Genomic DNA, 137,299 nt, shown 5'->3' on the forward strand with positions numbered 1-137,299 from the left:
AGCCTCATAGGCAATTGGTCTGGTCTAGGGCACAGCCCACGTTCAGCTCCTTGCAAGTATAGCCTGTGATAGTAAAATGGCCGACTCTCTGTTCCCATTAAACTACACAGCATGCACACTCAAGGTGACCAACAAGATTATATTAACTAACAAACAATGGCCGGGTTTCCCAGATTCGTTAAGAAGCTCTTAACGCTAAGAGCTTCTTAAGAGCGTTCTAAGAACGCTCTAGAACGCTCTTAGAACGCTCCTAAGAAGCTCTTAGCGTTAAGAGCTTCTTAACGAATCTGGGAAACCCGGCCAATAACATTACAAACATCTAACTGAACGAACACAACAACTGAAATCCCTTGCGTAGCTGTTGTTTTTTTAACATGCCGCACTGCATGCTGGGTACCCAAGAGCGCTGACGCTGATTATCTAGCTGTGCTCCGACTGCGTGATATGACGAGATGCTAGTGGTGCGCTGAGGTCTCAGAGTCTCCTGCCCGAGTTCAAGTTCTGCCCGATTAGCAAGCTATTTTTACTAATGTTTTGTTAGCAATTGAATGGTAATGCAAGCTAGCTAAAAACAATGTTAGTTAGCTTGGCTAAACTGGTTTTCATAGCAACAGAAATCAACAAATCAGATCAGTCGAACTTTATTCAGAAATGGGGGGATGGCGGGAACATTAAAGGTGTAGGTACAGTAAAAGTGAAATGGAACGCGTCTTTCTGCCTTGAAGCTGCGTGCGCATCAACAAGACCCCATCTATATGTAAAGATAACATCCAAGCTAACAATTTTGCCAAATCTGACTGCAGCTTTGTATACCATATGTACCGTGTTATGGTTGTTTGAGTTAAACAACTTGCTAAATGAATTAAATGTCAAATCCAACTATAAATGTATAAAAGAGAGTTCCAATCAAATCTGAATTTGTTTTAAACCTAGAGGTTTAAAAGGTTACCTTTGCCTAAACTGACATGCACCAACTCAGAGAACTGAGTTTCAACAGCCATTTACACATTTAGTCTCTATTTGTTACTCTATTCTTAAGGCATGTTTAACTTAATGTCTGCACCTCTCTGTCACCAACTGTCTCTGCAGTGGGGGGTGGGGGCTTCACAGGGTGTCTACAGGTATAAACAAGTTAAATGTAAGACCTTTTAATACCACTTCCAAATGAAATTAAAGACCAAACTTACGATGGAAATACAAATCAAAAGTGGAAATATAGTCATCTTTCCAAGTAAACACTGATGTCTGTTCAATATGAACAGTATGGTAAAATGACAATAATCGGTTGAGTTTAAGAACATTGACTAAATGTGTGTAATGCGGAAGGATAACACAAAAATGTAATTGCTGTCCTAAATTATACTTATTATTACACTAGGGTGGAAATGGTGGAGCAGAAACGAACAATTCCATGAATCCCATGGAAACAAAGGCAAATGTGTGAGATGTACTGATGTGGAGCACAAATGCTCCAAGAAGCAGTACTTCTCTTGAGTGTTTTTTATTCAGATGAATAATCATTGGATTCAGGTCAAAAGTCTATCACTTGAACTAGTTTCATCACTTAAGACACAAAGTCAGCAGCTTGGCATACTGGCACATGGAAAGGATTAAACATTTAGACTTTCATCAAAGTAATGCTGGCTTGTCCTTTTTCATCAATGTCCTCAAAAAAGCAGGCTGCAGAGCTACTGTGTCTGTGGGGTGACTGTCTCTGGAGGGCTGGCAGGCAGGGGCAAGCAGGGCCTGCAGGCAGGCAGGCAGGCCAGCTGGATCAAGCTGTTCTGGGGTCAGGGCTGAAGAGAAGCTGTCCAGCTAGAGAGGGGTAGTCCAGCAAGGGGTCTGTGTGGATCTCACCATCCTTGAGTCTGTTGCATCCTCTGTTGAGCAGGCCTCTGCATGACCCTCCAGACCTGTCAAAGTGAAGAAAGGGTCCATGTCAGTTGTGAAAAATGAAGCTTTTCCCATCTACACTTGATACAGACTTCAGTTTTGACTGTGAAATGCAGTGTCATTACTTGAACTTGAATCCAAATGTGTTGACCTCATGGAGACCCATGCAGTCACTCGAAACACGGGTTCGATTCCAGGCTCTGGCAAGAGTTTTTACCTCTAAACTGGTCAATATATACACATCTGACAAAAGACCAGCTCGACCTTTGCCTGTAAACAGTGATTCTGACTGTCAGAGACCTTTAAATAGCCTGACTTACCGAAATTGGCAAAACTAGCCTGGCTAACGTAGGTCGCTTTCTCAGGGCATATGACGAATGAAATAGGCTCGCCTTGAAAAATCAGATGTACTGGCTATCTTTAGCAGGCCCTCGTCTACAAAAAGATGTCCTCCCTGAGGTTTTCGGAGTAGAATTGAGTGAAATACAAAATTGTTTACACACTGCCAGTGGGCGAGCCGATCCAAACAATGTACCCCCGGGACGCAGTATCACTCCAATTTCAAGTCCACAAATCACAAAAATAATCGGAGCATCTGGCTAAAAGCACAATTCCCACATCTCCTAACGGCTTCCCTCCTCGACCTTTTACGTGTACACGTAACTGTAAAAAGGTTGAACTTATGAACATGACGCTCCCAAGGAATGGCTGCCGCCTATGCGGTCTCCCTGCCGCATAGGCTTATTACAAAGACTTTCACGCCCCAAATCAAAATTATGAGCCGACAGGTCTGTGGGGAATTACTTTTTCTCCTAAAGGCTGCTCTCCTCGACCTTTTTGATGAACAATTTGCCGAGATTCAAAATGACTCACTAATTAAAAACACAGAGGAAAAAAGCTAGAGCTACAGTAGCTACTTATCGAGTTCGGTTTTCCGTCACTTCAGAATCACGATCTAAAAGGTCTAAAAGTGCTAAACCTTCACCATAATTCAAGAGTAGTGTACTTTCACAAACCCAATCATTAATTCTAGCTTAAAATTTGTAAAACCAGGACTTACCGAAAGTGACTGCCTCCAACACGGCTTTCACGGGACACGACTTTCACGGGACACGGGAAACAACAATGGCCGCCGAAAAAGAATTTATATTCGTAACAGCGAGCTGCGATTGGAAGCGAAATGAAACAGGGGCTAAAAAACGAGGGTGGGGGCTTGGTCAGCACACATTTTCAAGAAAGCATGCATGTGTCAAGGGGCTCTGGCCCCTTGTGTGTGTGAGAATGTGGAGCACGCGCGCACAGGAGCAAAGGGAGAGAGGATTTGGGGAAACAGCCCTAGAAATTAGCCAAGCATGCATGTTTCAAATATTCACTAAAAATCGAGTTTTCATGTTACAGTCAACTTTTTCTCAGATTTGTGTACTCAACATTCTCAAGAGTCTTCATATGAACTAGTGATTGAATCAGAGTATCAGTTTTTTGCCGGCGGATGTGTAAAGCATTATTTTAGCATTAGCAATAAATTCAATTTGCTTTATATCAATCATTTTTAGAGGTATGAAGTTGCCTTTGCACATGGTAACATGTTGTAGTGTCTTCCACGTGACATACCTAGTTTGGTGTTGATATCTCAAAGATTTACTGAGATTTGACCAAACGTCCTGTTTGGTTGCTTTGTTGCAGATTTTGATTGGCTCTACCGGACAAACGGTTTTGAAAATCAGAAATCCCTACGATAACTTTTGTGAGGCTCAGTCTGGATATCATCTATGGCAATTTTGAAGAAAATTCGACCAAAAATGTAGGAGGAGTAGGGAAAAAACGCGTTTCCTTAATCTTTATTGTACAGAAAAATCCAATATGGCGGCCGTTATAGCTTCTTGAGGCTTTTTTATTCCTCATGAGAAATAAGGCATATGTAATGAATTTCAGAATTTTGGGACTTATGGCCTGCAAATGGCATCAATTTGAAAATTGACATATTGGGGCGTGGCCTGTAGCGCCACCTATTGTCTCACATGGCCCATGTTTGGTATGGTAGTTACTAATTGTCTGCAGTTTCAACATGCTAAATTTCACAACTTTTTACGGTACTGGTCTAGGGGCTGCCATTGACTCCCATGTGTAAAAAATAATAATACCACCAATAACAATAGGGTTCTCCTACCGGAGGAACCCTAAATATAGCTGCAGGCAGCAATGGCGGGTTCCTCCTCAGCATTGCAAACCATTACAAAATTGACATGACACAGACATGTATTTCATACATGTACACAACATTTCAAGACAATTGGATGAATGGCTGATTTGAAGTCATTTTTTGAAATTCTTCACAAATTGTCACTGTAGAGAAATATCCATGCTGCCGACATTATGGGTTCTTGAGACTTATTTGTTCCCCATTGGCAATAAGGCATGCGTACCAACTTTTAGACATGTTGGACTGACAGGGTTAAAATGCCACCCTTTTGAAAGTGACAACTTTGAAGCGTGTTGTGTCAGGCCACCTGTGCTCTGGTCAGGCCCATCATGCAGAGATCCATTCTTTAAAAGCTTTGATTACAACAATAACTTTATGAAAGTGAGGATACACTTCACTAAAGGAAGTGTGTAGGTTATGTACTACTACTGCTTGCTCTGCCCACACACTTTCCCCATCCATGCGGTTTCCCTCTATCCCAGCGCAGGTCATGCCAAGGCATAAATGCGGCAGCCGTATGAGTATTAGAAGTAGCCCAAAAAACATACCATACACAGTCACACTGTTTTCAAAACTGAAACTGGTTAGAAGACCATGGCTATTAGAACTCTACCTGAATTGAGCTCTCTCTAGAGTCTCAGTCAAACAACTGTCAAGAGTCATGTAGGGAACTGGACCAAGGTATAGCTAATGTCCAGCTGTTAGCAAGTGTACCTTGTGATGGTACAGCAGCTTAACAATACTTTGTCATGGTCAGACTCTCTGATCCCATTAAACTACACAACATGCACAATCAGGGTGACCAACAGTATTATCTTAAGTAAAAAACAATAACATTACACACATTTAAGTGAACGAACACAACAACTGAAATCCCTTGCACAGCTGTTGTAACCAAACTATTTTCCACAGCTATTTGCGTTTTTGGTGTGCACTGCATGCTGGGTACCCAAGGGCGCTGACGCTACAATATTTATTATCTAGCTGTCTTCCGGCTGTGTAATATGACGAGATGCTAGCGATGCAAACATGAAAGCTTGTCTCGGGGGGTCATGCATGTGATCTCACTACAAGCTTTTGATTACACGTGAGGACTGTTAGCAAAGTATTTCTATTCGTGTTTTGTTAGTGATTGAATGGTAATGTCAGCTAGCTAAAAACAATGTTAGTTAGCTTGGCTAAAATGGTTTTCATAGCAACAGATATCAACAAATCAGATCAATCTAACTTTATTCAGAAGGGGGGGGGGGGTGGGAACATATAAACTAGAGGTGAAATGGTAGGCATTGTTCTGCCTTGAAGCTGCGTGCGCATCCTCATTGTTTGTAACCACCAACCCATCTATATGTAAAGATAACATCCAAGCTAGCAATTTCGCCAAATTTGACTGCAGATTTTTTACACCATATGTACTTCGTTATGGTTTTTGAGTCAAACAACTTGCTAAATGATTAAATGTCTGTTAAATGTCAAATCCAACTTTAAATGTATAAAAGAGAGAATTAAACCTAGAGGTTGAAAAGGCTACGTTTGTCTAAACTGACATGCACAAACTCAGAGCACTGAGTTTCAACATCCATGTACACATTTTGTCTCTATTTTTTACTCTACTCTTTAACGCATGACTATGTTTAACTTAATGTCAGCACCTCTCTGTCATCAATTGTCTCTGGAGTGGGGGATGGGGGCTTCTTATCCAACAAATTACATCCCTGAACTTTTAAAACATATCAATGGCCTACTACAATTGTAAACATCCTTTGGCCTTCCCATGCTGGGAAGAAAACTACTGTTTTTCTTTGATTAAACGTTGACCTTGAATAAACGCTGCACCAAAAATGAACATTGTGTAATAAATGGCACCTTCGATTAAATGCCTCCCCCAAAAAATCAGAAAACGGTTATTTAATTGGTTAAATTAAAACACAGTATTTATTACACAAGTAATTTACAAGTGTAGCATACTATTATCCCATGAAACACTGGCAGGCGCAAGTGTCTTTCTTGCTACAGATTTATTTGAAGCTTTTTCTCCAAATCCACCGTTAAAACTAAACTCACGCTGTAATGAGAAAATAAAGACCACATTAGCTTAATATGAACATGCAATGACATGCGCAGCATGTAAATAACATTCACCAAAGTCAAATACAGACACAAAACAACATACTTTGTTGGCTGCATGCTGTAGCCTACACAAGGGAATAGAGGTTTCCTTAGATTGCTAACAACCTCTATAACAACCTTAAACTTATCACTTAGAGTGAATGTGCATAAAGCTCCAGGACCTGACAACATCCCTGGCTGTGTTCTCAAGGCCTGTGCTCCTGAACTGGCAGGTGTTCACTGACATCTTTAACCTCTCCCTGTCGCAGTCTGTCGTCCCCAATAGGTTCAAGGGGGCCACCATCATCCCAGTCTCTAAGAAACCATCAGTGAACTGTCTCAATGATTACCGCCCTGTTGCCCTGTTGTGATGAAATGCTTTGAGACGTTAGTCAAAGACCACATTACATCCTGCCTGTCACCTGCATTAGACCCACTCCAGTTTGCAAATAGGCCGAACAGGTCTACAGATGATGTTGTAGCTTTGGCCTTGAACACTGCTCTCTTTCACTTGGATCAGAACAACATATACGTGCGGATGCTCTTTATCGACTTCAGCTCCGTTTTCAACACCATAGTACCATCAAGGCTCATCATAAAACTACAGGACCGGAACATCAGTCCTTCCATGTGCAGCTGGACAGGACACAGGCAGTACGGCTAGGTAACATCACCCCACCAGTCTAACACTCAGCACTTGTGCCCCACAGAGTTGTGTGTTAAGCCCACTGTTGTACTGTCTGTTCACCTATGGTGTGCAGCCACAAACAGCTCCAACACTATCATTATGTTTGCTGATGACACCACCATTATCGGCTGCATCAAGAATGGTGATGAGTCTGCCTACAGAGCAGAGGTGGCAACAATGACATCCTGGTGTCAGCATAACAGCCTGTTGCTTAATGTAGCAAAAACCAAGGAGTTGATAGTGGACTACAGGCGGCTGCAGGGAGAACATGCACCCATTCACATTGAGGGCACAGCTGTGGAGAGTCAAAAGTTTCAGATTTTTTGGTATCAACATCAGTGAGGATCTGAGCTGGACCACCATATTGGTGTGGTTACAAGGACAGCGAAACAGAGGCTCTTTTTTCAGCGGCGACTGTGGAAATTTGGCATGGACTGCACTATACTGACCAATTTTTACCGGTGCACCATTGAGAGCATACTGACTGGTGGCATTACAACATGGTTTGGCAACAGCACTGCCCAGGACAGGAAGACACTACAAAGAGTGGTCAAATCTGCACAGCGTATTACAAGGACTGCATTACCATCCATTCAGGACCTTTACAGCCAGCGGTGCAGGAGAAAGGCCAAGTGGATCATTTCTGACCCTAGTCATCCCTGCCACAGTCTTTTCTCCCTCCTGCCTTCTGGAAGGCGATACAAGAGTATAAGGTCCTGTACCAGCAGATACAGGGATAGTTTTCTCACACATGCCATCAGGATGCTGAACTGTCCTTGAAATATCTTTTTGCACTACAATTTTTCTTATTTTTTCTACCCTTTTTCCCCATTCTTTAGTATTGATTTTTTTTATTCTGCAAGTTGAACGGACATTGAGCACAAAGAATTTCATTACTTATAAATGCTGTTTATGAGTATATGATAATAAACTTGAACTTGAAACTTATCAGAGCTTTAAATTGTCTGTGCTTCGCTTGCTGTTAGGTTGTCGACTCTCTCACTCATGAGCGTCCCAAAAGGCCTTCAAAATAAAGTCACGTAATAATTCTGAATACAATTATATAATTCTAAATTAAGACATTGCTTGAAAAAAAATTATACATTATTATAATGCAATTGCGACAATTGAATTCAGGCCTATAGATAGTTACACATATTGTATACAATATGGCGAGGTAGCTGACTTAACCATTCCTGAATGTGCTTTTCATCAACACCAAGTTTGCGTGCTATAGATCTGTTGCTGGTGGTGAGTGCTTTCTGCACAGGTTTCTGTTTGAAAGCTAAAGTGTAAGAATGTTACGGCATGCTGCGTCAGATTTGTACACAAAGTAGAGACACGCGCGGCATACATTTTACACTGGGCTTTTGTTTGACTTCCTTGTCTATTCTGTGTTTGTCTATGGCTGCACTGCAGCTACAATTCACTGAATCTCTCTTACCAATTAAACGTTGCCCTTGAATGAACGCCACCCTCGAATAAACGCTGCACCACTAACTGCTCTATTAAAAGGGTTCACTATGAAGCAAACCATTCTAACAAAATAATAACAACATTTACAATGATTTCAACAAGAAGTCTCTCTGACTTGACAACTCTCTAAACAAGCAACTTTCCAAAGCAATCTCTGAAACAGCTGACCAGTGTGGTAATTTTATGTTGACAACTAAACCGCTGATTGGAAGTGCGCGGCTGATTGCCAATCACGAGATAGGGAGACTGATAGCCAACCGCCAACAAACGCTGACTAGACCATACCTGCATGCAGCGAATAGAAAGAAAGAGGGGAGAAAAGAAAAAACACACAACCACAACTATACAGACTGAATTAGGACATTTTAAACATGGGTCCGTAACAAAGACGTTGTTAAAAATGCTCATTCACATTCATTTTTCTCAATTAATCTTATCACTTAAACACACTGGTTTAGCATTTTTTCCCACAAGGAAGTCTAACCTCAACAGTGGATCCTTGGTCCCTGGATCTCTTGCTGGAACATGGCATCTAAAAAACACATAGAAAAACCATCAAAAACTATGAAATGTAACATACCACACTACTGCTTAACAATTTCATAGTCTTACATTATCATAACTTCATACTCAACAGTTCTAGTATACAGACCTTTAAGAAAATATTGAAAGGGTTAGGATTCTCAAAACACCAATCTCTGTACTTAAAAAAAATATTTAGACATCCATTATTTACCTTTATTCAATTTACACTGTCTACATTCAAATTTAAGTCTGTAAAATGTAAACATAGAGAAACGGACTCGACTATAAATACAAATTAAGACCAATTGAGAACAATTTATCTTGCAAATGGTTTTTACTTTAAATTCATGTTTCACCAAAAGAATCATCACAGTTTAACACAAATAACCAAACCTTACTGTTAAAATACTGCCAAGCCACTGACTCACATTAGAAAATTAAAACAAATAAACATAGCCTAGAAGATGTACCTGTAGGTCAATTACATAATCAAGAGCATGGAGTAGGAATGGATGGATGACAAAATACCCCGCCGAGCCCAATCCATTAAATATTTCCTACCCATAAGTTAATTTCCTGAAATGCAATAATTCACCAACATTTTGACAATTTCATGCTCCAAACTTTGTGGGAACAGTTTGGAGATGGCCCCTTCCTGTTCTAACATGACTGTGCAACAGTGCACAAAGCAAGGCCCATAAACACATGGATGAGCGAGATTGGTGTGGACGAACTTGAGTGGCCTGCACACAGTCCTGACCTCAACCCAATACAACACCTTTGGGATGAATTAGAGCAGGGACTGCGAGCCAAACCTTCTTGTTCCACATCAATGTTGGACCTCACAAATGCACTTCTGGAAGAATGGTAAAACATTTCCATAAACCTCTTAAACCTTGTGGAAAGCCTTCCTAGACGAGTTGAAACTATTATAGCTACAAAGGGTGGTCCGACATCATATCCTATGGTTTAAGAATGAGATGTCACTCACGTTCATGAGCGTGTAAAGGCAACCGAGCGAATACTTTGGCAATTTAGTGTATAAAATTGATACAAATATAAAATGTTATCAAGAGATGGGAAATCGTGCAGCATAGTACAACATGCCGATTACAAACGTATTGTAGCTCTATAGGCTTTCAATGGAACTCCTAAACGATCAAACCATGAACCCAAACAAAGCTAGCAAGCAAAACAACCATGGTACCATTGCTACTTGCTTATGCTAGGTAGCTCTAACTGTGCAGCAAACTAGGCTACCTAGCTACAGTTTGGAAAAGAATAACTTACGATGTGAAGACCGTAGAAATAGAACAACCCAACCGCATAGTTACGCACAGTATACAAATTTCAAACGCGTCTCACAGAAGCAAGTATAATGTTAAAGATTGTACGGCTTGCTAGCCTGTAATACTGCCTGTACAAAGAGAAATCCTTAGCTCAGCTAGCCTAGATAGATTAGCTGCTATCCTGTTTACAACAGTATAAAAGTCTTCAAGTTATCATACGAATACAAACGCTAAAATACATGTTTTGTACTGCCGTTGTAGGCTCTTATTACTCACTGTCAAATGTAACAATGAAAATCTCTGAGGGCTGCAGGAGTCTCGTCAGTCGTTGTCTTCAAGTCTTCTCCAACTATAAAATGGCCTTCTTCTTGTGCGTCGTACCAAGCTCGCGCGTGTGTCAAGGGGCTCTGGCCCCTTTTGTGTGTGAGAATGTGGAGCACGCGCGCACAGGAGCAAAGGGAGAGAGGATTTGGGGAAACAGCCCTAGAAATTAGCCAAGCATGCATGTTTCAAATATTCACTAAAAATCGAGTTTTCATGTTACAGTCAACTTTTTCTCAGATTTGTGTACTCAACATTCTCAAGAGTCTTCATATGAACTAGTGATTGAATCAGAGTATCAGTTTTTGGCCGGCGGATGTGTAAAGCATTATTTTAGCATTAGCAATAAATTCAATTTGCTTTATATCAATCATTTTTTGAGGTATGAAGTTGCCTTTGCACATGGTAACATGTTGTAGTGTCTTCCACGTGACATACCAAGTTTTGTGTTGATATCTCAAAGATTTGCTGAGATTTGACCAAACGTCCTGTTTGGTTGCTTTGTTGCAGATTTTGATTGGCTCTACCGGACAAACGGTTTTGAAAATCAGAAATCCCTACGATAACTTTTGTGAGGCTCAGTCTGGATATCATCTATGGCAATTTTGAAGAAAATTCGACCAAAAATGTAGGAGGAGTAGGGAAAAAACGCGTTTCCTTAATCTTTATTGTACAGAAAAATCCAATATGGCGGCCGTTATAGCTTCTTGAGGCTTTTTTATTCCTCATGAGAAATAAGGCATATGTAATGAATTTCAGAATTTTGGGACTTATGGCCTGCAAATGGCATCAATTTGAAAATTGACATATTGGGGCGTGGCCTGTAGCGCCACCTATTGTCTCACACGGCCCATGTTTGGTATGGTAGTTACTAATGGTCTGCAGTTTCAACATGCCAAATTTCACAACTTTTTACGGTACTGGTCTAGGGGCTGACATTGACTCCCATGGGTAAAAAATAATAATACCACCAATAACAATAGGGTTCTCCTACCGGAGGAACCCTAATAATAATACCACCAATAACAATAGGGTTCTCCTACCGGAGGAACCCTAAATATAGCTGCAGGCAGCAATGGCGGGTTCCTCCTCAGCATTGCAAACCATTACAAAATTGACATGACACAGACATGTATTTCATACATGTACACAACATTTCAAGACAATTGGATGAATGGCTGATTTGAAGTCATTTTTTGAAATTCTTCACAAATTGTCACTGTAGAGAAATATCCATGCTGCCGACATTATGGGTTCTTGAGACTTCTTTGTTCCCCATTGGCAATAAGGCATGCGTACCAACTTTTAGACATTTTGGACTGACAGGGTTAAAATGCCACCCTTTTGAAAGTGACAACTTTGAAGCGTGTTCTGTCAGGCCACCTGTGCTCTGGTCAGGCCCATCATGCAGAGATCCATTCTTTAAAAGCTTTGATTACAACAATAACTTTATGAAAGTCAGAATACACTTTAGTAAAGGACGTGTGTAGTTTATGTACTACTACTGCTTGCTCTGCCCACACACTTTCCCCGTCCATGCTGTTTCCCTCTTTGCCAGTGCGGGTGGTGCGGTGGCCGCATGAGGTTTAGGTGTAGTCCAAAAGTTGCCTCCCACAATCAAAACATATTAACCGCAACATTGTTTTCAAACTTTCTCAAAGATGGCTTGAAAACCACAGATATTGACTCTCTTCTTGAGTAGATCTCTTTCCAGAATCTCAGTCAATCCAGAATCAAGATTAGCCTCATAGGCAATTGGTCTGGTCTAGGGCACAGCCCACGTTCAGCTCCTTGCAAGTATAGCCTGTGATAGTAAAATGGCCGACTCTCTGTTCCCATTAAACTACACAGCATGCACACTCAAGGTGACCAACAAGATTATATTAACTAACAAACAATGGCCGGGTTTCCCAGATTCGTTAAGAAGCTCTTAACGCTAAGAGCTTCTTAAGAGCGTTCTAAGAACGCTCTAGAACGCTCTTAGAACGCTCCTAAGAAGCTCTTAGCGTTAAGAGCTTCTTAACGAATCTGGGAAACCCGGCCAATAACATCACAAACATCTAACTGAACGAACACAACAACTGAAATCCCTTGCGTAGCTGTTGTTTTTTTAACATGCCGCACTGCATGCTGGGTACCCAAGAGCGCTGACGCTGATTATCTAGCTGTGCTCCGACTGCGTGATATGACGAGATGCTAGTGGTGCGCTGAGGTCTCAGAGTCTCCTGCCCGAGTTCAAGTTCTGCCCGATTAGCAAGCTATTTTTACTAATGTTTTGTTAGCAATTGAATGGTAATGCAAGCTAGCTAAAAACAATGTTAGTTAGCTTGGCTAAACTGGTTTTCATAGCAACAGAAATCAACAAATCATTAAAGGTGTAGGTACAGTAAAAGTGAAATGGAACGCGTCTTTCTGCCTTGAAGCTGCGTGCGCATCAACAAGACCCCATCTATATGTAAAGATAACATCCAAGCTAACAATTTCGCCAAATCTGACTGCAGCTTTGTATACCATATGTACCGTGTTATGGTTGTTTGAGTTAAACAACTTGCTAAATGAATTAAATGTCAAATCCAACTATAAATGTATAAAAGAGAGTTCCAATCAAATCTGAATTTGTTTTAAACCTAGAGGTTTAAAAGGTTACCTTTGCCTAAACTGACATGCACCAACTCAGAGAACTGAGTTTCAACAGCCATTTACACATTTAGTCTCTATTTGTTACTCTATTCTTAAGGCATGTTTAACTTAATGTCTGCACCTCTCTGTCACCAACTGTCTCTGCAGTGGGGGCTTCACAGGGTGTCTACAGGTATAAACAAGTTAAATGTAAGACCTTTTAATACCACTTCCAAATGAAATTAAAGACCAAACTTACGATGGAAATACAAATCAAAAGTGGAAATATACAGTCATCTTTCCAAGTAAACACTGATGTCTGTTCAATATGAACAGTATGGTAAAATGACAATAATCGGTTGAGTTTAAGAACATTGACTAAATGTGTGTAATGCTGAAGGATAACACAAAAATGTAATTGCTGTCCTAAATTATACTTATTATTACACTAGGGTGGAAATGGTGGAGCAGAAACTAACAATTCCATGAATCCCATGGAAACAAAGGCAAATGTGTGAGATGTACTGATGTGGAGCACAAATGCTCCAAGAAGCAGTACTTCTCTTGAGTGGTTTTTATTCAGATGAATAATCATTGGATTCAGGTCAAAAGTCTATCACTTGAACTAGTTTCATCACTTAACCCTTGTGTTCTCTTCGGGTCATTCTGACCCATCAGTCATTGTTACCCACCGTCGTATTGTGACAACTTTACCGCATACAAAAACAAAGTGAAGCATTTTCTTTTAACCGTCGGGCTGTCTCAGACCCTCCACATTGCGAAGGTTAAAAGAAAATGATTTTTATTTGTTTTTGTATTGGGTAAAATTGGGTAAACACAACGATGGTTCGTTATGAACCTTTGGGTCATGTGACCCGAAGGCAGCACAAGGGTTAAGACACAAAGTCAGCAGCTTGGCATACTGGCACATGGAAAGGATTAAACATTTAGACTTTCATCAAAGTAATGCTGGCTTGTCCTTTTTCATCAATGTCCTCAAAAAAGCAGGCTGCAGAGCTACTGTGTCTGTGGGGTGACTGTCCCTGTAGGCAGGCAGGCCAGCTGGATCAAGCTGTTCTGGGGTCAGGGCTGAAGAGAAGCTGTCCAGCTAGAGAGGGGTAGTCCAGCAAGGGGTCTGTGTGGATCTCACCATCCTTGAGTCTGTTGCATCCTCTGTTGAACTCTGTTGAGCAGGCCTCTGCATGACCCTCCAGACCTGTCAAAGTGAAGAAAGGGTCCATGTCAGTTGTGAAAAATGAAGCTTTTCCCATCTACACTTGATACAGACTTCAGTTTTGACTGTGAAATGCAGTGTCATTACTTGAACTTGAATCCAAATGTGTTGATACAGACTTCAGTTTTGACTGTGAAATGCAGTGTCATTACTTGAACTTGAATCCAAATGTGTTGACCTCATGGAGACCCATGCAGTCACTCGAAACACGGGTTCGATTCCAGGCTCTGGCAAGAGTATTTACCTCTAAACTGGTCAATATATACACATCTGACAAAAGACCAGCTCGACCTTTGCTTGTAAACAGTGATTCTGACTGTAAGAGACCTTTAAATAGCCTGACTTACCGAAATTGGCAAAACTAGCCTGGCTAACGTAGGTCGCTTTCTCAGGGCATATGACGAATGAAACAGGCTCGCCTTGAAAAAGTCTCCCTGCCGCATAGGCTTATTACAAAGACTTTCACGCCAAAAATCACCATTATGAGCCGACAGGTCTGTGGGGAATTGCTTTTTCTCCTAAAGGCTGCTCTCCTCGACCTTTTTGATGAACAATTCGCCGAGATGCAAAATGACTCACTAATTAAAAACACAGAGGAAAAAAGCTAGAGCTACAGTAGCTACTTTTCGAGTTCGGTTTTCCGTCACTTCAGAATCACGATCTAAAAGGTCTAAAAGTGGTAAACCTTCACCATAATTCAAGAGTAGTGTACTTTCACAAGCCCAATCATTAATTCTAGCTTAAAATGTGTAAAACCAGGACTTACCGAAAGTGGCTGCCTTCAACACGGCTTTCACGGGACACGACTTTCACGGGACACAGGAAACAACAATGGCCGCCGAAAAATAATTTATATTCGTAACAGCGAGCTGCGATTGGAAGCGAAATGAAACAGGGGCTAAAAAACGAGGGTGGGGGCTTGGTCAGCACACATTTTCAAGAAAGCATGCGTGTGTGTGAGAATGTGGAGCACGCGCGCACAGGAGCAAAGGGAGAGAGGATTTGGGGAAACAGCCCTAGAAATTAGCCAAGCATGCATGTTTCAAATATTCACTAAAAATCGAGTTTTCATGTTACAGTCAACTTTTTCTCAGATTTGTGTACTCAACATTCTCAAGAGTCTTCATATGAACTAGTGATTGAATCAGAGTATCAGTTTTTGGCCGGCGGATGTGTAAAGCATTATTTTAGCATTAGCAATAAATTCAATTTGCTTTATATCAATCATTTTTTGAGGTATGAAGTTGCCTTTGCACATGGTAACATGTTGTAGTGTCTTCCACGTGACATACCAAGTTTGGTGTTGATATCTCAAAGATTTGCTGAGATTTGACCAAACGTCCTGTTTGGTTGCTTTGTTGCAGATTTTGATTGGCTCTACCGGACAAACGGTTTTGAAAATCAGAAATCCCAACGATAACTTTTGTGAGGCTCAGTCTGGATATCATCTATGGCAATTTTGAAGAAAATTCAACCAAAAATGTAGGAGGAGTAGGGAAAAAACGCGTTTCCTTAATCTTTATTGTACAGAAAAATCCAATATGGCGGCCGTTATAGCTTCTTGAGGCTTTTTTATTCCTCATGAGAAATAAGGCATATGTAATGAATTTCAGAATTTTGGGACTTATGGCCTGCAAATGGCATCAATTTGAAAATTGACATATTGGGGCGTGGCCTGTAGCGCCACCTATTGTCTCACATGGCCCATGTTTGGTATGGTAGTTACTAATGGTCTGCAGTTTCAACATGCCAAATTTCACAACTTTTTACGGTACTGGTCTAGGGGCTGCCATTGACTCCCATGGGTAAAACATAATAATAATACCACCAATAACAATAGGGTTCTCCTACCGGAGGAACCCTAAATATAGCTGCAAGCAGCAATGGCGGATTCCTCCAAAACATTGCGAACCATTGAAAAATGTATATTCTTCACAAATTGTCACTGTATAGAAAAATCCATGCTGCAGACTTACCAATGGGATACCAAATCTGACCAAATCCAAATATAGCTGCAAGCAGCAATGAGGTGGCCAAGCAGTCAAATGACCCAGAAAACATTTTAGACATCCTCAGAAGAGAGCAACGAGTACACACAGCAAGTTTGGTGTGAATCCATCAAAGATTTGCTGAGATACGACCCAACTTCCTGTTTGCTGGCTTAACGGCACATTTTGATTGTCTGTACCGGGCAAAGGGTTTTGAAAATTAAAAAACCATGTAATGGGCTTCGATAACTGACAAGAGTCGGGCAACTGGACCACGGTAGAGCTAATGTCTATCTATATGTAAAGATAACATCAACTCTGGAGTTGGAGGTGGGGCTTCTTATCCAACAAATTACACCCCTGAACATATTAATGGCCTACTACAATTGTAAATATCCTTTGGACCTCTTTTGCAATTGGGCCTTGATACTATCTAATGTAAAATCTAATATTTTCTGGCCATTCTGCAGTTTGTAGGGACTTTCCACACCAGCACACTGTTCCTTTCCTGTATTCTGCATTATTACACTTTTTCTTTGAAACTTTCATATAGGCCCATACTATAGCAGTTACGGATATACATAGAGGAAACTCAGGAGAGTGAATTTGAGATAATGGTAGTGGGAGGATGTTGTACCTTTGTGCTTCTCTTTTTTGCCAGTCCTATGAAACATATCTGGGCACCACTGCTTTTGCCTGCTAGTGTTTGCAATGCTGGGAAGAAAACTACAGTTTTTATTTGATTATACGTTGCCCTGGAATAAACGCTGCACCAAAAATGAACATTATGTAATAAATGGCACCCTCGATTAAACGCCTACCCCCAAAAATCAGAAAACGGTTATTTAATTGGTTTAAATTAAAACACAGTATTTATTACACAAGTAATTCACAAGTGTAGTGTACTATAATTCCCATGAAGCACTGGCAGGCACAAGTGTCTTACTTGCTACAGGTTTATTTGAAGCTTCTTCTCCAAATCCAACGTTAAAACTAAACTCACGCTGTAATGAGAAAATAAAGACCACATTAGCTTAATATGAACATACAATGACATGTGCAGCATGTAAATAACGTTCACCAAAGTAAAATACAGACACAAAACAACATACTTTGTTTGCTGGATGCTGTAGTGTACACAAGGGAATATAGGTTTCCTTAGATTTCTAACAACCTCTATAACAACCTTAAACTTATCACTTAGAGTGAATGTGCATAAAGCTCCAGGACCTGACAACATCCCTGGCTGTGTTCTCAAGGCCTGTGCTCCTGATCTGGCAGGGGTGTTCACTGACATCTTTAACCTCTCCCTGTCGCAGTATGTCGTCCCCAATAGCTTCAAGGGGGCCACCATCATCCCAGTCCCTAAGAAACCATCAGTGAGCTGTCTCAATGATTACCGCCCTGTTGTACTCACTTCTGTTGTCAATGCTTTGAGAGGTTAGTCAAAGACCACATTACATCCTGCCTGTCACCTGCATTAGACCTACTCCAGTTTGCATATAGGCCGAACAGGTCTACAGATGATGCTGTAGCTTTGGCCTTGAACACTGCTCTCTTTCACCTGGATCAGAACAACATATACGTGCGGATGCTCTTCATTAACTTCAGCTCCGCCTTCAACACCATAGTACCATCCAGGCTTATCGTGAAACTACAGGACCTGAACATCAGTCCTTCCATGTGCAGCTGGATATTGAACTTCCTGACAGACAGGCCACAGGCAGTACGGCTAGGTAACATCACCTCAACCAGTCTAACACTCAGCACTGGTGCCCCACAGGGTTGTGTGTTAAGCCCACTGTTGTACTCTCTGTTCACCTATGATTGTGCAGCCACTAACAGCTCCAACACCATCATTAAGTTTGCTGATGACACCACCATTATCGGCTGCATCAAGAATGGTGATGAGTCTGCCTACAGAGCAGAGGTGGCAACAATGACATCCTGGTGTCAGCATAACAGCCTGTTGCTCAATGTAGCAAAAACCAAGGAGTTGATAGTGGACTACAGGCGGCTGCAGGGAGAACATGCACCCATTCACATCGAGGGCACAGCTGTGGAGAGAGTCAAAAGTTTCTGATTTTTTGGTATCAACTTCAGCGAGGACCTGAGTTGGACCACCATATTGGTGTGGTTACAAGGACAGCGAAACAGAGGCTCTTTTTTCTGCGGTGACAGCGGAAACTTGGCACGGATTGCACTATACTGACCAATTTTTACCACTGGACCATTGAGAGCATACTGACTGGTGGCATTACAACATGGTTTGGCAACAGCACTGCCTAGGACAGGAAGACACTACAAGAGTGGTCAAATCTGCACAGCGTATTACAAGGACTGCATTCAGGACCTTTACAGCCAGCACTGCAGGAGAAAGGCCAAGTGAATCATTTTTTGACCCTAGTCATCCCTGCCACAGTCTTTTCTCCCTCCTGCCTTCTGGATGGCGATAGAAGAGCATAAGGACTTGTACCAGCAGATACAGGGATCGTTTTTACCCACATGCCATCTGGATGCTGAACTGTCCTTGAAATATCTTTTTGCACTACAATTTTTCTTATTTTTTTATTATCAAACGCTGCACCACAAATGATAATTGTGTAATAAACGCTGCAGCGTTTAATCAAAGGAACATGGTATATGACAGCAATAATGTTTAATGTAACTGGCCTTTCTAACATTACAAGTGGCCCCAGCATTGCCCCTTATGGTCTAGGTGCATTGCAAATGAAGACAAGAGCCTTTTCTTGAGGTTGTCAAATCTCCCATGCAAAGTCACTCAAAACACAGGTTCGATTCCAGGCTCTGGCAAGAGTTTTTACCTCTAAACTGGTCAATATATACACATCTGACAAAAGACCAGCTCGACCTTTGCCTGTAAACAGTGATTCTGACTGTCAGAGACCTTTAAATAGCCTGACTTACTGAAATTGGCAAAACTAGCCTGGCTAACGTAGGTCGCTTTCTCAGGGCATATGACGAATGAAACAGGCTCGCCTTGAAAAATCAGATGTACTGGCTATCTTTAGCAGGCCCTCGTCTACAAAAAGATGTCCTCCCTGAGGTTTTTGGAGTAGAATTGAGTGAAATACAAAATTGTTTACACACTGCCAGTGGGCGAGCCGATCCTGACTCTGAGGCTAACGTCAAAACCCAGTACCCCCGGTCCACAAATCACAAAAATAATCGGAGCATCTGGCTAAAAGCACAATTCCCACATCTCCTAACGGCTTCCCTCCTCGACCTTTAACGTGTACACGTAACTGTAAAAAGGTTGAACTTATGAACATGATGCGCCCAAGGAATGGCTGCCGCCTATGCGGTCTCCCTGCCGCATAGGCTTATTACAAAGACTTTCACGCCCCAAATCAAAATTATGAGCCGACAGGTCTGTGGGGAATTACTTTTTCTCCTAAAGGCTGCTCTCCTCGACCTTTTTGATGAACAATTCGCCGAGATTCAAAATGACTCACTAATTAAAAACACAGAGGAAAAAAGCTAGAGCTACAGTAGCTACTTTTCTAGTTCGGTTTTCTGTCACTTCAGAATCACGATCTAAAAGGTCTAAAAGTACTAAACCTTCACCATAATTCAAGAATAGTGTACTTTCACAAACCCAATCATTAATTCTAGCTTAAAATGTGTAAAAACAGGACTTACCGAAAGTGGCTGCCTCCAACAGGGCTTTCACGGGACCCAGTTGAAAACAACAATGGCCGCCGAAAAAGAATTTATATTCGTAACGGCGAGCTGCGATTGGAAGCGAAATGAAACAGGGGCTAAAAAACGAGGGTGGGGGCTTGGTCAGCACACAATTTCAATAAAGCATGCCAAGGGGCTCTGGCCCCTTGTGTGTGTGAGAATGTGGAGCACGCGCGCACAGGAGCAAAGGGAGAGAGGATTTGGGGAAACAGCCCTAGAAATTAGCCAAGCATGCATGTTTCAAATATTCACAAAAAATCGAGTTTTCATGTTACAGTCAACTTTTTCTCAGATTTGTGTACTCAACATTCTCAAGAGTCTTCATATGAACTAGTGATTGAATCAGAGTATCAGTTTTTGGCCGGCGGATGTGTAAAGCATTATTTTAGCATTAGCAATAAATTCAATTTGATTTATATCAATCATTTTTTGAGGTATGAAGTTGCCTTTGCACATGGTAACATGTTGTAGTGTCTTCCACGTGACATACCAAGTTTGGTGTTGATATCTCAAAGATTTGCTGAGATTTGACCAAACGTCCTGTTTGGTTGCTTTGTTGCAGATTTTGATTGGCTCTACCGGACAAACGGTTTTGAAAATCAAAAATCCCTACGATAACTTTTGTGAGGCTCAGTCTGGATATCATCTATGGAAATTTTGAAGAAAATTAGACCATAAATGTAGGAGGAGTAGGGAAAAAACGTGTTTCCTTAATCTTTATTGTACAGAAAAATCCAATATGGCGGCCGTTATAGCTTCTTGAGGCTTTTTTATTCCTCATGAGAAATAAGGCATATGTAATGAATTTCAGAATTTTGGGACTTATGGCCTGCAAATGGCATCAATTTGAAAATTGACATATTGGGGCGTGGCCTGTAGCGCCACCTATTGTCTCACATGGCCCATGTTTGGTATGGTAGTTACTAATGGTCTGCAGTTTCAACATGCCAAATTTCACAACTTTTTACGGTACTGGTCTAGGGGCTGCCATTGACTCCCATGGGTAAAAAATAATAATACCACCAATAACAATAGGGTTCTCCTACCGGAGGAACCCTAATAATACCACCAATAACAATAGGGTTCTCCTACCGGAGGAACCCTAATAAGAAAAGGTAGAAACACTTAAGTGGCTTCGCCGCTTCGCGGCTTGGCCACCAATAATAAGAAAAGGTAGAAACACTTAAGTGGCTTCGCCGCTTCGCGGCTTGGCCACCAATAAGAAAAGGTAGAAACACTTAAGTGGCTTCGCCGCTTCGCGGCTTGGCCACCAATAACTAGAGAGGGTACAATTTCTGGGGAAATTGTAGGGTGTGCTTGCTTGCGTCGGTTGCACAGGGGTCCGTTTTATATTTCTGTATATTTTATATAAAAATGCATAGGGCCTACTTATTATTTATAAAGATTACATATATTTAAAAGCATCTTTTTTTTGCTGCTCATTTACAACTCAAAATACGAGTGAAGTGTAGAATGAAATATGATGTCTTCTCATTTCCCCTGCAAGAGGCAGCCTCATAGCTGAATCAAAACGAAGAAATTTGGCAGACCGGTGTAAAAATTTACCTAATCTCTATGACTTAAACGTCCTTTGAAGTTTTCCCTTCTCGTGATATTTTCAGGCATTTAGCCTACTCATATTGCATTCATTCATTAATAAAGAACCCCCTTTGAAGATTATTCTACGACGTTACCGGCAGTAGAAGATGGAATCGCGATTCAAACAGTACCATCTGCTAACTATGCCCCCAAAAACGTAAATAAGCTTGTCATTTATTTAGTGGAAAATCGCTCATTCATTAAAAGCTCACTGGTAGCGATCATTGTCAGTAACAACGCAAAATGCGATATAGCCCTCTGTGGAGAAGCTGCCCCAGTAAATTGTACTACTACAGTACAGTATGCCTACTAGACTGCTGTGTTCGTCTTGGTAGCGATTGCGTTGGTTGAATTCGATTTAACGTTCCGTTGTACGGTTTAGGCTGAAATTAATTATGATCATGAACAGATTGACAAAGTTTAGGCTGTGGCTATGAAGTTCAGGTTAGTAGTCAGATAGTTTCACCTATTGAAAGACTTTTGATTTAAGTAAGGGGAGTGCCGAACATGTTCTGTCGCCGTTTGACTTCCTAAACAGCTGTGTAGATGTTTTTGTAGTGTCTCGCGTAGGCTACAGCGTTGCAGTGAGCAACACTGGTTTGAAACCACAGGTAATGATAATTTCACCAACAAATTGTTTACTTGTAATGTAATGTCATAATAAATCCTACAACGAAAATGTATTTGTGAGGAATGTTTATTTTAACGATTGAAAACAGATGCATCATAGACCACTGTAGTATGTGTTGCCCGGGCAACAGAGGCTAATGTCATGCTAATGCTTCAGTGAAATAGTAGACTACCGTTTCCGAAAGTAGATGTGGGCCTACTTCCTTAATAATATCAGCTAATATTGTACATTACATTTCACAATTGTGTTTCACATCACAAAGTAAAATGAGTAAATAGTTATCACCCTGGCCTCTTTGCTTGTGGCGTTTCTGCAGCTGCCTTGCAGTAAAGCTATAGTTAGCCTAGCTATCCCCCAAGTTAACAGATGCGAAACGAATGTTCTGCTACAGGTAGTCACGCGTGTTTTAGTGACGTTAGTGACGTAGTGACGTTAGTAACGTCAGTGACTGTGGCTAGCAAATTAGCCACCGTTAGCTTCACTTTTCGCCACAAAAACTTAACTTGAGCCTAAACCATGCAACGGAACGTAAATCCCAATAGAAGCAACTCAATCGCTACCAAGACGAAACTTTTGACACCTAGGTTGTCTATGTAGGCCAAATATTGACTGAGTTTTAGGGGGGCAAAAAGAATAATAATAATAATAATATATATGTGAGAGAACAAAGGTTGTGCCCTTGCCGAAGGCAAAGCACACCCAATAATAATAAAACTAACAAATACAATAGGTTCCCTCCTAGAGGAGGAACCCTAATTAGGTTAAACTGAAACAAGGAACGTGGTGTATAATTGTATGAAATGTATGATGAAAATTGGTTAGCAATTTCGCCAAGCAAATACCAAGAAATAGGTTGCTGCAGTTTTTCTTTCAACCACAGTTGCAAAATCCGTGATGGGACTGAGCTTGAATAGCTTCGGTGACTTTTTGTAGTACAAAATTACTGTCAATCAAAAGGAGATGCAGTCTTTCGACAGACCCTCCAATCATCACGCGGAAGCCCAGCGTCCAGGCCAGCCCACTCCTCCATTCACCCCCAGAGACGCTGAGCGTCCGAGGCGGGACATAATCCAGTAGCGGTTAGAACCGAAACTGTACTGTACTGTAGCGAGTGGTACGTGACAGTGGAGCGAGTGGTACGTGACAGTAGCTAGTGGTACATGCCAGTGCCTCCACTGGTACATGACAGTAGCTAGTGGTACATGACAGCGCCTCCACTGGTACATGACAGTTACTGTTCTGTTGTAGTGGTATGCAAGTGTCTCGTGGCAGTTGCATTGGGTGTCTTGCAGCTTTTGTTTACTGTCGTGTAACTGCCCCGCGGCCATTTTAGAATCGGAGAACAGGCTATAAACTTTTATTTAAAAAAATAAGTTAAACTGTTCGTGCTAACAGACTCCAAACCATACTTTTGATGTCTCACTACAAGCTCACCATACAAAGTAGTCGATTTAGACATTATATTGCATATAGTGTAATGGTGTGACTGTAATGTAAAGCAGACTTGTACACACGTAATGAATTAGTAACAAATTATTTTACTCAGAGTAACTGAATTTAAGCGTGCACATGAGCCACCGTTGTAGACTCTCGTCTCTAATGCTGAAAGGAGGGCAGAGACTGCCCTCCTTTCAGTCACCACTGCCCTCCAGTCTGCCAGAGCGGCTTCCAGGTCATCCGTCATCATTCTGCTGGACCTTTCTGCAGCGTTTGATACGGTTAACCACCAGATCCTGCTCGCCAGACTTTCTGAGATGGGCATCACTGGCACTGCACTCCAGTGGATCTCATCCTACCTGTCGGGAAGATCCTACCAGGTTTCCTGGGGAGGCAAACTGTCAGGCCCTCGCCAGCTCACCACTGGTGTCCCACAGGGCTCCGTCCTTGGACCCCTCCTCTTCTCTCTGTACACCACCTCACTTGGACCAATCATCACCTCCCATGGCTTCTCCTACCACTGCTACGCTGACGACACGCAGCTGTACCTGTCGTTCCCCCCGACCGATCCGGGGATCTCAGCTAGGATTGAGGCCCTCTTCAGAGGATTCAGAACGCAGCGGCCCGCCTGGTCTACAATCTACCCAGACGCTCCCATGTTACCCCGCTCCTCATCTCTCTCCACTGGCTACCTATCATGGCCCGTATCAGATTCAAGACCCTGGTATTGACCTTCCGAGCAGTGAACGGGACTGTACCCGTCTACATCAAGTCTCTCCTGCAGCCTTACACCCCCACCCGTCACCTACGGTCTTCTTCAGACAACCGCCTGGTGGTCCCACCGCTCAAGACCGCCCGGTCCCAACACAAGCTCTTCTCCTGTCTGGCCCCTCAGTGGTGGAATCAACTCCCCACCTCCATCAGAGACACTGACTGTCTCTCCACCTTCAAGAAAAGGCTCAAGACGCACTTGTTCCGGGTGTACAACGGTACTTAGGAATGGTTCGCTTGACCCGATGTTAGTTTCCTCAAGGATCACAATGACTCTTGCTCAGAGACTTGTTGCTCTTGTGGTTAGTGGTAACTGATTTAAAATTGTTTGTACTCGCTGTGATATATTGTTGTTTTTTTTTAATTATTGTTGCTTGTCTTTTTTTCCACAGGTACACTTGCACTTATAGCAGTTCATGTTGTTTAATTGTAACTTGTTTAACTACATGCTCTTATGGTTCTTCCCTTTGGGCACTTACTTTGGTTGTTCACAATGTGTGCTTCATGTTTTGGCTACTCGCAATGTTTTGTGGCTATCTCGTTGTTATGATCAGTGACCTATGCACTTTGTAAAGCTCTCTCTTGGAAGTCGCTTTGGATAAAAGCGTCTGCTAAATGAATAAATGTAAATGTAAATGTAATGCACATCGTTGTGTTGTTATCAGCGCCTCCTAGTGGCGTATATCATTAATTGTAATAACTGAAGTCAATATAGGTAGCCTACATTTGCATTTCGATACTCTGAGTAAATATAGTTGTTAATAATAGTTCATTATTTTCATATGAAGAACCTTGTCAATAAATGACACCCTATGATTGCAAATGTACTTTCTGGGTATTATACATATTGGAAACTACAAACTCTCCTGGATACAAATCTGTTTAAATCACTCAGATATATTTATCACAACTGAAGTTACATCATTTTAAAGTCGACCTGTGTCAAAAAGTGATATGGGAGAAAAATCCTCTTGTTTGTAATGACGTTGTGAATGTAAACGTCAGTTTAAGTATAGGCTACATTAATAACTTCTCAGCAAGTTATTTCATTGATCAGTTGTTATGGGCTGCTGCAGCACTCAAAAGAGCAGGCAAACTAAGCATTTGATTTGACATGGCTTGAAAATATTGCTAGCTGACATGTCCAAAAACCGTTGAAATTAATAGTTTTTCATAAGTAATCATATACTTTTTGTACATTACAATGAAGTTTGGTGTGTTAACTATACAAAACATCCAAAATCTCAATTTTGACAGAAAATGATTTTCGATCTTTTATGGCTTATAGCCAACAATGAGCGGCCGCGACATCCATGGGTTTCCGCAGGCCGCCACACATACTTAAAGATCCTGTAAAGTGGACCTGGAAACGAGTTTTAAGTTCGCCACACCACAGAATAATGTGTTATTAACTACCCATCCAAATTCGAATGAAAAAATAACACCGACAAGTATGTTAAATTAGGCTTTGAAATCGTGAAAAAATCAGCAGTCTTCTCTGCTTGAGACTGGGGGGGCGTGTCGCCTGAAGGAGCTGAAGCTCCGCCCCTCGCTGCCTAGTGCCTACCTCTGACCCAGATAATGGACGTTATGTCAAGCCGAACAAAACCGTATAGAATTAGAAGGTATTTGTTCAATGAGTGAAACATACAGATGCATATAAATGAAATGTTCCCCTGAGCTGTAACAGTAAAAATGGACACCAGAAACAGCAGACAGTGAGCTCTCCAACTAGGCTACTTCTAACACATTAACTACCATTTCACCAATATACCATCATTCTACACCGAGTAGCCTAATATCAATTTAGCGGTTTGCACTAACTCATAGCAGAGATAGCTCTGGAAAAGTTATCTAGTATAATTATAACAAGCACACAGAACTGAGTGATGAACTGCTGGCGGCGGTGGATGGTCCAGGTGCGACCGGAGGATGAACGGCCGGAGGGGCGATTCTCGGTACGGCTCCGCGCTGCAAGAGAAGCCGTGTGTTGGTGAACCCCGTCTGTCTCTGGTCCATGTTAAAACTGTCCGCCGTGAAATGGTCAGTGCAGAGGCGGCTGTTGGAGTTTATCCGAAGCTTTCCATGAGCGTGGCTCTTCACAAAATCTATCCACCTATTTTTCCTTTCATTATCAATAGGGAACTTAAATGGCGTTGCAGCGCAGCTGGAGTTCTTGCATCCAGGGAAGATGCAGTTGCGGGTGGTGGGAGACATCCTGAAGCTAGCTAGCTAGCTGATGTAGGCTACAATAACAGTACAGCAGGAGGAGCCATTCAGTGATCTGACGTAGATAGGGCGAAATGACGTAGATAGGGCATTTTTTGGCTCCGCCCATTAAAACCTGATCTGAAAACGGAAGAGAAACTGTTCTTCGGTTTAACTCCACATTTCAGTGTGACAAAGTTTTAGCGCTTTGCACATGCTTTCAGGAACTCATTTCGCATGTATATAATGTACTTAGAAGCAAAACATGGAATTTACTTTACAGGATCTTAAAAAAATTATATTCTAAAATGGCCGTGGGGCAGTTAGGCTACATGACAGTAAACAAAAGCTGCAAGACACCCAATGCAACTGCCACGAGACACTTGCGTACCACTATCAACAGAACAGTAACTGTCATGTACCAGTGGAGGCGCTGTCACATACCACTAGCTACTGTCATGTACCAGCGGAGGCACTGGCATGTACCACTAGCTACTGTCACGTACCACTAGCTCCACTGGCACGTACCACTAGGTGCCAGTAGAGGCGCTTTCACGTACCACTAGCTACTGTCATGTACCAGCGAAGGCACTGGCATGTACCACTAGCTACTGTCACGTACCACTAGCTCCACTGGCACGTACCACTAGGTGCCAGTAGAGGCACTGGCACGTACTACTCGCTCCACTGGCATGTACCACTAGCCACTGTCACGTACCACTCGCTCCACTGGCACGTACCACTAGCTACAGTACAGTACAGTTTCGGTTCTAACTGCCTCTCATATAATCTCAGCATTCATCCAATGACCGTATAGTTTCCAAGCACTGAAAAAAACTGTGAAAAGCAGCCCCATTGAAGTCCATGGAAGCTGAGCTTCAACAGGGAAATGCACTGTGACGCTACGGAAATGTATGAGAAAGAAATCAGTCAGTCGACCTGCTAATATATGTAGCTGATTCTGAAAGAACTCGTCTTCGATATGAACGTGTTCTAACGCATTTAAAATGTTAACACAATAGTAAATATTTGACCATTAATTTTTTGAAATTTTAGGGGACGCTGAGCTTCCCTTGCAGTCTTAAAGAAATCGCCACTGATTGTAATACATTGTAACACGCACCCCTAGCCAGCCACAATGTCAAATAAATTGGAACATGCAGTCTAGCGTTCACACACAGCCCAGCGAACACATAGATACAAACAACTCGATTGAAAAATTTAATTATCAGGCTGTGGCCGCCTACTGAAAAGAACATAGGCTAGATAATCAGTGTGGGACTAGTTTAAGTCCACTCGTCTACTTTTTGAAGGCAAAGTCACGAATCAAATTGTTGAAGTCAATTTGGCGAAGCAGGTCAAACTCGTTTGACATCACCTTCATGCGAAGCCATTGTTGTCTTGCATGCTTTGATACCTGCAACGACACGTGACGCTAAGAGAACGTGGACTTCACTACGGGTGGGTAAATGCATCAAAAATATGTATTTTTATTTTATATATTTTTTGATCTCCCGTGCCGGGGCCCCCTAGTGGCCAGGGCCCGGGGCAGCAGCCCCTCCAGCCCATTGCACAAACGCGGCCCTGCTCATTAGGCTACTGTTTGGTATGTACAGTATGGTACATGGTACAGTATCGGTAGCTAGCATAGCCATTTCTAGCTCTGCTTCACAATATTGCGTTATGTATAAGTTAATGTAATACATAAATGGGGTCGTATGCAAAAAAAGCTAGAAAAATATAGTGTATTTTACACTATCTATGGGTATCAAACAGCGTAGAAAAAGTTGATATTCCAGGGGGAGAACTAACATTTAGAGTTCGATATATGCCACTATATCAGGGGCCTGTACTACGAATCAAGATCAACATGCTCTGGATCACTTTCAGTTACCCGGCTACGTGAAGCGTAACAATCGCAATCACGATAAGTGGTATCACGACGGCGGTTATCAATCCTCTAACTCAACCCAGATCTTTCCAATCTAGAGACGTGCGCGTTCACATAAAGGGGCGGTGTTTGCACCGTATGTCCAATCGCAAACATGGACAAAACAAGAGCCGCACATTTCACCCAGGAGGAGCCGACAATAATCTTCCAAACTTTGTCTACTCCTCCTTCGTGAAATATTGTAATACAAACATCAGGAATACAGATATATAATACAGACAAAAATTTACAAAGTCGCTGCTGCCAAGCTGGCAGAAAATAGCAGACGCTGTAAATGCGTAAGCTACATGACTTATTGATATCTTGTGCCCCAGGCACAAGATGTGACCATAATTACACGTGTGCATTCCATAACGTTAAACTTTTGTTGCTGTATTATTTTAGTTGCAACCCTGGCAGTGGCAAACGATCGTGGGAGCAAATACAAAATAAATATAAAACCATAATTCAAAACGGTAAGTAGCAGTAGGCAATACCTACTTGCACATATTTTAAGGCTAACAAGTACAAGGCTGAATTGCCTGAGTCAGTCCCTTTTGTAGGATATTGGTATAGCTACAAAGGGCCTATAGAACAATGAAATTGCTTGCAGCCAACAGGAAGAAAAATAAGGCATGAAAACTGGGGGGGCCCTCCTCCACAGGACTTCACTCCTGCTGAGGAGCTGGCCCTCTCCAGCTATCAGGGTCGCCCCATGATGGAAGGAGTGGAAGGGGGCATTTCTTCAGACCCTGGTGGCAGCAGCTCGGAATCCCAAGCATATGTATGTTTCAAGTATGTGACTATCTATGTGGTCTATGTGACCATGTTCATTCAACAATTATTTATGAATATTGTAGGAGTGAAATGTGTTACTGTTCTCTGCAGTGACAGGAAATACAGTGGTGTTGCTGCCACCACCCATTGTTGTCCCACTGTGCCATACAGAGGTAACAGTGAAACTAATAGTCATGCGCCAGTATGTATGCCATATGTGGTTGCTGAATATTGATCAAATATGCCATTTACTTTCTCAAGTGGAGGTCCTAGATGATCAGGAAACTGTGTCTGCCTGCTCAGAGAGCATTTTGGGGGTACACTTTTGAGTTTTATTTACCACTTGCAACACAGATGGTGAGAGTGTGTGAACGTGTGGCTGTGATTGAAGTGTCTGTAATGACTTACTAACGGTGGTGGTCTGAACATGAGACACAAGTCCTTACAGTGCTCATTTCAAATATGACTAAATTGATTAAATTGCGGTGTTAAAGGAACGTCTTCCTCCCCCTGAGCCTATAGGCCTCCACTTCAAGGCCAAGACAAAGACACAAATTATAAGCAATGAACCTTGAAACACAGTAGTCAAATGGACACCGTCAACTTTCTCCAAGTGTGCCTTGCAAAGGGACAATGTTCTTTGTTTCAGGTTGGAGCAGACAATGTGAGGGCCCTGTATAAAAGAACCCTGGAGCTCGATATAGAGTATAAGAGGCTTTTAATAATAAAAAAACAAGGCTGGCGTTTCTGTGTTCCTAGGGAAGGGAGAACACATAAGGATGTATTTGTTAAACTTTGTTCTACGTTTTGGTCTTTTTATACCTTTTTGTGGCTTTTTTTGTTGTGCATTTTGAGTCTTTTGTGGGGGTTTTCACCATTTCTTTCTTTCAATGTCCTATTTTTTATTTTTTTTATGCTATAAAAGTGAATGAAACATCCAAATTCAATGAAAGTAGTGAAATTATCATTTATTTAACTTGTGAAGAGCATGGTATGGTACCATACACATTGTTCTTTTTGGTTTGAAATGTTTTGGTTGAAAGAAACACACATTTCTGATATGGAAATGATTAGAAAAAGGCTCAAAGCAACCCAAGGACAACAGAATGGGTTAAGGGGAGACACCCCAGGGATAACATATGAACATGAAACCTCCCCAGTTGATAACTAATATTAGGTCAAATATTGTTTTCATTACTAGTTTCCTGTAAATGTACGTTTAAATGAGCAAATGATGCATTAAGTTGTAAAATATACATTGCATGAAGACAGAATGAAAATCCTTGTTTCATTTTGTCAAGATATTAGAGTCCAAAGTTTTTACAAAGGGCACTTTGGATATCTCTTTTTCATCACTCCATTAATCAGAATATGGTGGCAACAGCCATTGAAGAAAATCCTTTGCAAATTGCGCGGCAGACCGTGTTCTTGCTCAGGTTCTCCGCATCACCCACACTATAAAAGTAGGTAGCGAAATAACGAAACGCTATAGCTATATAGTGGGACTGTGAGTGCACGGCTTCGATGTGTCGCATTGGCAACATACGGCTCAAGAAGCTGGCAAAGATACGTAATTCCCTCTGCTGAGAATCTATATCTTTCATAAATATACTCATGAGGGAATGCGAAAGGGTTTTGTCGGCCTCTAAATGTTCTTGCTCTTCTGAGCGCACCACTCACTATCCGCGCACCAAGCTCCACAGGATCTTCTATGAACGGTGACGGCATTATCCTCAAGAATGAGTTAGTGGGCGGGACTTTTATACCAGTTGATCTCTGATCTCCAACTTAACCTGCTCCCGACCAGGTTAGCCGTTCAGCATGTGTTACCATGGCGACCTACCCCGGTAACAAGTGATCCACCGTCGTAGTACAGAAATCCCTGGGTTGAACCTGAAGTTACCTCGCTAACGGCAAATCTTGATTCGTAGTACAGGCCCCTGGTAGATTGATGGACTATGTATGTGCGTGTATGCGGCATGAGAATGTGTGCACACTGATTCTCAGTTTTGTTAAGAGAAAACGGCCTAATTACCGTATAATAATTAACAGACAAGCCTAAACTGAAAACATACCTCCAAAAATGATTGATATAAAGCAAATCGAATATATCGCTAACGCTAAAATAATGCTTTACACATCCGCCGGCCATAAACTGATACTCTGATTCAATCACAAGTTCATATGAAGACTCTTGAGAATGTTGAGTACACAAATCTGAGAAAAAGTTGACTGTAACATGAAAAGTCGATGTTTTGTGAATATTTGAAACATGCATGCTTGGCTAATTGCTAACGAAATTTCCAATGAAATGTCTCCCCTGCTCTTCAGCGCGCGCGTGCTCCACATTCACACACACTCAGCCTTTCCCTTGACACACGCGCGGACTTGGCGAGACGCATACACAACATTTCAGGCAATTGTGGGCTGACCAAGCCCCCACTCATTCCTTGGCTTGAAGTGAAGGCCCTTGTGGATCTTGATGGTAATGCATTTTAGAAAAAGTTCTCAAAATCCTGAAACATTGATAGTATAGGCCAGGAGTAACTAACACACCACAAATGACGCACCATTATGCATAGGTGGCGCTACGGCCACGCCCCAATTGTCCATTTACAAAGTGATGCCATTTGCATCCCATTTGTCCCAAAATTCTGAAATTCATTAGATATGCCTTATGAGGAACAAAAAAGCCTCAAAAACCTATAACAGCCGCCATATTGGATTTCTTTGTACAATAAAGATTTAGGAAACACGTTGTTTCGCTACTTCTCCTACAATTTTTGTCCAATCTTCCCCAGAATTGGCAGGTATCATCTTCAGAGCAACCTTCACTGAATTCTTCAACAGATTTTTGAATTTCAAAACCGTTTGTCTGGTACAGCCAATCAAAATCGTCAACAAAGCAACCAAACAGGAAGTTGGATCAAATCTCAGCAAATCTTTGAAATATCAACACCAAACTTGGTGTGTCACGTGAAAGACACTACATCATGTTCCCATGTGAGAAGGCAAATTAATATCTTAAAAAATGATTGAAATAAAGGAAATCTAATTTATTTCTAACACTAAAATAATGCTTTACACATCCGCCAGTCAAAAAAATTCTGATTCAATCACAAGTTCATGAACACTCTTGAGAATGTTTAGTACACAAATCTCAGAAAAAATTGACTGTAAAATGAAAAGTTGAATTTTGGTGAATATTTGAAAAATGCATGCTTGGCTAATTGTTAAGGCCCCTGCTCCTCAGTGCGCGCTCCACATTCTCACACACTCAGCCTTTCCCTTGACACACGCGGAAGCTTGGCGAGACGCATACACAACATTTCAGGCAATTGTGGGCTGACTAAGCCCCCACTCATTCCTTGGCTTGAAGTGAAGGCCCTTGTGGATCTTGATGGTAATGCATTTTAGAAAAAGTTCTCAAAATCCTGAAACATTGATAGTATAGGCCAGGAGTAACTAACACACCACAAATGACGCACCATTATCCATAGGTGGCGCTACGGCCAAGCCCCAATTGTCCATTTACAAAGTGATGCCATTCGCATCCCATTTGTCCCAAAATTCTGAAATTCATTAGATATGCCTTATTTCTCATGAGGAACAAAAAAGCCTCAATAACCTATAACGGCCGCCATATTGGATTTTTTTGTACAATAAAGATTTAGGAAACACGTTTTTTCGCTACTTCTCCTACAATTGTTGTCCAATCTTCCCCAGAATTGGCAGGTATCATCGTCAGAGCAACCCTCACTGAATTCTTCAACAGATTTTTGAATTTCAAAACCGTTTGTCCGGTACAGCCAATCAAAATCGTCAACAAAGCAACCAAACAGGAAGTTGGATCAAATCTCAGCAAATCTTTGAAATATCAACACCAAACTTGGTGTGTCACGTGAAAGACACTACATCATGTTCCCATGTGAGAAGGCAACTTGATATCTTCAATAATGATTGAAATAAAGGAAATCTAATTGATTTCTAACGCTAAAATAATGCTTTACACATCCGCCAGTCAAAAACTGATACTCTGATTCAATCACAAGTTCATATGAAAACTCTTGAGAATGTTTAGTACACAAATCTGAGGAAAAAGTTGACTGTGAGATGAAAAGTCGATTTGTGGTGAATATTTGAAACATGCATGATTGGCTAATTGCTAATGAAATTTCCAATGTAATGTCTCCCTCTGCTCCTCAGCGCGCGCGCTCCACACTCTCACACACTCAGCCTTTCCCCTGACACATACACACTCTTGATGGTATTGCATTTCCGATTTTGTGTCCAAGGTTTAAAAGTTCTCAAAATCCTGAAACATTGATAGTATAGGCCAAGAGTAACTACCACACCATAAATGGCCCAATATCACCCATAAGTGACGCTACAGGCCATGCCCTGATACACAAAGATACAAGGCTTTCTGGAATGGGTAGGCTCACCAAGCCCCCTCCTTTCACTCCTTGGCTTGAAATAAAAGCCCTTGTGGATCTTGATGGTATTGCATTTCAGATTTGGTATCCCATTGGTAAGTCTACAGCATGTATTTTTCTATACAGTGACGATTTGTGAAGAATATACATTTTTCAATGGTTCACAATGTTAGGAGGAATCCGCCATTGCTGCTTGCAGCTATATTTGGTGGCCAAGCCGCGAAGCGGCGAAGCCACTTAAGTGTTTCTACCTTTTCTTTTTATTGGGTGTGCTCAAGCCTTCGGCGAGAGCACAACCTTTGTTCTCTCACATATATATTTATTTATTATTATTATTTATTTTCGCCCCCCTAAGGATCAGTCAATATTTGGACTACATACACAACGGCGGTGTCAAAAGGTTCGTCTTGGTAGCGATTGCGTTGGTTGTATTTTTATTTTTGTTCCGTTGCATGGTTTAAGTAGAAATTGCGTTTTTGTGGTGAAAAGTGAAGCTAACGGTGGCTAATTTGCTAGCCACAGTCACTGACGTTACTAACGTCACTACGTCACTAACGTCACGAAAACACGCGTGACTACCTTTGGCAGAACATTCGTTTCGCATCTGTTAACTTGGGGGATAGCTAGGCTAACTATAGCTTTACTGCAAGACAGCTGCAGAAACGCCACAAGCAAAGAGGCCAGGGTGATAATTATTTTCTCATTTTACTTTGTGATGTGAAACACAATTATGAAATGTAATGTACAATATTAGCTGATATTATTAAGGAAGTATGCCCACATCTACTTTCGGAAACGGTAGTCTACTATTTCACTGAAGCATTAGCATGACATTAGCCTCTGTTGCCCGGGCAACACATACCACAGTGGTCTATGATGCATCTGTTTTCAATCGTTAAAATAAACATTCCTCACAAATACATTTTCTTTGTAGGATTTATTATGACATTACATTACAAGTAAACGATTTGTTGGTGAAATTATCATTACCTGTGGTTTCAAACCAGTGTTGCTCACTGAAACGCTGTAGCCTACGCGAGACACTACAAAAACATCTACACAGCTGTATAATAGGAAGTCAAACGGCGACAGAACATGTTCGGCACTCCCCTTACTTAAATCTATCTAACTACTAACCTTCAGCCTAAACCGTACAACGGAAAGTTCAATCGAATTCAACCAACACAATCACTACCAAGACGAACACAGCAGTAGTCTAGTACTGTACCGTAGTAGTAGAATTTACCGGGGCAGCTTCTCCACACAGGGCTATATCGCATTTTGCGTTGTTACTGACAATGATCGCTACCAGTGAGCTTTTTATGAATGAGCGATTTTCCACTAAATAAATGTCAAGCTTATTTACGTTTTTGGGGGCATTTTTTCAGTTAGCAGATGGTAATGTTTGAATCGCGATTCCATCTTCTACTGCCGGTAACGTCGTAGAATAATCTTCAAAGGGGGTTCTTTATTAATGAATGAATGCAATATGAGTAGGCTAAATGCCTGACAATATCACGAGAAGGGAAAACTTAAAAGGACGTTTAAGTCATAGAGATTAGGTAAATTTTTACACCGGTCTGCCAAATTTATTCGTTTTGATTCAGCTAGGCTGCCTCTTGCAGGGGAAATGAGAAGACATCATATTTCATTGCATTTTTATATAAAATATACAGAAATATCAGTTGTAAAAATGGCATTAAAAAACGGACCCCTGTGCAACCGACACAAGCAAGCACACCCTACAATTTCCCCAGAAATTGTACCCTCTCTAGTTACACTTCTTCTGCCATTGGAGTCTATGTCAGCCCCTAGAACCGTATGGTAAAAAGTTGTGAAATTTGGCACACTCATTAAGCACAGTCCCCTCTTAATATTCACCAAGTTTCATGTCTCCCATTGGAGCACTCTAGCGCCACCAACGGGTCAAAGTTGGACTTGTGTTTACACACGTAACTTTTGAACCGTATGACCGATTTTCAAAAATGAGGTACCATTGGATTCCCTGGGTAAAGACGAGTTCAACACACCCTATGACGAAGATTTTCCGCCATTTCCGGTTTTATCGAAAACCTTTGAAAGCCTACTCCTCCTACAATTCTTATTTAATCTTCCCCAGAATTGGCACACATCATCGTCAGAGCAACCCTCACAGAAGTTATCCAAAGATTTTTGATTTTCAAAACCGTTTGTCCGGTACAGCCAATCAAAATCGGCAGCAAAGACACCAAACAGGAAGTTGGGTCATATCTCAGCCAATCCTTGAGAAATCAACACCAAACTTGGTATGATGACTCGGAACCCTCATCTGAGGATGTCCAAACAATTTGGTGTCATGTGATCACTGGGCGTGGCCGCAGGATGCAAAAATGTGTTTTGGCCAATAACTGTTGATTCGTTTGCCTTTATTAAGTGATTCCTTTGTCTCATGATATCTTGGGACATCCCGTGTGTGACACATGATAACTTGTGATAACAGCCGAATTGATGCGGCCGCCATTTTGAATTACTGAAAAAACGTTTTTTCTGTACTCCTCCTACAAATGTTTTCCAATCTTCACCAAATTTGGCAGAGATCATCTTCAGACCAAGCCTCACAAAAGCCATCATATGTTTTTTGGATTTTCAAAACCGTTTGCCCGGTACGGCCAATCAAAATGTGCCGTTAAGCCAGCAAACAGGAAGTTGGGTCGTATCTCAGCAAATCTTTGATGGATTCGCACCAAACTTGTTGCGTGTACTCGTAACCCTCTTCTGAGGATGTACAACATGTTTTATGGGTCATTCGATTGCTTGGTCACCTCATTGCTGCTTGCAGCTATATTTATTATTACACTTCTTCTGCCATTGGAGTCTATGGCAGCCCCTAGAACCGTATGGTAAAAAGTTGTGAAATTTGGCACGCTCATTAAGCACAGTCCCCTCTTTATATTCACCAAGTTTCATGTCTCCCATTGGAGCACTCTAGCGCCACCAACGGGTCAAAGTTGGACTTGTGTTTACACACGTAACTTTTGAACCGTATGACCGATTTTCAAAAATGAGGTACCATTGGATTCCCTGGGCCAAGACGAGTTCAACACACCCTATGACGTTAATTTCCGGTTATATAGATTTTCCGCCATTTCCGGTTTTATCGAAAACCTTTGAAAGCCTACTCCTCCTACAATTCTTCTTTAATCTTCCCCAGAATTGGCACACATCATCGTCAGAGCAACCCTCACAGAAGTTATCCAAAGATTTTTGATTTTCAAAACCGTTTGTCCGGTACAGCCAATCAAAATCGGCAGCAAAGACACCAAACAGGAAGTTGGGTCATATCTCAGCCAATCCTTGAGAAATCAACACCAAACTTGGTATGATGACTCGGAACCCTCATCTGAGGATGTCCAAACAATTTGGTGTCATGTGATCACTGGGCGTGGCCGCAGGATGCAAAAATGTGTTTTGGCCAATAACTGTTGATTCGTTTGCCTTTATTAAGTGATTCCTTTGTCTCATGATATCTTGGGACATCCCGTGTGTGACACATGATAACTTGTGATAACAGCCGAATTGATGCGGCCGCCATTTTGAATTACTGAAAAAACGTTTTTTCTGTACTCCTCCTACAAATGTTTTCCAATCTTCACCAAATTTGGCAGAGATCATCTTCAGACCAAGCCTCACAAAAGCCATCATATGTTTTTTGGATTTTCAAAACCGTTTGCCCGGTACGGCCAATCAAAATGTGCCGTTAAGCCAGCAAACAGGAAGTTGGGTCGTATCTCAGCAAATCTTTGATGGATTCGCACCAAACTTGTTGCGTGTACTCGTAACCCTCTTCTGAGGATGTACAACATGTTTTATGGGTCATTCGATTGCTTGGCCACCTCATTGCTGCTTGCAGCTATATTTATTATTACACTTCTTCTGCCATTGGAGTCTATGGCAGCCCCTAGAACCGTATGGTAAAAAGTTGTGAAATTTGGCACGCTCATTAAGCACAGTCCCCTCTTTATATTCACCAAGTTTCATGTCTCCCATGTGAGCACTCTAGCGCCACCAACGGGTCAAAGTTGGACTTGTGTTTACACACGTAACTTTTGAACCGTATGACCGATTTTCAAAAATGAGGTACCATTGGATTCCCTGGGCCAAGACGAGTTCAACACACCCTATGACGTTAATTTCCGGTTATATAGATTTTCCGCCATTTCCGGTTTTATCGAAAACCTTTGAAAGCCTACTCCTCCTACAATTCTTCTTTAATCTTCCCCAGAATTGGCACACATCATCGTCAGAGCAACCCTCACAGAAGTTATCCAAAGATTTTTGATTTTCAAAACCGTTTGTCCGGTACAGCCAATCAAAATCGGCAGCAAAGACACCAAACAGGAAGTTGGGTCATATCTCAGCCAATCCTTGAGAAATCAACACCAAACTTGGTATGATGACTCGGAACCCTCATCTGAGGATGTCCAAACAATTTGGTGTCATGTGATCACTGGGCGTGGCCGCAGGATGCAAAAATGTGTTTTGGCCAATAACTGTTGATTCGTTTGCCTTTATTAAGTGATTCCTTTGTCTCATGATATCTTGGGACATCCCGTGTGTGACACATGATAACTTGTGATAACAGCCGAATTGATGCGGCCGCCATTTTGAATTACTGAAAAAACGTTTTTTCTGTACTCCTCCTACAAATGTTTTCCAATCTTCACCAAATTTGGCAGAGATCATCTTCAGACCAAGCCTCACAAAAGCCATCATATGTTTTTTGGATTTTCAAAACCGTTTGCCCGGTACGGCCAATCAAAATGTGCCGTTAAGCCAGCAAACAGGAAGTTGGGTCGTATCTCAGCAAATCTTTGATGGATTCGCACCAAACTTGTTGCGTGTACTCGTAACCCTCTTCTGAGGATGTACAACATGTTTTATGGGTCATTCGATTGCTTGGCCACCTCATTGCTGCTTGCAGCTATATTTATTATTACACTTCTTCTGCCATTGGAGTCTATGGCAGCCCCTAGAACCGTATGGTAAAAAGTTGTGAAATTTGGCACGCTCATTAAGCACAGTCCCCTCTTTATATTCACCAAGTTTCATGTCTCCCATGTGAGCACTCTAGCGCCACCAACGGGTCAAAGTTGGACTTGTGTTTACACACGTAACTTTTGAACCGTATGACTGATTTTCAAAAATGAGGTACCATTGGATTCCCTGGGCCAAGACGAGTTCAACACACCCTATGACGTTAATTTCCGGTTATATAGATTTTCCGCCATTTCCGGTTTTATCGAAAACCTTTGAAAGCCTACTCCTCCTACAATTCTTCTTTAATCTTCCCCAGAATTGGCACACATCATCGTCAGAGCAACCCTCACAGAAGTTATCCAAAGATTTTTGATTTTCAAAACCGTTTGTCCGGTACAGCCAATCAAAATCGGCAGCAAAGACACCAAACAGGAAGTTGGGTCATATCTCAGCCAATCCTTGAGAAATCAACACCAAACTTGGTATGATGACTCGGAACCCTCATCTGAGGATGTCCAAACAATTTGGTGTCATGTGATCACTGGGCGTGGCCGCAGGATGCAAAAATGTGTTTTGGCCAATAACTGTTGATTCGTTTGCCTTTATTAAGTGATTCCTTTGTCTCATGATATCTTGGGACATCCCGTGTGTGACACATGATAACTTGTGATAACAGCCGAATTGATGCGGCCGCCATTTTGAATTACTGAAAAAACGTTTTTTCTGTACTCCTCCTACAAATGTTTTCCAATCTTCACCAAATTTGGCAGAGATCATCTTCAGACCAAGCCTCACAAAAGCCATCATATGTTTTTTGGATTTTCAAAACCGTTTGCCCGGTACGGCCAATCAAAATGTGCCGTTAAGCCAGCAAACAGGAAGTTGGGTCGTATCTCAGCAAATCTTTGATGGATTCGCACCAAACTTGTTGCGTGTACTCGTAACCCTCTTCTGAGGATGTACAACATGTTTTATGGGTCATTCGATTGCTTGGCCACCTCATTGCTGCTTGCAGCTATATTTATTATTACACTTCTTCTGCCATTGGAGTCTATGGCAGCCCCTAGAACCGTATGGTAAAAAGTTGTGAAATTTGGCACGCTCATTAAGCACAGTCCCCTCTTTATATTCACAAAGTTTCATGTCTCCCATTGGAGCACTCTAGCGCCACCAACGGGTCAAAGTTGGACTTGTGTTTACACACGTAACTTTTGAACCGTATGACCGATTTTCAAAAATGAGGTACCATTGGATTCCCTGGGCCAAGACGAGTTCAACACACCCTATGACGTCAATTTCCGGTTATATAGATTTTCCGCCATTTCCGGTTTTATCGAAAACCTTTGAAAGCCTACTCCTCCTACAATTCTTCTTTAATCTTCCCCAGAATTGGCACACATCATCGTCAGAGCAACCCTTACAGAAGGTATCCAAAGATTTTTGATTTTCAAAACCGTTTGTCCGGTACAGCCAATCAAAATCGGCAGCAAAGACACCAAACAGGAAGTTGGGTCATATCTCAGCCAATCCTTGAGAAATCAACACCAAACTTGGTATGATGACTCGGAACCCTCATCTGAGGATGTCCAAACAATTTGGTGTCATGTGATCACTGGGCGTGGCCGCAGGATGCAAAAATGTGTTTTGGCCAATAACTGTTGATTCGTTTGCCTTTATTAAGTGATTCCTTTGTCTCATGATATCTTGGGACATCCCGTGTGTGACACATGATAACTTGTGATAACAGCCGAATTGATGCGGCCACCATTTTGAATTACTGAAAGAACGTTTTTTCTGTACTCCTCCTACAAATGTTTTCCAATCTTCACCAAATTTGGCAGAGATCATCTTCAGACCAAGCCTCACAAAAGCCATCATATGTTTTTTGGATTTTCAAAACCGTTTGCCCGGTACGGCCGATCAAAATGTGCCGTTTAGCCAGCAAACAGGAAGTTGGGTCGTATCTCAGCAAATCTTTGATGGATTCGCACCAAACTTGTTGCGTGTACTCGTAACCCTCTTCTGAGGATGTATAAGATGTTTTATGGGTCATTCGATTGCTTGGCCACCTCATTGCTGCTTGCAGCTATATTTAGGGGCCAAGCAGCGAAGCTGCGAGGCACCTATTGTTATTGTTAGTATTATTATTATTATTATTATTATACTTCTTAAGACTGGGTGTCTATGGCAGGCCCTAGAAGCGCTCGGTCGAAAGTTGTGAAATTTGGCACACTCATTGGGGACAGTCCCCTGGTCCAATTCACAAAGTTTCATGTCCCATACTCGGGCACTTTAGCGCCACCAATGGGTCAAAGTTGGAGTTGTGTTTACACACGCAACTTTTAAACCGTATGACCCATTTTCAAAAATGAGGTACCATTGGATTCCCTGGATCAAGCCGAATTCAATGCACACCATGGCGTCAATTTCCGGTTTACAGATTTTTCGCTATTTCCGGTTTTATCAAAAACCTTTGAAAGCCTACTCCTCCTACAATCTTTGTCAAATCTTCTTCAAAATTACCAGATATGCTCTTCAGACCAAGCCGCACAAAAGTTATGGTAGTGCATTTTGATACCCACAACCGTTTGTCCGTGACAGCCAATCAAAATAAGCAGAAAAGCTGCCAAACAGGAAGTGAAGTCATATCTCAGCAGTTGTTTGAGGCAGTGAAACTAAATTTGGTACGCCGCCTCGGAACCTTATTCTGAGGATGTCCTCCAAAAATTGTGTCATGTGACTAAAAGGGGGCGTGGCCGGAAGCATAAACGCGTTTTGGCTAATAACGGTTGAAGTGTTTACCTTAATAAAGTAATTTCTTTGTCTGTTGATGTCTTGTGAGATATCAAGCCTGACTATTAATAACTTTTCATAAAATTCGAATGGACGTGGCCGCCATTTTGGATTTCATGGAAAAGTGTAAAAACCTTTTGCACGCCCCAATTTTTGTCCAATGTTTACCAAATTTGGCAAAGATCATCTTTAGACCCAGCTTCACAAAAGCAATCAGATGAATTTTCAATTTTCAAAAACGTTTGTTCGGTAGAGACGATCAAAAGCGGTGGCGAAGCCGCCAAACGAGGCGCAAGAGCATATCTCAGCAACCATTTGCGCGATTGTCACCAAACTTGGGTTCCATCGTTCCCATGAGGAGCAGAGGAGGCCTGCAGTGTTATACCAGAAAAATAACTTTGAACTCTCAGTACTCTTGAACGCAAACATATATTTCAACCAAACTTGGTGTGTTGCATGAGTGCAACAGGTTGTTGTGACTTAATTGTTGCACAAGTGCTATGGAGGCCATGTCCTGCTCTGGACTGCTTGGCCCCTCCATTGCTGCTTGCAGCTATATTTATTATTACACTTCTTCTGCCATTGGAGTCTATGGCAGCCCCTAGAACCATATGGTAAAAAGTTGTGAATTTTGGCACACTCATTAAGCACAGTCCCCTCTTTATATTCACCAAGTTTCATGTCTCTCATTGGAGCACTCTAGCGCCACCAACTGGTCAAAGTTGAACTTGTGTTTACACACGTAACTTTTGAACCGTATGACCGATTTTCAAAAATGAGGTACCGTTGGATTCCCTGGATCGAGACGAGTTCAACACACCCTATGACGTCAATTTCCGGTCATATAGATTTTCCGCCATTTCCGGTTTTATCGAAAACCTTTGAAAGCCTACTCCTCCTACAATTTTTCTTTAATCTTCCCCAGAATTGGCACACATCATCGTCAGAGCAACCCTCACAGAAGTTATCCAAAGATTTTTGATTTTCAAAACCGTTTGTCCGGTACAGCCAATCAAAATCGGCAGCAAAGACACCAAACAGGAAGTTGGGTCATATCTCAGCCAATCCTTGAGAAATCAACACCAAACTTGGTATGATGACTCGGAACCCTCATCTGAGGATGTCCAAACAATTTGGTGTCATGTGATAACTGGGTGTGGCCGCAGGATGCAAAAATGTGTTTTGGCCAATAACTGTTGATTCGTTTGCCTTTATTAAGTGATTCCTTTGTCTCATGATATCTTGGGACATCCCGTGTGTGACACATGATAACTTGTGATAACAGCCGAATTGATGCGGCCGCCATTTTGAATTACTGAAAAAACGTTTTTTCTGTACTCCTCCTACAAATGTTTTCCAATCTTCACCAAATTTGGCAGAGATCATCTTCAGACCAAGCCTCACAAAAGCCATCATATGTTTTTTGGATTTTCAAAACCGTTTGCCCGGTACGGCCAATCAAAATGTGCCGTTAAGCCAGCAAACAGGAAGTTGGGTTGTATCTCAGCAAATCTTTGATGGATTCACACCAAACTTGTTGTGTGTACTCGTAACCCTCTTCTGAGGATGTACAACATGTTTTATGGGTCATTCGACTGCTTGGCCACCTCATTGCTGCTTGCAGCTATATTTATTATTATTATTAATCTTCTTCTCCTTGCGCCACAATAACTCAACATGTTATTGGTAACAAATTTTCTAATTTGGCACATTGATACTACACCCAAGTGGGTACCCCCACACCAAATATTGGTCACTTTCGACTGTAGGGGGCGCCACAGGCCACGCCCTAAAGTCCGATTTTCAAAGTGATGGCATTTCCACCCCATTGCTCCAATTCTTCTGAAACTTGGTGTGCATGGCTCATTTTACATGAGGAACAAAAAAGCCTCAAGGACCCATAAGGTCCGCCGTGATGGATTTTCCTGTACAGTGATAATTTGGGAAAACCTTCAAAATTCTTCTTCTCTTGAACCAAAGCTCTAATTGACTTGAAATTTTGAACAGATATGTATCATGGATGTATGTAAAAACTGTACTTAAGACAGTTGAATCAAATACAAAATGGCTGAAAGGGATGTACTTATGTAAATGTACACATTGCCTCAATACGTTTGTGTCACTAAATCAAATGTCATTTTGAATGATTGTTTTTCAAACCTAATAGGGTTCAAGATGACATCACTCTGAAGTACCATGCGCAATTTCACCTTGATATGTCAAAAGATCATTGAACTAGAGCTGTTTCAACCTTGGCTGAATCTAACAACGCTTACCACAGGAGAAACAGCTTACTTTTTCATACAGTAACTGAACATGACAATATTCAACACTGAGAATAGCTCAATGGGCTGGGACGGTGACCTGCTAAGTATAAGGTCGTAGATTCGAATCCCGCCACAGTGGTTGAGCCTGTCTTAAATTTGAATATCTGTTTAGTTAAACAGGATGACATCGTTCTGAAGTACCATGCGCAATTTCACCTTGACATGTCAAAAGATCATTGAATTACAGCTGTTGAAACTTTGGCCGAATCGAACAATCCGTGCTACAGGAGAAACGGCTTCTTTTTTTTGTACAGTAACTGACCACGTATTCTCATCCTTGAGGGTAGCTCAATGGGTTGAAACGGTGTCCTACAAAGTGCAAGTCACAGGTTTGAACCCAGGCACAGTCTTTTGGCCTGTCATAATTTTGATTACTTGTTTAGTTAAACAGGCAGACATCATTCTGAAATACCATGCGCAATTTCATGCAATTTCACCTTGAAATGTCAACCGTTTCTTAACCTTTGTCCCAAAGCTGACCAAAAACTAATACTCATATCACGCAGTCGCACAGCTAGATAATCAGCGTCAGCACCCTTGGGTACCCAGCATGCAGTGCGGCATGTCAAAAAGACTTGTGGAAGACAGCCGTGCGAGGGATTTCAGTTGTTGTGTTCGTTCAGTTAGATGTTTGTAATGGTATTGTTTGTTAGTTAATATAATCTTGTTGGTCACCCTGATTGTGCATGTTGTGTAGTTTAATGGGACCAGAGAGTTGGCTGCTGTACTGTCACAGGCTATTTTAGCAAGGAGCTGAATATGAGCGCTGCCCTAGCCCAGTTGCCCACATGACTATTGTTAGTTGTGCATTGACTGAGATTCTGGAAAGAGATCAACTCAAGAAGAGTTTCAGTATCCTATAAAAAGTTAATACTCAGCCCTTACTAATCATAAAATCTCAGCAGTTGGTGTGTAGCAGAGAGGCTAGAGAGACTGTCTAGTAACCTTATGCTCATGAGTTCAAATCCCCGTTCAGCCTATTGTTGTTGGCCAAACATGAAGTAGTTTTGCTCTCTTGTTGTCCAAGTCTCGATCTTCTACAGTGTACATGTTTATAATATTTTGCCATTTTGCGGAGGAACCTGCATCGCTGCTTGCAGCTATATTTTCAACATTTCCTCCTTGATTAATATTGTTTTGTTAGATCGTTTGTTCATTTATTCAGTAGGCTAGGCTAGTGTCGTAGGGGTGAACTAGCCAGTGAACTAGCCATTTTTAGGATGTAGGCCGAAAATGAGCTTCCCCTCTTTGAAAGACCAGCAGCCGCCACTGATTACAATGTATCACATACTGATATTTTTGTCTTTCATAATTTAATTACCAATCCCTCTCTCTCTCTCTAATATATATTGATAAAAATCATAGTAATAATAATATATATATATTTAAAAATATTTAATTAAGTTATTTTAAAGAATAAAACAACATTTGTATTTTTGTTATGGACTATACTTTCATTTCTATTGAATGAGTATGAATTGTGGAATTGTGATGGCAAATTAAGAACACGGAGGATGCGGAGCAAATGCGCTCTCTGAGCCTCTATAAATTTAACGCATTTCTTTGGCCAAATATGTGTGTGTAAAGAATGCTGATATGGGATATGAAAATAACCATTTGTCAATGTGCAAGCAGCCAGTTGAATGGTGAATTGATGCTGCTCTGTTGAATTCATATATTTGTAAATCTGACTTTGAAAGAGTCAGTGCCTCCCCAGCCACGAACCTCACCGCACGTCACTGGTCTGAAACTATGTGATACAGTACAGTTTACACAGCACAGTAGCCAGTGGCGGCTGGGACTTTGCAGAGGCCCCCCCGCAAAATCGGAGCTTGAGGCCCCTCCCTTAAATCCACTCAAAATGCATCTCCATCTATTATCTTATACAACTGTCAATAGACTGATTGCTGTCTACCTTTAGAATATATTCAGCAATGTGAGAGAGAAATTAAAAAAGTATAAAAATAACAAAAGCACAATTGCGTCAGCACAACAGCAGCCTATTTGTCATTGTTCAAAACCAAAGACAGCGCTATAGCCTTTTGATAGCTGAAATAACACAATCAATGGAGGGTGAAGGATTCAAATTCTATGTGTCTATTCCAATATGTAATGATAGTATTCAATGACACAAATCTGTGTTCTAGAAAGATTGGTCTGGAGTCGCAGAGGTCCGATAATATCAGCTTTAATGCAGCAGTTGGAAATCAACAAGTACAGAGCTCTGGGGTTGTCTAAGTTTCTGCAACAGAGTTTGGACTGGTTCACAAAGTCCAACTGGCTATCTGTCCCTCCCCAGCATATATTTATACAGTGCAATTGAAACACAAGTATCAAAAAAGGGTTCAGCTTGTTCTCTCGTGCGTCAGGGAGTTGTTCTTGCCTACGTGCGTCCCACCTGCTCGGGTGCCATCTCCACCCAGTTTCAAGGTTGTTTCTGAAAATGAAGAGATAGACACAAAGAACAGCTTGCTTCCCACACTCAGTGTGAGACCCAATGTTTAAGCCTGAGCACACTTCTAAGTTCATAACTTTAATAAGCACAATGCATAACTTTAATAAGCACAATATATTCTTTAAGGGAAAGGAAAACATTCATTCTTGACAATAAGTAAGCAAGTATATTGGTTGCTGGTGAAGACGTGGTGCTGCTAGCTACCTGCTGTTGCGGTAGTGTTTCGTCTGTGGAGATAGCTGATAGCTGATAGCTTCCTCTCTGGCTGGTTTAAAGTGTGTAATCTTTGGATATTTTGCTCGAGCTTGTTCAGACAACAGTTTATTGCTGCGCTTTTGAGCACCGCTTGCATATTTTCTTTTACTTAGGCTATGTCTCTACCATCATCTAGAAAAACGTAAAGGTTAGCATTTTTGAAATGTGCACGTTCAAGAGGCGTACTGGTGTAGTAGTGCACGTAAGATACGCAAAAGCCATTGTTGCCAGATTTAGGCAACAATGGCTAAACCCCCCATGGGCCCCCCCGCGAGGGCTTCCCAGCCGCCACTGACAGTAGCCTATATGTTCTGTAGCTACTATTGCACTAAATGGTAACACTTGAATACGTTATGCAAATATGCAACTTGTTCAACTTGTTGAAATGTTAATAAATGGGAGCTTCCTCAAGCAGCCATCTCTTTCCCGACAATCCCCTCTGTGATATGTCGTTCGTGAACGATTCTTTCATTTTGAACGAATCCTTACAAGGACTAGGGAGTAACGAGTCCTCTCAAAGAGTGATTCGTTAATTTTCTCGTGGCCGCGCATCGGGACTGTTGCATAGGCTCGTCCAAGTAAACAGAAATGATTCGTTCATTTCCCGACTCAGTCTTCGGGTACGAGTCTTTGGATCATTTTTCACGTGACCTGCATAGGCTCTGTAGTGGTAGCTAGAGGAAACGCTAGAGGGAACGATTCGTTCATTTCCCGACTCGGTCTTTCTACGAGTCTTTGGATCATTTTTCACGTGACCTGCATAGGCTCTGTAGTGGTAGCTAGAGGAAACGAACGATTCGTTCATTTCCCGACTCGGTCTTTCTACGAGTCTTTGGATCATTTTTCACGTGACCTGCATAGGCTCTGTACTGGAGGAAACAAACGATTTGTTCATTTCCCGACTCGGTCTTTCTACGAGTCTTTGGATCCTTTTTTCACGTGACCCGCATTGTATTTTTTTGTAGAGGAAACAGTTTCCTCATTCCCTTTCGCGTGGCCGTTGTTTTAGTAAGATGTGAATGATATTCGCTCAAGTCATCATACTGACTGGTTTTGTTATTTTCACTTTACATTTACACTTACAGTTTAGTGCAGTGTAATTGTTAGCCGTGATAATTAAATGCTAGTGTGATAATAAATGACCAAATCATACAAACTGTCATGATACATTATTTTAATGTAACATTAAAACACCTGTGGCTTATAGTCCAGTGCGGCTTATATATGTACACATCATTCAATTTAGCTGCTGCGGCTTATATTCAGGTGCACCTTATAGTCCGAATATTACAGTACAATCTATAAACCATTTCCTGTTCCAGAGTTTCGAGGAGTAACATGTCTAAAAAGACCTTGAGTACCTATAAGGGGGATATTGTTCTCGGTGGCAGCCAACATGATGAAACGCTTACAAGCTCTTGGCAATTTGAAAACAGCTCAGAGAAGCTCTTCACACCATATTCCTTCACACGTTATAGTATTTTCACAAAAATAGTCAAATCATACACTGTGATACAGGGAAGTCATTATCCATTTATTGATTTTGCAATCGGGTATCTAAATATATGTTTAGATATTTTTAAGTATTGCACACAAAAAAGCAGAAATAATTGCAGCTCCACATAGAATAACATGTAATAACACTACCATTTTCAGAAGAACTAACTGTATACAACTTATTTGATCTGATATCCAATTAGCTCAAGAAGGTCAAGGTTTGTGTAAAACATAAAAGAAAAAAAAATCTACAGTTGGAATTGGCAGTCAATCAGGTAAACTTATTGTAAAATAATTGTTTGTTGGTGAATTTTTCCATTACTAAAGCCATAGCCTCCTCTTCAGTGTCAGGAACATCACATAAGTGCGTAAGAAATGAGTGTCCATGGATGCAAGTCTGTGTTGTCTCTCCAAGTTGCTGTTTCTTCCGTAAGAGCATGTCCTCTACATCCTCTTTAGTCAAAGTTACAGGCAACTGACAGGCCAAGCGAACAGCTTCTCCCTAACACACATCACACAATCATGTTTTAAAGTCAATATGATCAGTCTCACGTCACATCATAATAGCAATATGTTTCGAGTAGGGATGCACCAATTAATCGGTCATCAACCAATATTATCTTGATTGGATTGTGGTGTCTGAAAAGGTATCATGCTTAGCTTTTAAAAAAAAAAATTATGTGTCAACACGTGTCAATGACATACACAAAGCAGCCATATGATCTAAGATGAGAGCTTTCACAGTAAACATTTCGAAACCTTTTACAACATATGTCAAATTGGTGGTGTCATGGCCATGGCCATGCCCCTGTTTAAGTTATCCTGGTCTTCCCTGCCACTAGTGTTTTCTGTCTCTCAGGGGTGTGTTCAGGTCCTAGTTTTGTCTGTTTCTCCTTGCTCCCCGCACTCTCAACAACTTTTAGCAATCACTCAGCTGTTGTCCACTGTGATCATCTTGCACTGTATATATGTCTGCTGACTCCTGACTACCTGCTTCCCCCTGGTCTTGGATCCCCCTCCTACTAACACAAGTGACAGGTGGCCTTTTATCCTGAATCTGAATGGGACATACATTTTTCCCCGAATTAAATATCTGGAAAAACATTATAAAAATTAGCTGAAATTAGAAGCCTCATCAGAAGCAAACATTTTCTTTTTGGTATAAAGTTACAAAAATGTCAAAACATCGGTATCGGCCAATTATAACATAAACAATTGCAATCTGTATCAGCAAGTCATTTTCTTATAGGTTCATCCCTAGTTTTGGATAATATAAAGACTATTACCAAGTCTGCATGACTTGATCATCTTAAAGTCTGGTTGACAATGAGGGAACGCTGTACTATTATTAGAGGACATATAAACATAATATCATATATGTTAGCAAGCTTACAGGTTTCATACATAACTTCCTTACTTGAAAGTAGTTGGTGACTTTGAGTGGCCGGCACTCTCCCACTGTCTTGGCATTACTATGCAGGACAGTCGCCAGGATCTCCCTAAGGTCCTCCATACCGTAGAAAGGTATGCAGTTCGCCATTGCTGTCACTTCCAGGTGTCGCTCTGCAGATGGGGATTCTGGCCAAAGCAAACAAAGAATGAGAATTAATGAACTCAAGAGACAAACAGCTATCTTCAGGAAAGAGTAATAAATAAATACTTAGATTTATGCATGGATTGCGAACCAAGTCAAACAAAGAAAGGGGCCAAATAGAGTGCTAAATGACTATTACAATATCAGACAGGAAAGAAGAACAAATGTGAAGAGGTTAGAGATGGAATCTAGAATTTGAGACTTCAGACTTGACTTGGACTCTAGAGAGAGTTGTGACCAACGCAAGTCACATACTGGGTGTAATTATTTGAGTAAACATTCTGAATCGGATGCATTGGATGGATATATTGGATGGATCGTCGTATCATTTTGCGTTATGACTGGTTAATATGCATGTGCTGAGTCAATTGGGGGAGTTCAGTTTATCTTAATATGCAAGATCCCATCGCGTAGCACCTTTTCAGAAAAAGTGGTGCCTGGTCTTTACAACGACATCAAAGCAAATTTATACTTATTTCTGTTTACAATTTAATGTAGGCCTAACAACATTTCTGTTTACATATTCTGTTATGTTTTGCACATTCAGGAAGTGCCATGTGCTCAGTGCTGTAGTTTTATGTATCCAATTTATTTAGTATTAGAGCACTGCAGAATCTTTTGTTTTTGAAGCTTGAAAAGCTATGAAGTGTGTGCGTGTGCGGTCTGCTGTGTTCAGACTTTGTGAAATAAAAAAGATTGTTTATATCTTACTACTTGTATTTTTGGATGAAAACATAACCATATGAAGTAATATAGAAAACTGTATTATATTGAACTATACAGTATCTTAATGCATTTTGTCAAGTCAAATATTCTATGTGGCTTTAATAGAAAAATGTATTTGACACATCCTGATGCCTCGAGATAACGAATCAAATCACTGACATGATAATCGTAATTGAATCGAATCGGGAGATCAGAGAAGATTCACACCTCAAGTAATATGACACGACTGAATTAGACTGAAAGTATAAAAAAACACACCAGAGACACCGACAACATCGGCAACCCTGCACCATTTATTATTTTTAAATTCAGTCTCGCCACATTACGTAACTTTGATCTGAACAGGACTGGGTGTGCAGCCACACACGTTTAGTTTCTCCTCCATCTTGAAACTGTGAAACCTAGAAATGTTTACCATGACCAACGGTTACGTTATAAGAAACAAGAAACCAATCCGATTGGCCAACGCTAGCGTTTATCGCTCCTCATTTACATAAAGTTGAGAATATTTCAGCTCGCAACACTACGCACACTATGCACTACGCAAGCGTTAATGCCCGGCTTCATTGAAAATGAATTGGAAACCAGCGCCGCCCACTCCGCTATAGTGGACACGCACCGTAAGGCTTTTGTCGGAGGAGCAAGAGAGGGACCTGGTAAATCTGGTAATTGCCAACAATGGAATCCGCCTGCAAGAGATTCAAAGTAGAGTGATTGAAGACAATCACCAATTTCGAGGGATAAATGCCATCAGTCTCTCCACAATTGATCTCATCCTCCGAAAGCACAGGTTCTGGGTGAAACAGGCCTACGTGTCCCTGAGTGAGTGAAAGACCAACGTATGGAATATGTTAAAGTATGAGTTTTTTTATATTGTATAAAGTATTGTGTACTGTCACAGTATAGCAGTACAGCAGTTTATACTGTATCACAAAGTACTTATGGTGGTCTGCCATTTGTGCCCTCTTGAACTGTGTTTTAGGTTAGTATTTTACTCTGTGTTTCATGTGTTTTGCAGAGAATCTTTGAGATTGAAGGCCGGCCTGTTCCCCATGAGATTATCTTTGTTGATGAGGCTGGATTTAACTTGACCAAAAGAAGGAGAAGGGGGAGAAACATAATTGGCCATCGGGCTATTGTGAATGTCCCTGGCCAGCGAGGAGGGAACGTCACTATGTGCACGGCCATCAGCCAACGAGGGGTACTCCACTGCCATGCCATTCTTGGACCCTATAACACTGTGCTCCTCCTTGGTTTCCTTGATGGTCTAAGAGAGTGTGTTCCAGCTTGACCAGAGGGAGCTAGCTCAACCAGAGCATCCTTGGTACGTTGTTGTTTGGGATAACTTCAGCTTCCATTGCGCTGCTCTGGTTCATGACTGGTTTAACAATAACCCAAGGTTTTACAACATCTTTCTGCCTGCATACTCTCCCTTTCTAAACCCGATAGAGGAGTTTTTTTCAGCATGGCGGTGGAAAGTGTATGACCGAGAACCTCACATCCGTGTTCACCTCCCCCAGGCCATGGAAGAAGCCTGCCTAGACATTTCAGTTGATGCGTGCCAGGGGTGGATCAGGCATGCAAGAAGATTTTTCCCCCGCTGCCTGACTATGGCCAATAATGCCTGTGATGTTGATGAGATTCTCTGGCCTGACCCAGACCAAAGACAGGATGCTTGGGCAGAAACAAAATCTTGTTGTTTGGTGTATTGTACTGTACAGTACGGAATACATTTTTTGCAAATGTATACATTTGTTGTGTCTTTTGTTTTGTTCATCATGTGAAAGGGTTTTTGAGGGGTATGACCCCCAGCAACATAACTTATTACCGTTTTTGTAGTGTTGTTTTGGATTGATCTCACTGGTGTGTAAGACTATGTTGTAGTGTGTGTGTAGAGCTTAAATTTGACCTGAAAATAGGAAGTTTGGGGAATTGGGTGAGAAGTTATGGATTAGTGTTTAGCGTTTTGAGAAAAGGAGGCATAATTTCAAGAAATGTGTTTAAGCAATCGAGAAAAACTGTAATATGGGGTATTTGTCAAGGGCGAGATTCAAAAAGGTCGGAAAAAGAATTAAAGGTCCCATGGCATGAAAATGTCACTTTATGAGGTTTTTCAACATGAATGAGTTCCCCTAGCCTGCCCATGGTCCCCCAGTGGCTAGAAATGGCGATAGGTGTAAACCAAGCCCTGGGTATCCTGCTCCGCCTTTGAGAAAATGAAAGCTCAGATGGGCTGATCTGGAATCTTCCCCTTATGTCGTTATAAGGGGAAAAGGTTACCTCCCCTTTCTCTGCTTTGCCCGCCCAGAGAATTTGGCCCGCCTATGAGAAAATGAGCTACGTTCGTGCAAGCGCAATATTGGTTTTTCCTCGAGAGACATCATGGCTTGCAAACGACCGAAGCATGGCAGTTTGCCCCGCCTCTCTCCTCCTCAGCATTTAAAGCTACAGACACAGAAATGGAACATTGAGCTTTGGAAAGCTCTGCTCGTAGTGGCTGTAATTCTGCACCAAGACTGAATTTCGGGAAAGAGACTTCAGATACAGTATAGACCAATTATTTGTTTGTAAACATTCGGAATGCGCGCGCAACATGGTGGCAGAAAACCGGGAAAGGTAGCCTTTATAACGGCTAGAGGATAGCCTTTAAGAGAGAAAGCGATACCCCATTGATCTGTCACATTAGAATTTAGATTTGGGTCACGAAAGTCTTGAAATCTGAGTGAGAATGTCGCCCGGTAGACCGAATTGTCTTACGCCTGGGACACACTGCCTGCGATCGGCTGCGATCTGCTGCGACGCGCCTGGAAGCACTGCCTTTTTTCTTTCGGTGCCCATGTTATCAAATGGAACAACCACACTAGGGCTGTCAAAATTGCTAAAAAATGACGTTCGAATATTCCCTTTAAAAAAACACATTCGAATATATTCGAATTTCTGGTTGCCCATTAGGCACGTCAATAACAGGACAAATTAATACAACGAGATACAACTACTTGTATACTGTAGGTAGGCCTAATTTATTTAAGTTTAAACATATTTGACTTCCGGTGACGCCATGTTCTGAGAAGGTCGCAAGGAGTGTTAGCTCCCTCAAAATTCGGTGTGGTTTGGCTGTTTGCGAGATTATAAGAATATTCTGATGATAAAGGGGATACGTTTAGTCATAAGGGAAGACATGAGCACGTTCAGAGATACAAGAAACGCAGGGAAGCAGCAAAAACCCCAAGAAGAGGCAAAAGGAAAAAAAGGGCCGCTGTTTAACGTTGCCTCGGGCGAAGCTAACGTTAGTGGGGAAGAAGGAGCAATGAACATGGCGGAGATACTTTGAGAACTGAAAGAATTAAGGAAAGAAAATCAAGAGTCGTTTACCGACACCAAGGCCTCGCTGTCTCGATTGGAAACGTCGGTAACGGATCTAAAACAACGGATGGAGAAACTCGAACAAAGGGTTGAAGAGACGGAGACAACACAACAACACCACTTGTAACGCGTGTAAAAAGTCTATTTTGTCGAAGGGAAGAAATACTACAAATATGAAGAAGCATTTGAACACACAGCATGGAATGAAGTTACTGGAACGTCATGTGTTCGATGCATGCAGCAGCGCAGCTAACGTTCGCGCTTCATCTCTAACTATCTAAGGTAGAGCTAAACTGCTCAAAAGTGATCACAACCACTTGTTACTGTGTGAAGCAATTTGCCTTTATTGTGTGTAGTCGATCTAGTTATCTTCTGTCCCGTCGTTTGAAGCATACATTTTAGCTCCGGCATTCGTCTCCCATTAGTATTGATCTTATCGATCATTTCACGTCATCGGGGCGGTGTGTGTTATCAGTAAACGTTCGCGTGTCCCATTATTAAACTGAGCATATCGATTTTTAATCCATTATTAAACTTAGCATTTTAATTGTTTAACCTTTTAATAGTCCTGTTAAATGTGCCTGAAAACGCCTAAACAACATACCCAAAGTACATTGAAAGCTGTTGTTGAACCATTTGGAGTACATGCATGTAAATGGTCTCTTTTGAAAGGTGACACTGAAGTTATTTCCCCTGTTGTTAGGACCCATGTAAGTCCTACTGGTGTTGAGTAATAGAAGCTTGAACACAAGGAAACTGAAAGTTTCTATCTCCGACTAGATTTTGTTTTGAAAACAGAGGCCTGAAGAGGCCTAGAGGTGGTAGGTATTATCTCATTTCAGAGCCAGTCAAAGCCAGTTTGAGAAATTCGTTTAGAACGAGTGTGTGTGTGGGGGGGTGCAGGATGCACAGACTTAGTTGGCTGTTGTGATGGCATTTTTTGATATAGTTACTAAGAATGTATTTTTAATAGACTGAGTTTGTGTTTAAACAAATGGATGTTGCAGTTGGTCTTAAGGTATTTATGGTGTTGGTTTATGATGCCTGATTGAGAATCTAGGGGCACGAAGGTTGGGGGATGTTTGAGTTCTGTGGCCTAAAGGGAGATGGATAGATGGATCAGTTGCTCTAGCAGCCCTGACCTTTTGGCCGAGGAGATTGTGTCCTGTGTCCTGTTTGTGTTTCATTAAGGGTATCTTTACTGTCCTCATTTAGAGAAAGAGCCGTGACATCAAAAGACTTTGGTCACTTGACCTGGGGGGTTATATTGTCTTAACTGTCACTGACCAGTGTTAGCCAATCACAGAGACCACTGCATTGATGAATTGAACATTTATTAGGGGATCTGTTTTAAGTGTATAAAAGCACAAGCTTTATGATTGTTCTTTATCACTCTGGCGAACGACCTGTGGCTAGCACCTCCTTCGTTATGACTGATCAGCAAAGCTTTGTTTAATATTACGTAATTGTATAGTCCAAATAAATTGTATTAAAACCACATCTCTTGACTATTCAAATCTACACAGTGCCGCTATAATTTTTCCTTAACACTTGGTGGCCTGTGGGGAGATCCTCGTCTGCTCAGCGTAGCTCCGACAAGTACTCCCTTAGAAAAGGTGATTTGATCAATCCGGCATAGCCGCCTTTACCTCTATCCAAAATTTTCAGAGAAAGTGGGACCGATTCGGGGGGGTGCTTGGCTGGTTGCGCTGTTGCTGACGCGGGATCCTGGAAGAACCGGTAAATATTCTTTTTTGGCTTCTGTGTAATTTGAGTTGTCTAAATGTGTGTTGTTTAGGCTATTGTCAATAATTCGGTTAAGTAAGTAATTGGGCAGAGGTAAAACTGTCCTGTACGTGTAAAGTCGTACGAATTAATAAGGTAAGGTTGTTGAACCTACCTTTTACGTGAAAGTCGTAAAAAATGTCTGCAGAAGTGTGTCGACGGACACACATAGAGGTAGTGTTGTTGACGAACAAACACATAGAGGGAGATGAATTCACATGTTGTATCGTGTTATGTGTCTTTTGAGACCCTAAGGATTAGAATATGTTGGGTTAGTGATAGTTTGAGAAATTGTATTGGCATTGGTGCAGTTCTTATTTATTAACGGCCTAAACGTGATTCTAAGTCCCGAGAGAAAAGTATACTTGTGAGGAAATCAGCTGTGTGAGTGAGAGAGTTTACAAAGGGTTTGAGTCCCTGAAGGTGGAGAACAAAAAAAGAAAAGTTAGGATGTATCCTGAGGGATTTTCAAAACAAAGGTTTGAGTTTTTTACACACGTGTTCATTTTTGTTTTATATGTTTTTTGAGGTTAAAAGAAGTATGAGTAACTAATGGTGTCTACTATTCAAGCTATATACAAATTACAAAAATCTAAATTTTAATTAATTTTCGGTTTGAATATTTGTAATTTATGATTGTGCAGTTATTTTCATTGAAAGTTGTGAAGTCGGAATTTAATTGTTTTTAGAAAAGAAAAGGGGTAATTGTGTCTTTATTTTCCGTCGTTGGTTATCGTTTATGGATTGTAATTCTAAAAAATGAATGGTCTGGAGGCAGAATTGACCTGTCCAAACATTGATTACATGAAACAAAAGTATGGTAACGATAGTTTATTGCAAATGCAAATATGGATTGATAAATGTGGATTTTCGATTGTGGGGTCGTTTTGTTTTAAGGACCTTATTGTATTGCGAAATAGGTTCGTGGGGAGAAATAGATACACGATTTTTTTTGAAGTGGAGAAAATAATAGATTTTAGCCTGATTGGAGAGCTTTTTCTGATTGGATGGAGATAGGTAGAGGGATAAAGAAATATTAGGACAGAATAGTGTGGGGAATTTTTCATCTATTTCCCCACAGATTCACGATTGAGATTTTCTGGCTGTTCCGCAAACTAATTTCGCCTCATCCGCAGCCAGGGGTGTTGCGGCAGGATGCGCAGGCGCATGAGGTTTTGCGGGAATGCGAGAACAGAATATGAACATGAGGTCAGACATTTGCCATTTCTCTATGACTCCGATGTCTTCTGACAGCCGGTTATATCTAGGAAAAGTCAAGAAAGCAGGATCCTGGAATTTGTTTATAGATTTGCTTTGGATTCCCGCAAAGATTGAGGCTTGTGCTTTGACTTGCGATTGCATATACTGTGTTTCAAAGAAGGAGAGGTTAAAGTCCTCTCCGGAACAAAGGGTTTGAGTCCCTGTTGTGTTTGGAATAAGTGGTGTTGTGGGCTATGGTCAAAGCTGATGCAGAGCGTGTTGACATGCTGTTGAAAAACATGTAGGCCAACACGAATTGCTAGGTATGGTCAATCCAAAATGCGTGCTTTAGTTGTGGGAATTTGAGCAAAATGTACGTGAATGTCCGGAGATGTGTCATCTTTGTTGAAAGTTTTCTGGAAATTGTGAGCGAACTCTCAAATCAGAGGGGTTCGTGACCGGAAGTTGAGTTCCGAACTGGTGACGTATAATGTTTATCGGTTATGACACTGTTGGTAGAGGAGAGACGATTGACTTGTTATATTGTTTTACAACTCTGTTAACCGTTATATATTTGATGTTAGACTTTACATCGTTCTGATTACCGCCAGAAGGCATTTGTTTTTGAAGACGGAGACATTCTGTTTTTAAAATGCTAATGTTAATTCTTTGACTGAATTCTCCACTTGAAAAGAGGCGCATGCGCTTGAGCCTAGCGGAAGTTGATTCTTTCAGTGAAGCTCATTCTGCGTGCCCACACGAGTGCAAAAAAAAACAAAAAAAAAACACTCATTTTATAGAGAATTTGACGTTGAATTGAGAAGTATATTGGTTGGAAAACAGATGTGTGTTTCTGTTTCTTTGTCAAACTTAAGAAAATATTGTGAGTTGCCATACTCTTGATTTGGAAATTATGTACAGACCGATTTTCTATATTGTGAGCTTGATTCGTTATTGAATAACGCGCTGGAAATTTAGTTTTTGGGTAGGATAATTGGTAAAAGGCCAGTTTTGGAGAAAAAAAAGCGGTATTCATTTTAAGAATTACAATCCCGGGGTTATTGAAACTTTTATAGAAAGTTATGTGTTCAAACGGAAATGTTATGTTGTTTAAGGAATATTTTTGTTTATGTCTGGAAATGTTCGATGGTTTTATTTTTAATTTTGTGGGAGTTCACAGATGTTACTGTTGTTTAAAGAAATATGTAAAGGGTTATGAAGAAGTGATTAGAAAGATTGAGCCAGTCCGAGGGACTGAATGTATACAAGGGGAACTAGTTCGAGAGACTGAATTGCGATTGTTGTTAAGGGCAAAGGTGCTACATATGTGTGTTTATTGCTGCTGAGATGATTTGTTGAAATGTGTTGGGTTTGGTGGTATTCATTTTTACCTATTTAAATGGACTTGAAGTTGAAGCTTTGTCCAACCAGAATGCTAATACATGGGTAAACTGTCATTCTCTGACGAGTGATATTAGGTGCATATGTAGATTTCGGAGCCTAATTTTTACGTGGAAATTGAAATAGTACTAATGGTTGATAGACTTGTAAAGAAAATCCAGGCTGTGACTGTTGGTTAATGGCTAATGGTGAAAACGTGGAGGAAGTGCATTTTGTTCTGTCCTGAGACAAAGGAGAGTCCAGGAAGTTGAATTTGCAACTATGGCAACGACATTGGCTAACAAACTAACAGACCAACAGGCGGGTACAGGCTAGTAAAGGAATTGCAGCTTGACATTTGAGATCCAGGAGTAACCGCATGACGCATGCGCAGACGGAAGTTGAGAAATTTACAAAGACGCAAATTTAGAGAAATAGATACATTTGGAGCGAATTTTACATATTAATTTGGTTATTTTTGAAATATGTTGGGTGATGAGTATTTTGAGACATTTGCTAACAAGGTTTTGTTTGTTTGAGGACAGTTTAAATGAGTTTCAGAAATTCCGAGGAAAGGTGGGGGCTACAAAAAAAAAAAAAGTCTGTTACGTTGAGTCTTACAAAGGTGATCCCAGAGGGTGTAATTCTGCATAATTATGTGAGTATTAATGGTGAAAGATGTGTCCGTTTAGATGAATTCGAAGTTTGGTGGTTTACGAATGTATGATTTAACATTTGTTCTAAATTCCTAGCCAAACAGGGAGGTAGAAGCCTTTCAGACCAGAACTTGTATTTACGAGCGGAAAATCTGTGGTGTGTGATGGTATCCATAAAAATGCAGAAATTTGACCCTGGTTCATAAATTAGTTCTAATTGGATTGGAAAAGTTATACTTTAGCAAAATTAAGTGAATAGATGGTAAACGCCAACCATCTGTGTTGTTTAAAAGAAATGAAAAAAGGTTGAGAGTTTTTGCTTTGTTCCAGAGGGCGCTGTTTGTTTGATTCGAGTTTTGAAATGCGCGATAGTTTATTTGAGTTGATTCACTAACAAAGAGTAATTGAGATAGCTGGTAAATATAGGAATATTCAAAGGTGTATACATTACATGCTTTGATCAAACTTTTGAGGAGTTAAAGAATAAGGTTTTGTTTTACGGGTTTATGTTAAATTGTGAATTTAAAGGTTTAAAAAGAAAAAGGGAGAGTTTATATTTTCTTTTGTCTTAAGGGCATGGTACAATGTTTTGGGATAAACAGTTAGGCTGTGATGAGGTTGTTTTATTATGCTATTGGTTCATAAAGAGGGTTATTATAACTTTGGTTTTGAAATAATTTGGGAAGACTCATTAAGTCTGATAAATTGTGGTTATGATGGTTTGTGCTAAGTAGCTTGTTCTGGACTGCAGCCAAAGCAAGTTATGAAGTTCTACCTATCTAACCTATATAGAAATATAGATGGGGTATAAGTTTGGTTAATGGTTACATTAAGAACATTTTATGGTCTATGTTTTATTTTTATAGTTGATTTGGTGAATTTAAATACAGATTTTTTTTTTAAAGGGAATCTGAAATGTAAAGGTATTCATTTGAACTGTTCCTAAAGGTTTTTATAAGAAAAGATAATATGAGACTAAAAGATGGGGTAATTTGGTTGTTTTCTAAAATAGTTTTATTTTATACAAATTGGTTCAAAAGTTGGTTGCTTCAGTGTAAGCTTGTTAATTCATAAAAGGGAAAAGAGTTAAAATATTTACTGATAGTTAAATACATCATTGGTGTTACATATGATTTTGGGAAAGGTATGGAAACAGGAAGTTTCTTATTTTCACTTATAGAACAACTAGCTGTACGCAAATGTGGAATTCACTCTAACAATTATGATTATTCCACAGGGAAAATGCTAGTGCTGATACTAGCTGGAGCAGTTTCTAGATTTCCCGAATGGATTGATGAACTAACTAGAATATGTTTTTGATGTTGATATGTTTACAGGAAGTGATGAGATGATGTTGCTATGTCCGGATGAGCCTAACTTGACAAATTTGGGCTTACAGGAGTCTTTTGAGGAAAATTGTTGTGTGACCTTGATACAACATTTGTTATAGATTCTTTAAGGGAAGCGCAGGCTTCTTAGAGAGGAAGAGATGACGTTTAGGAATTTATGACTGACTGATGACTGACTGATCCAAACAGAGAGTGACTATGGGGGTTTTATGGTTTTATGAATTTAGCTTCAGTAGTTTGGATTTGTGATAGGACTGTGAGGGTTTGATATGATATTGCTGAGTTGAAAATATTGGACTGTATTTAACCCAGAGTGAGAATTTTGTTTTTGTTTGAGTATATTTGATAAGAATTACAGAATACAGCGGACAGATGGAGAAAGGAATGGTGGAATGGAGATTCGAACTTGGACAAATCCACAAGAAAATGCGTTTTGGAAAAAGGAAGGATATGAGAATAAAAATGGAGGTTGTATGGTCTGCATAAAACATTTATCTTGAGATTTTGCTAAGTTAACACATGGAAAGATCATGCCTCTACAGTTTGTGTGATATCAAGAAGAATCCATTATTTTAGCATACAAGAGGATTTGTAATGGATGCATAGTCATTTTGTTAATACTTCATATGTGGGATAAGTATTATGAGAAAAGGAATTTAAACACGATAAGCTTCACAGTTAAGGTTAGAGAAACTATTTGGGTATTGATAGATGGATTTTGTAGAGTTCAATTTTTGGAGTAGTGATACTGTTTTGATGGTTGTTGGATGGGAAGAAGTTTTAGACTTCTCAGGGGCTCAGTGATCAAAGTTTTGTTAATTTAGATTATTCTTCGATGGGATTTTTCTTTGAGGTTATGTAATGATAATGGGTCACACTTGTTTAAGGAAGTTATTTTGGTGTTGATAGGATTCAACATTGTGTTAATCACTTCAGTTGAATGAGAGAACAGAACTTTGAAGACTAAGTCAGACGACAAGAAGTCAGTTACTGTCGTGGAAATTTTGGAATACAGTTATAATGTGTGTGTTTCATATATGAGGAATGTGTTTTAACGGAAGTCTAAAGTTGATTAAGAGTCAACTCCATTTGGTAGAGATGCCATTTGCAGTTTATGACACATGGGGGGAAGAAACGGCTGGTCTGGAGACAATGTGGATTCAACTGTATTGTTATTGTGATCTGCTGCTCTGACCCTTCCTGTTGCATTGGGTGGGGTTAATCAAATACTTGTTTGAAGTGCCCACACAAAGGACAGTTGACCATTTGACTGGTGAACCCCTGTGGTTTTACTATCTACTGGTTTGGGGAGAAAGGCCACATTAAAGAACCGTGGGAACTTGATATGAAGTCACTGTCACTGAGCAGTGCTGACCAATCACAGAGTTCAGAAAAACCATTTGATCTAAAGTTTATATAAGGCAGGGTTTTAGGGTTGTTCGATATCACTCTGGCGAAGGACCTGTGGCTAGCACCTCCTTCGTTATGACTGATCACAAAGTACTTTGTTAAATATTGATTTGTACAAGCAAAATAAATTTATTGTAACCGCCATCTCTTGACTATTCAAATCTACACAGTGCCGCTAGAATTTTTCCATATCATTACCTTTAACTGACCTCTGTGAGAATGTGCTTGTTTATCACTGTGCAACCTTTTTTGGAGTCTACTTTGTGTGAGATTCACAGGCAGGTGAAGGAGGCTATTCCTCATCCGGTGGTTGGACCGCTGCATGATTTGATACCAGATGACTGGATCGTGGTGAAGGACCTGAAACGCCTGGTAAAACCCAAGGTGGACGGGGCCATACCAGATTCTCCTGACGACTAATCCGGCGGTTAAGATCGGAGGGGAGAGCAACGTGGATACACGCTAACCATTGCAAGCGTGCACCTTGTCTGGAGACGGAAGCAGAGGATACGCGTTCTGCGTAGTACCAAGGAAATTTCCGAGCTGTACGCGAAGTGCAGTGTCGTTGAAAGTTGCCCTGAGCAATTTGATTGTCGTTTGAAATTGGTTGGACTTGACTACACTGACTGAAAGAAGTTTGTCTACAAGCCAACTGAAGATGGCATCCGTTCCGACAACCTGGACTTTGTGGTATACGGGGTGCAGTGGGTTTTGTCTTGGGAATGGCATTTCTTATTGCATTTTCGCTTTTGTATTTTAATAAAAGTATGCATAATTCTGATGATACTATGACGATAGATGCAATGACTTCAACTGTTTCACCTGCAACGTTCCAGATGTTGAAAAGTGATGAGAGAGAGGTTGTAGATGAAATGGAATCGGAGATGGAGTTTAATTCTTGGTATAAGTTAGCAACATATTCAGTAAAACAAGTTTTAGGCGAAGAACACCCACCATGTGTGTATTGCCAGCCACTTAAGGATGTTCCACTGATTATGCCAGCACCATTTAATTCAACTAGTTGTTATGATTTTAATTACCATCGAATTATTTCAGGTGACATTGATAAAACGAGGTGTGTGGACAGTAGTCATCTGGTTTTGTTCAGGAATTGTCCAGTCTGTCCCACTAACTGCTATCATTACCAGAGTTCTAGTGCTTGGTATTTAAAATCCAATCTAGGATGTGCAGCAGTACGTCCTATGCTTACTGGACCAATTGAGAACGAGGGAACGGAAGATGTTCTGATTGATTTTGTTATAGTTCCAGGGCAGAAGTTTGAGTGTTTCGAGAAAAGTTCCGATATTGTTAAAACAGTATTTGTGGGGAACTTTAGTGAAGGGAAAGTAAAGATTGGAACTTGTAGACATACTTGGGTGGTAAATCCATACTGTGAGGCGATGCAGTTTAGAGATGTTAATGGGACTTTACACCCTTGTTACAAGTATGGAGGCTCTGTTCGTGTGGATAGTGAGGGAAAACATCATACTCCACCACCTTCTGGCCCATTGGTATATCCAGGACGCGATATAGCTGATGTATTTTGGTATTGTGGGGGTAGAATTAGATCACGTTTACCAGAAGGATGGGTGGGAGTGTGTGCTAAGGTGATGTTAGTTAGTAAGACGATGATTAAGCCTTTAGGTAATGTGACGGTTGATTCAGGCAGACAGAGACGAGCTGCTCCTGTTGGATCTTTTGATAGTGGAATTTACATAGATGATATTGGAGTACCAAGAGGGGTGCCTACTGAGTTTAAATCTAGAAATCAGGTAGCTGCAGGACTAGAATCATTCTTTTGCGTACATTGTACGGTTAACAAAAATGTGGATTGGATTAATTATATATATTATAATCAGCAAGGTTTTATTAATTACACTGTTGATGCGATTTCTGGATTATCAGAACAATTGGCTAAGACTTCAGAGATGGCATGGCAAAACAGGATTGCTCTAGACATGTTGTTGGCTGAAAAAGGGGGTGTTTGTGTACTTTTCAATAATACATGTTGTACGTACATTCCCAATAATACAGCGAGTGATGGGTCAGTCACTAAAGCATTATCAAGCATGCGTACTTTGAGATTAGAATTGTCTGAAAATTCTGGATTTGATGATTCAAAAGGAGTTTGGTCATGGATTGACGGTTCTTGGGAAATGTTTGGTAAATGGAAGGCAGTTCTTCTGTCTGTTTTGTGTGGAATAGGTGTCATTTTGTTGATACTATTGTTTTTGGCTTGTTGTCTGTTTCCCTGTGTAAGGAAGATTGTGGAAAAGACAATGGCTAAATCATTTGCTGTTCAAATGTTGAACTATAGTCCCTTAGAGGATTCTGACTGGGTTCCACCATTTAAGGACGAAGAGGCTACTGTGAGTGATATGTAATTCTCTTGTTATTTTTGGGGTTATGTTTTGATTAAAGGGGGTTACTTTATTTTCTTGCCTCCATATCTGTATGGATGTTTTATATTTTTGTATGCTTATGCTTTTGTATGCCTTTGTTGTTTAAAAAAAAAAGTAAGGAAGGTGATGGCATTTTTTGATATAGTTACTAAGAATGTATTTTTAATAGACTGAGGTTGTGTTTAAACAAATGGATGTTGCAGTTGGTCTTAAGGTATTTATGGTGTTGGTTTATGATGCCTGATTGAGAAGCTAGGGGCACGGAGGTTGGGGGATGTTTGAGTTCTGTGGCCTAAAGGGAGATGGATAGATGGATCAGTTGCTCTAGCAGCCCTGACCTTTTGGCCGAGGAGATTGTGTCCTGTGTCCTGTTTGTGTTTCATTAAGGGTATCTTTACTGTCCTCATTTAGAGAAAGAGCCGTGACATCAAAAGACTTTGGTCACTTGACCTGGGGGGTTATATTGTCTTAACTGTCACTGACCAGTGTTAGCCAATCACAGAGACCACTGCATTGATGAATTGAACATTTATTAGGGGATCTGTTTTAAGTGTATAAAAGCACAAGCTTTATGATTGTTCTTTATCACTCTGGCGAACGACCTGTGGCTAGCACCTCCTTCGTTATGACTGATCAGCAAAGCTTTGTTTAATATTACGTAATTGTATAGTCCAAATAAATTGTATTAAAACCACATCTCTTGACTATTCAAATCTACACAGTGCCGCTAGAATTTTTCCTTAACACTGTAAAGGGGAGAATCAATAAGAGAATCGATAAGGAATCGAATCGATAAGGAATCGAATTGATAAGCAGGAATTGATAAGGAGTCGGAATCGTTAAAATCTTATCAATACGCATCCCTAGACATGAGCAGGTGCTCCGGCACCTGGTGAGACATGAGGCGGCCCTCACTGACCTATGTGATGACTTGCAGAACCGAATGCGCCGCAACAATTTGAGAATCTATCAAGTCCCTGAAGGAAGTGAGAAAGGAGATGTGGCTGGATTTGTTAAACAACTTATTAAAGACACGCTGCAGCTACCGCCTGAAATCAACGTACACATTGAGAGGGCGCACAGATCTTTGGGGCTAAAACCAGACAACACCGCACCTCCGCGCTCCATCATTGTGAGATTTCTGGATTACACAGTGAAAGAAGCGGTGCTACGACAAGCCTGGATGCAGAAACAAGTCCAGTTCCAGGGTAAACTCATATACTTTGACCAAGATTACTCTCCGGAGATACAGAGGAAAAGAGCGCGGGTACGTGGAGTTATAAAGCAGCTGAAGGAGAAGGGGATTCGGGCCGGATGTCGATTCCCTGCGCAGCTGAGAGTCACCAGTTGGGCATTGTTGTGCAAGTGAGTGAGAGAGAGAAGATGGACCGCGAGCTTTCGAGGGTGACATGGCAAAGGCAGGAGGAGGGGAGGAGAGGAAGAGGAGCCGCATCTCTGAGGGACACTGATTTACGGTCTTTTCTGCAGGATTGAGAAAATTTGTGCTCAGGTAACGCTAACGGACTTTTGAAAGTCGGTGCTAAGTTTAACGGTCGACAGGAATAAGACATTATATCTATCCCCTCATATGACACTTGAAACAGCTAGTCACATTGAATATAAATGATGAGTATATGTGAGTGATATTGCAGGTAAGAGGGAGTGAAAGGCTTCCATTTTCTTCGTTATGATAATACCCAAGATGGGACGAAAACCTCACCAGGGAATTGGTTATTTTCTTTGGTCTGTGGTTTGGTTGGCACTTTGTGCATATCCCCCAGAGAGAGTTAGAGGTCACAACTCTCTGCCTATAATACAACAGGGGCTGGTGGACATACAGTTAGGTCCATAAGTATTTGGACATTGACACAATTTTCATCATTTTGGCTCTGTATACCACCACAATGGATTTGAAATGAAACAATCAAGATGTGCTTTAAGTGCAGACTTTCAGCTTTAATTTCAGGGTATTTACATCCAAATCAGGTGAACGGTGTAGGAATTACAACCCATTTTATATGTGGCCCCCCCCTTTTTAAGGGACCAAAAATAATTGGACAAACTAACATCATAAATCTAATTGTCACTTTTAATACTTGGTTGCAAATCCTTTGCAGTCAATGACAGCCTGAAGTCTGGAACCCATAGACATCACCAGACGCTGGGTTTCGTCCCTGGTGATGCTCTGCCAGGCCTCTACTGCAACTGTCTTCAGTTCCTGCTTGTTCTTGGGGCATTTTTCCTTCAGTTTTGTCTTTAGCAAGTGAAATGCATGCTCAATTGGATTTAGGTCAGGTGATTGACTTGGCCATTGCAGATTATTCCACTTCTTTGCCTTAAAAAACTCTTTGGTTGCTTTCGCAGTATGCTTCGGGTCATTGTACATCTGCACTGGGAAGCGCCGTCCTATGAGTTCTGAAGCATTTGGCTGAATCTGAGCAGATAATATTGCCCGAAACACTTCAGAATTCATCCTACTGCTTTTGTCAGCAGTCACATTATCGATAAATACAAGGGAACCAGTTCCATTGGCAGCCATACATGCCCACGCCATAACACTACCTCCACCATGCTTCACTGATGAGGTGGTATGCTTTGGATCATGAGCAGTTCCTTCCCTTCTCCATACTCTTCTCATCATTCTGGTACAAGTTGATCTTGGTCTCATCTGTCCATAGGATGTTGTTCCAGAACTGTACAGGCTAATTTAGATGTTTTTTGGCAAACTCTAATCTGGTCTTCCTGTTTTTGAGACTCACCAATGGTTTACATCTTGTGGTGAACCCTCTGTATTTACTCTGGTGAAGTCTTCTCTTAATTGTTGACTTTGACACAGATACGCCTACCTCCTGGAGAGTGTTCTTGATCTGGCCAACTGTTGTGAAGGGGTTTTTCTTCACCAGGGAAAGAATTCTTCTGTCATCCACCACAGTTGTTTTCCGTGGTCTTCCGGGTCTTTTGGTGTTGCTGAGCTCACCAGTGCGTTCTTTCTTTTTAAGAATGTACCAAACAGTTGATTTGGCCACACCTAATGTTTTTGCTATCTCTCTGATAGGTTTGTTTTGATTTTTCAGCCTAACGATGGCTTGCTTCACTGATGGTGACAGCTCTTTGGACTTCATATTGAGAGTTGACAGCAACAGATTCCAAACACAAATATCATACTTGAAATGAACTCTAGACCTTTTATCTGCTCCTTGTCAATGAAATAACGAACTCCCTTTATGAGGGAATAACATACACCTGGCCATGGAACAGCTGAGCAGCCAATTGTCCAATTACTTTTGGTCCCTTAAAAAGGGGGGGGCCACATATAAAATGTATTGTAATTCCTACACCGTTCACCTGATTTGGATGTAAATACCCTGAAATTAAAGCTGAAAGTCTGCACTTAAAGCACATCTTGATTGTTTCATTTCAAATCCATTGTGGTGGTATACAGAGCCAAAATGATGAAAATTGTGTCAATGTCCAAATACTTATGGACCTAACTGTATTTATTCAGCCAGCTGGGTTTTTGGAAGTCAAAGGTGTTTATTTGGTTCATTTAAATGTGTTTGTTCTTAGTTCTTATATCCTTGACATGTCTGTTAAATTCACACAAGTACATTACGTAATTTTTTTAAGTAAAGCTTTTTATTTTAAACGCAGGTGATTTAGGGGAAGGAAAAAAAAACGAGAAAGAAGATTATTTATGTCTGATTTAGGGGTTGTCAGTTACAATGTTAAATGTATCAATCATCCCATAAAGAGGAAAAAGATATTAGCTCAGTTGAAAAAAATCAGTTGTTCAATAGGGTTACTACATGAAACCCTAAATGAGGCTGAACACAAGAAATTGAGAAGAGATTGGGTGGAGCAGGTGTTCTATGCATCTTGTCCAAATAGCAGAAAGAGAGGAGTGGCAATTTTAATTAGTCGATCCAGCAGTCTTGCAGTACATCGGGAAGTAAAGGATATTCAGGGAAGGTATATAGCAATAATAGGAAATATAGGTGGGATAGACCTGACGATCATGAATGATTATGCTCCGAATGAAGATGATCCTTCGTTTTTTAAGGACATCGCATCCATATTGGCAAGGGAAGCTAAAGGTACCATAATTTTAGGAGGAGACTTTAATTGTGTCTTAAATGCAAAAGTAGACAAATTACCAACAGACATTGGACCCCCTAGCAGGAAATCTAAAGCTGCAAAACATATGTTGGAAGAGTTGGGGCTTGTAGATGGCTGGAGAGCCAAGAATCTAACGACAAAAGATTTTACATTTCTGTCTACGGTTCATGGGTCATATTCCAGAATTGATCTGATTTGCATTTCAAAGCAAAGCCTTCATAAAATTAAGGAGTGTGTTATAGAACCTATTACGCTATCTGACCATGGCCCAGTAAATCTGAAATTGAACTTGGGTTTCGAAAGGCATTTTACATACTGGAGATTAAATATCTCTTTGCTAACAGACCCGATAACCCAAGAACAATTAAAACGAACTGTAGAAGAATACTTTGCAATAAATGATAATGGAGCAGTATCCCCCTCCACCCTTTGGGATGGAGCTAAGGTGGTGCTGAGAGGGAAATGTATTGAAATAGCCGTTAAATTAAATAAACAGAGACTTGAAAAGGAGAAACAATTGGAAAGTGATATAAAAAGATTGGGGCATGAGCATAGAGTAATGGGGGACAAAAATATATTGAAACAACTACAGGAGTGTAGGACTGCTCTGGATGAATTACTTACACGCAAAGCTGAGGGAGCGCTCAGATATACAAACCAAAGATATTATGAGATGGGGAATCGAGCGAGCCGGCTACTTGCCTTTCAGTTGAGAAAAGAGCAATCAAACCGTATTGTTCCTAAAATAAGGCATCCAACATCCTTAGCTGAGGTTTCACATCCAGTAGAAGTGGCAGAGGCGTTTCAAACTTTTTACAAGAATCTTTACGATGCACCAGAGGAAGTACCAAGCATGGTAAAAATGGAGGGAATATTTAAAGATCTTAATTTAGTAAAACTATCGGAAGCAGAGGCGGAGGAGCTGACAGCCCCAATATTAGAAAGTGAAATAGAAGGAATCATCAGGTCTCTGAAAAATAACAAATCTCCAGGCACAGATGGTCTGCCTGGTGAATTTTACAAGACCTTTATGAAGGAGCTTGTGCCTAAGCTTTGTGGGGTCTTTAACTACGCATTAACAGAAAATGACCCACCCAAGAGCTGGTCAGAGGCCGTAATAACGGTCATACACAAAGAGGGGAAGGATCCACTGGAGTGTGGCGCCTATAGGCCAATTAGTCTGCTAGGGAGTGATGTAAAGATTCTTACTTCTATACTGGCGAATAGAATGCAGAAATACCTAGGGACTTTGATCAATCCTGATCAGACTGGGTTTATACCGGGCCGTCAAGGTGCAAATAATATTAGAAGAGTTCTAAATTTACAATCAGTAGCAAGAGACTCTGCTCGTCCTTCAATGCTTCTCAGTCTTGATGCTGAGAAGGCGTTTGATAGGGTGGACTGGTCGTATTTAAATTATACTATGGAACGAATGGGATTTAATTTGACTAATATCAAGAGTTAGGGTTAATGGACACTGCTCTCAATTCTTCAAACTTAAGAAGAGGGTTCGGCAAGGAAGTCCAGTGTCTCCTATTTTGTTTGCACTGAGTATCGAACCCCTGGCTGAGTTAATAAGGGGTAATGATCAAATTGGTATAAGGTATAAAAGATGAGGGGGGCATGATGCATAAGATATCGTTGTTTGCGGATGATATTCTTTTGTTTATAAGAAATCCATTGTCATCTATACCAGCAGTTATGCGATGTCTGAGGGACTATGGGGAAGTTTCAGGACATAAGGTTAACGAGGGGAAATCGGAAGCAATGATGATTACAGGAAGCTGGCCTGCACAATTGGACAGACTTGTGAAATTTAGATGGTCAAAGGGGGGCTTTAGGTACTTGGGGGTGATATTGACTCCTATTTCTTCTAAATTATACAGCGCAAACTATGACAAACTTATTTCCCGGATCAAAAATGACTTGGAAAGGTGGGAGATGCTTCCCCTTTCCTTGGCTGTTATTTCTCTTTTGTTCTCTTCCTATTGTTGTCCCGGTATCTACTTTTAAGCTCTTAGATAGGCTGGTTTCCCGGTTCATATGGCAGAACAAGAGGCCTAGAGTGAGACTCAAAGTTATTTGCTTACTTAAAGAGAAGGGTGGCTTATCTTTGCCTCATTTCAGAAGTTATTACTGGGCAGCACAACTTCGAGTACTGGTTTCCTGGGTGAGGTTGGATATGGATACAAAATGGGTACATATAGAGCAAAGTTCAGTAAACACATCACTGTCAGCCCTCCCCTTTCTGACGACAAATGCATCGCGTAAACTCAGGATACAAAATGAATGGGTTAAATAGACATTAAAGGTTTGGAAGAAAATAAGACAGGTATTAAACCTATCGTTATCTGTATCTAGGGAAACAAAGATAACTGCTCTTTGTGACTTTCTGCCTGCTAAATTAGAGAGTGGTTTTAATAGATGGGCGGAGAAGGGTTTGACCACAATAAGTCAATTATTCAGACCCTCCAGGAATTCGCGATGTTGCGATCGCACCAATTCACGTGAATTCAACGATTCCCCGCGAATTCAGCGCGACGTTGCAATTTTAACCAATCACCGCAATTTTCCCGCAACTTTGACCAATCATCGTCGTCTCCCACAACTCTCTCCAGTAGGGGTTAAATCCAGTGTTGCGCCTGAACGCGTTCATTGAACAAAAGTTCATGAACTCGTTGATAATTTTGGTGAACGTGAACTGAACATACTGTATTACTGCCTGATGAACGATACTGTGAACGCGTTCATTCTGGTGTCTGTGAACTCTTTCACTCTTTTTAATTTTGTTCAATAAGGTGCCAGATTTCTTGAGACTTCCAGGCGAAAAACACTGTTAACAGTCCTGTATCCAGGGTTGCCTAACCAGTCAATTGTCAGTGTGCTTTCTTCTACTGTCTATGCCTGGCAAGCGTGAGAGCGCCGAGTTGCGTAGAGGCCGAGAGCGGTATTGCAGACAGATACAGATTTCAATCTTTTTGTTAAAAAAGGGAGATTCCTCCCTTCAATGCATGCGAATGTAAATCCTGGTTGGATAAGTATTAAAAATGGGATATGATGAAAATTGGCATGTTGGTAAGGTTATTTAGGGGACCATTTTTCAATGGTTTTATTCTTTGATGAATGTTTGTTAATTACTTAATTTTCAACCAATAACTCAATTAAAATTACAAAGAGGGAAATTCGCAACTTTTTATCGCAACTTTCACTTGCTCCCGCAATTTCTGTTTCTCAGGCCAGATGAAAGAAGTCCACACACTTAGAAAATGTGTTCCACAAGGGCTTGCGAGGCAGTGGCACGAACAAGATACAATGCCACAGGGGCTAGTTTTGGATAGACAGCCTCTCTTGATCTCCAGAACTGCAATGGTGTCTCATCATACACACCCTGTTTGACATCGTACAAAATACTTATTCATTTCGGTCAATAGACTGTCACCGGCTGATTTTTGGAGGACACACTGACCTCTATGCGGAATGCAAGGAAGCGATATTTTTGAAGGATAGCAGGAGAGGCTCCTGTTGTAGTTTGAGTGGCCCTTGCAGTGGCAACATCATACTGAGAAGCAGCTGGGTTATACCGAGCTGCCAGGTTCTGCACAAATGACTGTGCTGCCCTCCTCAGTGGTACTGCGTCTGGTGATTGAAGAAGAACCAGCGAAACACTTGGATACATTAGGCAGGCTCCTGCTGGTGTAGAATCAAACTGTGTGGAATCAGGGCTAAGAATGCCAGCGAAACGTTCCCGCAAGGACTTGAGCTAATTGCTTACCAACAGTCGTTGTCAGCAGGTGTGCCTCAAGGTTGAGCAGGCATGGCACTACTTGTGAAAGTGACTGGCTGTCACTCTGAAGCTGGTTTGTGTGAATGGCGAAGGTCTCAAGTAGCATGACAAGGTTCTCCAGTTTAGCCCAATCGCTTGTGAGAAGTGTGTCCATTCCTTTATCCTCAAGTAGTTGGTTTAGTTCAGCTATGATTTCCACCAGTCTTCTCAGCATATCAAAAGTTCTGTTCCAGCGTGTGCTACAGTCCCAGACCAGTTTTGCCACACCTTTTGAACAATTCTTAATTTGCGACTAACGATTTCCTCACTGCATGTACCAGCTTTCTTGCTTTGTTATGATTGAATCAGCACTTGGGTGCTTCATGGCATCTTTAAGAGTGAGCTGAAGTGTGTGGGACAGGCAATGTATTCTCTGGAACTTGTTCTCCCCATCTTCTATCAGGTCAAGTTCTTAGCAAAGCGAAAACAAACAATTAGATAATATAATCTCAACTGTAAAATCCACAAAGAATTGTCCTACAGTTATTTGATTTAATATGAACGGATTCATAAATTAAGTAGGCTACTCGCCTGATTCTGGTGCACTGTTCATTTTTATGTAAGCTTAGCCTACTAATATATATTCGTAGCCTAAGCGAGTAGACTAGGCTAGTAGAAAATATTATAATATATGTATTTTTCATTATAGACACACTCACCGAGGACTGCCTGTCTACGGCATCTCTTGGCTGAGCCTGAGAAATATCACTGTCTTCTTCTGAGTGTCTACTTTGCTCTTGTCTTCTATCCTTAAGCAGCCACATAGCCTTGACGATATTGGAGCTGTTATCTGTCACAATAAGCAGCACCTTGTCTTCTGCCATACCCCATGCATCTAATGTCCGATCAATGCAGCAGGCAATGGACTCCCCGGTGTGAGGGTGTTCCATTCGGTGCAGATTAAGAAGAGCATGGTGGACCTTGCCTCCGGGCGGATGGTAAAAACAAGCTGACACACCCATGAAAGATGCTGTCAATCCTCTCTTGCTCCAACCATCCACACATAGGGTCAGCTTCCTTGCCTCCCTTATGATCTCTTTAAATTTCTGCTTTGCCATATCCATTTTAGTCTAAGTAAGGATATTGACTCTTTGAATTTTGGCTTGAGTGAAGTGCAAAAAGTTTTGAAGGCGATCAACCCACATAGTCGTGTAGACATCCCAGTCTCAATAAACATATGAACCAATGCCTCCTCCCCCTTGTGGTGTTCCTGCGTATTTTCTAACCAGCAGCTATTGGGTCATCGGTGGAAGCACTGCATTAGTGTTTTCTGGCTTACAGTTGTCTCGGGGTCCATCATGCTGCCTGGCCTGGGGTTAGCTTCTATTTCGGGAGAGGGGGGCTTGGCGTTCTCCCTTATCTTTTCAAGAGAGCCTATGCTTGTGCCTAGCCTTCTTGTGCGTGGTTTTCAAATGGACTTTGAGATTCGAGAAATATTCCACATATTTGATTACCTTCCACTGCAAGGCACTTGCTTTTATCTGACACAGTCATATTCAAAGTAATCCCAGATGGGACTCCTGCTTTTCGCAGCCATGATGCCATGATGCCAGGCGAGGGGCGTGCCACGAGGATTAAATTCAACTGGCACAGCTAATCAGTTAAAAGACAGATTTAATTTTCACCAAAAATACTAAAGTTATGTATGAAATAAATTTAGAAAGAGAAAAACTAAAGACATTTTCACCATACCTACAGATGCGCTCTCAACGAAGGCAGTCGCATTTTCTTTCCCTCTCCTCCCCCTGACCTTCCCTGCTTGGCTTCTATCGTATTGTCTAGTTATTCACGGAGCAATGCTCTGAAAGTTTCAATCATTTGGATAGTTTTTGAAGATATTACTCAAAATCAAAGACTTCGGACAGGGGCAAAGTGGATCGACTACAACCACTACAACCACAAAAAGGAACAACCTGAGAGGACTGAAGCCCAAGGAGAACAGAAGTATTTTGGGCTGCCCTCCAAGACTGACCACAGGCAAGCAAGCTAAAGCTTGTTCCCTGTAGAACTATGGCTTGTAATGACTGCAAACAACTTACTCAGAGGATAGTCGAACTGGAGCTAAGAGTCAGAACCCTCTTAGATATCAGAGAGACCGAAGACTTTATAGATTCCATGCTACCTAGCCCGGAGGCTAAGCTACCTGCCAATGAGCCACCCTTGGAACCAGCTTTCTCTCCACCGGCAGTTGGACCGGATGAGTCATGGCCTGCTCTCGGCGCTAAACCAAAGAGGCCTAGCGCCGCTTCTACCTTCATCGGAGATGGGACTGTCACCAAGGATAAACAGCAAAAAAAGCGAGGCAGAATCTCTTCCCGCATCACCTCTCCTCCTGTCACACTCAGAAACAGTTTCGAACCACTGGGAACTTTCTCTCCCTTGTGTGTGGAATCCAAGGCGAAGAGGCACAGGAGTGCTAGCCACGCAGCTAACAAACATGAAGGGCCCAGATCGCCGACACACCATGATGGTAGCTACTACACACATGCAAATCCAACACATCATCGTCTGCTGCGACCGGGAGTCACCCATTTCACTCCAGCCCCTCTCGGACCACTCGGGGCGCTGTTTGACCCCCTATCAAGCCTAATCAGACAACAATATCAAAGGATTATCAAGATCCAAGGTATGCTAAGACTACCCACAGCCCATCAACACTTAGAGGAGCTAACACTGCTAGCACTATAGAATCTACTGCTAGCACTAACGCAGTTGCTAACCTTGGTCTAGCACAAGGTCCTATCATTGCTAACCCAAATAAGATAAGAAGTGGCCCCGCAGCTACTGATAAGGCAAACGTTAGAAATGCAAACACAACACCACATATGGCCACTATCTTGATTATAGATGCCATGACAGCACATGTTAAACTGGCAAAGACAGAAAATATTTGTGTTAGCAACACATCTGTCGAGGAACTGTCGTCAAAGGTACAAACAATCCTCAACAATAAACCAAACAACCCTAAGATTATCATCCACACTGGCTCGTTTGATATCCTACACAAGAAAACTGGCACTGAGATACTTAAAAAACATTTCACCCAGCTACTGAACACACTCAACAGATATCAAGATGTATTCATCAGTGGACCGATTGCATGCTTTCGCAGAGGAAAAGAAGCCTTCAGTCGACTACTATCTTTCAACACATGGTTGGCATCTGTCTGTCTGACACACAAACTGAGATTTATCGATAATTTCAATGTGTTCTGGAACTGTGCAGACCGTTTTCAAGCTGACGGACTCCACCCAAACCGTAGAGGATCTCGACTACTAACAGCAAACATCAGTCACGTGCTCCTGACCAGAAATCAAGCTTCTCTCCCTATCCCTGTTGTGTCTAAGCTGACTGACGCACCCCAAACAACCTCCCATGGAACAGAACATTCAAACAGCCTCCTGCAAGGACATGGGCCCTGCACAGATCTGCACCCCCCGGATGAATTCCCTTGTGATGGAACAGCTCAGTGACATAGACTTTCCCAAAGAAAAGCTACGCTAGGACAGTCACCATGCTATTTCATTAGACATACCGGTCATCATCACAAACAGAAAATGGCATGGTAAAATGCATGGTTACAAACCTGAAACTAGTGTTAGAAGTCACAGAACTATCCATATTCTTCCAACAGATTTATCTACCCCTGTTTTATCTGTTAATACCCCACAGATGAAACTGGCCCTTCTAAATGTTAGATCACTAAATAACAAAACATTTGTAGTTAATGATCTGGTCAAAGAAAACAACTTAGACTGCATCTGTCTAACAGAAACCTGGGTAAACAATGACACTGCAACAGCAACTTTGATAGAAGCGTGTCTGCCCGATTACAGCTTTCATCAAGTTTCTAGGAAATCAAAAAAAGGTGGAGGAGTCGCAGCTATTTTCTCCTCTAAACTGTTGTTCAAAATCACTGAGCTAGGTGAATTCACATCATATGAATATCTTGCTATAGAGCTCAAAACCGAATCAATACTTTTTGTTATTATATATCGGCCACCCAAGCACTCGCCAATATTCATACAAGAATTCTCTGAACTATTATCACTATGTGTCACTAGATATGACAAAGTAGTTTTAAACGGAGACTTAAATATCCAAGTAAATAAAAAAGTAGACCCAAGAACTATTGAGCTCTTAAATCTCCTCGACAGTTTCAATCGAACTCAACACATAACAGACCCAACACACCGGCACGGAAACACACTAGATCTAGTGATAACAACTGGACTAAATATCAATAATATTTCAATAACTGATCTACCCCTCTCAGACCATAATTATATACTTTTTAATGTGGAAATGATCCTAACAAAAAAACAAAAAATAATTCTTAGTCCATAGAAGATATTTAGACGATACAGCTGTGATGACATTTTCTGAACAATTTGCTCTATATGAGCCGACTAATCATGATTGCTCTCTGAATGAAATGGTAGAGAACCTCAATGATGCACTATTATCTGTGTTAGACTCTGTTGCACCACTGAAAACCAAAAAGAAGTACACAAGCAGAACCTCCCCATGGCTGAGAAATAAAAATGTTAGTGAAACGAAAAGAAAATGCCGTGCAACAGAGAGAAAATGGAGGAAAACAAAGATCACTATCCACTACAATATCTACAAAGATACACTAACCACCTATAACAAAACCATCCGTCTAGCAAGGAGAGAATATTTCTCCAACATTATTACAGAAAATGCCAGAAATTCCAGAGTTCTTTTCTCCACCATTGACCAGCTGCTAAACACTATCCCTGCCCCACCTCCATCCTCAGCAGTTAAATGTGAAGAGCTTGCTTTGTTCTTCAAGAACAAAATAACTTTGATCAGAGCTAGTATTATTAATAGTGGGGTCGAAACTGACATCAGTAGATTCTGCAACATAACCATGAGCACATTTACCTGTATCACACTTTGTGAACTTTCCAAAATTGTCAACGAATCTATCTCCACAACCTCAGATATTGATCCTATACCCACAACATTCTTTAAGCGAGTGTTTGATAGTTTCTCAGGTCCGGTGCTAGAGATTAAAAACACATCCCTTAGAACTGGTGTCTTCCCAGATGCCTTCAAAACAGCTGTTGTAAAGCCCCTATTAAAGAAACCCAAATTGGATAACAGTCTACTTGCAAATTACAGACCAATATCAAACCTTCCATTTATTAGTAAAGTACTGGACAAGATAGTTTTAGTCCAATTAAATTCTTTTCTTGAAGAAAATAACATCCTGGAAGTCTCGCAGTCAGGTTTCAGGAAATATCACAGTACTGAAACTGCTCTCACCAAAATAATTAGCGACCTCAGACTAAACTCTGATGCAAATAAAGTCTCTATCCTTATCCTGTTAGATCTCAGTGCAGCATTTGATACCATTGATCACGACATCCTAATCAATAGACTGGAAAAGCTTATTGGGTTCACGGATAGTGTATTGAACTGGATGAAATCATATATCACAGGAAGGAAGTTTTATGTTAGTTTAGGTGACCATAGGTCCAAGAAACATGAGAACTGCTACGGGGTATTAGGTCCATTACTTTTTTCTCTTTATATGTTACCACTCGGCGACATAATCAGAGAACATAACATAGATTTCCATAGCTATGCGGATGACACACAACTATATATATATCCACTGAACCCAACGATGCAACGGCCATCAATTCCATTACCAACTGCCTGTTGGCAATAAACAAATGGATGAATGATAACTTTCTTAAATTAAATGAAGACAAAACCGAAGTCCTACTATGTGGCCCCAAATCCAAAAGAGAGATGCTTATTAAGAATCTTGGAGGCTTAACCCCCTGTCTTAAACCAGATGTGACGAGTCTCGTTGTAATCCTGGACTCAGATTTGAATTTCAACTCTCACATTAATAAACCATAATATAAAATATTCAATAAAGTATACTGAACCTCTAATACACATACTAAGATTTACATTTATTCATTTAGCAGACGCTTTTATCCAAAGCGACTTCCAAGAGAGAGCTTTACAAAGTGCATAGGTCACTGATAATAACAACAAGATAGCCACAAAAACATTGCGAGTAGCCAAAACATGAAGCACACATTGTGAACAACCAAAGTAAGTGCCAAAGGGAAGAACCATAAGAGCATGTAGTTAAACAAGTTACAATTAAACAACATGAACCGCTATAAGTGCAAGTGTACCTGTAGAAAAAACAAGCAACAATAATAAAAACAATATATCACAGCGAGTACAACATTTTTAAATCAGTTACCACTAACCACAAGAGCAACAAGTTTCTAAGCAAGAGTCATTGTGAACCTTGAGGAAACTAACATCGGGTCAAGCGAACCATTCCTAAGTACCATTGTACTCCCGGAACAAGTGCATCTTGAGCCTTTTCTTGAAGGTGGAGAGACAGTCAGTGTCTCTGATGGAGGTGGGGAGTTGATTCCACCACTGGGGGGCCAGACAGGAGAAGAGCTTGTGTTGGGACCGGGCGGTCTTGAGCGGTGGGACCACCAGGCGGTTGTCTGAAGAAGACCGTAGCTGACGGGTGGGGGTGTAAGGCTGCAGGAGAGACTTGATGTCGACGGGTGCAGTCCCGTTCACTGCTCGGAAGGTCAGTACCAGGGTCTTGAATCTGATACGGGCCATGATAGGTAGCCAGTGGAGAGAGATGAGGAGCGGGGTAAAATGGGAGCGTCTGGGTAGATTGTAGACCAGGCGGGCCGCTGCATTCTGAATCCTCTGAAGAGGGCGGGTTGCACATGCTGGGAGACCAGCGAGTAGCGAGTTGCAGTAGTCCAACTTGGAGAGGACAAGTGCTTGGACTAGCAGCTGGGTGGAGTGCTCAGACAGGTATCTCCTGATCTTCCGGATGTTGTAGAGGGTGAATCTACACGACCGGGAGACTGCAGCAATGTGGGCCGTGAGGGAGAGCTCGTCGTCCATGGTTAACCCCAAGGTTCCTGGCAGAGGATGAAGGGGTCACCGTCGCAGATCCCAGGGTGATTGAGAGATCGTGGGAGATGGAGGGTTTAGCCGGGATGATGAGAAGTTCTGTTTTGGCGAGGTTCAGCTGGAGGTGGTGCTCGGTCATCCAGGCGGAGATGTCTGTGAGGCAGGCCTCAATCCTAGCTGAGATCCCCGGATCGGTCGGGGGGAACGACAGGTACAGCTGCGTGTCGTCAGCGTAGCAGTGGTAGGAGAAGCCATGGGAGGTGATGATTGGTCCAAGTGAGGTGGTGTACAGAGAGAAGAGGAGGGGTCCAAGGACGGAGCCCTGTGGGACACCAGTGGAGAGCTGGTGAGGGCCTGACAGTTTGCCTCCCCAGGAGACCTGGTAGGATCTTCCCGACAGGTAGGATGAGATCAACTGGAGTGCAGTGCCAGTGATGCCCATCTCACAGTGATACTGGTCTGTAGTTCTGGAGGACGGCAGGGTTAAGGGAGGGTTTTTTGAGTAGAGGGGTAACTCTAGCCTGTTTGAAGGCAGAGGGGAAGGTGCCGGAGGTAAGAGAGGAGTTTAGGACATGGAGAAGAAAAGTTATGATGGAGGGGGAGATGGTTTGAAAGAGAGGGGAGGGGATAGGATCAAGGGGACAGGAGGTGGGGCGATGAGAGAGAATGAGGTCAGAGATCTCTGCCTCAGACAGGGGAGAAAAAGAGTTTAGACATTTAGTTGGGTCAGTCATGGAGGGTGAGAGGGTAGGAAAGGTGGGTTTAGGGAACCGACTGCTAATGTCGGCGACTTTTTTCTCAAAGAAGGAGAAGTCGTCTGCTGTCAGGGTGGAGGGAGGGGGTGAGGGAGGTGGGTTAAGAAGGGTGGAGAAGGTAGAAAAAAGTTTGTGGGGGTTTGAAGCGGAATTAATTTTGTTCAGAAAGTAGAGGGTTTTAGCACCAGTTGTGTGAGAAGAGAAGGATTTGAGGAGGGAGTGATACTTATCTAGGTCCAGACCGCCTTTGGACTTGCGCCATCTCCTCTCAGCTGCCCGAAGGGTGGACCGTTCTTCACGAATAACATCCGTAAGCCACGGGCTAACCTATACTAACCTTATAAACCTATACTAACCTAAGACAAATGAAGTACAATAGTGCAATATTGTTGATAGTGCAACCAGTGGCTGAAAGTGACAGTGTGTAAAGTGACTAGTGAGAAGTGTATCAATGTCCACATCAATGTCCATTCAGAAGCCTGATGGCCCTTGGAAAGAAACTGTTGTCTAGTCTGCGTGTGCGAGACCGAATGCTACGGTAGTGCCTACCAGAAGGCAACGGAGTAAAGAGACTGAAGGATGGGTGGTAACATGGCCCTGTAAAGCCTGGTTTATGCCTCTGCGGGTCTGCGTTATTTATGTAATGTGTCCAGAGACGTGCTCAGCATTTATAGTTGTGCAGCCTTGTAAATAGCCATTGAATTTTTTTGCACTAGGCGTTGCAATCGTGCAAAATGGTGGTTTGTTTGCTTGTAGCGCAGGAAAACCTCACAGAAGAAGTTACTGTGGTTTGGTAAACGAAACAATATTTGTTGCATCTCCCCCAATATAGCTAAGTAGCTATCTATCTATTATCTATAGATAGCTACCTAGCTATGAGGAAAGACACAAAATACGTAGTTACATATGCGTAGTTACGCGCCTTGAGAATTTTTTGCTGGTGTGCGTAGCCTGTGCGGCCTTGCTGTGCGGCCCTGTGCGGCTCTCTGCGGCGTCCGAGGACCCTATGCAGACACGTTTGACTTTGATGCATAAACCTGGCTTAAGACTTCACTTACTCATGACCAAAGACTTGAGAACTGACTTGGACTCTACCTCAAACACTTGTGAAAATCTCTGAAAGAGGCCAAATTACATGTCATATTTCCAGGACAAATACAAGAACTTGACTGATGCAGAGTGGGCGCGGGCCGCTGATGGTTTGCAAGTTAAGCTGCAGACCCTGATGATCACCTGTCAGCTGTCCTTCGCATATCTACATCAGACATTCAACCAGACTTCAATGCACTTGTTGAAGCCCAAGACAGACTGGATTTGTTTCACTGACAGTAGCGGTTCTAGGCACGGGCGAACCGGGCAGCCGCCCGGGGCGGGATGAAGAGAGGGACGGCATTTTTGTGTCTGGCACCCTCTGCTGGCATAAAAAAAGTAGTGTGTTAGTGTGTGTGTGGGGGGGGGGCACCGCCACTGCACACTGAGTAAGAAAAACTGAACTGAAAAACATCTAAAGCACTTATTGCTTTTGTATAAAGTTAATCAATTGCTGATCTTTAACATACATCTTATGTATTCTTGTGAAGGTTTAAAGTTTTTTAAGACACTTTTGACATATTTTCATAGCCTTGTAAATATGTCAATATGTCGAATCATTCCCAGTAGCAGCTCAAAACCATATAATTTACAAGCTTGTACACCTGTTGTGTGTTCTTCCACACCTTAGCATTGCACCTATTCAAACTGAATGACTAAGTTTGGCAGTGAACACTGTAAATTCTTTCCAAAGGGCATTCTTTCCACCTGCAGACTGTGGTACAAACCACACGACACTTTGTCTGTCAGAATGCCATGTCAACTGAGGTGACCTGTAAAAACCCTCAAAACAGTGACGACTTGGAGTCATTTTTTCTTTTTAATACGAGGAAAAATAAGGCCACAAACTGTGGATGAAGGAAAAACTATTTCAAAAGTATTTGGGTTAAGGATCTTTTGGTTAGGGGATGCTGCATAACACAGAATACATTTCTACTAGTGTTAAGTATCAAGACATAAGGAAACCATCAAGCACCTCAGTCAATTTTACCAACCAAAATGTAGTTTTAAAGCCCCTGTTATAGTCTCCAACCATCATGGTGGCGCACTGGTCTTCCCCATGCTGCTGAGAGTGTAAGGACCGAATTTGCTGGTGCTCTAGCATGTTGGATATAGATGATATAATAATTTTGAGTTATACACAATTATTGTATGTTGCAGTGTGCTGTGTATTAGGAATGACACAACAGAACGATGAAATCAATACAATTTGATTTTAGAAATAATTAGCAACGAATTTCATTCTCAGGTCTATCTTGTTGCGCGGAATGTCACAGAAAAGAAAACTGTTCCATCAAACCCATCTACAGTATAGGAGCACTTCATATGAAATGAGAGTAGTAGGAGTATTAGCTACAAACTATGTCAAACTTATCTTGCATGGCAGGAAGCACCATGTTGATGAGAGAACACCTTCAAGTTGGAGCCATAAATGAAGGGGACTTAACAGCAGGGTAAATAACAACTACAAAATAGTTGTTAGTTGCAACCCTAATGCAAATCCCCATGCCAAATGTTATTGAAGCATTTTTGTCACCAAACATGATAAAGTAATTGACTGTAATCCTGTTCCTTAGGGCTTTAGGATTGACATTTCTAAATTATTTGTGAACTATGACATTAATGGTGTCCAACTTGTAGTTGGACACCATTAAGAAGTAGTAATAGCTTTTCTTTTTAACCAGTGGCAAACGGTGTGTTTAGTGTAGTATGTCATGTCCAGCAAGACAGTGCATCAGGGTCAGTGCTTTCAATGTCAATACACAACCAACAAAATGGTAAAAGAGCAGAGCGGTTTTCCCCTTTGTTAGTGGACTTGGCCTCCCTAAAAAGTATCTAATGTCTGAATCAAATGTCATGTTTTCTATGAAATACTATTAATCTGTGTCAATTTGTTCACTCTTTAAAATGTGTCATACCAAATAATAATTAATAACTTATTCGGAAGCAGTGCACTGTCAACGCTGTATATGGTGGGGATGGTGCGCTGCTGACCTCGATGGGGGACGTCCTGGATCGGTGGAAGGAATACTTTGAAGACCTCCTTAATCCCACCAACACGCGTTCCGACGTGGAGGCAGAGTCTGGGGACATTGGGGAGGGCCCTTCTATCTCTGGGGCTGAGGTCGCCGAGGTGGTTGAAAAGCTCCACGGTGGCAAGGCCCCTGGGGTGGATGAGGTCCGCCCGGAGTTCCTTAAGGCTCTGGATGTTGTAGGGCTGTCGTGGTTGACACGACTCTGCAACATCGCGTGGACATCGGGGACAGTGGGGGACAGTGGGGGTCCCCCAGGAAGAGCTGGTGGAAGTGGCCGGGGAGAGGAAAGTCTGGGCCTCCCTGCTTAGGTTGCTGCCCCCGCGACCCGACCCCCGGACAAGCGGAAGATGATGGATGGATGGATGGATGGAACTTATTCGGAAACTTAGAACTGTCGTATTTTGTCTGTATTATCTGTCTTGTGCGGTCTCCCGGTCGTGTAGATTCACCCTCTACAACATCCGGAAGATCAGGAGCTACCTGTCTGAGCATTTCACCCAGCTGCTAGTCCAAGCAATTGTCCTCTCAAATGTGGACTACTGCTGCTCGTCGGTCTCCCAGCATGCGCAACCCGCCCTCTCCAGAGGATTCAGAACGCGGCAGTCAGCCTGGTCTTCAATCTACCCAGACGCTCCCATGTTACCCCGCTCCTCATCTCCCTCCACTGGCTTCCCATCACGGCCCGTATCAGATTCAACACTCTGGTACTGACCTTCCGAGCGGTGAACGGGACTGCACCTGACTACATGAAGTCTCTCCTTCAGCCTTACACCCCCACCCGCCACCTACGGTCTTCTTCTGACAACCGTCTGGTGGTCCCACCGCTCAAGAGCATCCGGTCCCAACACAAGCTCTTCTCCTGTCTGGCCCCCCAATGGTGGAATCAACTCCCCACCTCCATCAGGGACACTGACTGTTTCCCCACCTTCAAGAAAAGGCTCAAGACGCACTTGTTCCGGGAGTACAACGGCACTTAGGAATGATTGGCTGGACCTGATGTTAGTTTCCTCCAGGATCACAATGTCTCTTATTGAGAGACTTGTTGCTTTTGTTGGTTTGTTGTAACTGTCTTAAAATTATTGTACTCGCCGTGAAATATATTATTGTTGCTTGCTTTTTTCCACAGGTACACTATTGCACTTTTGTGGTTCTTGCTGTTTAATTGTAACTTGTCTAACTACATGCTCTTATTGTTCTTCCCTTTGGGACTTATTTGGTTTTCACAATGTATGCTTCATGTTTGGCTACCTGCAATGTTTGGGGACGCTTTGGATAAAAGCGTCTGCTAAATGCATAAATGTAAATGTAATGTAAATATTGTGGTACCAGGTCACTATAGTTTATGAGCAATAAATGTACCATGTTAAAGCAACATCCTAGTATCCTTGTAATCAACCTAAATCTAGTAATCTAATAAAAATGCTAGCTAACATCAAGTAACCTCTTGCAGTAGAACATAATTCATAGTAGTTATCTTCATAGATTTCCTTACCTGGATTGAGTTTGATTTCAAAGCCATTTGCCACAAGCCTGGGGTCAGCAAAGAGGGTCATGCTATTAAGCTCTGGACTCCCCATCGCCATTGCATAGAGAGCTTGGGCATACTCAGCACCCCCAAGTTCACTGCAAAAAAACATCAAAATGTCATCATATGAAGGTATAGTGAAAGGCATTTTTTTCTTTTTTTTTTACTTAATTGGTGCACTGAATGCACACCAAAGGCAAAACCTGTGCAAAATCTAAACCAATCACAGAAGTCAAGCTCAATTGCAAGACAGACTGGATTTGTCTCACTGAGTAAGAAAAACTGAACTTCAAAACATCAAAAGCACTTATTGCTTTTGTATAAAGTTAATCAATTGCTGGTCTTTAACATACATCTTATGAACGTTTAAAGGTATGTTAAAAAAATTAAATGACACTTATTGTAACATGTATTCCCAGTAGCAGCTCAAAACCATATAATTTACTGTTTTTTTTGCTATTATTACTGTATATGTTTAAAAAAACGATTAGGCTTCAAGGACAAAAAGTAAATTGAATGCCTAAATGTCTGTCTGCATGCTTTAAATAGTAAGCAAGGGTCACCCAATTCACCGTCTCTAAGAGCAGTTAATTTTCTAAAATGGGTTGGTGTATCTAATAAAATGGACACCTGACTGTAAATATACATTTAATGTCAAGCCATAAATGGGGTGAAAAGTTACTTAAGACACCTTTATAAACATATGTTACCTGTTTGTCAACTGTATAGGGTTCTGTAGATTCACAGTTGGAAGTATGCTATTCTCTAGAAGTCTCTTAAAAATCAGGGACTCCTCTGCCCGATATGGATTTAACAACATGAGCTTGCTACCATATAAAATGACCCAGGGGCTCTGAGAGGCTAGGCTGTTTACAAGACTGTGACCTCTTGGTCTTGGTCCGCTCTGGAATGATAGACGATGGAGCTTCAGTCTAAGAGCAGTTATACTGAAAGGAAGGGGCTGGGATAGTTTTAACCCAGTATTCTTCCTCTTCTGGGGCTGGGGGGAGAACACCTGGGTCAGGACCTTCTGGTTGGAAAGTGGGTCCTTGCGTTTCTGGCCTTGGAGCAAAGACAGTGTCGAATGGTCATAGCGCTTAGAGTGTTTCTTTGCCTTCTCCTCATACCTGCAGTGACCATAAATAGATGACCCTGTTAATATATGTAAACGTTTTGGATTTCAATGATTGAGTAGCATTTGCAACATTGTATTACAGTTAGGTCCATTATTTGGACAGCGACACCATTTTCATAATTTGGGCTCTGTACGCCACCACAATGGCTTTGTAATTAATGAACCGAGATGCAATTAAAATGCAGACTTTCAGCTGTAATTCAAAAGGTTGAACCAAATATTGTAGGAAACTTCCCCCAAAAAATATTCCCCATATATCAGAAGCACAAAAGTAATTGAACAAATTGACAGTCATCAATAACATTTTCCTTTTTAATATTTTGTTGAGAATCCTTTGCAGACAATGACTGCTTGAAGTCTGGAACCCATGGACATCACCAAACGCTGGGTTCCCAGACTTTCTCTGCTGGGCCCCCCTTTGGTACATAAGAACATTTTTGCGCCACCCCCCCCCCCCCCAAAAAAAAAAACAAAAAAAAACAGAACACACACATTTTGTTTTCCGACTCCATTGCAGTTTATTTCACACATTGTAATTAATACAAACCTCAACCTTTTTTGAACAAATAAAAGTAAACTGCAATAAACTACTGGTTGCAATAAACTATATATTTATTTGAAGTGTAACTGTTTTCAAGCATCTTAACTGTGTAATTATGTTCAGTGTAACAGTTTTTTTTAAATATTCAACATTGCTATCAATGCATTTTTTTTTAATTGTCTGTCTGCAAAAAATGGGTTTTAAAACATGACCAACTAACTCACTGAGAAGAAAAAAACAAAAACCTAAAAGGTTTGTTGTGCAAAAATGACACCTTTTAATCCTCACATCTTTTCAGTAACTGGTGTGGGCCTGCTTCATGCTGCAGATCTCCTCAAATCTGGGTTGCAGGTTTGAGATTGCCACTCTGAGTTCATTTTCAATGTGGCCCGTATCAGATTCAAGACCCTGGTACCGACCTTCCGAGCGGTGAACGGGACTGCACCCGACTACATCAAGTCTCTCTTCCAACCTTACAGTGCGTTCACACTGCAGCGGAGCGGGCGGCGCGCGGCGTCGGCTTCCAATTCATTTTCAATGAAACCAGGCGTTGACGCTCGCGTAGGGCATTGTGGGAAGGCGAGCGGAGCGGAGCGTTGCAAGTTGGATTTTCTCAACTTTATGTAAATGAGGAGCGTGAAAACACTAGCGTTGGCCAATCGGATTGGTTTCTTGTTTCTTGTAACGTAGCAACTGTTCGTCATGGTAAACATTTCTAGGTTTGACAATTTGGAAAGATGGAGGAGAAACTTTTCGTATGTGTCTGCACACCCAGTTCTGTTCAGAACAAAGTTACTAATGTGACGAGCCTGAATTTAAAGAATACATTAAACTAATAATGCATGGTTGCCGATGTCGTCATTGTTCCTAGTGTGTTTTTATAGCCTACTTTTAAATTTAGTCGTCACATTACGTGACTGTTCTGTGCCACTGCTAGCTCGCTAGCCCAGCCTACAAACGACTGGTTGAGTGACCGGTGGCGTAACATGTATTCTACTGTAATCTTGCACTAGTAAAAATTCTGTATTTTTACACAAATGTTGTGTAAAAGTGGTATTTTGATCGATATTGTGAGTACATGAACCCAAGTCTGCACGCTTGGTCATGACTACAACAGTGACCTTAGAGAACTACAACTCTGTTTAAACTTTTCTACAAGCAACGCAATCGATAACAAGACGAAGCTTTTGACCCAACATTGTCTATGTAGTCCAAATATTGAGGGATCCTTAGGGGTGGGAAAAGAAATAATAAATATATATGAGAGAGAACAAGGGTTGTGCTCGCTGAAGGCTTGAGCACACCCAATAATAATCATTATATACCTGTACGTGTAGCTCACTGTAACACTGTACGCGACACTGGTAAGAAAACATTTAAATTCCACCACTGTTTAACCCTTGTGTTATCTTCGGGTGATTCTGACCCATCAGTCATTGTGACCCACCGTCGTATTGCGACAACTTTACCGCATACAAAAACAAAGTGAAGCATTTTCTTTTAACCGTTGGGCTGTCTCAGACCCCCCACATTGCAAAGGTTAAAAGAAAATGATTTGTATTTGTTTTTGTATTGGGTAAAATTGAGTAAACACAACGATGGTTCGTTATAAACCTTTGGGTCATGTGACCCGAAGGCAGCACAAGGGATAAGAAGCCAAACGGCAACAGTACATTTTTGGCACTTCCCTTATCAAAAGTCCCAGATTAATTTTTCAATTGGTGAAACAAGGCTCCAATTTGGCTCCAAAAGCTAAGAGACAGCACCTTAAGCACATATTCATCATTTAACTAAGTTGAATATGTTCTGGTAAAAAGCCAAAATAATAAAACTTGTGTCAGAATATGTATGGACTTCATTGTATATTGATTCCATTATGGAATATATACAGGTGCATCTCAATAAATTAGAATATCATCAAAAAGTTGATTTATTTCAGTAATTCGATTCAAAAAGTGAAACTCCTATTATATAGATTCATTACACACAGCCTGATATATTTAAAGTGTTTATTTCTTTTCATTTTGATGATTATAACTGACAGCTAATGAAAACCCCAAATTCAGTATCTCAGAAAATTAGAATACTAATAAATTAAATGTTAGACTACTGAAAAGTATGAACATGTACAACACTAAATACTTGGTCGGGGCTCCTTTTGCATGAATTACTGCAGCAATGCGGCGTGGCATGGAGGCGATCAGTCTGTGGCACTGCTGAAGTGTTATGGAATCCCAGGTTGCTCTGATAGCGGCCTTCAGCTCTTCTGCGTTGTTGGGTCTGGTGTCTCGCATCTTCCTATTCACAATACCCCATAGATTCTCTATGGGGTTTAGGTCAGGCAAGTTTGCTGGCCAATCATGCACAGGGATACCATGGTCCTTAAACCAGGTACTGATACCTTTGGCAGTGTGTACAGGTGCCAAGTCCTGCTGGAAAATGAAATCTGCATCTCCATAAAGCTGGTCAGCAGAGGGAAGCATGAAGTACTCTAAAACTTCCTGGTAGACAGCTGCGCTGACCTTGGACCTGAGAAAACACAGTGGACCGACACCAGCAGATGACATGGCACCCCAAACCATCACTGACTGTGGAAACTTTACACTGGACCTCAAGCAACTTGGATTCTGTGCCTCTCCTCTCTTCCTCCAGACTCTGGGACCTTGATTTCCAAATGAAATGCAAAATTTACTCTCATCTGAGAAGAGAACTTTGGACCACTGAGCAACAGTCCAGTCCTTTTTGTCCTTAGCCCAGGTAGGATGCCTCTGACGTTGTCTGTAGTTCAAGAGTGCCTTGACACAAGGAATGCGACAGTTGAAGCCCATGTCCTGGATACGTCTGTGCGTGGTGGCTCTTTAAAGCACGGACTCCAGCTGCAGTCCACTCCTTGTGAATCTCCCCCAAATTCTTGAATGGCCTTTGTTTCACAATCCTCTCAAGGCTGCGGTTATCCCTGTTGCTTGTGCACCTTTTTCTACCACATTTTTTCCTTCCATTCAACTTTCCATTAATGTGCTTGGATACAGCACTCTGTGAACAGCCAGCTTCTTTAGCAATGACCTTTTGCGTCTTACCCTCCTTGTGCAGGGTGTCAATGATCGTCAGCAGTCTTCAGAAGTCAGCAGAAGTCAGCAGTCTTCCCCATGATTGTGTAGCCTACTGAACCAAACTGAGAGACCATTTAAAGGCTCAGAAAACCTTTGCAAGTGTTTTGAGTTAAGTAGCTGATTTGAGTGTGACACCATGTCAGGGCTCGACAATAACGATGGCCCGGGGCCAGTAAAATGTAACGTTGGGACAGTTAAACTAGCAACTCACTGTCCCGATCGGGCCACTGCAAATTATTGTTTGAAAAAAAAGAATTGCATTGTAAAAGTTAACATCCTTCATATGTTTTGCTATCTGCTAAATGCATAAACTTTGCAGCTAGTGGGGCGCACAGTTGGCAAATCAAGAGTTGAGTAGTGAGTGACGAGTGGTTGTCAAATTGTAATTCTCAAATCTCGAAAAAATAAATATCAACTGGCGCGAGACAATAAAGTGAAGATGGCAGCAAAGGAGAGCTACTAGCTCAAACGGAAGAAACTTTTTTTTATGGAACTAAGCTGCACCGTGTCGTCTGTCGTATGTTCCCGTCTAAAGCAGACAAAAGTGGATCTTTTTACACAGGCACCGACAATTTTCGAAAACAATCCCTGACCAGCCATGCTAATAGCAGACAGCACCTGGTTTGCATGACAGCTAAGCGGCTGGTTGACAATCCATCTTCAGGGCCGTTGACAATGCTGGTCAGGAATTTAAATGCAGATGCCCATCGTGTTATTGCACGACTTATAACAACGGCATATCACGTCATTAAGACGGACCAGCCGTTCGCCTCGTTCCCCCGGGCTATTGAACTGCAGCAGAAGAATGGTGTCGACTTGGGTACTGTACTCAGTATCGTACTGATGAAATGCTATGGAAGCTTTTATATATTAGCATTGAGGGACCAGAGGTTTCACAGTATCAGCCAGACAGAGTTGTGCAGAGATGGCTGTCAGCAGGGGAGAGCACGTCAAGTTTGAGGTTAAAAAGTAAATTGTTTTGCTGACTATTACCTTTTTATTACTAGTAAAGAATATGTTGTGCTTATTAAAGTTATGCATTGTGCTTATTAAAGTTATGAACTTAAAAGTGTGCTCAGGCTTAAACATTGGGTCTCACACTGGGTGTGGGAAGCAGGCTGTTATTTGTGTCTCTATCTCTTCATTTTCAGAAACAACCTTGAAACCGGGTGGAGACGGCACCCGAGCAGGTGGGACGCGTAGGCAAGAACAACTCCCTGATGCACGAGAGAACAAGCTCAACCCTTTTTTAATACTTGTGTTTCAATTGCACTGTATAAATATATGCTGGGGAGGGACAGATAGCCAGTTGGACTTCGTGAACCAGCCCAAACTCTGTTGCGGGTAGGGAAACTTAGACAACCCCAGAGCTCTGTACTTGTTGATTTCCAACTGCTGCATTAAAGCTGATATTATCGGACCTCTGCGACTCCAGACCACTCTTTCTAGAACACAGATTTGTGTCATTGAATACCATCATTACATATTGGAATAGACACATAGATATATGAATCCTTCACTAGAAATGTGATTTCATTTTTGTTATTTTTATATCCAGGATGTGTTTAATAAATAAACAGCAAATGTTTACTCCTCGACAGGTCTGCAAACGCCTTTGTAAACCGAGATTTGTTAAAGCGTTTGTTAACCGAGACCGTAGGTCAAGGTTTACAAAAAAATCGTTTTAACAAATCGAGGTGACAAAGCGTTTGCTGACCTGTCGAGGAGTAAACATTTGGTTTCTTATATACTACAACAATACGTGGGAAGATCACAAATCAAACACGTCGAATCTGGAGCAGACGCCATGTTGTCAGAGCAATCAGCTGCACTTGCACTGGTGACGTCACTACACCTCCAAGGCAACATATCAACAACATCTTCTGTCTGCTTCAGATACTTCTTTAAAACGGGAAGCGATTGCGGTTGTTTGCCGGACCTGTGCACAAACCATATTTGGTTGTTTTAGTTTTTTGGGGGGCAATTTAGGCTACTTTGTTGCTGAGCAGATGCCACGTTGTTAAGGTCAATGGCTACATCTCCAAGGCAACCGCTTGTTGCTAGGTCCGTAAAAACGTTTATTTACCTCTGCGAACTTTCAGGAGGTATATAAACGGTATTATTAACTTTTGAGAACGTCTTCTGGACCAATAGGAACAGCGTATTAGTCCAATTATTACACTAGTATATAAGAAACAAGTTTACAGAATAACATAACTTATAAGTCTTTGGTTTTGTTGTAACAATGATAAATTACAACTTTTTGAGGGGGGCCAGTAAAAATTGTCTTGGGGCCAGTAAGTTTCAAACCGGGCCAGTGGCAAAAATGTTTTAACGTTGAGCCCTGGTCTTCAATATTGAACTTTGTCACAATATACTAATTTTCGGAGATACTGAATTTTGGATTTTCATTAGCTGTCAGTTATAAAACATCAAAATTAAAAGAAATAAACACTTGAAATATATCAGTCTGTGTGTAATGAATCTATATAATATAGGAGTTTCACTTTTTGAATCGAATTACTGAAATAAATCAACTTTTTGATGATATTCTAATTTATTGAGATGCACCTGTATGCCAATTTGTAACTGATGGGAGCCGATAACTAAACAATCAATAAAACATAAATAATTCACCAGAGTACTTCTAACATACCTTATTCTGTCCTCCTTCCCCAGGATTTTTTTTCTCTCCTGCACAGCAGTGCCGATGTTCTTGAGGCTGGCTTTGGGCTTCTCCTGTAGAACCTCACTTCTGTACTCCTCACATAGTGAAGCAGGGGAAAGGGGTGTCTTCAGGACATGATGACTGATCAGATCAATAGTGGTCTGTGATGCCTGATTATCTGTAATGGCATTAGACACCTTTTTTTCAAGACGGCACTGGCCTTTGACATTACCTATGCCCAAATATCCTCTCCCAGTGGGTGAATAGAGTTTAACAGACTGCAGGGCTTCCTCTGTACAGGGGTCAAGCAGAGCAGTGCCTCTACTCCAACTTTCTTCTGACAACCATGTAAAGTTTTCCCCTAGAACTGTATCTGTTAAGTCTGTCCTCAGTACTGTGTCATCTTCTAGAAGGGAGACATTTAAGTCCACTGGGATCTCGTTAACTATCCAGTCATCTGCAGAGGAAGATGAGGAATCGCTAATTGCAGGTTGATGATTTAAAAGTGTGTCAGCCCCCGAAAACTTTGATATAGCACTGGTAACACAGACAGATGTAGCCTTGGACACATTGTCTTCCCTGACGTTTTCCATTTCTTCTGACATTGCCAAACTGGCGTGCAATGAACATCCAGAATGCTGAAGACTGACTGAAATGGGAGATGCTCTCTTGTCCGTTCTACTGATTGGTGGAGCCTCAGTATTTGTCCCAGACCTATAGAGGGAAACCAGTAGGGTTTCCACTGCAGTCAGCACAGCCTCCTAAATTGTCATTTTAAAAAGAGAGGGAGGAACAGTAATTAATTTTAGTACAAGATTATGGTAGCTTGTTCCTGAGATTACAAGAACATTAAAACATAGGGCTTGCCCAATGTCTCCCTCGTGGCTCCCCCAAATAGTATCATACATGCTCAAACTATAAATGTGAATTTTTTGGGCAAAAATGTGTTGTATTGTTGGACAGAATAACTATTGACATTGGCACATATTCAATTTGTGGGGTATCTACATGAACTATAAGTAATATAGTAATTTCAGTGATACTAGTAAACGGGAAGGATCACCTTATTGTGAAGCAGAACTTGTGTTTTGTCAGGCTTCAGGTTGACATCTACACTGTAGGCTGGAACTATGATATTAAGCATTAGGATGGGATAGCGACAGCGTGTTGAGTCCGCCAGGTATGGCTGGGCCATGTAGTGCTGCCGCACTAACTAATAGGGTATGAAGACAACCAAAGTGAGAACCAATCAAGCTACAATAAATGATGGGGCTTGAAACTCAATATATTTCATGTATATTCAACTTAAATTATATTGGAACATGGCCTTACGTTTAGGATATCTTTTTGTTGGACAGGCCGATTGTTGACAAAGATGAATGCTTTGTCAGGGTTACTGGAGCTGTTAGAACAATAATCCGTACCAGGTTTAGGAAAGAATCCATCTATTAAAATCTGTGAAAGATAGATGATCAAAAATCAAATCCACATAGATACCACAAAAAGAAACACCACCTAATAATAAGACAAATATATTCATTAATAACCACCGCCATGTATATGTCTGTCACTGACCTCTGGTTGCTCTAGTCGATGATGTACAAGATTTGCTACAGTGTTTGTCCCGAGTGTGGCCAAGAGGGCCATCCTGTGATCTGTTGCTTTGGTCTTTTGCCATACTACAACCTGTGAAAATACAATAGAAACAGCAAAGTGTTTCAGTTCACCTAACAAAACACCAATTAGATTATAAAACAAAGCACTTGGACAACACTTTATCAAATCCATATCCGAATTTCGCTGTCTTTCCATTGCGATTACAAAAAGGGACTTCCTGGGGGAAAAAAATTATATTTAGTAGGATCCAAGTCTAAGCTGCAAAAATTGGGGCAATAATTGCACAATAAACTGTGGAACACCAAAGGAAAAACGATGTAGCCAAGCCCTATTTGTAATGTCATCTGAATATATACAGTATTCATATTACATATATGTATTTAAATACATTTGAAAACCGTTCAAAATATATTCTTTCAATTTTGTCCTGTCCTTGTATTTGAGTTTACTTAATAGGTTGTTTATTGTTTATTTACAGCTTGAATGTACACTATATGGCCAATAGTACATGGACAGCTGCTTAAATAGCTCATCCTACAATCATGAGCATTGATATGGAGATGATTCACACTTAGTTTTTTTAAGTGCCTTCACTTTTCTGGGAAGGCTTTCCAATAGACGTTGGAACATTGATTTATGCATGATTTTCTTCCAATCAGGGGAACGACGACAATTTACCCCCCTCCAGATAAATAACTATTAATAATACGCAGGAAGATCTTAATTAATCTTCATATGTTTTAAGGAATCTAGTCAACAGTAATCACGGTTGGAGACAATTTCAGACTAATGACATGCACTCAATCTTGGTGTTTTTGGTGAATTAACCTAGTGCCTCCCACAAATCCGAAAAAATATCGTAAAAACGTGCGGTATGAGAGTAAGTAATAAGTATAAGTCCTAAGTAATAAAGGACACCTGAGAATACATGGATTTAAGTATGTATTAAAAAAAATCTGGTAATCAGATACCTGACAATACTAAGTTATTACCTTTACAACCCTGCGAGGCGCATTTGCCAGCACTATCACATAAGTATGGGTTTTATATGCTCGTGAGTCATGGTACCTGTAGATAGAGAGACACCTTGTGGCTAGGCATATAATTCAAGGTTAACAAATTCAAGGCAAACAAATGATTTGTATGCCATTTTAGTTCAGCTTTCACTATAACATACGGCAAGGATTTACAAACCGCATTTTTCTATACAATTTCTCTTCTGAAAACCAATATTCACATTTGAAAAGGTCATGCATTTATGGTACCTTATTGTGAATGAAGATGAGCCTTAGCTCTGGTTTTATGATGGCGTAGGCCATCATGATGTCTTGCACTTTCTTCATTTCTTCTTTGCACTTCTTTATGTTGGCACAGTACTGCCTTCTCACAGGAAGACTTTTAAAAAGCTTCAACACACTAACTGTGGTACCTAAAACGACAAAATTGAGGTTATGGGGTACTACAAGATTTGTAACATTTAGCTTGTTTTTTTTCACGGGGGACAGACTTTTAAATAGTTAAATAAAAAATCAATGTCAAAAAGAATTAAGATATGTATTGCATTCACTATTGGCAATGTATGCTCTGTAATTATAAAATACGACAATTTTCTCTGAATAGGAAAATGTTTTTATATCCTATTTGTAAATAATGTTTTGGATCTGCCATGTAATATTGTTTATTTACAAAACTAAAGCGTTACCTTTTCCAAGATGAATGGGCATCTGTGCAGTGACTCTGCCTTTGTGGTCTAGCACATACTGGGTACTGACATCATCCTCAATAGTCTTAGTTGTGACAGTTACCTGTTGAGACAAATACAATTCTGAAAATGTTTATAATTTGACATGCTTGATTGCAGCATAGAAAAGACGAGGCTATTTTAAGCATAGTCCCAAAATGATATCGGCTCAACTAGTCCGACTAGTAAAACAATCCTTAATTAAGATTATTGTATCAATACCCTAGTGCAGGGGTTTTCAAACTTTATAATCTGCATAATCAATTCGAAATAGAGTGCACCACATACCCCCATCTGATATAGCCATATTATAGAATATATGGTACAATAATGTGATACAAACAAAAAAACAATGACCTAACTATTTGAAACATTTTGGCTTACATCAGGCATACAGTGTATAGTGGCTTGTAAACAAAAAAAAATCTGAACTTTGGTCATGCGTTTTGCAGAAATTGCAAAAACAAGACTTCATAATTGGCTGGTACAAACACACAATATGTAAATTAGCCATGTGTGCACTGAACATTGGTAGTCAGCAGCAATTGAAACAATCATCAATGCATCTGAAGTTCATAGAACAGAGAGAATAAACATTTATTAGATCGCCAAATTATAGTAAATACAATGCATTGTGCGCCATTACAGATTTTTTCTTGCGTACCCCCTGAAGAGAGTTTGCGTACCCCAAGGGGTACACGTACCCCAGTTTGAAAACCAATGCCCTAGTGTATTAGACAGCCATTCATCACCTCTGCCACAGCACAGATGGATCCCAAAGCTTCTCCTCTGAATCCGTATGTCTCCAGGCACTCCAGGTCATCATAGCTACACATTTTTGAAGTGTAGTGTTTCAAAGCCATCACATGTGTATCTGCAACTTTAATTCCCGACCCATTGTCTCTAACCTCAATTTGATCCAGTCCATAGTTCTCCTGAGAGTAATAAACAAAAAAGCTATAACAGAGAGGACTAAAATTCCATTACACTAAAACTAGATAAAACCATAAGAATAAAGTCATATATGCTACGTTTGCTTTATTCAGACAAGATTTGCTCAAATGGCATAGGAATTTATCATACTACAAACATTGTATGCAAGTTTGGTTGTTTAAAAATGTGTGCCAGTTCTTATTCATTTAAATTACTATTCAACTTCCAAATACCATATACAATGTGATAGACTTTCATAACACTGACCTAGGACAATAGATTAGGATTATAGTGTAGAGTAGTAGAAAATAAATACTTTACCAATTTTAACTCTATACATGAGGCACCAGCATCCAGGGAGTTCTCAAGCAACTCTTTCACCACATTCACCACACAGGTGATGATTTGGGAGCTGGACAAGAGTCGCACAGTGTCTGCAGGCAGCTGTTTCATTTCAGGGCCTGTAAATAACTAGCACAAACAAGCAAACCTAAATGTGGTGTAATCTGTCTCGACACGAGTTGGATGATGACTTGGGGAGAGAATTTGGAACCACAAGGCATAGTGGTAGTGTCTAACACACCAAGATACCATCTTACGCACTGGGATATACAGTGGATATAAAAAGTCTACACACCCTAGGAGTGGCACATGCCAGGAGTTTGTGAAGTAAAAGAATGAGACAAAGATAAATCATGTCAGAATTTTTTTCACTTTTATTGTGACCTATATTGTGAACATTTCAAATTGAAAAACAAACTGAAATCTTTGAAGATCTTTATTTTTTTTAATTACAATTACCTGATTGCATAGGGGTGCACACCCTCTTATAACTGGGGACGTGGCTGTGTTCAGAATTAAGCAATCACACAAACTCATGTTAAATATAAGTCATTACACACCTGCCATCATTTAAAGTGACTCTGATTAATCACATATAAAGGTCAGCTGTTCCAGTAGGATTTTCCTGACATTTTTTTTGTTGCATCTCAGAGCAAAAGCTATGGTCTGCAGAGAGCTTCCAAAGCATCAGAGGGATCTCATTGTTGAAAGATATCAGTTAGGAGAAGGGTACAAAAGAATTTCCAAAGCAGTAGATATACCATGGAACACAGTGAAGACAGTAGGGCTGTCAAAATTTCTCAAAAATGACGTTCGAATATTCCCTTTAAAAAAACACATTTGAATATATTCGAATTTCTGGTTGCCCATTAGGCACGTCAAGAACAGGACAAATTAATACAACAAGATACAACTACTTGTATACTGTAGGAAGGCCTAATTTATTTAAGTTTAAACATATTTAACAACATATTACCTACACAAAAAGAAGTCAATTAACTAATGGCCAAGACCGCAGACCTTGGCCTCTCGCTCGCACACACGCACTCTTTCTTTCTCTCTCTCTCTCCCGCACCATCGCGCTCTCTGCGCATAGCGGTGTAAAATGAACGACAACAATAAACAAATGCTGAGTTCTGATCAAGAGTTTTGTGCAAGCAATTTAAGGTCGCGATTCTTGTCCCAAATATGGCAGGCTTCATTCAGTGATTGAAACAAATATTATTAACATTAATTGAAGTTTTACAGTATAGAACCGACATTGAACGCTCCGAGCGAGCTGTGCTGTGGTAAACATGGAGATGTAGCCTCAAGTTGCTAGTTGTTGAATGGTAAGCTAACTCTGGCTTACATAGCTTACACACTACTTTAGCTGTAGGCTGAACAAGTTTACCATTAACTGACCAAAATCTGAAATATTTCCAGACATCACTCTTTAGATTTTTTTTGGGTTACAATCACTTTCTTTGCTGCGGTCAAGATGGGTTCTGCACTTTCTGCCATCTTCCACGCAAGTCAACTATCAGCAGTGACGCTGAGGCGCGCCCCCACCCGCAAAGCAGACAGACGCGCCGCTGCTTCCGTGGTTGTGTTTTAATTTTTTAACATTCAAATATTAATTTTCACATTCGAATTTCAGTTTTTACCCACTATTCGAATATATATTCGAATATAGAATATTCGTTGACAGCCCTAGAAGACAGTCATCATCAAGTGGAGAAAATATGTCACAACAGAGACATTACCAACAACTGGACATCCCTCCAAAATTGATGAAAAGACGAGAAGAAAACTGGTCATTGAGGCTTCCAAGAGGCCTACAGCAACATTAGAGGAGCTGCAGTAAGTACTGGCTCGGTGCTACATGTGACAATTATCTCCCATATTCTTCATATGTATGGGCTATGGGGTAGGGTGGCAAGACGGAAGCCTTTTCTTATGAAGAAAAACATCCAAGCCCGGCTGAAGTTTGCAAAAACAAACATCAAGTCTCCCAAAAGCATGTGGGAAAATGTGTTATGGTCTGATGAAACCAAGGTTGAACTTTTTGGCCATAATTCCAAAAGGTATGTTTGGCGCAAAAACAAAACTGCAAAGAACACCATACCCACGGTGAAGCATGGTGGTGGCAGCATCATGCTTTGGGGCTGTTTTTCTTCAGCTGGAACCGGGGCCTTAGTCAGGGTGAAGGAAACTATGAACATTTCCAAATACCAGGACATTTTGGCACAAAACCTTCAGGCTTCCGTTAGAAAGATGAAGAGGAAGTTAACCTTTCAGCACGACAACAACCCAAAGCACACATCCAAATCCACAAAAGCATGGCTTCACCAGAAGAACATTAACGTTTTGGAATGGCACAGCCAGAGCCCAGACCTGAATCCAATTGAACATATGTGGGGTGATCTGAAGAGGGCTGTGCACAGAAGATGTCCTCACAATCTTGACCGATTTGGAGCGCTTTTGCAAAGAAGAGTGGGCAAATATTGCCAAGTCAAGATGTGCCATGCTAATGATCTCCTACCCAAAAAGACTGAGTGCTGTAATAAAATCAAAAGGTTCTTCAACAAAGTATTAGTTTAAGGGTGTGCACACTTATGCAACCAGGTTATTGTAATAAAAAAATAAATCTAAAAGATTTCAGTTAGTTTTTCAATTGAATTGTTCACGTTATAGGTCACATTAAAAAGGTGGAAAAAGTTCTGACATGATTTATCTTTGTATCATTTTTTTACATCACAAAAACCTGCCATTTTAACAGGGGTGTGTAGACTTTTTATATCCATTCTAGTACTAATGTCTCCGCTCGAAAAATGAAAATAATTTGGTATCTTGCGCACATTATCAGGAAGTTGGTGACTGCTAAATATGCTAAACCATCGACGAGCCTAGTCGATTGTTTGCAGTGCCGTGGCAAACTCCTCTGTAGCATCTATGTGGAAAGACAACAATGTTCATTTTAAGATTGTGTTATTGGCTTGTCAAAACAGTAAAAGCCTACTATGTTTTGATAGCTCACCATCAAGTTGCCTACAGTGTCTCCTTTGTAATGTCCAAGTGGCATTCATTATGCGTGACAATATTGTGCTGTTGTAACTAATTTGTTTTTGCTGTAACTTGTTTTGTATAAGTTGTGCCGACCAGGGGCCTGTACTAAAGGCTTATATAAGCTTCTGCGTTTTTCGAAAAACGGACACATGGGAACGCCCTCTTCTCCGAGGAACGCCCTCTACGAGCTCTCCGTCAGCCCTCGGAGAGCCCCGGAGAGCTCGACGTGCACCTCCTGAATTTTCTAACTATCCGTCGTGAGCGACGGAGAGCTACGGAGACCCCCTTGGCTGTGATTGGTCAGTAATAAGAATCGCTTGCGTCAGGGGCGGGGGCGGGGTAGCCGGGATAAACAGGACGAACAGAATCCTTTGACCGCCATTGCTGTAAGTTTTCACAATTCATATTTCAGCTAAACAGTACATGTAAATCAGCATCTGAATTAAAATGTGACGAGAAATGGGCAGTGTAGTTGTTGAAAATGTGCGTATTGTATTGATGAAACGGCTAATTTGTTAATTTGCTCCGACTTCTCGATAACCTAGGTAAATAAACACTCCACGACGATTTACAAAAAACCGTTGCGCCACCTACTCTTCTGGCGGTGAATTGTTTTCAGCACCCACAGCCTACGGAGAACCATAAACGCAGTCTATCCGTCCGTATCCGTGCGTATCCGTGCGCCCGCCCATCCGTAAACGGAGACGCAGAAGCATATTGCGGCCTTCAGAAGCAGAATTTGGGGTTAGCAAGGTAACTTCATGTTTAACCCTGGGTTTTCAGTGTCACAACAGTGGTTCACTTCTTATCAGGGTAGATCATCATGGTACCTTATGCTCCACACCTAACCTGCTCTGGGGCAGGCCATGTTCGAGATAACAGATCATCACCTCTGAAAGCATCGCCTACTGACTAATCATTCTCTTGGAAATGTCATCATCCGTTTATGAGAGAGTGTGATAGTTGAGCATTTTAGTAATATTAATTAAAATTAGGTCTCAGGAGACTGACGAAGTAGCCTATATTGAAATGGTTTTAGTAATGTGTATTTTGTGTTCAACTAGAAAGTGCATTTCCTGCAGAAAATGTGTTGGAATGCTGAAAGCTGAAATTATAATTTTTTAATTGCTGAAAATACAGAAATGAGAAAATACCTGCAAGCTGTGTGAGTCACCCCAAAGAGGCAGTGTGGAAACTGAACTGCATCATCTAACAATACTAAGAGCTGAAATACAATGCGGGAGAAGCTGAAAGCTGAACTGTTAAACTGTAGAAGTAGTAGATTTATCGTTTTAGTAGCTGAAATTATAGTGCTCTTAGTCTTTTAATGAGGCGAGTTGACTGAATAGCTGTCTTGTGACGCTGTCAGGCCAAATAGTGTCCTAGGGCCAAATAGCGTCCTACCTGACGTCACAATGCCGTTCCGATGCAAGGACTCGTCCGTCACTATGCTGACCTTAAATTCCTGAGATATCTGTTGCTATACTATGCTATACTGGTTACTAGGTAAGAAGTTTTGTATTTAGGCTTCTTTAACCCTTGTGCTGCCTTCAGGTCACATGACCCAAAGGTTCATAACGAACCATTGTTGTGTTTACCAAATTTTACCCAATACAAAAACAAATATTTTTTTTTTACTTTTAACCTTCGCAATGTGGGGGGTCTGAGACAGCCCAACGGTTGAAAGAAAATGCTTCACTTTGTTTTTGTATGCGGTAAAGTTGTCGCAATACGACGGTGGGTCACAATGACTGATGGGTCAGAATGACCCGAAGATAACACAAAAACCAGTTTAAACCAGTTTATTCTACTCTACGATTTAAAGTTTTTACTCCTTCGATAGCTAGTGCTAGCTAGCTAGTTGTTTTTGTCGAAAAAAAAATACTTATTTAGCATCAATTTTAACAGACCGGGAAGGCAACACATATAGTATTCTACCTGCGCGCGTTGCTGTCTCGGGAATGTCGAAAGAGTGAAAACTTTAAATCGTAATGATTAATTAATTAATAAGCGCCTTCAAATCTTCAGCTATTAAAACCGTACAGCTATCAAAAAATTCTGCAGTTTCAGGCTATGACTGCTATATCTTTTCAGCTTTGTACCTCTTATGCTTGAATTATATAAATCAATATTCATAATATTTTTAACATGGTTTTCCAATTGAGTTTTTTTTCAAATCCTCTCAATCCTCTTAAACTTCTTAAACTTTCAAATCCTTCTTCTTCCTCAATCTTTCAGCTAGAGCCACCATTTAAACTTTAAAACGTTGACAAAACCCTAAACTATTTTTTAAAATATTCAGCTTTTTGATATCTATTCAACTTTTTTCAATATCACTGATTATGTTTCATGACTTTTTCAAACCGTTTCTGAAATTTACATGGGTGTGTATGTGAGAGCCTAGAGTGCTGACTGAAACGCTTAGAGTGGAGGGGAGCTTCGAAATCAGTTTCAAAAAGTATTTCTAGTTTGCCAGCATTGCCACAATTTTCACTCTTCATGCTTAATTTTTGGATCAATAGATGTGTGTTGTGTTGGTCGTAGACAGTTGTCTGTGGAATCCAACAGACGTACACATTTGATCAGAGCCTCACGAAAGCGAGACAAAGTCCAACTCTCGCCCCATAGAGACCAATGCAAATCTGGTGACACATTTCTCAGAGAAAGCAGAAGTTACACGTTTTTGAAACTGCCGGTAGAGTCGTATTTCTGACCGCACAGACATATAAAGGATATCTCTGGTTTCGGCAAAGTCTTGGGTCTCGGAAAATATCCTTATTTTTTTGATTGGACGTATAGTTTGACGTCTAGGTTAACTTGTTTGAGGTGGATTCTAGCTAAATTTCTGTTATTCGCTCTGCCCTCAGCGCGTTAGCAATCATAGCTGCACCATCACCGTAGCAACCAAACAGACACGCGCCACTCAGTCTCTTACACAGGTGATTGGTATTAGCTGATTAGTGGAGTCACAAGACAGAGCTATTCAGTCAACTCGTCTCATTAAAAGACTAAGAGCACTATAATTTCAGCTACTAAAACGAATATTCTACTTCTACTACTTCTACAGTTTAACAGTTCAGCTTTCAGCTTCTCCCGCATTGTATTTCAGCTCTTAGCGTTGTTAGATGATGCAGTTCAGTTTCCACATTGCCTCTTTTGTGTGACTCACACATTTTTGAAATTCATTTCAGCTTGCGGGTATTTTCTCATTTCGGTATTTTCAGCAATTAAAAAATAATAATTTCAGCTTTCAGCATTCCAACGCATTTTCTGCAGGAAATGCACTTTCTAGTTCCATTTAGAACATACTTTATGAGTGGAAGGTCTCTAAGTAGCCTAACCTTATTGCTTAGGGGAAATAGGACGAATATTACATTAGCTATTACATTAGCTATTAGACTATTACATTATAACCTGCTCTGGAATATAACCTGAAATATAGGGTTAGGGTGAGAACTTTGTCGGACAGACCTGCCCCACAGCTAAAAAAAAATCCTAGAGGAAACACTGGTACTTGGAACATCGGCAACACAAAAGCAGGGAGCATAGAAATGCCGACATAACATTAAAGCTTCTGGGGGAAAACCGCATCAACCATATTTGCCTACCTGGTGATTAAGCTCCTGTTTCGCCCGCGAGACAAAAATGCTGCCTCCCCCTTCCTCAGTTACGACGCACTAAATTCTAAAAAATATATTTTTTAGACGCTACACATGTTATACATCGTTGGAAAGCTACGATTCTTGTGCTTCCATTGAAATAAACCAATTCAAGATCAAGTCGCAATAGCAAGCAAAGTCAACGTCTTTTTCCGGTGAACATTCCTTCAACAATGCCAAAGAAAAAAGTTGTACTCACCCTAAGTTGTTCAAATAGGTCCAGGTGTGCAAATCATGCCATCAAAACTTGATCTGCGTAAGTCCCAAGGGTTCAAAGTATCTAACCATGTAAAGTAATTCGTCCAAATACAATGTTTTACGTTCATGAATAGCCATTATCCTTTGTTTCATTATGCAAGTTAGCCGACGGAAGAAACAACTTGTTCACATAAAAGTGTTATTTTCTCCGATTTATCAACGGAGTATTTACAAAATGAAGGTCTCAAAATGTCCGTTGAACCCTCCCCTTTTGATTGACACCTTGTTCGACCCAATAGGAGCTTCCATGCCCCGTTGACAGCCCTCTAAAGCCAACTAGGTCTGTGCGTCCTGCCCCCCCCCCCCCCCCCCACACTCGTTCTAAACAAATTTCTCGAACTGGCTTCGACTGGCTCTGAAATTAGCTCGTTAGCCTTGTAGCTGACAGCTAGCTGAAAATGCCAATACCTCATTTGTATGCGTCTGTGGAGCCTTCAAAATAACAGTCGATTGCGCAATATGGTTGACAGAATCAGTGTTCTTTGTGCGCCAATCCTTGGAATCAGATAAAGCACTCCAATGTGTTCATGCTTCAGTTTTTGTGTTTCAGTATTACTAATTAGGGATTTAGCTATTATATATGATATTTCTAAGTACCAGAGATGGGCCAGAGATAACAATTATGAAAAATAATACCTTTTTATTTGACCTTGACCTTGGTTACAAAGGGTCATTTTGGAGTCTCCAAAAGACCCTTTTAGAAAATTCCTGGATGTACTCTTATAAAAACATGTGTCAAATATGAATATATTGTGGTATTATGTTTGACTTTTGATTTGAATTGGGTAAGGCTTCAACCTGTGGTCCAATTTAGTCTTCCAGATAATACCTACCACCTCTAGGCCTATTCAGGTCTCTGTTTTCAAAACAAAATCTAGGCGGAAATAATAATTTTCACTTTCCTTGTGTTCAAGCTTCTATTACTCAACACTAGAAGGACTGACAGGGGTCCTGACAACAGGGGACATAACTTCAGAGTGTCAGCTTTCAAAAGAGATCATTTACATGCATGTACTCCAAATGGTTCAAGAACAGCTTCCAATTTACTTTGGGTATGCTGTTTAGGCGTTTTCAGGCAAATTTAACAGGAACATGAAAAGGTTAATAAAGAGTTATTATCTGTATCTTGTTTCTCCTTTTTATAAACAGAGGGTTTTGTTGTGTAAAATGTTCCCATGCCCGCAGTGATTAGATGCATAATTCCCTTTTCTTCAAAATGTAAAAAAAAAAATCATCCTTTGTGTTGTAATACAATCGATAGGCTATACAGTATTATGATATTATAATTACTACTTAGAGCTATGGAAGATGACGATAAACTTCAGATGCATTACGTTACCCTAGTTATATGGTAAATTTACAATGGGTTGCTAGTCGGCTTATTGCTACAAACAACACACCATAGTTATTTTATATATTTTTTCTCCTGTCCTCCCTAATTTATTTTGGTCACCAGCCGCCACTGGTGTTCACTACTAACAGTTATTATTAGCAATGCTAACGTATCCTGCCTGTATCTAGCATTGGTAGAATGTGTGATTTAGTTTACTGGCAATGGGGCTAACGTTATTTCATGTTCCTGACTGTATTTCATTCAAATAAATAACCTGTGTTGTCATGTAAATCTACAATTCAAGATGCATGTTTGTCCAGATCTATTTTTCAGCAAGATAGCTAGAGCTAACTGAAGCTGAGTTGAATCACGATAGTTTGTTTGCTAAGCTGTAGTGCTAACGTTACCCACCTAAGTCGAACCTGTTTGCTTTGACAACAGAAGTGTAAACAACTAACGTAATCATTTCAAATGATATCTAGTCAATCTGTTGAAAACAGTGTTGTGTAGACACAATAGATTTATTTGTTTTTATTTCAAGTCTCCACCTTCGATGTTCCAGTGAGTGCTGTTGGCCGTGTTGTGTCTTTGCTCTGCAGCTTCACTTGTTGTAAACCAACCAATCAGCGCGCAACTCTACCATAAAAGGAGAAAACTCCCGGGACAATTTCAAAGGAAGCATCAGGGGGCATAGAACAGCACCCGGGCCATTTTCAGCCCAACCAATGTTACATACCCTATTCGGAGACCTTAAGGAACAGTGTGAAATACCCCAAAAAACAGTCAATGACCCCTTTAACATTTAAACGTTGCTTATTTCCACACAAAAAGGATGGAGGGGAGGGGGGTGTAAGAGACAGTCTGGGGGGGGGGGGGATCAGTCGTGAGCGTGGACTTCCAGAATGCATTGCTTTTGTCAACCACAGAGCAGATGTGAGTCTATGGATGGTATTCAGATGTATGAGGATGTAGCTAATCCATTTGCCTCAGAATCTAAGAAGAATGTCGACTCGAGTGGATGTGACTAGTTTTTTTAGGCTGCTCACAAAACTATGGCAAAATAATAGAATACTGGATTTGATGCTTTTCAAGCAGGACCAGTCTTTGTATGTCCATCAGAACTCGACACCAATTGGAAAGCACAAGTAGGCCACTATCCAGGGGCGGTTTTAGCTTGTATGGCTCCCTGGGCAAACAACCTGCATTCACTGTTGACGCCCATAAGTGAGGTCAAATAAAGCCTAGACAAGGCCCTGTCAGGATTGGGCTAAGCCCCGAATGTTAACAACGTCTACACCCCCGGTGCAGACTGGTTTTAGATTATTCTAAAGATTTCGCACAAACCTGAAAGAAATGCAACCATATGTCTGTAAAACTGTAGGCCTCACAGTATTATGAATGAATTGTGCTTTATTTGGTAGCATTTCGTAGTGTGTCAGATTTTACTTATTGCATTACTGTACAAAGTTAGAGGTGCCCTATTTCAGTGTTTTTCAAAGTCCGGGGGATGTAAATTGGGTCGGCAAATATGTTTTCATAATTATTTTGTCATAGGGTTGTCATCTGATAGGGTGTGCCGACTGCTTGCCTTTACGTGATTCGTCAAGATCTGAGGTAAGTCACGTAGTGAAAGGGTCATTACCAACATATATATATATATATATCTATGATTACCAATATCTCTGACGCCCAATTTTCATGCATCGGCAAATATGTTTTCATAATTATTTTGTCATAGGCAGTGATCGAAGTGGGCCGGTACTTACTGGTATGCAGTACCGGCACTTCTACATTTTACTTTTGCTTGCGTACCGCTACTTCTCGCATGTAGCCGGCCCGGTAGGCTACTCTACCACTGACAGAGAAAGCGTCAGCGTCAGAGATATTGGTAATCATATATATATGTTGGTAATGACCCTATCACTACGTGACTTACCTCAGATCTTGACGAATCACGTAAAGGCAAGCAGTCGGCACACCCTATCAGAAGTTCGCTTCTCCACGGACGCTAGTTCGAAAAAGATGTCTGATGCCTGCGTAAGTGCGTAACAGATTTTTCACTGCTGAAAACCTAGAAACAAAAAAAGTGTGTCGAGTTTCGGAGTTTGTAAGTCGTTATGTTAGCCTGGCTTCAGAAAGGTACTTAAAGAAGCGTGTGCCAGAGCCAGACACATCAACAGAGGTCCAAGTCCAACCAGAAACATTGGGTACGAATCATGAGCTTCAAACTTAAATAAATACATACACATGCATGGCCGCGGGAACTAGGGGTGCTGCAGCACCCCCTGACAGCACGAGAATTTAAAATGATATGACTTGAAAATCCACCACCGCGGCACAGCCCCACAGTAGAGGACTGGCCATCGGGAGCACCGGGACAAGAATAACGATGGAAAACCAGGCTAAGAAACTTAAGGGTGGGGCTGAAAAATTGAGACAAAAAGACATCACCTTCACTAGACAAGGTTTTACCAATGAAGAAACGGCTATGTTTCTTTTACATAAAGCTTTATTTTGCGCTCAAATAAAGGCCCAACATTTTTATTAACTAAAATTAACTAAGTGTGGAAGTACCTATCGTTCTTTCCAAACTAGCATCACATCCAACACAGACTGTGCATGCATTAGCAGGGCAGTTGTAGTGGCGTATATTATTACTGATGACAATTAGAACAAATTATTATGTTAAAACATGAACAAATAAATAATAACGATAGGGACATTGTAGCCTATATTTGCAAACACCCCTTTTCATATAATTTGGGTTGCGATGGTTTGTCATTTTGAAAATGTGGGTTGCCGAAAAAAAAGTTTGAAAAACACTGCCCTATTTGATAGATTCCCCCGTTCCCCCTTCCTCAGGCTTCCAGTGGGGAGACCAGAGGCCAACATATCCCCGCCCCCCTCCCCATCTCGTACTTTTGAGTGGGAGACGAGCAGGCAGCCTGCCTAGCTCCCAAACTAGAGTCAGGGAGCCCACTCCGACCAGTTGAATTGACCCCATTGATGTTTTTGGGTGCGGGTGCCCTGTGCCGCCCCCGACAAGATGCCGCCCTGGGTGGCTGCCCATGTCGCCTATGCCTAAATCCGCCACTGCCACTATCCATTTCTAGAGCTTGTTTGTGGGAGCAGAGAGAGACTTTTGTCATTGCCTCATTTTTTAAAACTCTTTTTAACCTAATCACCTTGTTTTGTACCTGGCTAATGCATGCACACTGTCAATAAAATGCTTGCATTTGCCATTCTGCACAGATCCAAGTTATCAACCAGTGTCTGTCAGAATAATGGCCTTGTACTGAGCCCGAATCTCGATTAACCCCCTCCCTCGATTTATCCTAGTCACTCATAATCTTTGATTTAATGTATCTTTCTCAAAAGATTGCTATCAACATTGCATGTTGCAGATGTTGAAAACACCCGTCTTGTGTCTTACAAGAGGTACTTCCTCACACCTTACGTGTACTAGCTGTCACCATCACTGCAGTTATACTGGTGTCTGTCTAGTGTGTAATTTAAAGTAGTGATGGGTCGTTCGCGAACGATCCGGCTCTAAGAGCCGGCTCTTGAAGGTGAACGTCGGGAGCTGGCTCGCATATCTGAAGAGCCGACTCTATTTATAATAGATTAATACAGCCTATAAAAACTAAATTATTATGAAATAATGAATTTTAATTGTATTTCAAATTATTGACTAATTCAAAGAACAACAAAAAAATACTTGTAGGCTTAACCCTTGTGTTATCTTCGGGTCATTCTGACCCATCAGTCATTGTGACCCACCGTCGTATTGCGACAACTTTACCGCATACAAAAACGAAGTGAAGCATTTTCTTTTAACCGTTGGGCTGTCTCAGACCCCCCACATTGCGAAGGTTAAAAGAAAATTATTTTTATTTGTTTTTGTATTGGGTAAAATTGTCTAAATACAACGATGGTTCGTTATGAACCTTTGGGTCATGTGACCCGAAGGCAGCACAAGGGTTAAAAGCGCACACGATCATCCTCACATTCTGTTCCTGTCAATCCTGCATGAGGGAGGGCCGAGCCAACTCACACACAGTCAGAGAGTAGTCAAAACTTGGAGGAGAGCCATGAAAAATCAATGCATTTTTAAAGATATGTGGTTGGTCGAGTATGATTTCATTTCATAATTTAATTCAAATTGTTTTCACACCTATCATAGTCAAATTCATAGTTAAAACATGTATTTTTTAAAGAGCCGTTCGGGAGCCAAAAGAGCCGGCTCTTTTTAGTGAGCTCAGCCATACGAGCCGGCTCACGAAAAAGAGCCGGAATGCCCATCACTAATTTAAAGTAATGAAGACAGTCGTATTTGTTTACTCAGCTAACTAATAAGGCATATTTGAGACTACACAACACAGATGTTGGATGGTCGTTTAAAGCCATATGACTCGTTTCGGAATTCCCAGTTTGGGACACAACAAAAATCTATCAAAGCTTTTCACGTTTAGCGACGATTTATTTTTTCATGTTTAATGTTTTAGCATAAACAATCACGGAAATAGCATTTGGGTCGAATCAAAACGTCAAAAATCGCATAAATTGGCACAAATATATATTTTACCATTATTGTAGTTAAACCTATGTAATCCCGTAATTTCCGCCATTAATAACAAATAAACCTGCATTTCAGGAAAACGCTCACACGTGTTTGTCCTCATGGTGTAGCGAAAAAGTAGGCTAGGTTACCCTAAAATTAAACAGGCAGAGGCGTTTTGCGAGAGGAGAGCTACAAAATCTGACTAGAGCTACCAGTACGGATTTGTTAAAATCACAAAAGAAAAACGAATTTAAATGTTCTATATGTCCAACCTACTGGTGTGGGCTTGTAAGATAAAGTGCAATACTCACGTTTCCGTAATTAGTTACCTCTAGCACTATTGAATGGTGACCTCGCTGAGCTAAAACTTAGCGCCAACATCAACAACAGAAACAGCTACGCTGTAAATGTGCGTTTTTGCTTGATGACACATAACAAAGTGATTGGCCGAACAAAATACGTTGCTCGTATATCCTCCAAAGAGAAGCCTAGCCTACATTGCTTATCCCTAGCTCTAGCTGCACGACCAACTTCCTCGTAGACTTAAAAAAAAAACACACACATGTCAGTGCCAGAGCAGAGATACCTGGGAGCTTTGTTCTGAGGCCAATGCAGTAAAGAGGAGAGTGCCTGCTACTGTAGCTACGTGTAAAAACATTCACAAAGCCAGGTATTTATTTTGCAAGCTAACACTAGCTCAGCTAAATGTAGTAAGTCATGTATTTTAGCTGTAACAAATGTTACATTACTATCTGTCTACCTATGTTGTAACCCAGTAGCCAACCAAAAACTGCTCAGCAAGTGTCTAAATAATAATTCAAACGCGAACATAGGCACAGTTTCCCATACATCATTAAGCCTAGTCCTAGACTAAAAACATTTTCAATGGAGATTTTGATTGAATCTTTCTCATTATGTCTGGGAAACTGGGCCATAGATTTAGACTGGTTAGCAAGCAAGGTACTGTAGCTAGTTTAGCAATAATACCAAGGTAGCCTAACTAGGCTAGTAGTACTAATGGCGGTGTTTAGCAGCTTTCAATAGTCCTAACATTATATTGTTAACACAACATTTCTAGCTAGTTAGCTAGTCACGGTTTTTACTTCCTACATAGTCGCTAGACAGCAAACATAGCCTGCTAGCAAGCGTTAAACTACATCTTCAGCTCCCTGGCTTAGTTTGTTATCGATATCATGTGAAAGATTAGATACTTGGGAGAAAATTTGCTTTGGCCAAGGACAATTTAATTGAGGTCCGATTACGGCATTTGACTTGGCGCACCTGTAAACATTTTTTTTAAAGCACGCGCTATTCCACAATAGCGTGTGCGTATTAATAGAACTAGTAGGCTAGTATATTACAACATACTTCTAAACGTACAGCGGGTCGGTAAGATATTCACACTTCTGAAGCACTCATTGCATGTAGCACATGCATTTTGACGATAGAAAACATTTGACAGAATTTCACTTTAACCCTCGTGCTGCCTTCGGGTCACATGACCCAAAGGTTCATAACGAACCATCGTTGTGTTTACCCAATTTTACCCAATACAAAAACAAATACAAATAATTTTCTTTTAACCATTCCAATGTGGGGGGTCTGAGACAGCCCGACAGTTAAAAGAAAATGCTTCACTTTGTTTTTGTATGAGGTAAATTTGTCGCAATACGACAGTGGGTCACAATGACTGATGGGTCAGAATGACCCGAAGATAACACAAGGGTTAAATGATTTTTTTTTTTTTTATGTGTTTGTCCCGACCCGAATAATCTGCAAGTGTGTAAAATTTCAATTCAACACGTTTTTTTAAGAGTGCCAAAAGTATTGCCACAAATGAACATCACTAAACTCTTGGTGGTATATCCTCTCATAAATGTTGGGTCATGGTTTAACATTGTGCTTTATATTATATTTGACAATATACTGCATTTGGTTTTGCATGAATCTGGAAATTGAGTGAGGTATGTACCAGGTTCACTGTCTTTATGTGAAAATGTACTATATGCATGCAGGCTTTGACCCTTCTCAACCCAGCTAACACAGTTACGTTGCCCTTACGTTGCCGCAACGTCACTCGATGACCAAACATACGTTGCCGCAACGTCTTTGGCGATGTTGCGGGACCGTGCATCTGTGGGACGCCAGAACGTAACCGCAACGTAATCTTGTGACGTTGCCAGTCCGTAACCGGGATGTCGTGGCAACGTTATTTTCCGACGTTGCCAGTCTGTAACCGCGACCTCCTAGCAACGTCATTTTCCGACGTTGCCAGTCTGTAACCGCGACCTCCTAGCAACGTTATTTTCCGACGTTGCCAGTCTGTAACCGCGACCTCCTAGCAACGTCATTTTCCGACGTTGCCAGTCCGTAACCGCGACCTCCTAGCAACGTCATTTTGTGACGTTGCCAGTCCGTAACTGCAACGTTAACTAAGTAACCTATATTTCTCAATTCTACTGCTTATATTGGGGCGGTTCATATGCAGACCTCATTTGCCCAAAATGCTACTTGTTCTTGTATAATAGGCAGTGGCGGTTCTACATTGAATTACACCCAGGGCGAGACGCCCTTCGCGCCCCCGCGCCCCCCCCCTCTATTGAAATCAAAAGGCTGTTGTGGTAAGACCGATTATGTTCTATACAGCTAAAACAGCCTGGGGTCAAATTGACACCAAACATAATAGGAGGGTTACATAAACATGCCCTTACACGCTAAATGTCTGTTATTACATGCTATATTAATATAACTTTTAGGGAGGAACACTTTTAGTTATGACGTTAAACTATACTTTGTCACAAAATATAGTTGTAGCAAATAGCAAATGTTCGTCTTTGAAACTACTTACAGATTTGAAAATTCCGTTGGCTAATTACAGGGCCTAACCTAAATAATGAAAATAAATAATAACTGAACTTGTAACAGTTTTGTTGCAAAGCACACTATTATGGTGAAATGTTATCTCGTGTTTGTTGAGTTAAAACCGAAATATTGTTGTTGCATAGCAAGCATCATAGCAAAAAGGCTAACAAACGTAAAAGTTAGCCTATACCCATTTTTTTTTTAATTCGCCATTTCACACAATAAAAAAAAAAAAAAAATGTGCAGGAACTTTAGGCCTATATTTATAATATTATGAATTGTCCGTTCCATTTGGGAGACACAGTCAGATGAGCTGTCTGTCCTGCACGGCACCTTCTCAGCAAGCAGGGGTGCCTGCAGCTGCCTGAAGGGGGCGCCAATTTGCCAATTCCCCACACAGTGAAATGATAGAAAAGAGAAAACCGCTTCGCGGCGCAGAGATTTTTATTTATTTATTTTATGCTCGTGCGCCCCCCACGTGACATGAAAAAATGGCGCCCCGGGCGGCTGCCCGGTCCGCCCGTGCCTAAAACCGCCCCTGATAATAGGCTACGTGGTAGCCAACTTTAGGAGGACTATGTTTGTGTGATGTGTAGCCTAACTCCAGCTAATCATAAACAAGGCAGCATTTCCATGTATTCCATTTTATTTCAAACAAAGTGCCAAACAGTGAATTAAAATCTTCTGCCAGTCCCCGCTACAGGTCCTGTCTGTTGGCCCTGACAATGAAGCACAAAATAAGTTAGTGTTCTATCAACATATTTGCACGTGTAAAAAGGCGCTATACAAGTCATAAAAAAATCACATCTAAAATAATATACATCATCAAAAAAAGATGTGATTCTAGATTTTTGTCACATAGCCATGTGAAAGGTTGGATATGGAAGCTGCAATCATGATTCATTCACCTGGCTTGTTTTGAATGGGCTGCCGGGGTGTGTTTGAGTGTCTCCTCTATGAGGAGCTCCACAGCTTTCTCTCCCAGTCCCGTCTTCCACTTCATCACAGCGTCTGGAATTAGAAGTCATGAACTTATTGTCAGCACCAATGTGAACGTTGAACGCTGCGTATAAGCCATAGTTCATGGCATCTCCAAACACTTACCACTCTCTTTCGCAACTCCAGCACCTTAAGGCGCTCCTCGCTTAAGGTGTCTTGTTCAGCCTGTGTTTGGGCCACCTGTAGGTCCATCACTGGCACCTCTTCAGTGTGTCTGCCCTGTAGTCGCCTGAATAGGAGAGCCTCTTGCTGGTTCTCCTCCAATGTCTCCATCTTCCGGAGCATAACCTGTAATGTGTCTGTCATTAAAGACAAGTAAAACAAGTTTACAAGAGTTAGCATGATTGGCATACACTGTGGTTCTTCTAGATTAGCTGTAACAATGATGTAAATAACAAATGTTACCTTGAATGGTTGTATACAAAGCATATATTTTTTTGAGTGTCTTATATTTGCACTTGCCTGGCTGCCAGCTGTTTTCCTGGGCCCCCAATTGGTTCACCTCCACCAGACCAGAGTTGACATCTAGGGGTATGGAATAACTAACAAGTAACACTAGCAGGTGGTAGCATTGCTACGAGTACTATGCTAGGTTGCTAGGTAACGGAAGCTAATTAAAGCTACCTAGCTGCCGTTTTGGAAAAATAACTGGTGGAAGCGTCGGAAATATTTAGAACTCACGCATCTAAAGATTAAAACGAATAAACTTATCCAAAAACAGATGGCATGTACAAATTGGAAAAATTCGTGACATGACACTTTTATAGACGCCATTGCTGTGCATGCCATGGCCGACTGATTAAAACGTGATCAGCCACGCTAGCTCCACAGTCTTTGAAAATTCCGGGCTAAATAAACTATTCTGGGACAAGGTTTTTTAACAGTTCTGAACGTTTATTTTCACTGATTCTTTTGTGGGTGATTTGTGAGACGCTAAACTTTGATAACATGTAGACCTATGCATTTTCAGTATTTCAACATAACTTTCTGGAGGGTTTAACCTCTACTGTACTGTAGCTAGCGAAATCCTAACGTAAACAATGTGAATCTGATAGCACATAAACAGGCTAAATGGCCTAAATTTCAAACATATACGTATTAGCATGCCCCATCCAATTTCTGAAAATATGTTTATATATTTAAACTATTTCTGTAAAGAAACTCACCTTTGAAGTAGCTAATTTCCAGTTGAAATCCAATGCGTACAAGACGGTGTTGAACCCCTGCAAAATCTCTTCTGAAACCCCAGTTTCAGCGATGCGTTGAAATGGGCATGCGCAAAGTTGTTGCTCAGGGGCAGACTGAGGGGCAGGTTTGCTAAGGAAGAATTGTAATATTCTGTGATGACTTGTCTTTGGAAATGAAACTCTTAAGAGTCGCTTACCTTTTGGTCACATTTAACAATTTTGTATCACAAAAATTATTGGAGCACAAATTTGCATTGTGTGTCATACAGCTTTGGTGTGCTATACAAATAATGTTTGCTTAATCATGTTACACATCACACATTGATTGCTTTTGTACATGTTTATAGTAAAGAATGAAAGAGTAAATTATATTCCAAATTCAGTCTTTTATTTATTAAAGCTATGTTTCTGCATATGAGAAAATTGATGACCAATGACATGCTGGGGCTGAGCTGCACATGAATTACATGCATTGTCTACATTTATACGTGCTGGGTGCAACATTTAATATTGTGTGTGATTGAAATTCATGTAGACTATACATTGCAAAGGTGTCAGAACTGAGAGCAGTCCAGTGTGATCTCCATCTCTGGATAAACCACTATATTGCACTCGAGATCCGTTGTCCTGCGACCAAAGAGCGACTTAACCGCAACTTAACCCATGGTACCAAAATTAATGTATCCGGCCGACCAAAGTACAACGTCACAGCAACGTTGTCCACGGGTCTAAAAATAACGTAACCAGCCGACCAAGGTACGACGTTGCGGCAACGTTGTCCATGGGACCAAAAAATAACGTAACCAGCCGACCAAGGTACAACGTCGCGGCAACGTTGCCCACGGGTCTAAAAATAACGTAACCAGCCGACCAAGGTACAACGTCGCGGCAACGTTGTCCAGGGGACCAAAAAATAACGTAACCAGCCGACCAAGGTACGACGTCACGGCAACGTTGTCCACGGGTCTAAAAATAACGTAACCAGCCGACCAAGGTACGATGTCGTGGCAACGTTGTCCATGGGACCAACTGGCAACATTCCCTGCCACAACGTTGCCAGAAGGTAACGTCGCGGGTTACCAACTGAGCACTTACTGGCAACGTTGCCGCAACGTCATGTGTTAGCTGGGAAGTCATTGGGATGAGCAGCCGGCTATGACCCTGTGTACACATATGCAGCAAGTACATTTTGGTAACACAGTCCTTATTCTTCTCTTTACAGAATAAAAATGAATGTTGGTGTAGCTCACAGTGAGGTGAATCCAAACACCCGTGTCGTGAACAGTAGAGGGATATGGCTGACCTATGCCCTTGGAGTTGGAATGCTACACATTGTGCTTTTGAGCATCCCCTTTTTCAGTGTACCTGTGGTGTGGACTCTCACAAATATCATACACAATTTTGTAAGTTACGTTGTTTTATTACACTGTGACAGGAAATTTTCCGGCGGAAATATTTGAATTATATAAAAAATATATTTAAAACTTAATATTATTATTATATTATTATTATATTAAACTCTCATCACAACAAAGAATGTACCTAGCTGTATGCCATTATTTTATGGAAGCAAATTGTGACCAAAATTAAAATGCATTTGCAGAAATGCTTTATCAGTTTAAGAATATGTATGCATTATTTGACTCATAAATGAAATTAGTAATCAATCATCCTATTTGCATTTTAATGTTCTTCTTCAAGTGCGCTCAATCTGTCACTTAATTAAAATGAAAAAGAAATAGACATTTGAGATTTAATTTTCAAAACATTCCCCAGCAAATAGATACCAAAATTCAATTTGAAATGTAAAATTTGAAAATTAAAATGCATTTGCAGAAATGCTTTTTCATTTTAAGAATGTGGCTGCATTATTTGACTCATAAATGAAATTAGTAATAAATCATCCTATTTGCATTTTCTTCTTCAAGACTGCACATTTTATGCCATAATCAAAAAGAAAACAGAGCGGACATTGATTTTTCGTTTTCGTGTTCTGCCCGCCCATAATTCGAAAACGAAAAAGCATTCTGAGCGGTGCAGCAGAGTGACGTCAGTAGCCGCTCTTCTTCAGCTCCCTGCTGACCGAGCTACCCATCTTGTTCGGGAAAGGCCTATAGACAAGTTTACGCGCCGAATCCCAGGGGGCCGCCATAACTCTACACAAATGCATTTCATTTCCGCCGGAAGTGGTTTGCAAAGCGTCTGCCGGTGTAAACACAGCGATGTTGATGCTAGCTTGGGATCACGGTTCTACTACTTTGACATACTTGTCGTTTGACATTTATTACTGGATAAGTTGCCAACGTCGTCGCCATACTTTTAAGTACATTTTAGAGTAGATTTATAGTTATAAAGCTTTTGCCAGTCCATCATTTTGTAGCTTTTAACATGGAGCAAAGGCAATGTCAGAAGATGACTTTAGTCGGTGATTCATTAGAACATTTGTTGTCTAGCTCTTCAATCTCTCAGCAAAATGTAGGCTAATTATTTGGCTAAAGGATGCCACACGTATCAGACAGAAGTTGTTCTATAAATTCGTAGCCCGACATTAAAAACATTTATAGTCGGTTGACTGATCGCGTTGTACCCAGTCAAAGGAATAAACACACAGGAACATCATGAACATTCAATGGTCTTGCCAGTTATCCTGGCAAAACATGTAGCATAATGTTCTTTATTTATTGCCAGGACACGGTCCAAGTAGCCTAGGTATACATAACATTGAAAGCTAATTCGTTTGGAATTTCTAGGCTATTGATGTTACATGTTGATGTTCAGCCTATTCAATTTAACAACTTCAGAAGGACAAGACAGGCAGTACACTGTTATCCTTATTTAAGTGGCTTGTCACTGCCTGAAGTGCCTACATATCTATCTATTCTTCCTATGAACCCGGTTATGACTGCTTTAACCCTTGTGCTGCCTTCGGGTCACATGACCCAAAGGTTCATAACGAACCATCGTTGTGTTTACCCAATTTTACCCAATACAAAAACAAATAAAAATAATTTTCTTTTAACCTTCGCAATGTGGGGGGTCTGAGACAGCCCAACGGTTAAAAGAAAATGCTTCACTTTGTTTTTGTATGCGGTAAAGTTGTCGCAATACGACGGTGGGTCACAATGACTGATGGGTCAGAATGACCCAAAGATAACACAAGGGTTAAACAAGCACCGGTTGGCTACACACCTCATGCCGGGCTTTTACAGATGTGTGTATTGGCACTTTGAAAGGTTTGAATTATTATATCCACATATCAATGTATAATTATTAAATCCACTGCAACAATAGGACAAAGGAACACCAACAAAATGTGAATAGCCTACAAACAATAAGCATACTACTGTAGTATAACTGTAACAGGCTAGAGGCGATTCTAGGTTTTAAAACTGGTGGTCGTAGCACTCTAACCACTCGTTCAGGTGCTTTCTCGAGTGTTTGCAACCAACTACCACACACGTCGTTCCCGAACCACTTTTCTTCATGTTGTAAATTGTATATCCTCTTTGTCACTGCGATATCAGTGCTTTGTCGGCACAACGGAGCTAGCTAGCAAAACAAACCCAGCCCGCCAGAATGGAAGTGAATTGCATCGAAGGGAGGAGTTTAGGAAGTAGAGCGGAAACGGCTCATAAACTTGTCTACATGCGCTTCTGCGCCCTCTACGAGCTCTCCGTCAGCCCTCGGAGAGCCCCGGAGAGCTCGACGTGCACCTCCTGAATTTTCAGGAGCGACGGAGAGCTACGGAGACCCCCTTGGCTGTGATTGGTCAGTATTAAGAACCGCTTGCGGCGGGGGCGGGGTTGCCGTGATAAACAGGACGAACAGAATCCTTTGACCGCCATTGCTGTAAGTTTTTACAATTCATATTTCAGCTAAACAGTACATGTAAATCAGCATCTGAATTAAAATGTGACGAGAAATGGGCAGTGTAGTTGCTGAAAATTTGCGTATTTTATTGATGAAACGGCTAATTTGTAAATTTGCTCCGACTTCTCGATAACCTGGGTAAATAAACACTCCACGACGACTTACAAAAAACCGTTGCGCCACCTACTCTTCTGGCGGTGAATTGTTTTCAGCACCCACAGCCTACGGAGAACCATAAACGAAGTCTATCCGTCCGTATCCGTGCATATCCGTGCGCCCGCCCATCCGTAAACGGAGACGCAGAAGCATATTTCGGCCTTAAGGGGCGGTGTGCACATCTGCATTGCATTAAATTGATTTATACTTCTGCGTTTTTACGGAGACGGAGACAGGGAACGCCCTCTCCGTCAAGGAACGCCCTCTCCGTGCCCTCTCCGAGCCCCTCGGAGAGCTCTACGTGCACCTCCTGATTTTCCTGACTATCCGTCCGTCCGTCATTTTACGGATACCCCTTGGCTGTGATTGGTCCGTATTAAGAACCGCTTGCGTCAGGGGCGGTTGCCGTGACCAACAAGACGGAACAGAATTGTTTGACCGCCATTGCTGTAAGTTTACATAAATCTATCTATAAATTCATATTTCAGCTAAACAGTACATGTAAATCAGCATCTGAATTAAAATGTGACGAGAAATGGGCAGTGTAGTTGCTGAAAATGTGCTTATTTTATTGATGAAACGGCTAACCGCCCCTTACCGAACAAGATGGGTAGCTCGGTCAGCAGGGAGCTGAAGAAGAGCGGCTACTGACGTCACTCTGCTGCGCCACTCAGAATGCTTTTTCGTTTTCGAATTATGGGCAGTTCTTTGCGGGCAGAACACGAAAACGAAAAAGCAATAACCAATAACCGCTCTGTTTTCTTTTTGATTATGGCATAAAATGTGCAGTCTTGAAGAAGAAAATGCAAATATAATAATAATTGATTAATAATTTCATTTATGAGTCAAATAATGCAGCCACATTCTTAAAATGAAAAAGCATTTCTGCAAATGCATTTTAATTTTCAAATTTTACATTTCAAATTGAATTGTGGTATCTATTTGCTGGGGCATGTTTTGAAAATTTAATCTCAAATGTCTATTTCTTTTTAATTTTAATTAAGTGAAAGATTGAGCACTCTTGAAGAAGAAAATTAAAATGCAAATAGGATGATTGAACCAAAGTAGAAATGGTGTATTTGCCTATGCAAATGTCACACCAGCCTTAGATAATATTTAAAATTGAGCGTACTATTAACATACTGGCATCATGGCTGGTTTATCTTTAATAAACAAATAAGGTGATTATATTAAGCCCAGCAGGAAAAACTATCGTTTTCAACTTCTTTTGTTTAACATTTTATACATATTGTGATGTATAGGTGTTAATGCAAATTTGTGAAAAGACCGATCTCATCCAAGATTTCAAGGCCAAATTTGACATATTAGTGGAATGTGAATTCAAAGTAATTTAGATTATGTCACTGCACCCTTTAGAGAGGAAAGCATGAGTAATTAAAAATATTCTTCAATGAACCGGTGTGTTGCAGTTATTTATCTGCCAACCATTTCTGCATCTATTTGAAATTAAGTTGAAGTTAGGGATTCATATGGACTCTACTTGGCCTAATTTCCTATGTCTTTCTTGTAGGGGATGTACATCTTCATGCATGCTGTAAAAGGCACTCCATTTGAGACCCCAGACCAAGGCAAAGCCAGACTACTTACACATTGGGAGCAGCTAGACTACGGCATGCAGTTTACATCATCCAGAAAATTCTTCACAATCTCCCCAATTATATTGTAGGTAGCCTGCCATGCAGAGTGCTCACACTTTAACCCATCTTTAAAAAATCTAATTGTGCTCAGTGGTTGTAATAGTATCGCAAAATCCAATAGAGAAGGTTTATATGAGCATAGTTAACCCTTGTGCTGCCTTCGGGTCACATGACCCAAAGGTTCATAACGAACCATCATTGTGTTTACCCAGTTTTACCCAATACAAAAACTAATAAAAATAATTTTCTTTTAACCTTTGCAATGTGGGGGGTCTGAGACAGCCCAACGGTTAAAAGAAAATGCTTCACTTTGTTTTTGTATGAGGTAAATTTGTCGCAATACGACGGTGGGTCACACGGCTGATGGGTCAGAATGACCCGAAGATAACACAAGGGTTAAGAAGTGGCTTAATAAATCTCCCTGATGAACTGTCCTTAGACATTCCCCCAACTTTGCCTGTCTTTCTGTAACCAAATATTTACATGCACAAATTATGTTATGAAAATGGTTTAACATTAAGATTTTTCTTTTAATAATTGATAACTGTTATTTCATCCTCAGATATTTCCTAGCAAGTTTCTACACAAAGTACGATACAACACACTTCGTCATAAACACTGCCTCACTTTTAAGTGTACTGATCCCCAAACTGCCACAACTACATGGAGTGCGAATATTTGGGATCAACAAGTATTAAGTGTTGAGGGCAGTAATGTGACTCATCTACAATGTAATTGCCACATGACAACAATAGTTTACCCTTTGTCCTACAGAAGTGGAAACTAAAAAGTTGTGTATGGTATATATTGTCAACCCATGTTCAGGTTGGCTCAAGTGGGAATCATGAGAATGCTGTGCAATCCTAATTTAAGTTAAAAAAAAAAGTTTAATTGAGGTTTGCAAAGACCTGGGCTGGCCCAGGTTGCAGAGTTGAACATGTTTTTCTTCCAATTAGTTTTGAAGAAATTCTCATTGAGAGGCTTACTCTCTAATCTCAGACTGTAAGTCTCTCAACGTGACAGACTTACTTCTGTCATCATTTCTATCCATAAAAAAGTCATGTTTTTAAAGATGATTTGTTTATAAATGTTGGGCCCTATGGCTTTTTATTAATTGAAACTCATAGTGTCTTAGTACTGAAATACCATTGACTAACTGAAAGAGAAATCTCTATTTGCATGGTTTCCCTGTATGAATTATATCTCATTACTAAAATCAAATGGGGCTGGCTTTTCAGTGTGTATATAGTTTTGTGTAAACAGTGATGTCCTGATTCTTGTATGTGAAAGTGAAACTGATAAATGTCAAATGAAAGTGCTGGTATTTGCTGATATTCTTGAAAAGCATGTCTCTTATGCTACTACCAAGGCAACTGATCCATGTGGCCATGATCGATCCATAATTTGGGGGGGGCAACGTCTGCCATTTGATATTTTATACTCATTTATCAGCCCTAAAGTGAATTCATAGGTCCTCATTTACAAAACCAACGTACAACATAAAATTGGTCATTCCCACGCAAAGCTAGGCATTTATCAATTCGGCTGCAATCAAATCTCACGTTGTCTCGTGTAGGCTACGCAAATTTTCCCAGTTGAATGTGCACTTCAAGCACAGTAAATCTGGCTGTGTCTGAGAATTGTTATTAGACCATATATTTGGCCTGGCATGCATATGCAGCCACATATTCATCACTTGGAAAAATATGTAGTCCTATGGCTAAATATGTGTGGCGGCCTGCGGAACCCGTCGAGCCATAAAAGATCGAAAATCGTTTTCTGTCAAAATTGAGATTTTTGATGTTTTGTATAGTTAACACCCTAAACTTCATTGTAATGTATATAAAGTATTTGATTACATATGAAAAAGTTAATTTCAACGGTTTTTGGATATGTCAGCTAGCAAGATTTTCAAGCCATGTCAAATCAAATACTCAGTTTGCCTGCTCTTTTGAGTGCTACAGCAGCCCCAAACAACTGGTCAATGACGTCAGGCTGTTGAACTTTAAAATAACTTGCTGAGAAGTTATTAATGTAGCCTATACTTAAACTGACATTCGCAACGTGATTACGAACACGTAATTTCCTTTCCATATTCGCCACAGAATTAGAATGAAACGGAGTGGAATTTTTAAATGCAGTTGTCTCCCTTATCACTTTTTGACACAGGTCACAGTTGTGATAAAGATATCTGAGTGATTTAAACAGAATTGTATTCAGGAGAGTTCGTAGTTTCCAAATATGTATAATACACAGAAAGTCAGATGTTCACGATGTGAAGGGTTTCTGCAGGCCGCCACACATCTATTTTGTAAAGGCCTGCTGCAGCAACTGTGTCATGTATCCCAAGAATATTATTTTCAACATGTTTGCAATTGATGGGATTAAAGGTTTAGTGGTGTAAGATTAATTTCTCTTTCATTTTGAGGCCTATTTATTGATACTATTTAAACAAGAGCATTGACAGTCATCAAATCTCAGCAATGGCAGACCTGTTTTATTAGAAAACCTCTTACGTCCATAAGAAGGGACCTCACTTGTCTTCCAATTGGACATGCAACATGTCTCTATGTCTCTTTCACGGTTGGTTAAAGGCAGGATAGGTAAGTTTTGCAAACCTTGCAATTAAAGCTCAAGTTTGAAAGGTTTCAAACCAAAATATCCCGCCCCCTCCCTTCAAAGCCACTTCCCCATAACACATGCCTGACTACAGACGGGAGGGAAGTAGACAGACAAGTAGCTCATCCAATCATTTCATTCGGTCCAAATGCAGTCCAATCGTTAGTGCCGGTCTGACCTTAATGATTGGTCATGCTTATTACAGTCCTGTGATGCCCACAGATATTGGATGATTAAATCTTTCTATAAAGCCTTTAGATTTATTGGTTGCTATCGGGATGTGAAATTTTCTTCAGCAAATATGAGAAAAAGTGCTGTTTCTTTTCTAGAACGTATTATACGTTCCGTTCTCCATGTCGTAAACTCCAGGGGCGTGTCCTGTAAACCGAGAATATATAGGGGCGTGATATTGAGGGTCAGGGCTATCAAATTTGTGTGATTGTTTTCAGCTGCCATATTTAGCAATGCCCAACTATTCTTACACTGTATTGACGAGACACGTTTCATAACCACGTGAAGAGGGCCATCGTGTTCTAAACTTCAACCTTTGAGAAAAAAATAGGACACAATAAGACACCATTGTAAAACTGGTCTCACATTTAATGACTGTGTAGTCTAGGTTACCAGCAATGCATGTCTTAAAACCTGATCATTCAGTTATACCTCTGAAGTTATTTTGGTGTGGCACACAGACTTATGTACATAAATCCTCACAGTGTTGTCTCATGACTCCTTTAAAAACCTCAAAACAATGATTCAGACCTTTTTGAGTATGGATTTTGTATTTAGTACCAAGTGCACCATCAGCAGAGGTTGTCCCATAAAAGACACGTCCTATGCGGGAATGAACCAGTGCCATGGCACACATAAGACAGGGCTCTCGCGTGACATATAGATCATATCCGGTACATATGTACTGCTGGTCACCCTTCTCTTCACTGGTCACATCTTGCTGGATTATGGAGGTTGGCGATATTTCATTATATAGATGTAAGGAATTGGAGAGTGTAAACTTGCAGGCAGGGTATTTTTCATAGATGTAGGCCCCTCCTCCCTGCTTGCGAGCCACAAGATCAATGCAGACCATGACTGCATGATGAAATGGGTGATTGTTCCTTCGGCAGTCGTGACCTACTGCTATGATGTTCTTTGTCTCACGATCAACCAGTACAGCCCCCACAGCCTCCATGCCACTCTCCTGTGCAATTTTGGCAGCTGCAACTGCAACTACCATGTGTGCATGCATTCTTATTTTCTGTGCATCTGTGAAAAGCTGTCCTTTCAGAGCCAAAGTTATCAGTTTGTCTTCATGGAAGGAGGTGGGCCAATGCTTGCCAACTTGCTCAAACTGATTTCTTGTTAAAGGAGCACATACTGGTACCCTGACTAGGAAAGGGTCCCCTAAAGAATCATACCTAAATCTTTCTGCTGGCAACAAAGCTGATATGTCCATCTTCTTCCTACTGTCCGATACATCGCCAACAAGGCATAACAGGACTTCTAGAGAGTGAGAGCTGCTTTTACTAGCCCGCACTCTCTTAATATGCTGAAGTCCTTGCAAAGGGTACAGTGAAGACAGCTCCTTTATCAAACTAGATGTGTATTTCTTGTCAAGTATGGGAGCAGCAAAAGCCTCGATCAGTTCAGGATCTTGTGACTGCTCCTCAGATAGAACTGGGTAAGCAACCCATAAATCAATGTCACGTTCAAATTCTCTCTTCTTTTTTGATTGTGGCTCCATTTTCTTGGGACTCCTGTCAAGAGATTTCCAATCAAACATTAGACCAATTAACATATTGGTGACCATGGTGAGCTAGCAAATCAACATGGCGTTACTACAATGATCATACAAACATTTTAAATGTATATGATATACATTTACAGTGATCCATTGCTTTTTATAGACAAAATAAAAAGCACATTTTGTCTATAAAAAGCAATGGATCACTGTTTATCCTACACAGTAGTCCTACTGCTAACTGTCTTCACTTCAGTGTATTTTAATGGATTTTTTTTAAATTTAGCACTACGTATGAAAGGTATCCTGACGACATCCAATAAAACATTGTCTAGACCAGGGGCGTAGACAGACATTGTTAACATTCGGGGCTTAGCCCAAACCCAACATCGGACCTTGAGTATGCTTAATGTGACCTCAGCTAGGAACATAATAATAGAATGCCAGCAACAACAAAAAAAACATTAATTTGAGCTTTATGTAATATAAACATTACATTAGACTCATTGTTATTATGACTGTAGGTACCAAATCCGATTATATCAAATCAAAAGGCAATTTCAAAAGTTTCTTTATTAGCTAGATGTTTATCTTTAGCTGCTACTGTTTTGGAAAAATCCCAAAACACCCAGATGTTTTTGTCTACGTTCTGCCATTTCTTCTTGTCTCTTCCCGCTGTCACTGACTGTCACTCAGCCCGGAATATGAGACCTCCTCAGACAGTTAGTTAGAGCTCGAGACGTTCCCTGACATGCTTGAAACACTAGTTATTTTGACAGACTATTACAGCATGTTACGAAAACAAACGCATCTCACTGGTTTTTTTTTGTCGAGATATTAAAATTACATTCGGGCTACACTCAAAGGTAAAAATGGCTGGCAATGACAATCCTGGTGTAGACTAAAGAAACCCAATAGACCTGTTATTAACCAAATACACCTGTACTGTATTTGACATTCTTTCCTATTTTGTCTTTCGCTTTGAAAAGTGAACCCTGAAGCAAGTTGAATAAGCTAACACACTCGTTTAACTGCTACAGTAGCTAACCTACTAACTAGCTAGCTAGCCAAAGAGTTGGCTTAAAACGATATGCATTCAAATATATCTAGCTTGCAAAATAAATTGCCAAGATAGTTACAACATACTAACCACTAACCATTTGCTCACCGATTTGAGTTTGGTTCCTTTACTGGCGACGAATAACGTGGTCCCGGTGTTATGTCCCGACTGGTTTCCAAACTAACTGGTTTCACAGCTGTGCGTTCAGCTATCAGTCTGCCTCTATCACCAGATTCGTCACAAATTCACAATACTGGCGATTTTCAAGTCGGATCTCATATTTGCTGCGGCGAATATGAAAGTATAGGCTACGTGCGCACTACATTACCATTCACGACAAAATAAATGGAGACAAAATAAAACATTTGCAGGCTCGCATGAAGTGGGATTCGATCGCACTAGAGCAAAACACATATACTGCGAGCTACTCTAAATCAGTTACATACAAGTAACCACCTTGGCCTTCAGGTAACATCTTGATTTGGCTTCTTCTGAAACGACTGTTTACCATAGACGAGGCAGTTTACCACGACATCACAGCTCCTTCTGACTCCACATATTAAAAATGTATACTAAGAAGTTAACGTCGCTGCTAACCCAGAAAATACGATCAATTTTATATTCTGAACAAATGTAGTGAGCACTACATTACAGCCATTCACGCCATAATAAATGGAAGCTAAGAAAATATAAGATTCGAGTGGGATTCGATCCCACAAGCAAAAACACACCCATCATTGTAGTCCATTGCTTTACACCGCAAGCTACTGAAGCACTGTTTAGAATTTTAGTCACGGATTTATTAACTAAGTTGACCTTCAGGCGACATGTTTTGGTTTTTCTGAAACAACTAGTTACCGTAGACACTACCCGAATGTAGGCTACTCATCACGTATTTGGGTTGTCTTGAGGCAATAGCCATATTTACCACGATATCACAGCCCCTTAATGACACCACCAGTGGCAGCTGCTGGTCTTTCAAAGAGGGGAAGCTCAATTTCGGCCTACATCCCCCCCAAAAAATTATTTGGCTAGTTCACTGGCTAGTTCACCCCTACGACAATAGCCTAGCCTACTGAATGAATGAACGAACGATCTAACAAAACAATATTAATCAAGGAGGAAATGTGGAAATTAGGTTAAACTGAAACAAGGAACGTGGTGTATAATTGTATGAAATATATGATGAAAATTGGTTAGCAATTTCGCCAAGCAAATACCAAGAAATAGGTTGCTGCAGTTTATCTTTCAACTACAGTTGCAAAATCCGCGATGGGACTAAGCTTGAATAGCTTCGGTGACTTTTTGTAGTACAAAATTACTGTCAATCAAAAGGAGATGCAGTCTTTCGACAGACCCTCCAATCATCACGCGGAAGCCCAGCGTCCAGGCCAACCCACTCCTCCATTCAACCCCAGAGACGCTGAGCGTCCGAGGCGGGACATAATCTCAGCATTCATCCAATGACCATATAGTTTCAAAGCACTGAAAAAAACTGTTAAAGGTCCTGTAAAGTAAATTCCATGTTTTGCTTCTAAGTACATTATATACGTGTGAAATGAGTTCCTGAAAGCATGTGCAAAGCCCTAAAACTTGTTGCACTGAAATGTGGTGTTAGACCGAAGAACAGTTTCTCTCCCGTTTTCAGATCAGGTTTTAATGGGCAGAGCCAAAAAATGCCCTATCTACGTCATTTTGCCCCATCTACGTCAGATCACTGAATGACTCCTCCTGCTGTACTGTTATTGTAGCTTACATCAGCTAGCTAGCTAGCTTCAGGATGTCTCCCACCACCCGCAACTGCATCTTCCCTGGATGCAAGAACTCCAGCTGCGCTGCAACGCCATTTAAGTTCCCTGTTGATAATGAAAGGAAAAATAGGTGGATAGATTTTGTGAAGAGCCACGCTCATGGAAAGCTTCGGATAAACTCCAACAGCCGCCTCTGCGCCATTGACCATTTCACGGCGGACAGTTTTAACATGGACCAGAGACAGACGGGGTTCACCAACACGGCTTCTCTTGCAGCGCGGAGCCGTACCGAGCATCTCCCCCCGGCCGTTCATCCACCGGTCACACCTGGACCATCCACCGCCGCCAGCAGTTCATCACTCAGTTCTGTGTGCTTGTTATAATTATACTAGATTACTTTTCCAGAGGTATCTCTGCTATAATTAGTGCAAACCGCTAACTTGATATTAGGCTACTCGGTGTAGAATGATGGTATTTTGATGAAATGGTAGCTAATGTGCTAGAAGTAGTTGGAGAGCTCACTGTCTGCTGTCTCTGCTGTAAATGTTTACTCCTGTGTTACAGCTCAGGGGAATATTTCATTTCTATGCATCTGTATGTTTCACTCACTGAACAAATACATTCTAATTCTATACTGTTTTGTTCGGCTTGACGTAGCGTCCATTATCTGGGTCGTAGGTAGCTTACTTGAGAGAGGCGGCGCCTTCCAGCGAGGGGGCCGAGCTTCAGCTCCTTCAGGCGACACGCCTCCCCAGTCTCGAACAGAGAAGACTGCAGATTTTCTTAGATTTCAAAGCCTAATTTAACATACTTGTCGGTGTTTTTTTTCATTCGAATTTGAAAGGGTAGTTAATAACACATTATTCTGTGGTGTGGTGAACTTGAAACTCGTTTTTAATTCCACTTTACAGGATCTTTAAAAGCAGCCCCATTGAAGTCCATGGAAGCTGAGCTTCAACAGGGAAATGCACTGTGACGCTACGGGAATGTATGAGAAGGAAATCAGTCAGTCGACCTGCTAATATATGTAGCTGATTCTGAAAGAACTTGTCTTCGATATGAACGTGTTGTAACGCATTTAAAATGTTAACACAATAGTAAATATTTGACATTTAATTTTTTGAAATGTTAGGGGACGCTGAGCTTCCCTTGCAGTCTTAAAGAAATCGCCACTGGACACCACATATTGCATAGTAATACTTAGATCGTCGCTGTTAACCCAGACAATACGATCAGTTTTAATGCGAACACTGCCGAGTAGTAGCCTGTATATTTAGTAATATTCTACCCGCAACACAGTAATGAAGGTGTCGAATTTATTTGTGACTAGCATCCAGGTAACATTTGTATTTTATGTCAAACAAACACACAACACTCATGTAATGTCAAGGACTGAAATTCTTTTGTGTCTATTCCAATATGTAATGATGGTATTCAATGACACAAGTCTGTGTTCTAGAAAGAGTGGTCTGGAGTCGCAGAGGTCCGATAATATCAGCTTTAATGCAGCAGTTGGAAATCAACAAGTACAGAGCTCTGGGGTTGTCTACCCGCAACAGAGTTTGGGTTGGTTCACAAAGTCCAACTGGCTATCTGTCCCTCCCCAGCATATATTTATACAGTGCAATTAAAACTCTCGTGCATCAGGGAGTTGTTCTTGCCTACGCGTCCCACCTGCTCGGGTGCCGTCTCCACCCGGTTTCAAGGTTGTTTCTGAAAATGAAGAGATAGAGACACAAAGAACAGCCTGCTTCCCACACCCTGTGTGAGACACCATGTTTAAGCCTGAGCACACTTCTCAGATCATAAGACAGAACTTTAATAAGCACAATATATTCTTTAAATGCCATCATATATATAGTCTTTATTATGTGAAGCACATGTTTGTATGAAGTACTATAAACATATGCATATGTTTAAACACAAACCAGTTTTAGTTAAATTATAGTTGAAATTACTTTAGAAAGATCACTGTTGATGGCTGGCTGGGACTAACGTCAGAGATTAGGTGCGTTCGACATGGACTGCGGCTGCATGAAAAGACCGGCGAGAGTAGCCGCTTGCAGTCGGGGAGGAGTTGAAAACGGCTCTGTGAAGTCGGACATTCCAGGGGCCTCATTTATCAAGCGTGCGTAGAAATTGTTCTTACGTGGAGGTTTGGAATATTCCCACGAACAGTTGAAGGTGCGATTTATCAAACATTCGTACGAGCGCCGTACGCACACTTCTAGGAGATTATCTTGTGTCACGACTCAACACACAGCGTGCCCTCCAGGACAGCAGAGGGCACTAAGGAGTCAGAGCAAGGCCGGCTCAGCTGTGAGGAAGTGAACGGCCATGGTTAAAAGGAACCCTGAATTGTTTGTCAGTGCTCATTCATGGTTTGTGTGCTACGGGCGCTACCTCACTTGGAAACTTTTTACGGAAACTCTTTACCTGTGCTGGACTCTGCTTGCCCCGACTGTGGATTTTGGAATTACGATTTGGACTGTTCACTTGGACTCTCTTTTGTTTCACGGTATTGAACCCCGCTTGTCTCTGACCTCTCCTTTGTCTTGCCCTACCTGGAAACTTCGATTGTGCTGGCTGCTCTGTGTACCTTGACCCTGGACTGTGCCTTGACCTTGATTGTGGATTACCCTTGAACCAACCGTCTTGATGGACTTTAAGTTTGCCTTTGCCTCAATTATTATTTGACCCAGTGTGTGGTCATGACTGACTACTTTACGTGATTGAAGTAAATCAGAACCATTAAAAACTCTAAACTGCATCTGCGACTGTGCTCTTCATTCCAACCTGACATCTTGATAAATCTCACCTGTTCTTAGTCTATAAACTCGTGCACGAACACAAGTATTTGCATACGAAACGCCCCATATTATCTAAATTAGTTGAATCACCACCAATAAAAAGGGAGCTAACAAGTTCAACTAGAAATTGGTAATGAAAATGGAGCAAGAAAAGAAAGTAAAGAAAAATAATTTTTCGCAAAATGAAATTGAGGTTTTAGTGTCGTTTTTAGGTTTTTGTGCAACCACGTGTTTTGACCGACAAAAAAAAGAATATGCTTTGGGAAAAGGTAGCGATTGCTGTTAACGCAGCATCTTCTCAGAGGCGCTCATTGGCAGATATAAAAAAAAAGTGGTTTGATTTAAAATCAAGTGCAAAAAAGGCCGTAGCCGCACACAGGCGAGACATTGCTGCAACTGGAGGTGGACAAGTTGAGACGAGTGTTTCTCCCATGCAATTAAGAATTGCAGCAATTATTGGAGAAACATCGCTGTCTGGAATTGTGTCAGGTGGAGACAGTGACCTAGTCGCAGGTCCTACCGTGTCCAATTCACCGGTGTCTACTCGTGGTCAGGTTGAAGGTAAGTAGAATAATTTGATTTTCAACAGTGTTAATATTGTGGTCACCACTTTATTTGACAGGAAATTATAATCTGCTCTGATGCAGTAATCAAATAATTCCATAAATTGCAGTGAGTGGAGACAGTTCTGGAGTCATTCTGGGAGAGGCAAGTATTCCCCCCGCTGCGACCCACAGTGAGGCACCACGCTCCCGCACCACATCAAGCCGTGAACCAAGGGTCCTGACAGACTCAGTCCTACAGAAACAAGACGAAATCATCAACTCCATCAAAGATATAAATGAGAAATTAACTGGCATCTGCACTGCACTCAATGACATTAACAAATCCCTACAACAACTGGTTAACTGTGCCAGTCAAATGTTAAATAAATGAGCTAAAGGCATGTGGGCTGTTCTTTTCTTGGGGAGGTACTTACTCGAAAATGTTGAATAATCTCCATCCTCCTTTGAACTGCCAAGGCATTTGGAGGTTGGAAAGGTGGTGCGTCTGGCATCGCTTCGTCAGGTTGGTCTTCCTGAACAAGTGGAATGCCATGCTTGATGGCCATGTTATGTAGTACACAACAGGCCATGACTATGTTGCAAGCCTTTTCCGGTGTATACTGCAAAGCACCCCCAGCAGATGACAAACAGAGCCACCGGCCTTTCAGATTTCCTATTGTGCTCTCCACGATCGACCTTGTGCAACTGTGTGCAGCATTATAGGCTCTCTCCTGTGCCGTCACAGGATTGGTCAAAGGAGTCATCAGCCACGGTTTCAATGGATAACCTCTGTCTCCTACAGGGAAACCAATAGGTAAATAGAATACACTAATGGCAAGTACTTGATGCCTGGGCAATACATACCAATAAGCCATCCATCCTGAACAGCTCCCTCCTCTAAGCGAAGGCCAACGTTGCTGTTCTGCAAAATGAATGAGTCGTGCGTTCCCCCCGGCCATCTCGCCACCACATTCAACAAGTTCTTTTGCGCATCCGAGATGATTTGCACATTAATTGAGTGGAAGCCTTTTCTGTTCACGTAATTGAACTCGTTCAGGGATGGTGCTTTAACCCTTGTGTTCTCCTCGGGTCGTTCTGACCCATCAGTCATTGTGACCCACCGTCGTATTGCGACAACTTTACCGCATACAAAAACAAAGTGAAGCATTTTCTTTTAACCGTCGGGCTGTCTCAGACCCCCCACATTGCGATGGTTAAAAGAAAAGTATTTTTATTTGTTTTTGTATTGGGTAAAATTGGGTAAACACAACGATGGTTCGTTATGAACCTTTGGGTCATGTGACCCGAAGGCAGCACGAGGGTTAATTGCAACGTGGGTGCAGTCCACCGCTCCAATTGTGTTTGGGAAGCCGTTGACCGCAAAGAAGCCTTGTATGACTTCTACCTGTTGTGCTACTGTATATGGGAAAAGTATGTACTGACGGGATCTACTGATTATTGCATTTAAAACAGCAGGCATCGTTGTGAGATGCCAGACCGATCAGCAAGCTCACGCTGAAAAGTGCCCGTCGCCAAGATACCCAAGGTGGATAGCACCTGAATGTGCACTGGAATGGCATTCGTTCTCCTTGTTGGTCTTTGTAGAGTTGGTCTTAGATCCTCGCATAATTCCACTAAAATGGGTTTAGGGAAACGATATCTACTAATGAGCCACTCATTACTTTCTGCAAAGAAGTCATGCAAAGAAGTCTCTGAAAATGCGCTCTCGGCGAAATGCGGCGTGTGCTAAATCTTCCAACACAGCTAGACCAGCCATCTTCTCTTAGATATTCCTGGTTAATTGACTGTCTTTTATAGTGGTCCACAAGCATATTGTAACATTACACTACATTACATCAATTCGCCAATATTAACAACTCCCCTTATGGTGTTCAATTAGGCTATATCATTACAATATTTCATGATTTTTTAATTTTATTTCATGGAAATGCTTTCATTATTGATTTCAATCTTATAGGCCTACCTACAGTTCCCGTGTTCACAATGCAATTGCCTTGTTTCACCACTTGGAATTGTTCGTACTCAGCTACGCATAGTATTGACCATTCTTAGATTTACGCACACTTCCAAGAAATCTCTTGGCATGATAAATCGCTACTTTTGCGTGGATTCATTCGTACGCACGTGCGTACGAATGGTTGATAAATGAGGCCCCAGCTTCTCGTGGTTTGCTGCATTGACGTCAGTCATGGCCGATCAAGCGCTGTTTGCTTACTTTACTTTATTTATAATTAAACACAATTTTAATTCAATTAAACTGTTTAGTCAGGATTTGAGCGTTGGCGAAACTGACGTATAACATACACCAGCATATTTAGCTACTTTATTAACTCTGTTGCTACGGACGGTGAAGCGATGAATAACCTGAAAAGGTCTGAGTCTTATCAGTACCTCCACAGCAATAAAGTTGGTCGCGTTTTAATAAAGGAAGTGGGACACAACCTTGTCTACCTTAACCCTCGTGCTGCCTTCGGGTCACATGACCCAAAGGTTCATAACGAACCATCGTTGTGTTTACCCAATTTTACCCAATACAAAACCAAATAAAAATAATTTTCTTTTAACCTTCGCAATGTGGGGGGTCTGAGACAGCCCAACGGTTAAAAGAAAATGCTTCACTTTGTTTTTGTATGCGGTAAAGTTGTCGCAATACGACGGTGGGTCACAATGACTGATGGGTCAGAACGACCCGAAGATAACACAAGGGTTAAAGCAGACATAGAGCCTAGTCAGAGCCTTAAAGTCCCACATCACCATTCCTGGGTTTTAGTTTCATCGTCAGAGTGAAATACAAACGGCTGGGTGCTTATGTGTTGCTGGACCAGGGCATTAGCTACTAACCCACAAAAACTCCTATATTAACACTTGCATCCCACCTTTACTGGCAGTACTGCAACTAAATCTGTGGAGGTCTTTCGTAGCCCAAACACAAAGTACGTCGACTTTTTGTCCACAAAATGAAATGAGTACACATACGATAGTGTTTTGGGTGGTCTCTTCAAGGCTTTTCAGATACATTCTTTTGTATCCTCATCTGTTGGCAGGCGATGGAAACTGTACCGTTTGTCACAAGAACAATCCCTTTTTGTTGTGGGTGTGTGTTCAGCACACTGTCGTTGAAGCCATAGATTTAGCTAAGTCTGGTTGTTAGTACAGCCGCGAACAGCGCAACAAGTAGCCTACCAGAGTTCCGCAATGACATTTTATAACAATAATAATAACAATATAAATGACAACATATGTTTAAAAACAAACCAGTTTTAGTTAAATTATAGTTGAAATTACTTTAGAAAGAATCACTGTTGACGGCTGGCTGGGACTAACGTATAGCCAGAGAATGTCTAATATGGGGAGAACTCTTAGCCTGGCTCTGCCCTCCTACGTACTTCCGCTCAATTTTGATTTTGCTTCTGTACTAGGTCTGGCCATGAGGTAAGTAAGTCAGATGTCTCCGGTTAATTTTCTACCGGCCAATCAGTGAAGAGAGGGAGTGGCTGAGAACGATGACGTTGATGTCATGCGCTAGTTTGTGTTGTAGTTCCGTAATGGCGGCGGAGAAAGATGCGAGCGAAGCCATTCGGTCCGTTGTAGCAACGCTGCCGAATATCCATAAGCTAAAGCCAGAGCAAGAACAATCCTTGCTGAGTTTAGTTGGTGGCCATGATGTTGTGGCCCTCCTCCCCACGGGGTTCGGGAAAAGTTTGATTTTACAGCTACGGTATCTAGCTCCGTTACAGTAGTGGTGAAGGAGTTGGCTAAGGCGAACGCTAGCGATTGGTTATGGCAGATCAGAGTGGCTCTGAGCAGATCCAATAGTTTTAAACTTCAACAGAGTACCCGCCTACAAGGAAGTCAACGCTTGTCAATGGAGCGAGGCCAGACTCTCTGTACAAATGAAATGTACGAGAGTCTGGTTAGGACCAGGCTAGAGAACTCCCACTCTCAGGAAACTTCCAGGTTCTGCAGTTCCACTCTAGTTCCATATGAGGGCGCTAACGGTCGACTGCAGAATGAATGGAGGTCTATGGAGCTATACCCCTCAAAATCCACTTTTCTCAGGATATAATTTTTTGTCTAGTAATTTGAATGTTGAATCCGAAAGGGGAGGTAAAAAAAAATACACACTGCTGGGTTTTAGATTTTTTTTAAGTCGCCTTTTGTTCTACAAAGCCTTTTAAAATGTCACTGACGTCATACACATCGTACGACCAGAGCTACTGCTTTACGGCAAAGCTCTAATCACTTCCTTTTTTCTCTCAAGGCATCGACAACACAGCTGACAGGTTAGGCTCTCCCTGTCAATACACATGCTAGAAAGAGTTTTGGCTTGCTAATGTTGTTGCTAATGTTGCTAATGCTCTGACATTCTGATCTCACTTCGGATGCCATCAAGCGGGATCTCTGGTCGTAGTCAGTCCTTCACTAACCAATCAGCATTCATTAGCAGAATGCTAGCGTGTTATGGGCAACAACGACTCACCCTGTAAGAAATCGAAAGGACATAAGTACTCGTTCATTCACATTTTGACCTATAATCCATGTTGAACATGCAAAAACTACAATCAAATCTGAGATTTCTCAACGACAATCAGGCGAAAGAGACAAATTTAGCCGTTTAGCTCCATAGACTCCCATTCAACATGCACTCGCTCACGATCACCCCTAGTGGACCTCTGGTGGAACTGCAGCCTAAATATAATTTGACAGTATGTTTGACAAGAAGACTATCTAGCTGGCCAGCTATGTCATTGTCCCCAAATCAATATCAAGATTTTCACGAACAAAGTATCGGCCATATACTGTAGCCTACTATGCTACCCCTTACAAAAAAAAGTATATTAAAGTATACTATAAGTGTACTAAAAAATGGATAGTTCACTTTTTAAGAAGTATGCTTAGAAAATAGTTCACTTTTGATATACTTTTAAGAAGTATACTTATAAAATAGTTCACTTTTGATATACTTTTAAGTATACTTAGAAAATAGTTCACTTTTGATATACTTTCCTATACTTATAAAATAGTTCACTTTTGATATACTTTTAAGTATGCTTTGAAAATAGTTCACTTTTGATATACTTATAAGAAGTATACTTAGAAAATAGTTCACTTTTGATATACTTATAAGAAGTATACTTGGAAACAAAAAATGGTATACATTTAGGTAGGATGTAGGATGTAGGCTACGTTTTCTACAGTCAAAATACTTTAAAAGTACATTACAAGTTACATTTTTTAGATCCATCTTGTATATTCTAATTATTAATGTCTCGGAAAATAAATTATGCATTGCACATTGAATCTTTTTGTTACTGAAGCTGTAACCTTAATTACGGCCAAAACATTTTGAAGCCCTATACTCTTATACGATACTAATAATTACCAATTGGAGTATTAATGGGAAAAAACGAAAAAACTACTTGAGAAAGAAGCAGACAGAAGGGTTGCATTATGCATTTGAAGGTTATACTGTCAAACTGACGTAAGAACTGTAGGGCTGTTTTGGCAGCCCCTTTGTCACTGGTCACCCAGACACTCGTCTGGGACAGTCGTTGATTTGCATGAATGCTAAAATGACAATCACACCTTAATGACACACCTCTGGAAAGGTGGTCTCAACAGTTGAAGAGGAAGGTGGACCGAGGAAGACTCTGAAATTATCATTAAAAGTAGTGTTCTTGTAAATGTAGTTCTAAACAGCTTTTAATGTCATGTTTGATATGATTTTGTTTCTTATTTTACGTATTACATTCTAGTCATAATTTTATTACTGTAACATGTACATGTACAGGGTTTACAGAGTTTGGGCTTGCAGCAGACAAACATGTGTTTAACATGTTCCCTTGTCTTGCAAGGGCACCACTTGGTCTACTGCAGCCTTGATTAATGATCCAATTTGAATTTGTATGCGTTAGACAACTTTTCAGTCATATGACCGGTGTCCCCATTTTAGTCAGGTTTGGGTGTATATAGGAAGAAGTTTTTACCACTAACTTTGAGTTCTGTTTACAATACAGCTCCGGTGCGTTAGGCGCCTAGTCTTCGTTGTGAATACCTTTGTTAACCATTGCTCTGAAGGTATGTTTTGTATTTGATGATATTTCATTATCATTGTATTGATTATCTTACTATTTAGATAATAAACTATTATTGTGCATTTGAAGTTACTTGTTCTCCTTGAAACGTATCTATCACGCTACGGCGGTGAAAACTTTGATCTAGTCTGGTTGATGTGGCTAATACTGATTATAAATATAGACATTTGAAGTAGGTTTTAACTTAAGGCCTCTGAGTCACTTACGGTGGATCTCCACGCTCCGAAGGAATTTACCGGCGCCTCCCCAGGTAAAAAAAAAGTATACTTTAATGTATTTCAAACATATTCACATTTGCAATAATACATTTTAAATATACTTTAAAAAAGTGTATTATCTGTGAATATATAAAAAGTATACTACCATCATGCTTTTTCCAATTTTAACGTTAATACTTTGAACACACTTAAAAAAAATTGTACTACAGTACACTTTTAGTAAATATATTATATAAAAATGTACTTTAAATAAAATGTATATGTAATTTCTAAAGTTTACTACTGGAACTTTTTTAGAAAACATATTATTTGTATATTTTAAAATGCATGCTAAAAATAATCTTTGTAACAATGCACTTAAAGCTTACTTTAAAAATAAACATTTTAATATGCTGACATTTTAAGATATTTTAAGTTACTTTCGAGTGTAATTA

At 41.0% G+C, this 137,299-nt stretch overlaps 3 protein-coding genes across 8 annotated transcripts; 1 reads left to right on the plus strand and 2 right to left on the minus strand.

Moving 5' to 3' along the window:
* Nucleotides 1–48,200: 48,200 nt before the first annotated feature.
* On the minus strand, nucleotides 48,201–109,734 carry pms1 (PMS1 homolog 1, mismatch repair system component). 5 transcript variants are annotated; one of them, XM_062457373.1, is made up of 13 exons: nucleotides 109,588–109,734; nucleotides 96,397–96,546; nucleotides 95,895–96,077; nucleotides 95,104–95,206; nucleotides 94,667–94,830; nucleotides 93,360–93,470; nucleotides 93,117–93,239; nucleotides 92,848–92,997; nucleotides 91,773–92,545; nucleotides 85,041–85,457; nucleotides 84,298–84,428; nucleotides 49,594–49,754; nucleotides 48,201–48,678 (listed from the first exon to the last, which is right to left on the minus strand). In XM_062457373.1, the coding sequence occupies exons 2-13, from the start codon at nucleotides 96,526–96,528 to the stop codon at nucleotides 48,448–48,450; spliced, it is 2,679 nt and encodes an 892-aa protein (XP_062313357.1). In that variant the 5' UTR covers nucleotides 96,529–96,546; nucleotides 109,588–109,734; the 3' UTR covers nucleotides 48,201–48,447. The 5 variants fall into 5 exon arrangements, with proteins under 5 accessions (XP_062313357.1, XP_062313358.1, XP_062313360.1 ...); XM_062457374.1 differs by having other exon boundaries at nucleotides 109,606–109,650; XM_062457376.1 differs by lacking the exon at nucleotides 109,588–109,734 and having other exon boundaries at nucleotides 95,895–95,970; nucleotides 96,051–96,077; nucleotides 96,397–96,536.
* On the plus strand, nucleotides 109,644–121,341 carry ormdl1 (ORMDL sphingolipid biosynthesis regulator 1). Its single transcript, XM_062457456.1, has 4 exons — nucleotides 109,644–109,946; nucleotides 115,547–115,727; nucleotides 119,882–120,033; nucleotides 120,571–121,341. The coding sequence occupies exons 2-4, from the start codon at nucleotides 115,554–115,556 to the stop codon at nucleotides 120,704–120,706; spliced, it is 462 nt and encodes a 153-aa protein (XP_062313440.1). The 5' UTR covers nucleotides 109,644–109,946; nucleotides 115,547–115,553; the 3' UTR covers nucleotides 120,707–121,341.
* Nucleotides 121,342–123,206: 1,865 nt separating this feature from the next.
* adat3 (adenosine deaminase tRNA specific 3) lies at nucleotides 123,207–125,650 on the minus strand. Of its 2 annotated transcripts, none has more exons than XM_062457356.1 (2): nucleotides 125,534–125,650; nucleotides 123,207–124,381 (listed from the first exon to the last, which is right to left on the minus strand). In XM_062457356.1, exon 2 carries the CDS (start codon nucleotides 124,366–124,368, stop codon nucleotides 123,322–123,324), a length of 1,047 nt encoding a protein of 348 aa, XP_062313340.1. In that variant the 5' UTR covers nucleotides 124,369–124,381; nucleotides 125,534–125,650; the 3' UTR covers nucleotides 123,207–123,321. The 2 variants fall into 2 exon arrangements, with proteins under 2 accessions (XP_062313340.1, XP_062313339.1); XM_062457355.1 differs by having other exon boundaries at nucleotides 125,523–125,628.
* Nucleotides 125,651–137,299: the final 11,649 nt, after the last annotated feature.

The sequence above is a fragment of the Osmerus eperlanus genome, chromosome 3 (genome assembly GCF_963692335.1).
Source record: "Osmerus eperlanus chromosome 3, fOsmEpe2.1, whole genome shotgun sequence".
NCBI classification, from domain to species: domain Eukaryota; kingdom Metazoa; phylum Chordata; class Actinopteri; order Osmeriformes; family Osmeridae; genus Osmerus; species Osmerus eperlanus.

Bases quoted from the DNA above. Each gene is read 5' to 3' on its own strand.
- pms1 (XM_062457373.1), bottom strand. From the start codon at position 96,528: ATGAAACAGCTGCCTGCAGACACTGTGCGACTCTTGTCCAGCTCCCAA. The intron at 96,078-96,396 runs GTAAAGTATTTA...TATTACTCTCAG, and splicing joins CATGTATAGAGTTAAAATTG to GAGAACTATGGACTGGATCA. The intron at 49,755-84,297 runs GTAAGGAAATCT...TGCTTTGGCCAG, and splicing joins TGAAATCAAACTCAATCCAG to AATCCCCATCTGCAGAGCGA.
- ormdl1 (XM_062457456.1), top strand. From the start codon at position 115,554: ATGAATGTTGGTGTAGCTCACAGTGAGGTGAATCCAAACACCCGTGTC. The intron at 115,728-119,881 runs GTAAGTTACGTT...TCTTTCTTGTAG, and splicing joins CAAATATCATACACAATTTT to GGGATGTACATCTTCATGCA. The intron at 120,034-120,570 runs GTAGGTAGCCTG...TTTCATCCTCAG, and splicing joins ACAATCTCCCCAATTATATT to ATATTTCCTAGCAAGTTTCT.
- adat3 (XM_062457356.1), bottom strand. From the start codon at position 124,368: ATGGAGCCACAATCAAAAAAGAAGAGAGAATTTGAACGTGACATTGAT.